Source organism: Squalius cephalus, assembly GCF_949319135.1.
Source record: "Squalius cephalus genome assembly, chromosome: 20".
Lineage (NCBI taxonomy): Eukaryota > Metazoa > Chordata > Actinopteri > Cypriniformes > Leuciscidae > Squalius > Squalius cephalus.
In genome coordinates this window covers 15,189,983-15,301,221 of record NC_137141.1, presented here as the reverse complement: position 1 = coordinate 15,301,221, position 111,239 = coordinate 15,189,983, and the positions used below count along the sequence as shown (strand labels likewise).

General features: G+C 37.4%; 5 protein-coding genes across 8 annotated transcripts; 2 read left to right on the top strand and 3 right to left on the bottom strand.

Moving 5' to 3' along the window:
* The first annotated feature begins 15,273 nt into the window (after positions 1-15,273).
* Positions 15,274-33,520, top strand: pnoca (prepronociceptin a). Its single transcript, XM_079853051.1, has 3 exons — positions 15,274-15,361; positions 27,803-27,955; positions 30,130-33,520. The coding sequence occupies exons 2-3, from the start codon at positions 27,833-27,835 to the stop codon at positions 30,721-30,723; spliced, it is 717 nt and encodes a 238-aa protein (XP_079709177.1). The 5' UTR covers positions 15,274-15,361; positions 27,803-27,832; the 3' UTR covers positions 30,724-33,520.
* On the bottom strand, positions 32,668-42,471 carry znf395a (zinc finger protein 395a). Of its 2 annotated transcripts, none has more exons than XM_079853049.1 (10): positions 42,144-42,471; positions 39,323-39,556; positions 39,006-39,193; positions 38,813-38,919; positions 37,624-37,817; positions 37,421-37,521; positions 37,084-37,315; positions 36,830-36,928; positions 34,709-34,827; positions 32,668-33,769 (listed from the first exon to the last, which is right to left on the bottom strand). In XM_079853049.1, the coding sequence occupies exons 2-10, from the start codon at positions 39,464-39,466 to the stop codon at positions 33,658-33,660; spliced, it is 1,296 nt and encodes a 431-aa protein (XP_079709175.1). In that variant the 5' UTR covers positions 39,467-39,556; positions 42,144-42,471; the 3' UTR covers positions 32,668-33,657. The 2 variants fall into 2 exon arrangements, with proteins under 2 accessions (XP_079709175.1, XP_079709176.1); XM_079853050.1 differs by having other exon boundaries at positions 42,050-42,160.
* Positions 42,472-42,756: 285 nt separating this feature from the next.
* LOC307147942 (uncharacterized protein) lies at positions 42,757-55,114 on the bottom strand. The gene is made up of 9 exons (XM_079853052.1): positions 55,045-55,114; positions 51,956-52,014; positions 51,723-51,793; positions 49,275-49,413; positions 48,285-48,348; positions 46,435-46,504; positions 46,251-46,328; positions 45,998-46,062; positions 42,757-45,245 (listed from the first exon to the last, which is right to left on the bottom strand). The coding sequence occupies exons 1-8, from the start codon at positions 55,075-55,077 to the stop codon at positions 46,004-46,006; spliced, it is 573 nt and encodes a 190-aa protein (XP_079709178.1). The 5' UTR covers positions 55,078-55,114; the 3' UTR covers positions 42,757-45,245; positions 45,998-46,003.
* On the top strand, positions 55,066-69,793 carry map7a (microtubule-associated protein 7a; the record flags this gene model as incomplete). 3 transcript variants are annotated; one of them, XM_079853047.1, is made up of 15 exons in its annotated part: positions 55,066-55,198; positions 60,764-60,877; positions 61,103-61,177; positions 61,257-61,420; positions 63,554-63,659; positions 63,790-63,903; positions 64,112-64,236; positions 64,356-64,471; positions 65,122-65,342; positions 66,157-66,313; positions 66,460-66,631; positions 66,977-67,078; positions 67,950-68,000; positions 68,078-68,270; positions 68,472-69,793. In XM_079853047.1, 15 exons carry the CDS (start codon positions 55,066-55,068, stop codon positions 68,480-68,482), a joined length of 1,854 nt encoding a protein of 617 aa, XP_079709173.1. In that variant the 3' UTR covers positions 68,483-69,793. The 3 variants fall into 3 exon arrangements, with proteins under 3 accessions (XP_079709173.1, XP_079709172.1, XP_079709174.1); XM_079853046.1 differs by having other exon boundaries at positions 64,088-64,236; XM_079853048.1 differs by lacking the exon at positions 63,790-63,903.
* Positions 69,794-75,239: 5,446 nt separating this feature from the next.
* On the bottom strand, positions 75,240-102,696 carry clmna (calmin a). Its single transcript, XM_079853045.1, has 13 exons — positions 102,261-102,696; positions 85,884-85,945; positions 84,513-84,608; positions 84,339-84,422; positions 84,152-84,244; positions 83,543-83,736; positions 83,263-83,456; positions 82,646-82,728; positions 80,561-82,564; positions 79,228-79,391; positions 78,766-78,844; positions 78,539-78,597; positions 75,240-76,865 (listed from the first exon to the last, which is right to left on the bottom strand). Exons 1-13 carry the CDS (start codon positions 102,343-102,345, stop codon positions 76,700-76,702), a joined length of 3,363 nt encoding a protein of 1,120 aa, XP_079709171.1. The 5' UTR covers positions 102,346-102,696; the 3' UTR covers positions 75,240-76,699.
* Between the last annotated feature and the right edge of the window lie 8,543 nt (positions 102,697-111,239).

Genomic DNA, 111,239 nt, shown 5'->3' with positions numbered 1-111,239 from the left:
GAAAACGCTGTGATCTGTTCAGTGACGTCTATGAGCATGTGACCGCAAGACCACTTCAAAAAGTCACACATTTATTTCGGGATTTTAATGTATGCACATCTGAAGGTTAAACTACAAAGACATACTGTCTAGCATAGCTCTAAAAGTCATATTATTGGTATCTATCCAAGTTATTTCTTTTCCAAAAAGAGATATGTGCGCATGTGTGTTTACTCTTTGGGGACAAAACCCCTAGAACTTAATTAATCCAACAAAATTTTTCCCAGAAAGTCCCCAGAAAGACCTGAAATCACCTAGGCTATATTGTAGAAACCAGTCACCATGAGAAAAACAGCTTAATAAACATGCTAAATAATGTTTTAATAAAAATTCGGAAATATTTCTGTGTTGGGTTCAAGGTTAAGGAATAGAAAATATATACATTTACGAGGTAAAGCCTCCTTTTTTCTGTGTTTTGTATTGAAAACTACTCTATACAATATTTTAAAATAAATCAAATAAAAATAACATTCGCAAAATTTGCTATTATTTGCTAGTCCTTGAGGTAGACTCCATTTTGAGAAGTATAATTCAAGGCCACAACCACAATGATGTTTAAGTCTCGCAGGCCCCAGACGGCCGCCATCTGTGTCGCCAGCAGAAATGTTTTTGACCCCAATTAGCTCCCCTGTCTCTCCCTAGCACCTCAATGACAGTCTCCTCCACCACACACAGACAGGTCCTTGCTTTTACAACTCCCGGGTGAAGTCACTATGGTTAACAAACAGGTAAATATATTACTCTCCTCTTATGAAAAAGCATATCTGAGGCTTTGAAGGTGAGTAGCTTTGAACACTGAACTGTCTGATCAAATGCTTACTTCATAGTTAGTAGGTACAACAACCACAAGGTTAAATATGCCCTTTGATTTTTACCAAAACACTAAATAGCAATTAACATTATCACAGCACTTGTCCAAACACTGTTTGAGACTATGCAGTCATCAGCTGAAATGAAAAAACATCAAATCTGAGGCAATTTAATTTAATATCAGTGTAAATAATAAAACTGGACAATTGAAAAATATATTATTTGTACTGAATATTGATTTTTTTATATATATATATACAATTTTGTTTAATCAATATTCAATACAAATAATATATTTTTCAATTTTCCAATTTTCGGGCCAGAAAAAAAGCCCATTGTAGCCTATACCTTGCCTGATAGTTTTACTTACCATTTGCAAATCCATATGCTGCTTGAGTGACATCTCTGTAATTATGATAATGCAGTAACTACACTTTTTAACTTGTTTTTTTACACTGATAAGCATGTTATTTTTGTATTGCTTTCTATCTTGCACTCTCTAAATTTGAAGGCAGCACCTCGACCCTCACCAGCTGTCCATCATTACTGTGTTTAGTAAGCCAGTTAATAGACTGCCTCTCGGATCACAGGTCAGCAACTCGCAAGAATTTTATCTGAACAGTCTCATTATATTTTTTTGTACGTTTCTGAGAGGAATTCCTTTCGCAGACATAGTAAGCAGAAACAGAAATGCATGACTGATTCACTTGTTAAACCCAGTTGAAATAAACGTAAACATAATTCTTTGCATCCCTTAAAGCTGCACTCAGTAGCTTCGGGATTTCTTCGCTGTACTCGCTTTTTGCTCGGAGGTTTCTCTCTAGAGCTCCCCCCACAGCTTCGGAATAGATATTTGACAACACTGTTATAAAAACTCGTTGGTGATTCTCAGACACCAGAGGCTATAGATCAACGACATCAAAGCAGATGGGACATTCTTTAAAACGTCTTCTTCATTCGGGTTCGGACAGCGTGAGGGAGCGCAATAATGACAGCATTTTAGCAGATTTCTTTTGGCCGTAAAGCAATTGTTTACATCGCGAGACCTGATATCACGCGAGACTTCCTGACGCAGCGGCCGGCGGCCCGCCGGCTCAAAGTTGCAAGTGCGTATTTTCCGCTCACGGGCACCAGGGGGGTGCGAAACGACCACCATTCAACCCGAAATAAGTAATATAACCATTCCAATGACTCCGAAGCTGTTCAGTTAAGGTAAAAAAGTTACTTAGTTCACCTTTAAGCGCGTGTCCACCAAAGCATTACTTTCCTGCGGCTAGCGCATTTTTCCAATTGTTTTTAAACTGAGCGTCTATTCTCACCGAAGCGTTGAGCACTCAGCGTTGTTTTACAGGTCGCCGAGAGTTGAATAATGTTGAATCGAGAGTTGAATCACTGTCACTTGTTACCCAGCTGTCCAATCACAGAGGAGGAGGGGCGGGACAAATACAACACCGACCAACCGCCACATCCTGCTTGTACAACGGCAACAGATGACAACAATAAGCATAATAAACGGAAAAAAAATATATAAAACAAGAGCCAGAGCAAATACTTTATGTAGAAATAATACATAAACAAACTATATGTGAATACTAGTAACACTTCAGCGGATGTTCCGTATCATAGTAAGCAATGCGTCACAACTGAAAAAAACGTTGCGCTGCCAAAACGCTCTCAAGAGTCCACATCTAGGCGTTTTCAGCTGGCTAAAAACACTACGGCCTTAAAGTTAACCCTCTTTTAGTCTGCCCAAAGACCAAATACTTTAACATTACCATATTTAACAAAATGCTAAACCATTTCGAGAGTTTTCATGATTGAACTAATCAGGTATTTCCTGATATGTGGAATATCTAAACAAAAAGAAAAATGCACTTTGTTGCTTAATTAATCAATAGTCATCACCACCACTTTTTAGGAACCACTTTCCATTTCTTTTAGGAATTGATGTTGATTTCAGCTTCAGCTGATCATCTTAAACCCATTCGCTCTCTCACACATCACAGAGCATTTATTTCCTTTTTGGGATTATTCACCTCACAGACCTCGTCTTATAGTCTCTGCAGTGCAGCAACAGAACAGTAAAATGCATAAAAATGCTTTCAGGTCTGTCAGCTGCTGAGTTCAGTCAATTGGGAGTATTTATCATGGGGGTGCTTTCTATCTTTAGAAAGCCTATCAACACGTCAGAGTGTTCAGGACAAGCATCCACAGATCTCTGTCATCGGAAGACGTCCATGTCTCCCGGCCAGGACGGAACGAGAACTGGTGTGTCCGCTCAGTTCAGTGAGCTGATTATTGCCTCAGTGAGAGAAAGGGCCACGTTACATCTCAAATGGAAAATTCAGTCAAGGAGAACAAGTTAAAACAAAGCTTTTTGTTCAGTTTCATCACAACACAGATATCATCTGATCAATGCAGTTACACATACCCGAATAGAATGTTTCAACTATAAAGTCACAGAAACACTCGCCTTCTTATTCTATATGTAATAATTTCAAACACAGTTTGTCTACCCAAATCCTTCCAGTATCCAAAGGGCATTTCTCTCGAGCTGTTTATCGGCAGGATGCATGCAGTGATTCATTTCCCATTGTTATTTCTCATCTCATATTTTCTTTGTTTTCAATAGCCAATTATGCTTCCATTACTGCTTTTGTGGCACCACATGTCGCAAACAATATGACATACAGCTCTTGAAGATAAAAGCCATAAACGATTAGCCACCTGAAATATGATTTGCAATAAAACCAAGATAGTCTTCAATATCTATTCAAAATGTCTGCAGCACTCATTCAGAAGATAATGGTGATGAAGGATAAATGCATGTTCATATTCATCTCTCAGGGTCACAGGGGTTATTGGTAATAAAAATTACCAAGCCAATGGTGTTCAGAGCCATTCTAAAATGGAATGTCTTAAAGGGATAGAGTCAGTGGACACTGGGGTCCAAACAACACTAAACACCACTGAATTTCAGTGATTTCAGGAATCGTATCGCAAGCTTATGAATTGAAATCGTGAAATTTGTGTCAAGCTCTAATAAAAGCAGTAGACTATTGTACCATGTAAGCATAACATGTCACTAAACTTAATGAAATTCTGTTTAGTTACCAAATGTTTTGACAATCACAATACACTTAAATTTTTTTTTTGGCCTTTTTGTTTTACAACCCCGCCCCGCCTTTCATAATTCTCACTCCAAGCTCAACTCAAAAGTTGGCAACCCTGCATTAGCCAATGGCTAATGGCTAAGTGTTGATTTTACGATTTGCTAGATCTAAATGCAGGGTTCGACCTATTTTTTACAGTCTATGGGTTCGACAGGACTGCCTGAGGGCCATGAGTTGGCGAAACTGTCGCTGTCCCGATCGGATCAGTGCTGCATCGTCATGAAAGTTTATCATTTGCACGTGTTTTTAAGCCTTGCAAATTTAAACGTTCAAGCACAAGACGACGTGAAAGAAAACTCAATTCGGCACTCGCACGCTGTGTGAGAAGTTGTGTGTGCACACATTCAATACTGAATTGAGTTCTCGTTCACGTCTTCTTGCGCTTGAATGGCCAATTTCACACAAAATGATGTCAAAATGTCCGTCTTGGCGAGTATCCTAACATAGTCAGTTATATCTTAAAGGAGAAGTTCACTTTTAAAATGAAAATTCTGTCATCATATACTCACCCTCATGTTGTTTCAAACCTGTATGAATTTCTTTCTTCTGCTGAACAGAAAGGAAGATATTTAGAAGAATGTCAGTAACCAGACAGTTTTTGGGTCCCATTGACTTCCATAGTAGGAAAAAAATATACTATGGAAGTCAATGGGACCCAAAAACTGTCTGGTTACTGACATTCTTCTAAATATCTTCCTTTCTGTTCAGCAGAAGAACGAAATTCATACAGGTTTGAAACAACATGAGGGTGAGTATATGATGACAGAAGTTTAATTTTAAAAGTGAACTATTCCTTTAAGTGAGTATAAATAGTCAAGAAAGACAACGCATGTGTAACAACATCAGTATATTGGATCTGTGCATTATGTCGTAAAGTGTTTTTAAAGGGTTAGTTCACCCAAAAGTAAAAATTATCCCATAATTTACTCACCCTCAAGCCATATGACTTTATTCTTTTTATATAAAAAAAAATCCTGGCTCTTCTAAGCTTTATAATGGGAGTGAATACCACAGATTTTGAAGCCCAAAAAAGCGCATCCATCCATCATAAAAGTAATCCACGGGGTTAATAATGGCCTTCTGAAGCGAAGGGCTGCATTTTTTTGTAAGAAAAATATCCATATTTATAACTTTATAAAATATAATCACTGGCTTCCAGTAAAGGCCATACGCTAGTCTAGTTCCGGCGGAAGAGTGACCTTTGACCTGACGCATGCCGTATTTACAAACGCGGAAACGCAGAAGACAGAGCAAAACGAAACACCGGTCACTAATTAAAAGTCTAAAACAACGATTTTTAAAGAGAAATATCAGAGGATTTCGATATAAGAGAAGAGGAGCTTGAGTTTGTTGCCCAGCCCTATTTGTTCGAACCACGAGAGGCGTCTACTCTCACCTACTTGTGCTACTTATGCTACTCCTACATCCTACATCATACGTCGGGTCAGAGGTCACTCTTCCGCCGAAGAGTCCAGTGTAGTTCATGTTTATATTCACATCTATGTTATGTTCTTTGTCAAGATTTCTTCAGTTGTTTTGTTTTTTGTTTTTTTCACCTTGGATTATTTTCAATAAAGCTGCACATGGGTTCATCAAACTCGCTTTCAGTGGACTGAATGTTACAGTCCATAGAGGGTTGCATTATATCTTTTTTTCTCTTCAAAAACGTTCCTGGCATAGATCCTCTGAGAGGCATTATGGAAAGGCAGATAAATTATAGCCACACTGGCCCGCGAGATGTATTTACGCATACACAGGGTAATTATCAATTATGTCCAAGTCTAATGGAGCTTTCCTCTCATCTGAATTCATTCCCACATGAACCACAGATTTCTTCCGCCTCTGATGCTGCAGCGTTGTTAGCGGCCAACATCTGCATTTTAAATGAGTATTAAAAAAAGTAATTATGTCACAATCCTGAAAGGCTTTTCCTTTTAAGATTCTGAATCAGCGGCAGAACGAATTGATTAAGTCGTCGTGCTCAAAAAGGCTTTTTTCTCTTTACGGAGGGAATCCCCCATCTAAGCCTGTTGTGATTTCCTCCATTATTCTTTACTGGCTTATCTAGTTAAGAACTTTACTTTAGGATAAGTGGAGCACTGAAAGGGGTCTGTGAGTGCGAAAGTATTGAGTTGTACACTTTAGATGCACAATCAAACACTTCCATCGTCACCCAGTGTATCTGTCAACACTGGAGAACTGGAAATGTGTGCTACATCACGATGGGTCCATTAACTTAATGGACAGAGGGTGGTTGTGAAAAGAAAAAAATAGATGGGGAGTGTGTTAGAGAGACAGGAGGGGGCTGGGACAGTAACCTTTGGGCTTTTTATTGGAATGAGATGACACACTCGAGCAGCTCTTAAATGAATGGCATCTGTAGTGCAGTTTCTGCTGAGAGAGTTGCCCTTTTCCTTGCAGAATGGTCCAATTGAAAATGAAGCACTGCTCTTCCCTCTGAGCACCTCAGAGTCATCCTTCCAGCCCCACCGTGCCCCTGCCAGATGTGGCATCAATGCGCTTTTTTTAATCCAACTGTAACGTTGGGTTTGATCTGAAGTCCGACACTGGAGAAACTTCCTGTTCAAAAGGTTAGCTTCAGTTTCACAGAAAGACTTAATAGCTTTTTTGAATTGTCCAAATGACACAATTTCATCACGACAAGCCTCGGATAGTCTCATATAGAAAATTCTCTAAACGCAATTACCAACATTCTTATCATTGTTATTGTCCCATTGAGGATTCTAATGTTCATTGGTTCTTTTTGAAGAGTCGTCACTGAGCAGTTAATTATTTAATAATTTTCAATGTCCACGCACCAAGCATACGGACAAGCCATGCTTCCATAATTCCTCGCTCTGTTGCACTTACAGAGATTGCTGTTTTAGAAATTACACCCAAATTGCTCTCGGCTTTCCGGCTAGATAACACCGACCCAAGGACCTCATATCCGACGTGGAGGATTTCCTTGTATCACCTTAAATGAGAAAGACAGGGGTCTTAAAGTGGACTTATCAAGAATGTACAGAGAAAATTTCACAGTTGGCCTAGCAGCATATAAACACACACACAGTTCCTGGTCCTTCACAGTTATAAAAAAATAAAATAATAACATAAAAAACCCTTTTTGGGATTTTCATATTATACATTGCAATTTCTGTGGCTCAAAAGTGTGCTAGAAGAAAGCTGATGTAATTTCTTCCCTACTTATAATGATTTTGATTTATTATAATAAAAATAATACACGCAGTTTATCCTGCTCTTTTGTTCTCTAATGATTAGGGTTTAAATGACAGGTTTGTGAAAACAAAATTGTTAAACAGCCAAGAACATTGCGAAAATGCATGTAAGAAAAGTCTTCAAATCTTATGGAATAGCATACTAGCACACTACTCTTACTATTTCTGCTAGAAATACTATTTATGTTTATGAGTGCTCGTTTACTGACACTGCCCTTTTTTAAGCCAATCAAGTGAACTGTAAAAACATGTAATTAATCACTCTGGAGCAGCAGGAAAACATTTTGAAAAGTCATAAATACATCAGAGACAGAAGACAGGGGGGAAAAATCAATTTCATGCTTTAAAGAGTCCTGCTTTAAAAGAAAAGGTCAATCACTGGTAAAATATACAATGATATGATGGAAATTTGTAATATTTAAAAAAAAAAACATTAAAATGATTACATTTATATTTTTAACGTCAATAAATGATATATATTCTATATTTTAAACTATTCCTACACACACACACAAAATCCATTGCTTGATTGGACTGCCAAGAGTTAAGGCATTTTTACATAAGTTGTATTAAAATGCTAAAAAGCATATTTGCTTCTGATATGATAACTACCACTCGCTGAATTAAACATGCAATGCAATAAGGTCATCTGATCATTTATAAACAAAATAGTAGGCAGAGTGCAGTGTATACGGCACAGTTTTCATTATACAATTCAATTCAGAATATAATCACATATATACAAACAATCCCAATGACAAAAATTCATGTCAAAAATAAGCATTTGTACAGCCAATTCTTTTTACAAATCCCTCTCTCAGATGAACTGAGTTACATTCTCATGCTACACATTGTTAATCACACTGAAGTAACTACCATGCCAATAGTTTGGCATATTAGTGAATCCAAAAGAGAATTAAATGCCTTTTGTTTTTTATAAACATTCTGGATCTACAAGTGATCACGAGTCAATGAATTCCTTCTGAAATTCCCTGATTGGATCGCAGTCTCAAACACCTGCAGAAAGAGAGATAAGCTACTTATCTTCGCAATGTTCCAAACCCCAGTGTTTCCGCGTCCTTTCACATTGGATTACGGGGGAAACACATAAAAAATATAATTGCTCGTTTACTGTCATAATTACAGCATCGCAGAGCTTGGCAAAGGTTTTCTTATAGTTGCAACATTATTAAATGCAAATCAAAATTGTCAAATGAACCAAAGCAATGATGAGATTCGTGCTGATATGTTTTAGTTTGTTTCATTGTGCACTAAACTGAAAAAAAAAGAGAAAATTACTGGCTTAGTTATTGCTGTTTTCTTTAAATATAGCCTGGAGGTAGCAAAATGTGCCCCTTCGAAAAGTCTGTCATTCCTCCTCAGGGTAATCATAAATGAGCTGCAACTCCTAATGACTATTTAATTAGAAGCTAAAATGACTGAAATAATGAAAGGGATTTTTCATGGCTTGACCGTCAAATGAATGCATTAACTTACACCATTCTACAATGTTTATAAGTTAACATACCACTTGCAGAATCTATAAGATGCGTTTTTTTTTATATAATAAAAAAAAATCTAATGTTTTACTGCACTGTAAATTGCATAACACATACATGTCCTACACCACAAAATAATAACTATTATCCTGTTACATGTAGCCACTGGAGAACTCAAATGTGCAGAGAATGCTGGGAAACCAAAGAACTTGAAGGACCTTGAAGATTTTTATCAATTTGTATTTGTCTTGAAAAAATAAATAAATAATTGAATAATTAAATTGAAATAAGAATTGAATACTAAATAAAATCAAATGTAATTATATCTGAGGAATGTACAGATTTAAAGATCTAGAAAACGTGGTCTAACCAAACGTCAAGTTCTCCTCACATGTCTGGCAGCATTTGAGCATCATACAAGCAGTCACATTTGGCAGAAAAGCTCTCTGACTAAATAAATATGTGGTTTTGTTGCACAATGGTGATTCATTTTCAAGGAGATTTTGTTTGATGAGTGGCTGCCTTCAATGATGTATCATTGGTGACAACAGTCTGCTGGGATGTTGTATGATTAATTAAATGAGTAGGCTTACTGTGAACAGTGATATTATAAATATTTAGTTCGACAACATTTTACATGATACACAGTTTCATCATATGGAACCGATCATGTCATTTTTTGTAATATAATCAATGAATGACCTGTCAATGTGACAAATTCCCTTTTATTTTATATCTTTTATTGGTAGAGTTTACTAAAGCAAGCACCAATGTTTTTTCAAAACCTTTAAACCCCAAGTATTAAAATTTGGATCGCAATTCGTTACGCACTATTTGCGGGATCAAATCATGCAGCTAATTCAGAACTTAAAAGAAACAGACTTGTGATTTTCGCTGGTAGGTGATAAAACAGATGAATAAATCCCATTGACTTGCATTGAATGAGAGATTTAACCGTTCCGTTTTGTGTCGATCCGGCCCAGCCGAAATGGATATATTTCACTGTCCACTGTAGGACTGATGGAGCTCTTTGGAATGCAATACAAATGTGTCAGTCGTTGCGTTACGCAAGAGTTTACAGACCATATGAGATGTAAATATCAGATATTTCTTTTAATTTTTGAGTTAACTTCACTTAAATAGTGCGCTTGGACAGAAAATGGCCAATCCTGAGTGGCGTTGTCACTACACGCATTCTACCAGCAGAATTCCAGGCTGAGACCGGTTTGTAATCATCCCGTGCCGAACCCTTCGGCATCCAAAGCAGATGCAAACCAACAATTTTCATATACTGTAATATTTTATGCTGGATTTTTTTATTTTAAAATGTCTTTGAACAATTCCTGTTTGTCTGTATTGAAACTCCTGTACAATAGGGACTTGTTAGTCTGTGTGATTAATCATCCTTAGGCCATGTAGAGTCCAAATATACTGTAACCCCATCTGTTTATTGAGCATTGATAATCAGTTGGTAATGTATTCAGATAGAGTTTGCTGTGGTGATTCACAGTGAGTATAGCTGTCTAATGCCTGCTGGTGGCAAAGCGTAAGTCAACCAATGTTAGTCTTCCGTCTGGAGCCGGCTTTAGTGCACATGCTGTTGCCCCGATCTCAAGCTCTCACTGTCTCTCAGTTTCTAAAGCACTAAGCATGGTCATTAAACACCAACACGGTCACTTTCCTGTGTAAATGTACAACGGTTGACTTGGCCAGAGTGTCCAAAAACCCATATATAAGGACATCATTTGACCATGAGAAAGAGGATTTAATGTTTGACAACAGTATAGTCAAGCTATTTACTCATGTTGGAAAACATGTTTTTGACATCTTGTTAAATAGCAAATACGCTTGAGCTGAGGCAACTATTTTTCTTAATTGAGGAATTATGCGACAACAATGAATACCTAAACAATGTTTTTAATTTGTTGGCTTCTTTAAGATGCTGCAAATGCCCTTTGGCAATGACACCCCTATATAAATATCATGAGATGTTTTTTCAATTAAGTTTCAACATGAAGCTCATACTCTTTGATTGACAACCACTCCAAAACCATTTTACTCTTTTGCAGTTCGCCCTTGGCGTTAGAAATTGATATGACGTTGTTATACTTCGGTTATGCTAAGCGACAAGGGCAAATTGGAGCTGTCTTGAACTTTCTAATAGTTCCACTTTATTCATGCATCCTAAAAATAGCTGGTCTAGACACTCAAAGACAAACTTGTCTGATTCCACAAATAACATCACCTAAAAATGAAACAATCACATTCATGGATACTATACATGGAATTTAAAGGGATAGTTCACCCTAAAATGAAAATCACCCTGGTCTCATGCAACATGTGTTCTGGGGGTACACAATATGATATTTAATGTATTATTTAACTGAAAACCTGACCTTCAGTGCACGGCTACGTTCACGTTCGTGTGACGCAGTTCACTCAAGATTAACAAAAACGCGACATGAAATACAACGCCTAGAAATCCCCCCAAAAAAGTATCCGTGTACTGTCTTCACTGAGTAATCTGGACCGGAACTACATTTGAACTACTATCATTCTTTGATACTTTTGCATATTTTTTAAAAAGCTTAATGCTGGTCGCTATTCACTGCCATTACATCGACAAGCGCAAGTGGTACATTTTTTTTTAAAATCTCCTTTTGTGGTCCATAAAAGAAAGAAGGGCATATGGCATTAGAACAACACCAGGGTGAGTAAATTATGACTTTTTATAATTTTATAAAACACTGCATTGGCTAAATGTTTCATTTATTTTTATACAAAGCTACATGCTTTCAAGCTGCACATTTTTACAGTATGTGGGGATCAAACCCACGACATTGGCGTTGCTAGCACCATTCCTGTGCTCAACAGGAACAATTTAACCTTTGAAGAACACTGAATTTGATAATGTTCTTAGGGATCATTTGGTAAATATTATTGGCCAGAAAAAGTATAATTAAAAAATCCTCTTACATCTTAAGAGGATTAAGATGTAAGATGAGTAAGATGATTGGTAAGATGATGAGTAAGATGATTCATTTGTATCTAGTATTTGTAAAGTATGCCATTTACAGTTACAATGATTTTCTATGAATTAACAAAAGAACAAAAGAACTGAACAAAGGAATAAATTACTGCAAAAGCGTATACATCTGGTAAACACTGAATGTTCATTCTTTGGTATCAGAGTACTTGTTAAGAAAATATGTCATTTAAATCCCACTCACTGTTTCAGGCATTTCAAAGAGCTAATTTGATAACAGTGTTCATGATTCTGAGCATAAGCTATTTAGGTTTGTTATTGTGTGAATTTACAGCCTTGTTCTGTTCTGGTTTACCTTTGCTTTATTTGCTTTGAAGCCCCCCCCAAAAGTTTAGTACATCCGAATCTCTTCTTGGTAGTAAAAAATATAAAGTAATCCATTAACGTCATATAGGAATAATCCTGTGGGATACTAGCACTGCAGTGCAGCTCTATTAATCAAACTGATTGCACATGATGCATCTCTGTTCTCTCTCATGTTTTAATGATACTGGGGATTTCTTGGGCCCTTGATTGATTGCATTCATTTTTATCAATGACTCTGAATTTGGTTGAAACAACTTGGGAATGTTTACTTTACAATCAAGCTGATGATGCCAGGAAGAAAATACAGCTGTACAAGGACCTTTGGGAGAGTTTCTGAAATTGCACTGTTCTGACATTGCCAGTATTGAGTCTTCAGACACAAGTTTGTTATATCATTATGAAACTGACAGATCTAACAAAGCACACTGCCATCACCAACACGGGAATCTGTTCCGTGAATATGTTGTACTTTGGTGTCTCATTAATTTTTAAAGCCCTAGAGGCACAAATCCAAATGTTGATGTGAGACCTATTAGATATATTTGATAAACTACTATCTACAAAAGTCAAATTAACCTAGCATGCAAACTAGTTTTAAACACATTAAATGTCCTCCATTTAAACTGGTAATTTGAGCCTTTGCCCGTATCAAACAAATAAAATCATGCAATGCAATTTTGACAATCTACTGAACTCATATCCAATCAACTGTAGTAAAACATATTTATAACAATTAATTTTAATTACCATAAACATATTATTTAGCTGTATCTCAAATTTTTATTACCACATTATTCTCCGTATTAGAGAACAAAAATGAAACATTTCAAAATGTGACGTGACGCTCAAGAATTAGCATAATTTGGAAAGACAACGTAAATACCAATATTTGTACAAATTTAGAAAATGAGATTGTTGACTACATTTGTTAAACTCAACCATTCAACCAGGTTACTCAAACTATTACATAAAAAATACTGTATTCAATATTTTTCTTTAATTTTTGGGACATAAGTTTATCAGTATCTGCAGCCCAACATTTTGTTATATAGACTTGCAACTCTGTTACCCATTCTGGCACCTTTTTAAATTTAGTTTATTTATGTTTGATGTTACTTTTCAAGCACTAATTAATAGAAGATGCCAAGTGATGATACCAATTATCAGATCACTGGGGGAAAAAAAACACTTAAATCAGGTTGAATATTCTGCTGAGGGATATTTTTAAGGCTTTCCTTTGTTTTTCCACTGCATTGAGTGGGACTTGGACTTCTAAAATGCACATTTTATCTTCCATGCATCTTGCCCCGAGTCCAAAACACAATAATCAGCAACCAGTGCGGATCCAAAGCAATAGTTCTGCCCATTGTAGACTCACCCTAGAGCTGATCCCCAGAAAATGTCGCAAAATGCTTTCTGCTCTCTCAGCATGAGTTTCTTCTCTGGCTCCATTTCCTCAGCATGGTGACACGCTGAAGCCAGACCAGTGAACACAACTCATCCTGTAACACACTTATCAGATCTCCCCACTCCATGCTATCATGCTGAGAGCTACAATGATACATCATTTGGGCCAGAAGCCCTTAGCATCACGAGATGGTCATCTCAGCGAGAGGCTGTTTTTACCATCACCATAATCAGAGGTTCTCTATACCTGCCCAAGGACAAACACATGACTGTTTAAACTCACTTTGTAAGATCTGGCCTAGGCAGCTGTGGAGGCCACAGCTGGGAGGGCCAATTTTCTGATCCTTTCACCTGTGGACAGAGTGCTGGCCTGTTCTGATTTGGGTGTTTTGGACTTGCTAGACAAGACTGGGTTTCAATTCACAAGCGACTCACTGTTAGAAAAGCAATCTCAACACTTTCGAGTCCTTGCATTGTTTTTTGGATTTTGTGGTATCACCATGAAATAGTTTTATTTTAAAACTGCCATTCATTGTGAGACTATGCAAAGGAGCTTTCGCTATCCGTCGGGCACATTTATCTACAGGCCATTTCTCACCTCCGTACTCCATTATTGGAGATGTCTTAAACAAAGATTGTTTTTTTTTTTTTTTAACTTGTTCAGGGGATGTTGTGTTTAGTATATAGTTTGTAAATCCCAATCTCAAATCTCAAATGAGAATAAATATTAGAATGATTGGACAATATAAAGAATGTAAATTTAGATTTTTTATAACTGTAAATTACATTTTATTTCACTTTCTGTCAATCAATTCTGGGTGATGTGATAGTGGTCTTTTTTTTTTTTTTTGTCTATAAGCTATAAGATAAAAAAAAAAGATTGCAGAAATCTCAATCATAATTAAAATGAAACTTCCCCAAAGAAAACTCCTGAAGGAGATTTCTTTAACATCTCAACTGTTTTCCCAATACAGAAATGAAGAACAAATGCTTATGCCTTTTCATTTTTCTCCTGCAAAAACAACCTCACATAGCCTATCTCTCTTCTAGGGTCTCAAACTGTGCTCACATCTGCCAAGACAAGAGAGATTTCAGTATAATCCCAAATATTTCTGGACATTAAGGACAAACAATCTGAACTACTGTTTCAATTATTATTGTATACATTGCAATCAATAATTTTCAAATTTACCTGTACACAAAAAGACCTATTCATTCTATAAAAAAACAAGTCTTTGGGTCTGTTTGGTTTAACCTCCATCATTTCCATCGGTTACCCTGAAATTCATAGTGTTTGTTGCTTGATCAGTATTCATTAAAAAATTAAGACTGCAAATGAGATATTGAAAACAGCGCAGATTGAAGTTTAATCCATTTCAATGCCAATGGTTACGCTTCATGCACAGCTCCCAAAGCATCATTGTCTTGGAGAATCACTTCATCAGAGCAGCACAGAGGATGAATGGACAGAGGACACGCTGTGAATGAGTGTACGAGTATTCTGGGAAAATGTTTTGCTTGTATTTTTAGTTTTCTAGCTTGTTCTGAGAGACTGCAATCCTTGACGTAGATGATAGGTCTTGACGTCCACCCATCCCAATACGCAAGACAGTCTTCTGTGTCCTCTCTCTCTCTCTCTCTCTCTCTCTCTCACACACACACATACACACTTGTAAAACAGGGGGTTAGGGGTTGGACCACAGGGAGGGGTGTGTCTCTATAAAACGACCGAGCAACAGCATCCTCTTAGGAAACAAACAGAAGCAGGCATTAGGAGAATATAACCGCCTTCAGTTTCAGCAGATCTGCTCAGGACAGGTGCCTGAACCGCACACAGCTCAGGTAGGCTGACAGAGGGGGAGAAACACTTTAGATTCACATCAGTTTACTCAGGCCACTTTGCACGAATCTGATTGCTGATTATTTGAAATTTAGAGTGTGCAATTCGAGTATAACATTTTTTGTTAAACTTGGACGTTAAAGGGATAGTTCACATTTACTCTATTACTTTCTTTCTGTGTTCAATTTTGTTTGGACTCCAACGTATAATATCTTCTTTTGAAAGAAAGTCATACAGGTTTTGAACAACATAGGGGTGTAATAGACGATATTATCCTTTCTGGGTGAAATATCCCATCAGATCAGTAGTTTATTGCATAATCGTAATTAACCGCGTGCAAGACATTTAATATTTTTCCCCATAATTTACTGAAAAAAAGCATCAAATTATGCATAAAAAATATGGTTTATAGCATGTTGTGTATTCTGTATTCTGTCTTGTGAATGACAGGGACATATTTTTCACTTTGCTCTCACAATTATGTCATTGATTTGTCTATAGTGAAATCAATGCATCTCTTTACAGGGCATAATCCAGGCTACTATACACCTCATTTAACTTTAGGGAGAAATTTACTGTACTCTGAGGTGTTCGATTCAGCTGAGAGGGAATATCGGCAGTTTTGTGAAATATTTTGGAAAACAAGCTGACTTTTGGTGCGGCAAAATGCCCAGCACCTGCTCCGTTCATGGGCCATTACCATGCAATTTTCTACTATCTGTGGCCAGTGCCTATAAATGTCTTACCTGCTGGATTTAGTGCTCAGGTTACAAAAATTAAGAGTGACATAAATAGTTTGTTGATTTCACATGAGGTAATAATGAATTAGCCTTTAAAGATTGTGATGCATTGGATGTAATTCTGCCTTGGATGATTCAAAATGTAACTTTCTGATGTTGCAACAGATCATTTCATACCTAACTTGTTCTAAACCACAGAGTGTCACTAAAAGATCAGAGCTGAGTTTGCAAGAATTGTGGCTATGATCATAAAACAATTTTTTAAAACGTGTTAATACTGTTTATTGTATAACAAAAACCTGGCTGAATTACAACTCAAAAGAGTTTTGAAAAATATCAAGTGCCATTGATTCCTTCTATGCAAATTCTTAATGTCGTATGTTGTATTTTATTAGAATAATGCCAATTGTTTCAGTACTTCTTTAAAAATAAAAAATAAAATAAAAACTATGTAAAGAAAAATCCACATGATGATTAATAGAAAATTTTCACAAGTATGATACACTCTCAAAAAAAAAAAGGTTCAAAAGCTGTTACAGTGGCAGTACCTAATTCACACCTTTGTAGCCTATTTACCCCTTAAGAATGCATATTAGTACCTTAAAGGTACATATCAGTACGTGTACATATTAGTACCTTTTAAAAAGGTACCTCCCCAGTGACAGCTTTTGTGCCTTTTTTCTGAGATTGTAGAAAAACCCATTGAGGGAAAGTGCTGCTATGATGGCAAATTTATCAGCTCGTCCGAAACTCATGCCACAAATTTAGCCACTGTGAAATTGACTCCTGATTAGCTGTCCTAGTGGTGCTTTAAATATCCTGATGTAAAAAAAGCATAAGCATAAAAGAAAAATATATAAGCATAATCACTGGAAATATTTATAAAGCTGATAATCTAGCTTTATAATAAACGAAAAAATTTTGACATGAATATATATCTATCAAACTATGTTGAATTATATTGTTTAGTTGCTTTTTTTTTTTAAAGATATTTTACAGTGGTCAGCCAGTTCAAAATAGTAGCTATACAGGGTATTAGGCACTGGCTGGAGAAAAGGAAGGCTTTGTTTGAAGATGGATGTGCAGTACAGCAGTGTGATGTGACTAAGATCTATGCTTCACTCTTACAATACAATCATGAAAATAGGTGTTAAATGCAATAGTAAGAGTACAATCCCGAAAGTAATATCACATATACATTTTTTTCAAATTCCAAACAGTTTATCTGCCATCTAGACTACCAAGTCTGTTTGATGCTGGACTATGAAATGCACTGGAGTGAGAGACTGCACTGCAGGATGATATTTCATCAAGGAGTTCCTCTGCCCTTAACTTGAGTTTAACAACTGCATTCAATACCGCAGATGAAACAATTACTTTTGCATCACAAGCATGAAAACAACCTTAAGCTTTTTTGATTAGATAATCTATCTGTATATCGTGGGTGTCAATGCAAAGCCCATCCTGACTGCTGTTTAAGTGTGGTGAATCCTTCTATTCCAGTCAATAATTATTTCTTATAAGAATAATTTTTTTTTGTTGTGGTTATTGGGGCAATTTGGCATTTAATTTGTGCCTGCGTTGATCTGCTTGTGAGTTTGTAGGTGTATACACAAATGTTTGTCTTTGACCTTCATGGGCTGCAGTGGCCCTGCTGAGACATACAGGTGAACAAAGTGCACTACACTCTATTATTTTCTGTCTCATTTCCTTTCATCTTACCTGTCTGTGTCGTGTGTGTTTGCCACTGATGTGAGCTCCTGCTACAACAAACTGTGCAATTTCGGCAATCCTATAAGATCATTACAAATCACACTGTACGACATGGAACTAATAAACTTGGGTACGACATGCATGTAGACTGTACGATGGTGACACCTATTGAATCGTAGGCTACGACGCAAGTTAGTATAGAAGAATAAAAAGTCATCAGCATGCGCTAGTGGTAAATAGAGAAAGATGAATCGCACTTTAACAATTGAGGTTTTTATGAGCCCTAAAAAAGAGGAGGAGAATATGGATGCGGTCAATGCTAGGAAAAAGAGGCTAAATTGGCATGCCACTTTTGCAAATGGAGCTTGAGGTAAGTAGTTTTATGTTTTAGCGCCAGGTCAAGCTGATCAATACGCCATTTCATGTTGCATTTTTATTGGCTAGTCAGTAGACGTAGGTCATAGCAGCAAACACACTGTGAGATGATCATGCTAAATTTCTGACACTGTCATAAAATGATCGCAGGCTTTGGTCGCAAGACTGTGACAACGGTCGTCTTTGAACCTCTCTCACTGTACGACGTAGAAAACACCGTTTAGAAGCCACAACCACAGAAATCGCCACGATTGGTCATCTTTCGCCTGGGACAGCCCAAAATCGCACAATGTGTTCAGGGCATTAGAGTTTCAGAAGAGATCTCAAACAAAATCTCAGATTGGCCAAGATACCAAACATCAGAGATCACAATACAATTACAAACCCAAACATCTCTCATCAGATTCTTCTAAAACCAAATCATATCTGTCTGTACTGTCGTCCACCTTCATTTTATAGCTCTATACACTCTCACTGTACGTCAACAATTGTCTCTTTTTTTATTTCTCTTAAGGATTTTAAGGAGAAATATAAATTATCCTTAAGCCTAACTGAGACTCACCTTTAAGTCTCCTGAGCTAAGTAAGAGCAACGTATTAGCAATAAAATGTTCCTCAGGGGTGTTGCTGCATCACTGGTCATTTCATTGACATTCATTATGTTTACAGCCAATAATAATGACACTTGTTGGATCAACTACTATTGGATACTAATGGCTCTTCGGTTAATACTGGATTACTAATAATGGTCATTGATTTCTTCTTTTTTAACTGATCTATAGCGTCATGCTTGAAGGAAATTGAGGTCATTAATTCAAACCAGGTACAACTGTTAGCGTCATATAGTCGCCACCTCAATGGTCAGCCCATTATGATCATATATCACTATTTATTTCCTTAGGTTATGGTGTTAGTTTTGTGTCATACATACATAATGTAAATGTTATGGACCAGTTTCACAGACAGCGCTTAGATTAAGCCAGGATTAGGCCTTAGGTCAATTAAGACGTTTAAGTAGCTTTTATTAACGTGCCTTATAAAAAAACATAAATGGTGTGCATCTTGAGACAAAATAATGCCAGTGACATATTTTAAGCTTTCAGTTAAAACAGCTCAAACATGCATTTTAGTCTAGGACTAGCCTTGTCTGTGAAACGGGGGGTATATGTGATCCTAATTACGTGTTTGTCAGCTCACAGACCCCTTGCAGCAATTTCTTTCCAGCTTTCCATCTGCAGTTGCACAATTCTGGTCTAATTAGACACAGCAGTGAACCTCGCATCTCCGCCACTAAGAACCCCTCTGGTATTTAGCTTTGATTATGACGCGTTTGATTGAGAAATGGGCTGTGCAAAACTAACCCCATGTACTTCTGGAGTTTAATTGAGCCAGTGAGTGTCTTTAACCAATACATTAAAAAAATCTCAGGAGGTAACACGTCTGAAATGATGGACAATATCTCCACGAGAGTAGCAACTGGTGATGGAGACAGGAAATGAAGCAGAACATGGAATTCTTTCCACTTGCTTTGTTTACTGGACAACGTCTGATATTTCTCATCCTGGTATTTATGAGCATCAATGACAGAAATGCTGCAGTGTACTCGTTAGAATCCATTAATTCATTGTGTCTTTCCTCTTATCTGATCAGAATATGGAAAAGAAGCTAACATAATTGAAGGTGTATTAAAATATGAAGAAAGAACACATTAAAGCTTATGGACTAAATTAACACTTAGGGTTGTTTACACAGCTGAGATAAAGTTGCTCGGGGGAGGCTGAGTGCCTGCACCAGAGTTTATGTAAAAACACGATTCTGCATAAAAGCCATAAAATATGTAGCTCTGATCCATCTCAGCCCATAGAATCAGAGACAGATCTGATTGTGTACACGGGCAGGTGAACATGACGCAACAGCGTGCATCACAGACACGAACAATAACCAACAAGGGACTGAACGGGGATAATATATACACAGGGTAAACGAGAGAACTAACTAGACACAGGTGGATGAAGGTTAACTAATCAGGGACTAACAAGAACAGGTGCAGACAAGACAGAACATAATTGTGACATTACGCCCCCCTCAAAAAGTCGTATCCTCGCGCCGTGATAATAGAAGTAAAAAAAAAAAACAGAAAAAAGGGCGGAGGTTTCGGAGGAGGGCTTGGAGCTAGGACGAACTGGACCCTGGGGGCGTCGGCCACGGGCACCATGGTGGCGCAGATGGGGGGAGGAACCAGAGTCCAGACAGAGGGGGCGGACGGAACCCTGGAGCCGATCGGCGGAGGTGGAACAATGGTGAGAGGTGGAGGAACCAGTGGAACTGAGCGGACCATGGCGACACCGTAGACCCGAAGACGGGAGCTGAGCCGCTGACCTGCGGGACTGAGGCGATGACGTGGGGACGGATGACCGGGGTGACGATGTGGTGAGGGAGGCCGACGGGGAGGTCAGAGGAAGGGAGGAGTCCAGGGGTGCAGGGTGAGGGCGCAGCCCGAATCCCAGAAGTCCGTAGCTGCCGCTGGGCATCGATCGCTGAAGGCCGACCTGGAGTGTCGAGCGAGCCCAGCGGAGCTTCCGGGCAGACGGACCACAGAGGCGATGAAGGAGTGGTGGGTCAAGGTGAGGGCAACTGGCTGACAGGACAAAGTGATGGTGTGGGCCTGGATGCCCAAGGTGTAGCCGGGACTCGGCCTTTAGCCGAGCTGGTGGCCAGGGAGCCCGAGGCGCGAAGGATGAGCTGTGCGGAGGATGAGCTGCATGGAGTGAACGGCGGTGGCAAAGCCGAGGAGCTACACGACACAGTGGTGCCGACGGATACAGGGGGCTGGTCGTGACCAGCAATGTTGACGGGATAAGGATGACAGGCAGGGATGCGGACGGAAAACTTCCGGATGGGACCGGCGAAGAAGATGATGATGTGAAGGTGAGGACTTGGGTGGGAATAGGATCCGTGGACCACAGGTCTATTAGGTTGTAGTCCACTCCTGGCTCTGCGATGGACTGACCCACCTGCGTCGACTCCGGGGCTGGTTCAGGAATGACCTCGGTGGGCACCTCAGGCTTGCTGGCTATGAGGGAGAGGTCACCATTCTGGATCATCCAGGTCAGGTAACCCAGATAGGGCCTGCTCTCCGGGCAGAGGAGAAGCTGCAGCGTGGGTGAGTCCATCAAGTTCATCTTTGTTTGGTCGGTTATTCTGTCACGTTTTGGCTGATGAAGCAGACAGACAAAGCTTGATTCCAAAAATATAAGAAAGCTTTAATGGACACGGGCAGGTGAACAGGACGCAACAGCGTGTATCACATAGACACGAACAATAACCGACAAGGGACTGAACGGAACGGGGAGAATATATACACAGGGTAAACGAGGGAACTAACTAGACACAGGTGGATGAAGGTTAACTAATCAGGGACAAACAAGAACAGGTGCAGACAAGACAGAACATAGTTGTGACACTGATGCTGCTTTTGTTCTGTAAATTAAAATAAAATGCAGCAGCAAAACACTGAAACTTTGCTGTTGTAATGATAGGGTATATATTTAATTATTTATTAATTATAATTAGAAATATTTATTTGTAATTTCATATTTTCATTCATCATTTCACATTTCTAAGAGAGCCCATATCAGAGCGAAAAAATACGACAGTTTTAAAATAAGAAATAAAGCAACACTGAGATATAAAGTCATATTGCAAGATATAAAGTCTCAGTGAGAAATAAACCAGTCACATTGTGCTATATAATGTCGCAATTTTGAGAAATTAAGTCACAATTAAGAGAAATGGTTGCAATTGTGAGAGATAAAATCATATTGCGAGAAATAAAGATTCAAATGTGACAAATAAAGTTGCAATCGTGAGATGTAAAGTGACTGTGCCAAATAAAGTTGCAATTATGAAAAATCAATTAGAATTACAATAAATAAAGGCGCAATTAAGTGATATAAAATAACATTGTGACTGAGATATAAAGTCTGAACTGTGAAAAAATATGAAGTCACAATTGTCAGATATAAAATCGCAATTCAATTTTTTCATGTTAATTCTTTTTTTACTCTGAAGCAGAAACAGGCTTTCGTCTTTCAATACTGTCATATTTAAAACATTCATTTATTTATACCACTCTAAAAAACACAGGGTTAAAAACAACTCAATTTGGGTAAATATAGGACAGAAATTGTTGGGCTAATTTTACCCAAATTTGGTTGTTTATTAAACCCAACAATAATGGGTTGATTTTATTATTTAATTTTAACTATAATACTCGCTTATTTTTACTTCATACAAGAATGAGTGATTACAGATTAAGTTAAATTATCTAAACTTTTGTAAAGTACTCAACACAACCATGGTTTGTATAACTTCCTTTATTTTAGATATAGGCCTATTATAATTTAGCCTACAGACTGTAGACAAGAAGGCTACAGTAAAGTATGTAGTATGTAGGCTATACAATATTTCCTATATTTAAAATAATTTAATAAACATTATAAGTAAAAAATAAACATTTAGAGGTAACTCACGTGTAATCGACCAGTCTCTGTTATCCCGTTTCCACCGTAACGACGCTGCCTGTCTCTCGTGCCGGAGTTGGTATCGGGTTCGGCGGGGGAACTGCTAACTTCAGGCCGCCGCCCGCACAGCGTTTCACCAGTCATAGCCGAAATATGCTGTGACTGACTCCATAACTTGCCCATAAACAAACAGTGAACAGCTCTGAGGACACATTTAACATTCAAAGTAATTAGATTTAGTAGCCTATATCTTGGCTACGAATAAAATCATTTATTTAATGCAAGGCACCAGGCGTTTCCATCACGCGAAAAGACCGATGTCACACTCGTTTAGATGACTCACATCGCATCCCTGTATGTTGCTCTGCATAAAATTAAATGTTTTTAGATGACTCACATCGCATCCCTGTATGTTGCTTTGCATAAAATTAAATATTTTACAGCACAGTAGGCTACAATTTTATAAATAAAATAAAACGTAGCCTACACAAACCTGTATTTTACCGAAGAAATGCACCAGTTCGATGTCACTGAGAATTACTCTCTGCAGAGTCCGCGATAAATAACTCAACCGCTGGGTTGTTAACCCAGTAGCAAGGTGGTAACACAAAAACTACCAAGATGCTGAAAAAATAACCCCCAAACACAGGCTAAAACCCAGGATTTTTTTAGAGTGCAATTGTAATTTCTGAGTAAACGCATTTATGCCTCCTCTGTGCAGCATTAAACAATTTAAAATTAATCTTATTTTGGTATAAGTGCCACTCCAGCTGCAGATGGCAGACAAATCATGCACTGCTACTGCAGAAAAGATCACTATTTCCTTTTCAAAACAGAAACGCTTTCTTATGATATAAAAAGCACAGTTTCTCAAACTGTACCAATTTCCTCCCAATTAGTCAATGAGAGATTGTTCTTTCCTTTGGGTATATGAGATAATTCCAAAGGTCAGGAGTTAAATCACTGTGTCTATCTTGGTTAAGTCTTTTTTATTACATAATTGAGTTAGTTAATTACATTTTGAAGGCCTGCCAAGCTCTGCATCCCACATGTATGTATAGGTCTGTAAAAACTGCAGTGAAATTAAGAACTTCTGGGGCACTTGAGGTGCACAGAAAAGCTTGTCCTGGTAATCTAAATTCAAATGAGAAACTTCAACAAGAATAAATAACTGCTGAAGAGAAATACTGTAGTTGCAACAAACAATCTTCACTTGAAATATCACCTCTACACAATGCTGCACCCTGGCCAGAATCCATTTAGGTGTGTCATCTTGTAGTTCCCGAGAAGAGAAAAAAACTAAATTAGCTAAAGGGGGTGGTGAAAATCAATATCTAGTTCATTCTCCCCTAGATAAAGTTGTGTAATTCACTCACACACTTATAATTATGTGTCTTTCCTGTCTGTTGCTTGTACAGTGACCAAATTCAATAAAACTCAGTGACTTACACCGTTGCTTTTGTTCCTGGTGACACCTTCAGTACAAGTGTAATGCAGGTGAAATTGATTTATCTTGAAGTTGCTTCTGAAGCAACGAAACAACTGATGGTTTGGCGGTCAGTGCTGTCAATGCTGAAATGTAGGCTACATTCTCATCTGTGCTTTATTTGCTTGAGCAGGAAGCCACAGAATAAGGTTATTATTCTTAAAGCGCTTAAATGCTGAAGCTTTATAGTCCTTTCTATTGTTTGGAATAATGTGGTGACTGCTTAACCAGCATGCATCACAGCGGCTCAAATCCTCCTCCTCTTCTCTATTCTGCTCCCATTACGCCACAAGCACTAATTCTAGCTTCAATTACTACAGATGATGAGTTTTGCTAATGAAGTACATGCAAATGCTAAGTCTGTCTCAAATTCAATCAAAAAGTACCTTTAAATATAGTTTATTAACATCACACATGTGATACATTTTTACATCTAAATCTAGTTTAGATTATGTGAGTGATAAAGTACATTCAGACAGTCATTGTCAAAAAATAATCTTACCCTGAAGGAGATTATTTTGCAATAATGACCTTCTGACTGTACATTATTCTGATCATTACATGGCTAATTGCCAAATAAACAAATAAATTGATCATTAAATACTGAACGGAGTTGAAATTATTGTATTAAATTAATGTATCTAAAGCTTCCATAAAGAAAACAGTCCATTAAAACTTATTAAACAAAGTCGCCCAGCAACCAACTAAACACTGCAAAAATATAACATAATTATTTTATAATAAACTATGATTAATCTGCAATCAAGTTATGTTTTATATGGACTAGGTAACATATTTAGCTCTAATGTGACATTCTAAGCTCAGGGGGTCTTATTCCAGTTCTTCAAAAACAATGCTTTTATTTTCTAGCTGGGGACTCTTGAGCTTCTAGCCAGATTTCAAAGGGTTTATGCTCACCAATACCATTCTAAAGTTGAGTCTGAAAGTTTAAGAAGTTAATACTTTTATTCAGCAAGGATGCATTAAATGTCACAACTGGTGGTTGTAGATAGGCACACAACGATGAAGATGAATGTCAAAGTAAAGTTTAGATAATCCAAAAGGCAAACACAGATCAAGGCAGGAATAGCGCAACCACACGTATACATCGAGACCGGACAAAACTCAAATGAAACACAAGGACTTAAATACACAGATCAAATAATGTAACTAATGATGAACAGCTGAACAGAATGACTAAATCAAATTAATAACTATACGGAGCCTCACTTTCGATTTCAAAATGGCGGCTGCGTGAAATCAGCGTATGGTGACAAACTAAGGCAGTAAAACAGCAAACAAAGTTCAAACAACATATAACCCTGACAGTACGCCCCATCCCGAAGAGGTGCGACCTCGTGGCGACAGAGGAAGGAGGAGGCTCTGGTGGAGGACGGGAAACCAGGAAGAGTGAAGACTGAGAAAACCAAGGTGGTGTAGATGGTGCGTGGAGCCTGGGAGAAGCCCGGAGCAGGGGAAGCCAGGTGGAATCCCAGAGTCCAGCCAGGATGGAGATCCACGGCGGCGGCGAAGGAGGGAGGAACCATGGCGGAAATTTCCTTGGCGACGACTGACAATGAGCTGATGGTGGTGGAGCGCTGGGTGCAGATGGAGAGCCAGTGTTCCGGTGCGACACCGTAGGCTTCGGAGGTCGTGACGAAGCTGTAGCGATGACCCCCCGAGGTGGAACCGAGATACTGGAGGGCTGAGGTTGAACTGGAGCGACTGAGGTCTAAGGCGAAGCCGGAGGTCTGTGGCGTAGTCATGTCGACGTCTACCCGACGCGGAGCCGGCAGGCCGAGGGAGCCCAGTGGAGCCAAGGGGGGGAGACGCGAAGGTGGAGGAGTCAGGGCGACGGGCTGAAGAGGAGTGACGGGATCAGCGGCTGGAGGCGGAGCCAGGGGATCCACTCAACCAGGGGTAGGTGGCTCACAGAAGACCCGAGGTGAATCCAGATCACTGTGAGGAGGCTGAGGAGGAACAGAGGGGCTGTCGGGAGACAGCGGAGTCTGGGTAGAAGGACTGGTTGAGGTTTTGAGAGGATGTGGGAGAGGGAGGCTGTGGGATCCATAGATTTCAATCTGAAGCGTCTGATTCGGGTGGGAATCATCCTCTCCAAAGTAAAAACAACAGTCTGCGGTGGGCTCAGGCTTCTTGTCATCTCACATGGTGGTGTCTGGCTGGACTCTGGGTTGGGAGTGGGGCTGGTGTCCTCTTCGGGGCTGACGACAAAATCCAGTCCATTTTGCACCAGCACCCACTCCAAATAGGTAGGGTTGTCCTCACTCCCACCATTCGCTGGGAGGCGTGCCTTCGCCTGCTCTCTGCAGGCTGGCATGGAAAAAGATGCCGTGCGAGTCATCGTCATTGTACGTAAAGCAGGCCAGATCTAAAAAGTCCAGCAAACGGTCCATCTGCTCCAGGCATAACAGTCTTATTGCAGGCAAAGCCATGGTGAGGGGGAAAATTAAAGAAAAAAATACTAATTAAAAAAAAAAAAAAGCCACAAAACATTTTTTCTTGGTCCAGTCTTCTGTCACAACTGGTGGTTGTAGATAGGCACATGACGATGAAGATGTAAAGAAGTAAAGATGATGAAGAAGTAAAGTTTTTAATAGATAATCCCAAAGGGAAACACAGACACAAGAATAGGACAACCACATGTACACATAGACAAGACCAGACAAAACTCAAATGAAATACATGGACATAAATACACAGATCAAAAAAGGTAACTAATGATGAACAGCTGAACAGAATGACAAAGTAAAATTAGTAACTATGGTGACAAACCAAGACGGAAAATGGCAAACAAAGTCCAAACAACATAGAACCCTGACTTAAATCGATCAAGTCAAGTCACCTATACAGATTATCAGTAATAAACAGGAAAATAACAGAATCAGTTATAAAAATTCAAGTGACAGTGAATACTTTTATATGTTATAAATATTTTTGTTTCAAATAAATGCTATTCTTTTGAACTTTCTATTCATCAAAGAATCCTGAAAAAGGTTTTCCACAAAACTATTAGGCAGCACAACTGTTCAACATTGATAATAATAACCAATGTTTCTTAAGAATCAAATCAGCATATTTGAATGATTTCTAGATCATGTGACACTGAGGACTGGAGTAATGATGCTGAAAATTCAGCTTTGGTCATTATTATTAATTATTATTATTAATTATTATTCATTTTAAAACAGCATTGAAAATTAATGCTATTTTAAAATGTATTAAAATAGAAACCAGTTATTTTACATTGTAATATTTAACAATATTACTGTTTTTACCGTATTTTTATAAAATAAATGCAGCCTTGAACTTCTTTCAAAAACATAAAAAAAATCTTACAGACACTACCCGAACTTTTGAATGTTGTATATAGACATAATTCTGAAGTTATTCAGGCTATTTTTTATTACAGTTGGTTTTTGATTTTGAGTTTATTAGATTTGAGTCACAAAAGATAGTGCTGCTTGAACAATCAGAGGAATTCCAGGAAAGTCTTTGGTTTAACTAATGTATACACACATACTGTTGTGCCAAGGTTTGCTTCTGTAACTTATTTTCTCTCTCGCACCATCATCTCTTTTCTCTACAGACTGCACTTCAGCTGTTCTCACACTCCGTGATGAAGACTCCACTGTGGACGCTGCTGTTGCTTGGACTGTGTAACCCAGCATGGTGTGACTGCCAGAGGGATTGCCTCTTCTGCAGCCAAAAACTGCCTAATGAATATGCCTTCAACAATTTGGTAATTCCCTACAGTTGCCATCACTTCCCGTATAATATCACAAATGAGATCTCTTAAATATCTCTCCTAGACAGCAATAAGATTAAATGGAAAGCATTTGGAAAAAATTTGGAGAAAAAATTGGAGAAATTTTGCACAGAATATTGTTCTTCAGGAAAAAATACTTCAATGATCTCACATATTTCTTGTCTCCCTTTCAGAAGAGATCTCAATGTCACAGATTGTGTTCACATACAAACATCTGTAATCAGAGATTTAATAAGAGCTCAAATTGTATTCTTATTAAATCCTCCCAAAACTAAATCATCCATGTTAATTTTAATAGCTTTATGCTCTTATAGGCTATATACGACAATAATTGTCTTCTTTGTTTCTGTTTTAATTTAAAATGAGAAATGTACAAAGTTGATCCCCAAATCAGACACAATTAATTCTCATGCATTCTCAGACTATAACAGAAGAAAAAAAAATCGCATAGGCTACACTTACATTCAACGATTTATCCAAGACATATCTAAACCGGAATATCATAGAGACCACTCAAAACACCCTAGAAACCACAAAAGTAAAGCACCTTAGGAACTACTCAAAAGTCAGAGGCATATTTCTTCAGAATATAGAAGTTTTCTTTGTTACTCTTCCCAGATCTTCTACAATTTCATTCATCTTATTTAATTTTTCTGTACTGTTCAAGATGTTTGGCCTCAACTGTATCGAATTTCCCCGAGACTCGTCATTAGTTGACATAATTGTAATGATCATAACAGCGGAATGTGGCTGTGCACTGCAGCTGATTATAGCTCCGAGGAGAGGAGGACACACTGTCTGATTCATGTCAATAAGACGCATTTGCGGGGGCAGAAGTGCTAATTTGGTTAAAGATGGACCTTTGACTCAAAACAGCTGGGGTGATTCAGTTATCATGTTGTGTAATTAAGTAGAAACACAATAACATAATTTGGCAAGGCTGCTTGCGGAAACTGATTGGCCTGAGTAGCCCTCCATCGTTACGTAGGCTCTCCCTGAGGTGTTTTTTTATTCATTTTCAGCATGAATGACCATATTTTTCTCTCTGTCTCTCTCCCTCTTTCTGGTCACTAACAAACTCCCTCGAAGTCAGACTTTTAAATAGAAAAGGTTAATTGATTGCACCGGATTAGGCTAAAAAGAGCTCACGCTCCTCCCACTTTTTAAAGTTTTAAAATACATTTTATATATAAAATATATTTATATATTTTACATATTCATATTAAAATATGCGAGGGTAGTGACTCGTGACCATAGCATAGACTGTAAAAAAAGGTCGTGACTCGTGACTTTAGTTGTTCAGAACACTAGTTTAGCTAACTGGGAGACCATCTTAAAGGGATAGTTCACCCAAAAATGAAAACGTTCTCATTACTTACTCACCATCAAGTTGTTCCAAACCTGTATGAGTTTCTTTCTTCTGTTGAGCACAAAAGAAGATATTTTAGAATTTTGTTAACCAGACAGTTGACGGCACCCATGGGCTGCGTCCGAACTTCGGCAACGACTTTGCCTGAGCACGAAGGTTCCTCACAAAACTGATTTCGGACAGACTTCTGAGGCAACGTAACAGTTTAATGATCTACAGCAAAATAGAATGAGTTTTGTTGAAAATGAAGTGAATATTTATTTGAGTACAATAGTAATTTCTCGACCCACAACTTTCAGAAGCCATCTTTATTTTTCTCGCTCAACTGTCACAGAATGGAAAGCACAGGATTGTGGGATATTAAGGCAGCAATGGATACATATAGATGCTGCCTTCAGAAATCGTTCAGATGAAGGTATCTCAGGAGATACAGCATTTATCAGTTTTCGGATGCTGCCATGGATTTCCATGGTATTTTTTTTCCTACTATAAGTCAATGGCTACCGTCAGCGTCCATTGTTTGATTACCAGCATTCTTCAAAATATCTTCTTTTGTGTTCAACAGAAGAAAGAAACTCATACAGGTTTGGAACAACTTGAGGGTGAGTAAGTAATGACAAAATTTTGGGGTGAACTCTCCCTTTAAATAAGCTAAGACCAGTCAATGGATAAATTGTGTTGAAAATAACTTTACAGACATTATTCACCTCTGAGTGTGTCTGTGTTATTAAAGTATATTGATGTTGGAATGTGTGTGTTTGTGTGTGTCTTCTTTCAGGTCTGTCTGGTAGAGTGTCATGGTAAACTTTCTCCAGGCGACACCTGGGAGATGTGTCGCAGGACCATTGTGGAGCAGAAACCAAAAGCTTCATTATCGGTTGGAGGTGCCATGCTGAAAAGAGCAGATGAAGAGGTGGACACCTCTCTGCCTGTGGACCAAGATGATGGGGAGTTTTCTGAAACCCTCCAGAGGTTTGACCACATAACACGGGCTTTGGAAATGGATGATCAGGACCGAGATATGCAGCTAAGTAAAAAATACAAGTTCCTGCAACTACAGTCGGCACAGGAATCTGAGGAAGACCGAGATGGAGCCAACGAGATTGAAGGTGACGAGGAAGAAAAAGCTGCCATCCACCTAATCAAACGCTTTGGAGGCTTCCTCAAAAACAAGTATGGCTACAGGAAGTTCATGGATCCTGGCAGGTCTTTGCAAAAGAGATATGGGGGTTTCATAGGCGTCCGCAAATCCGCTCGCAAATGGAACAACCAGAAGCGTTTTAGCGAGTTCCTCAAGCAGTATTTGGGCATGAGTACTCGAGCTAGCGAGTTTAATAGTATGTCTGCTGATGTCACCCAACAGAATGAGTAAGCTTTGATCTTCGAAGCGAATAAACTTACCCAGCAAACCATTTGTTATGCTCATTCGAAAGATATCATGCACTGTTCTCCTCAAACACAAAAAGCTCTCATAGTGCCACAGGGTTAGATGTGCATTTACTCATTAAAGCATCTAATCTGTGTCAAACAAAGCTAACAATAAGTAATATTAGCTAGAAGTTTGAAGAAAACTCTTCAGGTTCAATTCGAGACATCTAAAGTTTGCATACGATTGGTATTGTATATGAAGGCCCCTGTAGTTTAATTATACATTGTACAAAGACCATTTAAAAACTTTACTAGATTCAAATCCATCTCCTCTACAACACTGCCACCTATTGGTCAATGAGATTCCCCATAATGAAAACTCCAAATCAAGGCGAGATGTCGGGTAGATTACTAGGCACAAAATAGAACGATTAAAGGAATAGTTCACCAAAAAAAAATTTTTTTTTTTTTTAAATTGTCATGATGACACTCAATATTATGTCGTTTTGAGCTCCAAAATCACCATTAAAATCTAATGAACATATGAGAAACATATTAATGATTTTAAGTACGTTTTTGTTTTTAATTATCACCTAATTTTTGCTTTCAAATCTCAAATCAAACCGATCTCAGTCACGAACCAGTTATGTTTGGGAAGTGATAACAGATTAATTGTCTGTTCTTAGCATTAAATATATTAGGCTATATTACTTCAGAAGTAATATGGACTACTTTTTTTGTCACTTTTTGTCATTTTTGGAGCTAAATGGGCTGTATAAATAACAAATTTGCTTTCAACCAAAAAACATCCTGATCTGAGTGTAATGTGAATCGTATGAAAATTAAGGCGATGTTTTTACGGGGGAAAAAAAAGTAAGCATGAAGATCCAGCCCTAACTCATATACATAAGCATCACTCGGCTTAAACAGTACAAATGTGAATGTACCAATTAATTCGAACTAGCCACCAATTTGTCAAAACATAAAATAGTTACGAATTGCCATGAGATTGTATTGGGAAAATAGCAGCTTGAACAATCTGTTTAACATCTCTCTTTAGTGTTTTAAGGAAGAAAGAACATAAAATGGGTTCTGAACGATATGAGCATGAGTAATTGATGATATAATTGTCATTTGTGGGTAAGGGGATTAAGGAAAGCTAATCTGTGTTTACTGTCTGTGTTTAAATAAATAAAGCCAGATTCCAGCAAAGACTCATCACTGTAATATGCCAATACAAACATAACAAATTCTGTCATGCACAGTTTGCTTCCTCACAAAAGAGTGGGAAACCAAAAGCTTTCATTTTATCTTTATTTTTAAGCTGTCAAAGTTTATTTGAATTTGTGCATATGAAATGATGTATTGTCATGCTTTCCCCTTTATTCTGAAGATAAAAATCAGATGTTCACTACATGAACTGTACATAGTAAAACTGAACTGTCAATAAAATAGTTTACTATTTTCTGTGGCTTGTCATGCAGCAAATGATTGTCCTGAAGTATTTTGTTCATCATTAATTTCAGTCTAAGACAATGTAACGTCTACCTGTTCACCTTATTGCAAATTGAAAGTATTCAAACTCAAATATTAAAATGCAACACTTGCTGTTGGTCATACTTGTTTGCACAAAAGTTTATTTAAAAAAGGCATGAAGCAACGTACGATTCATGAAAAGAAATTCTACTTTTATCTACTATACAGATCTCAGACAGTTCAAGACGTTTCATAAAAGGAAATACTTTGGAAGTACTTTACAAAAATGTACAAAAATATTGTTCTCCAAGAGGTTCATTGAATGTCTCTCAGACTAGGATGTTCTTACACAGCTATGACACTGGCTGCTGGAAATGCATAAAGACTTCCGGAGATCTTCAGGATAAGGTACATTCAGTTTTAATGATGTCAAAGCATCAAGCTTTGCAAAAAATGCATTGAGTTGAGCTACATATAAAAACAAAAAGGATGACACATTGAAGTGTTATTCGAAATAAGAAAATATTTGGACCCAGTATTAAGAATATGAACCAATCAAACAGTTGGTTACAATGTTCTCATAAACGGTCAACAGATATATTTCACATTATCTTGCTGAGATTTTCTTTGGCAAGAACACAGACCAAACAAACGAACAGCAAGTGAGCGGACTGGGGCGAGAAGCACAAAAGTAACTGAATAAATTGGATCAGATCATGCAAGTTTACACAAATACTTCCTTAATAATGACATGACAGAAAAGTGAATCGTCTCATTTCACAGAAGTATAACCTGTGACATACACCGATAATGACGACACACCATTTAACACATTGCAGATATCAAAATCGTAATACAAAATCCTGTTTTCTTCCTATTTCCTTTTCAAAAGTTTGTCTTACAACATTTTACACTGGAAATCGAAGAAGGAAACTGCTTATCAGCAGGTAAACATGGCATACATGAACATAAACGTTATATGATATTGAAACTTTACTCTGCTTTCTTGTTAATCTACAATGGACCGTAAGCTGCCAATTTTGCACCTGAAAGCGTCGGACTGTCTCATTTCAGCAATTAAGTTGGAATGATAAATTAACTTTCCATCCGTGTCTGATGACAACAATGTTTAAACCACATTAAACAACATGCATATACATCAAGTATATGGCTGCTTACTGCATGTAAAAGGAAGGCAACACTTCATCAGTTCTTGATATGATGCAGGAAGACTGCAGGAGTTGTGGGGCAGAGGCTGTCCTTTTTTGTTTTATCATTTTTCCAGCACCAACATGGCTCCTTAGCACATTTAATAAAACGCAAAACACGTATTCGTGATAAAAAGTAGAAAAAGTTAAGTCTAAAGGTGCTCTTTTGGTTTCTTCCAACCATAGTTCCAGATCAGTTCCCCTCTTGTGAGTCTCTGTAAGGTTAGTGTTCCGTTTCCAATTGAAAGAAGGATTCAGTCGAGGAATCGCTGACAGGCCTTTTTCCAGCGGCAGGCGGTGCACCACTGGTCTCGGTGTTCAATGCCGTACACCTTCCGGCATTTCTTGGCTTCGCCCCGAATCCTCCTGTTAGTAGAAAATAAAGTTAGAGTTCAATTCGACATCTAATCTGAATGCAACAGAACTAATGAAATGTTATTCACAACACAGTTTACTATGTTATTTATACTACTGTTTAAGATTGGGGTCAGTAAGATTCTTTTAAAAGAAATTAATACAAGGTTTTTTTCAGCAATGATGCATTAAATTGATAAAAGTGACAGTTAAGACTTTTACATTGTTACAAAAGATTTCTATTTCAAATGTTGTTCTTTCAAACTTTCTAGTCAAAGAATTATGAGTATCATGGTTTAAAAAAAAAGAAAAATTAAGCAGCACAACTGCTTTCAACATTTATAATAAAAAGCAATGTTAAGCATATTAGAATGATTTCTGAAGGATCATGTGACACTGAAGACTGGAGTAACAAACTGGAGCTGAACATTCAGTTTTGCATCACAGGAATAAATTCCATTTTATTTTTTTATTTTTTATCCAATACTTCTGATTATCACTGTTTTACAGTATTTTTGATCAAATAATTGCAGCTTTGTTAAATCACAAGAGAATTTCAAAAACATTTGTAAAACCGACACCAAACTTTTGAACGATAGTGTGTTTATTAAATATTTGGCTGAAAAATAAAAGAGTGGGTAGTTTTAATTTAAATTTAAAATTTAAATTTAATTTAATTTAACATTTTATATTAAAATACTAAGATGTTGTTGGTTACTATTATTTTCCCTTGCACATCCAACCGTGGTTACGTCAACAGAAAAGTAATTACAGATACAGAGAAAAGTATGAAATCAAGCCTTTTTTTCAGTATTTTAATTTGCATTCATTGGCCAATAGGGCTAAACAGCGTCTGATTTCAATTTCAATTTTTTTTTTGATCAAACTAACTTTATAAATGAAGATTGACTAAAAGAGACTGTATAATTATTGAAAACAATCCAATCTCACCTGGAAGAGCAATGGTTTCTTGGAGGTGAAACACTGGCAGGATGTGGCCTGAAGGTGGCGTTGTTATTCTGGAGCCACTGTTCACCAACACTAACTGAACGACGGCGGAATGGTGAGGCCTGGTGAGGGAGGGAGGGAGAGAGAGAGAGAGAGAGAGAGAGAGAGAGAGAGAAGAGAGAGACCACTATTAGTCACAGAATGACGCACTGCAGGTTATATTACTGCACTACTCAGCGGTACAAACAATGCATCAGTGCAGTAAAACTGTGACAAAAAATATGCAATAAGAAATTATCCATTTCAAAGAAATATTGTTGATAAAAACCTTTGACTGTTATAAACCAGCAAGATCAAAATACGCAGATCACATTATATTTACATGATTTTTCAACCAAGTGACAAGCGTTTAGACAGACAAAGAGAACACATTGGCCTGAACTCCACTAGATGGCACTGCAATACCATCAGCATCTCTTGTGGGCGGAACAAAGGACACACAAACAACATGGGCATGTCACTCCCATTTCCAGTGCGAAAACACAATGCATTTGAGACCATGTGGTGCTTTGTATATTCCTCAGAGAAAACATTCATGCATAAACAATCCATTACCAATAAATATTCACAGCGAAAACGCCTCTTTAAAGACATCTGTGCTTTCTTTGACCTTGTAGATGATAATGGAATCAGTTAAGGAGTGTGTAGTTTTGCTGTTTGAGCCTGAAAAAGGTCTGCAATGTTACAAAGCACAATGTCACTCCAAAGGGAGTTCAGTAAGTGCTTTCTGAACCCCCTGAAATGCCTAGATTGTAGTCTTGAGTTCTCTACTGGGAACTAACACGTCAAAATGGCCCTGTTTAAACCTGGTATTAAGATGTGTTTTGGTTGATCGGATCACAAGTGGACAATGCTAAATACAGGTGTAAACGGGGTCTTAAACGTTTTGAGCTTGTCCACTTTCACTTCCAGAGGTAGTCGAAAACGGTAGTGGACAAAAGAGTCCGATTAATCACCAGGTGTAAACGGGAATGTGTCTCCCTTGTATACTCCCTTGATTCGATCGAAGAAAATGCATCTTAATACCAGGTGTAAACAGGGCCAATATTCCTTATTTAAATAACTACCGTTCAAGGCAAGCGCAAAAACAGGCAAGGGGCGTGACATTTCCAAAACACGCTCGAAGCGGTTGACCAATCACAACACACTGGTCCAGCGGACCAATCAGAGCACATTGTGCTTTTCGGAAGGAGGGGCTTCATAGAGCTTGGAACTAAACGGGAGCATTTCCTGAAACCATCATTAGCCAACTATGGTCGCAATTTCCGTGGTTACCAACATCGTTCAACGGTTTGACAATTCTCGAAACCATAGTTCCAACGAACATTCGCAAACAGCATCGCAATCTTACGTGGTTGGAACTACAGCTCTCAAACTGTAGTTAGAAGCATAGCTTCTTGTTAAATGACGTGGGCTTAAATAGATCATGCTCTTGGGCACAATAAATAACCTATCATTCGATATATTTTATATATTTCATTCCATTTAAATATATTTATAATATATTTTAGAGGGCCAACAATCAGTACCATTTTTAAAGAGTGCACGTACATAAAATGCGCAAGGGAACTCTAGAGTATGACGTATGAGGGAACCCTCGATGAATCAAACATCAAATAAAGCAAAATGAGATGGCACCAAATTCACTATTTTTATTCCATGTTCGTTACAGCAGCATCTCGGAGATCTCGAATAGATTAATTAGCATAAGTTATTTGCACGTGACGTCATTAACGACAGTCCTATATTGTTGAACCAATGGGGCTCAAATGACAGAAGTGCAACCATGTCAGTACGGTTTTTCACAGGAAACAGTCGTGACAAGTTGGTTAGTTTTTCCAACGATGCATCATACTATGGTAGTTTATCAGCGAGTTACATCGTTGTACGGGAAACGCACTCTACAGCGTTACTGACAGACTGGTAGGAGAGGTGCTGCAACAATGCAATGCGTTTTTTGAACAGTCAAGCATGAAATACTATTCTAGTAGACTCTGAAAACAAAACCAAGACTTTGTAAAAGATCATAATATGGTCTCTTTAATAAATAAATAAAAATCTCACCTGTTTGCTCTGGTGAACTGTGAGAGGTGGAGTCCAATGACAGGACACAGGAACAGAAACTGGTTTACTCGGAGTCACAACCGGAACGGGTGGATGAGCCTAAAGAATCAACATCAACATATTAAACAATCGTCCACGTTTCTTCATTTAGGACAACATGCGACATGTGACACCAATAAGATCTTTGATGGCACTAAAAGCCCTCAAGGGAAACACTGTGTTCAATTACATCACAACAATGTAAAGCATCTCACCTGGTAAGAGTGCTCAGTATGGACCTGCCAGGAGCTGCTCGGGGCCGACTGGCTGAGCGGGCTGGGATGGAGCATCTCCGGGGTGGAGGGAGAAGGGGGCCTGTGCCGACTGGGACTGCATGGGGAAGCGCAGGAGGGCCGGGGGCCAGCAGGGGGAGCTGTCTGCTCCATGTCCTGATATACTTCAGTGTAGTAGAAGTCTTCTTCTCTTTGTGAGTGCTCTTCACTTTGTCTGCAGAAAACATAACACACAGTGCGTTTACAATCTAAACGTCCCAGATTGCTGCGCTCATTGGCTAGACACTTCTGGGAGACGTTTGGCGATTGTGACGCTTACCCAAGATGAGAATTTCGGATGTGACGTTTGATGCCTACTACTGAGGTCAGTATTTTTCCACATTTTGGCCACAAGCACCGATATGCTACTTTTACGGAGTTCTACAGGGTGAAAAACAACACAAACAAGACAATTAATCTACACACTCCATAAAACTAACACCTCATGTATTATACAGTATATAAATTCAGTTTGCAATGTACCTTGCGTTTCCTTGGCGTTGGCTCATTAAACAACATTTGGTCCAGTTCCATGTCCAGGCCTTCATCAACGAGAGGGGCACTCTTGTCCATCTCTACGATGGGTGGGGATGGGGCGGGGCTTCCGTTTCCATGGTCGCAGCTCCAATATCCACCATCAGACAGTTCGCCACCACCATTTTCCATTCCACACAAAGCTAATACAAACAGAATAATAGGTGACTGAGTTATGCTTCATCATAAAATCCCTTTTCCCAAAGTCAAAATCAAGCACTTTTCAAGCTTTTCCAGCACCTTACAACAACTGTGGTAAATTACGTTTACATACATGTACGTACTTCATCACATTAAATCAGAAGTTATTGTGCGAACATGATAGCATTTGTCAAAGCATTCTACAGAAAACAAGTTTCATTGTCCAAAATGTCTGTAAGCAGACTTGGCATCCTATATAACCTGGATGAGTCGATATAAAACACTATATTAAAATTCAAGAATTTCCAGCACCTCTACGAACCCTGTTCTAAATGCTAGAACACATTGGAAAAATTATATAAATATTATAAAAATAATTAATATTAATACAAAATGTCATACAGTACATAATATAATCTAAAATTATTACCGTTCAAAAGTTTGGGGTCAGTAGGATTTTTAAATATGAGCAAAGATGCATTAATGCAAAATAATTATTTTGAACCTTCTATTCATAGAAGAATACAGAACAAAAATATATAACAATATTAAGCAGCATAACTGTTGCTACATGAGCAGCACATCACAGGAATAAATTACATTTTCAAATATGTTAAAATAGAAAAGTTATTTTAAATTATAATCATATTTCACAATATTATTTGATCAAATAAATGCAGCCTTGGTGAGCATAAGAGACTTGTCAAAAACATTTAAAAATTATAGATTATTTTTTTCCCCAGAAGTCTCAGTTTAGACAGTAGGACCTTATTTTATCCTTCAGAAGTTATTAAAAATGATGATGACATGCAATACTGTACAAGTGTAAGACTTTGTTCCACTAGCCAAAACTGTACGTGCAGTTGTTAGGGATTTTTTCTTGGTGACTAACGCCTATCTAAGCAAGCGTTGAGTAATCTCAGCTGGTTTATACCAGATTTGTACACTGTGCCATTGGTTTGGTAAAGCATTTAAGAACGTGCAAGGTTACACTAACCTGGAGCTACGCTCCCCGGAGCTGCGTGTTGGATGACTGGACTGCACGACAGACTTGTAAGCACCATTGCAGCCATAATCTCATCCATGTCCACTGTCTCTGGTCTCCTGCGGTGTTGAAGTAGAGTTATAAGGGAGTGCTCCTCATTCAAAAAGTCAACATTCATCATTCTGAGATCTATAACGAGCCATACCTTCTTGGCACATCAATGGACGAGGAGACTGAGGAGTTAGGGCTGGACGTGGAGTTTGTCCATACATCTTCCAGTTTGCGATGAACGTGCTGGTTAAGCTGGGGCAGGAAGATAGACACCTCATTGTCCACGTGGTTATGCTGTTCGACCACACCTCCACATTCTTGTCCTCCGCAGTGCACATACACCTGAAGCGTATCAGGAAAAACACCATGAAGTGGCTGCGTGCTCCAGTGTTTACATTGTGTAGTGCATCTCACTCAGAATACCAGTCATATTTTGATTTACTCTACAACAACAAAGACATTCATGCTTACCTTCTGTCCAGGGTAAAGCTTGCTTCTGTGAAGCCCACTTTCCGGGCATCCATGGGGCCCCGTTTCTGTCAGGCCGTCCGCTGAGGAGCCACACACCAGGGTGCCCAGTGGGGAACGCTTCCCAAGCCTGGTTTTCGGTACCATTTTCAGTTCCTCGCACCTTGAATCTTCTCAACTGCTTTGACGAACTCCTGATGGAGATTCAGCAGCGCTATTCAAGCGACGGACAGGAAGCTGTTAAGAGGAAACAAACAAATGATTAATGTAGTTCGGGTCACTCAGCACATCTTATTGCCAGAAAGAGAGCCTGATGTATTGACGACCTTATTTTATTGTGTATATATCAGGAACAGGCCAAAAAAATTATCTCAGTTAGACACCCTGCTCTCTAGATATCAGCATCATTGAAAATGGAAAAACCCATAAAGGTCAATCACTAGTTTTAACAAAGCAAAATAAAGTATATATTTATGACATAAAATTATAAACATGATTTAACGATTTAAATGTGTAAAGTTATAAATGTATAGCTAGATATATTAACCTTGCCATTTACAAATTCAAGAAATAAACAAAAAGACAAGTTACTGGTATATATGTACAAAATATTAATATTAATCTAAAAAAATGCTGTCAACTGTTTAATCTGATCAGTGAAATCAGCATGAGTCACCATCCTGAAACATCTGGCAACTAAGTGTCAAACTATTAAGACATCACAGGACGAATGATGCAAAATTCGAAGTTTACGTGCAACTGTGCAGAATGACTATGAGTCATTGTCAGCACATAATGAACCATGCAAAAACTACTTTAACTGACGCAAGACATTAAACCGGTTATGGTCATGCTAGCCTTTGTAACCTCAGAACGTTCACCCAAGAGTTTGGGGCACAGAGGAATTGGTAATTACTACAAAACCATTATTACCAGCTGCAATCTGGTATTAAGTTTCCTCCGTTCCAGTAAAAGGTGATTCAGAGTAATTGCAACTGATTGAACCAAAAAACTCACTTGGTTGCCAAATACTACATATTTGGCAGCATGGGAGCAGCTTGAATTGTTCTTATTTTATTATTTATTATATGTACAAAGCTAATACAAACAGAATAATAGAGGTGAATGAGAAGATAAGCTTCATCAAAAATGTAAATCTCCTGTAAACCAATGGATAAGTGTCTAGCTAGATGCAAAATATATAACAACGGAGCAGAAAATACTGTGCAAATCATTAATATCATACAGTATTACTATATTACTCAGTATAGTGTTTTGAACTCTACTTGACATGTCAATTTTGCACAATATGCAGCGGTTAGATATAATGTTCAATATAGGCTACAACGACAGATGTGAATTATAAAAATGGCTGCTGCTTGTTTTTTGCGTCTAATAATAACTTATTTATTCTAAAATTAGAAATTTGTGAAAAACAAAATTAATAATAATAATAATAAAAAGTTTCATTTCGAAAATCTGTTAAAAATAGCAGTTTGATTGTAACTAACTAGGTGATTATAAGTTGGAGAATATAGTATGACGTAATGGTTTTTGGTACATGGATGTTCGGTATATTCAGAACTATTGATGGAAAGTCCGACTTAACCGACCACTTTCTTGCAAAGAACCGGTTCTTTTATTATTTTTAATTCTTTTACAAAGAGGAAACAGCACTGCATTGAATTCATTAACAAAAAATGAAAAATAAGTTAAAAAAATTACAAATAAATAAAAATAAAAACAACTGCCAAGAACCGGTTCAAAAAGCGATTCGGATGTCCGATTACGTCATATCGTAATTACGTCATCGCGTTTTTCCCCGACACACCGGCGTGGGATATTACATGTTTCCAAAACATTGCAAAGAAGCCATAGGCACATAGTGCTGTTTATTACGGTTTTATATTATTAAGTGCTTACTGTGATTTTATGTATCCGAGTTCATTTTGTTGCAGCCATGATTCAGCTCAACTTAGATTAAACTTAACGTTAGAACCTAACTTTGCTTTGAGACCATCTCAGGGTGAGCAAGTTTTTACATGTTTTAATACATTTGATTATTTTATTAAACCAGCTCTGTCTCGTATTAACTGTCAGCAATCAAGTTATGAACGTTTCATTTATTTCTGCTGTTCGACAATTAAAACAACTCGTATCGAACATGACATTAAGGCTGATTCATTAACGTCCAGTTAAAAATTAATTGAAGAGATCCAACTCAAAACAGCCGTTCATTCAGGAATAACATCTTATTCAGAACATTAATGACAACGCGTGAGTCCCCACATGCTCGCACTCGCAGCCTCGTTGCAGAAGCGACGCGACGAGCACGCGCAGATTATCCATATTCATTGAAAGCGTTAAACGCAGTTTTTGCGAAACTGATCAGAATGGAGCAGCTGGACAGTTAATCTCTTTAGATGCTAAAAAGTTCGTTTTTGCAGATTATATACCCGAATTAATGAACCAACTGACTTTTTTCCCCCCATTGTGCTGGGATTTTTTTTACATTTATTTTTACATTTCATATCAAATGCAAAAGTTCACAGTTGTGTAGATTTTGAATCCGTATAGAACAACTAAAATAATATTTCTGCTAAAACGAAGCACATCGTCGCACAAACAAGCCATACGTGTCAAACATGATCATCCAAAAGCTTTTCACGTGAAATCACTGAAATAATGTACGAGTCTAAATACTAACCTTACCTGCTATCATGTACTAACCTTAACAACGTAGTCTTTGTCTGAGAAACACAGCGCAACAATAAGAAACAAAAGCATTAAAACAGAGAGAAAAACTTTCAATGAACACACGTACCTTTGCCAAATTTCAACACACCCCCTTCCCACTAGGCTCGCTCTGACCGGCTGTAACTTGAAAATGTCCTTTTTCAGAGACCAGAACGGCTTGTGTTTAGGTATTCAAAATCCCGGCCTGGATCTTTGCATTTACTGTAACCGTGTCTGTTTGATAAAGCACCAAGGCCGTAAGAACACTACTATTAAAACAGTCTATTCTCATTTACAGTGTTCGCTTTACATGACAAAGATGAGATGATCTTCTGTTTGACTTTGGTTTAATCCGTATTGCTTCCGTCTTCACAGAGGTGAGCCGTATCAGAGTAATCCAGTGCCGGGTTTTCACCCAAGCGCCTTCAAGCGGGCTTCTGCTCTTGTAGTAAACAACCTGACCACGTGGTAGGGATGTCGACGCTCATTGGCTAAGCAGCGCTTTCCAAGACACACGCCCTACAATTCCAACTTGTTTACGCAGAAGTTGAGGAAGGGTCAAGAAACACAATGGACACACATAGGACACTGTATTCATGCTACACCACTTTTTATTAAATCTCCGTGGCTTTGCATTACTACAGTAAAATGCATTTAAACAGGAATGCAAATGGATGCATTGTTACTGTGCAAATAATGATTTGAAATGTGGATTCCAGCTAATTTTATATACGTTTATGCTTTTTAGTGCATAACATGAATTGTGCATTAAAATTGCACTCATTTAGCTGTCATATATGTGTCTGAATCGTGCAGTATTTGTTTCTTTGTATATGGGTACATCGTGTACCTTGTAACTTTTGGCTGGCAGATGTTGCACTGAATGCATTGATTTAGTCAGAGCTGTCTTCATGTTCTTTAACATCTCACATACATTGTGATTTATTTTCAAATGTTTTCCATTTATCTTTTTGATCACAATACGCGTTGGAAACAGAAACACACTTGTCTTATGATTGGTCTCATATCCTAAACAAATCGAATTGTATTGGTTTACAATGAGAGGGTGTCAGTCTGTTTGTTCAACTAACATCAGGCGTGTTATCTTTAAATGTACAAAAAAAACATCTTAAGTTCAGTAGCTGTGTTTTCTTTTTCTTCTTTTTTTAGTAGCTTTTTCTAAAGGGGAGGGCATGAAAGGGTTACATAATTCGCGTTCCCCCCTACAGTCTATGGTTCCCCCGTCCGCTGGCATCACCGCCGCACGCCATTGGTCGAGAGCTGTGACTCGCCTCCCCACGCGCTGCGCTCGTGAACCAGCCGAGGCCAATAGACGCGTACGTGAGAGAGCGCACATCCTTCATCGGGCCAGAACATTCAAGAACCTGCATTCTGCACGTCGGCCACAGATCCGCGTGCGATTCCCACACACTGCAAGAACAGGCGTCACGTGAAGATCGGTTTAAACGTAACAGTGTTTTTATTATTTTTGTTTTTTTTACTTACCGTTGAACTCGAGTATTACGGACAAAGATCACAGGTCAAAGAAATAAGATTTTTAAAGGATGTTGTCACGGTTGCGATGTTTTACACGTAGGTTACGTGCGACCTAATACATAGACTGAATGATTATGATAAACACATGATGCAACCTTTTTCTGCTGCAGGCTTTTTATATTTTCACAATGTATTATTTGTGATTCTGAGTATAATGTTCAAGCAAAACAAAAGCATTCAATTACGTTACACACATTTAGAATTTATTAGATAGGGCATGCAAAATAACGTCCGTTTTTGTTGTTGGTAACTAATATCGCAAAACATGCTTAGCAAAGAACTGTGGTTATAAACAAAATGTCAATTTTAACATGAATGAAAACACCCTCAGTTTAAAATGTCACATGTTTGGTGACACAGACATCTAACATTTGATATATTGCATACCGGTAATATTTTACTTTAGATCTAGCTGAGATGGGGTCAGTACAGTGTCTGTTCAGTTCATTGATTCAAGTAGCCCATTTAATTTAAGGGTCAGTGACAACAAAGGAAATTACAAAAAGGAGTCTCCTTTTAAAGACATTTTTTAAAACCACGTGCCAAGTTCACAGATATGTTATGTAGGTTTCATTTTTTATTTATAAAAAAAAAAAAAAAAATCTATATTTTGTAGAAAATGATGAATGATTCAAATCTAGTTTTGTTCTATTATCCATATTTTTCTGTCTCATATATTTTACAAAAATCATGCATTTTCATATTTTTCTTAAAATGGCTTCATGCATGTTGTTTACACAATTATTAATCATTAAATATGAATACAATCGTTTCACTGCTTATTTTAAAGAAATAAAAGATAATTTTATAAATGCCCTCATAAAAGAAAAACAGAAAAGAGGCCCAATTCTAGACTCTAGAGAGCAAATATTTCCCCTAAATAAAGTCAATCTCACCAGGACAGGAGGGTTCATTCTAAAGCGCTTGTTACTTTAATTACATTTTACATTTTATTACATTAAAGTTTTTATAGGATGTATTCATGCCCACTGGAATTCGTACATTTGTTCAAAACCTAAAAATATTCACCAGTATGCATCCATCAAGTCAAACATATCCAGATCAACTGATCTGACAGATAAAATCTACAATCACCCCTATTAAGAATGAAATTGAATACAGAATAGTTGCACAATACTGGAATTCTTCAGAAAAGATACAATGTCTTCATTTCTTCATGTCTCTGGTAGTGATGGTGGCGAAACTTCCACCTAATCTTCAAATGGAAATGTGACTTTCTTGCCTACGTCGCATTTAATTGGTGACCCATCTGAAAAGAACAGGTGTGACCAGAAGATCAGGCTCCTTCTCCCTTGAGGGACACTGTTCATCTCTATCTGAATTGTTGCATAAGGATTCAGCTTTGAGTCAGTATGGTCAATGCTGAGGGAAAGGGTGGGTCCAATATTTCCTATGAAGTTTGATGGGCACTTTATGGGAGTCAACACCACAAAGCAGGGTTTCAGCCTGGCTCCAGAAGAATACAGAAAGCATTTCTCTCCAAATAGTGCAGGGTTTTGTTTAGTAAGAGCATTTCAGGTCGCATAATAAAGATGGTGGAACTTTCTACAGGCTTGTTTACACCAAAAAGTCTGTGGTGTTACAGCTACGTCGTCGACGCCATTTTTATTATCTGAGTTAAAAAATAAGATGAATAAAACACGTTTATATTGTTATTTGAATTTTTACTCAAATGCAACTTAAAAGGACTAGATCACCCAAAAATGAAAATTATCCCATAATTGACTCACCCTTGAGCCATCCAAGGTGTATATGATTTCCTTCTTTCAGCTGAACACAGTCTGAGTTATATTAAATATCCTGGCTCTTCCTAGATTTGGTATTGAATGGCATTGAAAAGTGCCTGAGTTTTAAGCACATCCATACATCATAAAAGTAATCCATACAACTCTAGTGGGGGTTAACACATGGATTTGCTTCAGAAGGCATTTATTAAGTAAAAAAAATATCCATATTTAAAACTTTATAAACGATAATCACTGACATTCGGCAACAGCCGCACCCACGTTCACGAGAGAGTCGAGTTTTGGCGATTAAAATTTAAAATATAGATATTTTTCTTACTAAAACCCATGGCTTCGCTTCAGAAGGCATTTATTAACCCACTGGAGTCGTATGGATTACTTTTATGATGGATGCGCTTTTTGGAGTTTCAAAAACTCAGCCACTTTTCAATGCCATTACAAAGCTGGGAAGAGCCAGGATACTATTTAATATAACTCTGTGTTCGGCTGAAAGAAGAAAGTCATCTACACCTATAGGATGGCTTAAGGGTGAGTAAATTATGGGGTAATTTTCATTTTTGGGTGAATTACTCCTTTAGGACTATTTTAAAAGTAGAACAGAATCATCTGAAGTGCTTACAATTTCTCAGTTAGCTTGAAGCGTTGTCCCAACACCGCCATTTATTTGAGTTGGTAGGGTTGAACCTGCAGAAAGCACATGCATTGTTGTGTGTTAGAGTCTAACACTAATGACTAACCGTTAGACTATTCTGTGCATTTCTTATTTCTGGGATCAAAATGTGTGGTGAGAAGTAAAGCAATTTCACAGGGATTACATTACTTTTGTGGTTTGAATTCCTTGCAATTATCTTTTTTGTCCTTTAGAGACATACCTTGAGAGAGAGTGTGACTTCTCCAAGGTTTGTACACGATTCCTTCTTGAGAGATTGTTACATCCTCAGGATCTAAACCTTCAAAGACAAGATTAAAGTGCATCTGCTGAGCGGGTTTGATAGCTTTGCAAAGTGATAAACAGCCATTCAGATTCAAAAGAAATTCATTGACAACTCAGTTTACCGATTTCATCATCCGTGATTTCATTAGCAGCAGGGTTGTGCCTGGCTCCTGATGAATCGCCCATTCTTGCCTGTTGAATTTAGAATTAGAGTTTAGCACAAGATTTACATTACATTTGAGCATTTATTCACTCTTAGGAAGAAAAAAAAAAGGGGGTTCTGTCAGGCACTTCATGTATAAAACCTTTTAGGTTTTCCTATCATGGGATGATTTTTAGGAATTTAGCTGTAATTCATTTAGTTTCAATTAATTTTTTATTTTAATTATATTTTATGAATTAAAGTGCCTCTATTATGCTTTTTTGAATATTCCCTTTCCTGCAGTAATATAGCTGTTTGTGAATGTCAAATGTCTGCAGTTTTAAAGATCAAAGTGCACGATAAATAAAAGTTATTGTCTCCTAAAGGAAAGAATCGATTCTGAACTGCTGAAACGAGTTGTCATTAATTCCAGTCTTACTTCCTGTTACAAACCTACATAATAATGTAACACATTTGCATAATTCTAGCCTATTCAGAGTAGACCAATCACAACAGACTGGGCCATCTGACCAATCAGAGCAGAGTAGACCAATCACAACAGATCTGACCAATCAGAGAAAAGTAGACCAATCACAACAGAATGGGCCATCTGACCAATCAAAGCAGAGTAGGCTGGTGGTAAGGAGGGGTTTAGAGAGACTGACTCTTCGAACGAACCGTTTTCAGACTCTTTTTCTGAAACAGCAGAAAATGAGGGCTATAAATACAGACAAAAGGCCCGTTTACACAACACAGTTTTCAACTAAAAACAGAAAACGTATTCGCTTTGTGCTGTTCATTTCATCAATGGCGTTTTGGGGGCCTGAAAACGCAAACTTTTGAAAATGCGATTCAAAGTGCAAGTTTTTCAAAACAATACTGTTATCGTCTCTGTGTAAACTACAAAAATGTGAATTTGTGAAAACGGCGACATCATGCGCATTCTGTCTATAGGGCCGTAGTGTTTCTTTACAAAGTGACATCAGCATCGCCAACTACTGGCCTGGCATGAATACAGCGTTTTTGGTTATTTTCAAATATCTGTGTGAGCGGGAATCGTTTTGACAATGTTGTTGACTGTACGTGAAAAACACTAAGGAAAAAACATACCCTCAGTGGAGGGAGAAAACAAGGAACAGGTGGGGTAATCAATTAAAAAATGAGTAACCATGGAAACATACCAATTAACTATGACAAATAATGAACAGGGACAAAGGAAACTAAAACTAACAGGTAAATAGAAACTTCATGTGACAGGATGCATGTAAACCTATTGTTAGAAACCTTTAAAATAGCATAATGGGGCACTTTAAGCAGCTTGTAAACATATTACTAGAGAAAAAAACACACAAAATAACCAGTTAAACATGATAGTATTATGCAATCATTTAAGACATTTTTCCTTATATAGAAACTTTTTTTGGCATAAAGCGTTATTTAAAATTGAGTCAAGAAACCATGAACCTTTGAGTGTATGATAGGTTAAAGAAATATTGTAATATACTAAATATAAAACAGTTTTATATGCAGTGTTGGGTGTAATGTAATTTAATTACTTTTCCCTTGAGATTACAGTTACTTCTGATGTAACTGCACTAAATACTTTATAGACTACAGAACAATTTTATATAAAACAATAGTGGATTTAAAACCAAAATTGAACTGGTCGAGGTTGATATGGGATTTAAAAAGTAATTAAATAATTACACGGTTGAAGATGTAGTAGCAGGTAATTAATTACCTTTTTTAGAGTAACTTACCCAACACTGTTTATATATAAAAACAATGTCTATTTTCTTTTAGTTTTATGCCGTTTCATTTGTCACTCACCACACTCACAAGTGTCGATGATTTCTGTTCTGGTGCACTCTTGCTCTCCAACTCAAATGAATGTCTGTTGAGTAATAAAACAAATCAAAATTATTTGTGATTTAAAGCACAGCCATGCTTCTGATTCTTCATCCTAACTGATTCTTCTGATTAAGTTTAATCGTTTTGTTTAAAACGCATAAGTGACTTTATTGCTTATGCGATCCCATTTTGCCAGTGCAATAAAGTTTAAAGCCTAAAGTTTATCCCACATGCACTGAAGTTATTGGCTGGTGTCTGGTGGCCGAGATTGAAACTGCAAAAATCCCCACATTTTTGAAGATGTAATTAGTAGCTAGTAATTAATTTTTAGATCAACACTGATGATACTAAAAGTATTGTCAGTGCAAAAATGCCTGAAGTTTTTCCAACACATCATGTATTGGAGTTCTTGGCTGGCCTCTAGTGGTTGAGATTAAAACTGCAACTACAGGCACAGCTCCAAATAAATATGAATAAATCTTCAAATCCTATCTTTTTATTATAATAATATTATTTTATTTATAAGGAATTTACCTTAATGAGTTTAAACAATGTGAATGAGACTGAAATGCTAACTGGTATTTGACCCACTGGCTTGTATATCATCACTATGCAGACAGTCTGCATAGACTTAAGAAATTTCAACCCCACACTGCTTATTTGCTTGGTCTCTTTTTCATGTCTTCTTATGTGAAGCATAAGTGAGAATGTATAAGACACAGTTCATTGTGTTTTGTGACAGAGCCACATTCCTGCCTCATTCCTTACAAATTAGCATAGTAGAAAATCTTGACAGTGATGTCTAGGAATGTAGCTTACAACAATAGCGTAGGTGACTTTTGGCTACATAGCTTGGCAACAGGACATGCATTGTTGCCTGTTTTCAGATGACTTCATCTTTTGAGCCATGTTTTTTTAAACCAAAACCAAGCGAAATCACTTAAAGGTCACTCAGAAGAAACCACTTACTTTCTACAGCTTGCACAGAGAACCAAGAGCGCGATGCTAATGATGAAGAGGACGATTATGGAGAGAAATGCGGCCTCTGGTTGCTCTGAGATCGCCCAGCCAAAGAGATCTGGACTGATTGGTGCCATGATTGTGGTACCTACAGGAAGACGGATAAATTGTTGAATACATTATACATATACACATACATATGTAGGTCAAAGTGGACCTCATACCATTTTCAATTGTGCCTGAATAGTGCTTTACACACAAAAAACAGCCAATTAAAAATAGGTTCAGAATCCTGTTGCAAAGAAAGATCCCATGCTTACCAAATTAAAAAACTCCCAAGAAATGAACACAACAATTGTTACATGACTTTGCATTATCAGGTTTGTTATATTGACTGTTTTGCCTATGTTCATGAAGCACATCGATTACCACAGAAAAACGTTTTCACATAATGTATCCATTGACATCACCACCAGAGGATGGTGCTGCAACAAATCCCTTTAGGAGGAACAAAACACCCCACACCAAATTGTAAAATCCTATTCTCAAGAAGCCACAGTTCACTCTTGATAAACCAGATGAGGCCTCTTGTTCTTCTCCTAAGGGCCCTTAAACATAAAACACCATCACAGGGACCATTCATCCAAAAATGGATATTCTGTCATTTACTCATCCTCCAAACCCGTGTGACTTGGTTTTTCCCATGCGAATACAAAGAACAGTGACTGAAGTTTTCAAGCTTCAAAAAAGATACAGAAATACCATAAAAATGTGGTCCATATAACTACATTCCTATTCTTCTGAGACCATAGGATAGCTTTGCATAAGAAACGGACCAAGCAGCGATGCCTTATTCGTGAATGAATCACTCGTTTGAGTCAGGCCTTTATAATAAATTGGTTTGTGCAGTTCAGAAAAAGAAAAAAGAAAAACAGCCTGAAACTGCATCTGACTGAGCCGGTTCTAGAGTTGACTCAATTTCCCACACGCAGTGGTTAACGGCTCATTGCGGAGGAATAATTTAATTGAAATGGCATGTCAATTTAAGCCTGTTTCTCACGCAAACCTATTTTATGTCTCCAGAAGACTTGGAATAAAGCACAAGAGTGGTATGGACTATTTTTATGTTTTTATTTCCTTTTTGAAGCTTGATAGTTTCCATGCCTTTTCATCGTAATTTGTGTTTTTATCTGAATAACCAGAATCAAATTTCATTGTTCCATAGAAAAAGCTAATAAAATAGGTTTGGAATGACTTAAGCGTGAGTAAATTAAATGATGACAGAATACTGTGTGTGTGTGTGTGTGTGTGTGTGTGTGTGTGTGTGTGTGTGTGTGTGTGTGTGTGTGTGTGTGTGTGTGTGTGTGTGTGTGTGTGTGTGTGTGTGTGTGTGTGTGTGTGTACTTGTACAACTATCTTTGTGAGGACCAGTTTGAGTTTTAGACCATTGGAGTGAGGACAAAGAGTAAAGTTGAGGACATTTTGGCCGGTCCTCACTTTCTGAGACCCCTTTAAAGGCCTGTTTGAGGGTCAAGACTTGGTTTTAGGGATAAGGTTATAATTAGGTTAAGGGTAGGTTTAGGGTAAGGTTTTGGGTTAGGCACTTAGTTGTGATGGGTAAGGTTATATATATATATATATATATATAAAAGATTAAAATTAAGTTGCTGCCTTAAACTTTTAAGTACAATCAACTTGGATGTTTAAGCCATTTCAACTTAAATTACATTAAACTGACTTAAAATAGTTTAATCTTGTATAACTTGTTAAAAAAAAAGCTGAAAATTGCTTAACTTATTTTGAAGAGCTATAGCAATGTAAAAAACAATGTTGTCATAACTTATTGATCATATACATTTGTACAGGGAAGTTTCATTTTTGGGTGAACTATTATACTGAATATAGAAGGCACTGCCACATTATATGGATTTGTTTATTCGTGTAGCTGGGAGTGTTGTCGTACTTTGACCAGGACAACAAATCAAACCAGAATAACCACTTTTTAATGAATCGGTAAACCATCTTTCTTGGTGGGTATACTGTAGAGACATCTTTTACCATATATCTGTAATTCCAACAGTACTACAAGTAAGGTAGGTAGACCTCACCCAAAACCAAAATGACACATGGAACAGATTCCAGGACTAAACTTAAGAGATCAACCTGCTCTTAGTCATTTAAAATTGCTAAAATTGCACCTCTCCAAGTTCACTATTCAATTATGCTCACTGAACAATAAGAGAGCAAGACCAAATAAACATCCTTAAAGAGAAGGAAACTAAAGAATGAATTATAAAATTGTTTAAAAAAATAATTATAATAATCTCCATTTGAAACAAAAAATAAAAGGCAATGAATAGGTATGGACTCACTTGCATACAACATGACAGGTGGAAATTATGAGCAAAAATATAGTGAAAAAATAAAATACCTGTATAGATGTGATAATTCAGTGACCTCCTTCAGTCAGCGACCTGTTGTTTAAAGCGTTCAGATCCAGTCCCTGGTCAAGTCTCTTCTCTTGAACCCTACATATTGGTTCAGACAACAGACACCCGTCAGCCAGCTCCTGTCAGCATAACACTGACGCTGAATGACGCTACCTTTCTGACAGGAAGGGGAAAAAGCTTTGACAAGCTCCATTTCCTCATTCTTTCACCTGTCATCATGCCATCAGACAGATCACTCACTCAGTGACTCGTATAGATTCCTTCCTCTCACACCCGTTTTCAGGTGTACTTACTGAAATCTAGTTACAGAAACAAATCAAACCAAAGAAATTTCACAGTGTTACACTAGCCATCATATTATAAACTTTTTTTAAAAAATTATTTATCAAATCACAAATGAAATATGATATGTACAGAATATTACTGTAAACATCTGTATGAATTGTCATCAGAAGTCTTACCATTCAGACATCCTGAGAACCTGACAAACCTAGAAGTGCCGCCACCCTGGAAAGGCTCACCTAACCTGATTATAATCGCAAACTAGTCTCTATGTGGGTATGCTGTTAATGTAACTAACCGGAAATTTGCATTTACACAAATTAAAGATATGTACTTTGAACCTTGTGAACCTTTTAAAAGAATTCTTTTGACTCTGACGCATGTTCCAGATAAATTTAATTTACATATGATGTAATGTTATGTTATATATGAAACCGAGGCTAGCTGTCACAATGACTATACAGTATCTCAGTAATGCTAAGGTTTACTGAAAAAACGGTAACACTTTACAATAAGGTTTCATTTGTTAACATTAGTTAACTAAAATGAACTAACCATGAGCAATACATTTGCTACTGTATTTGTTTATCTTTGTTAATGTTAGTTAAAACATAGTTGTTTGTTCATGTGCATTAACTAATGTTAACAAATACAACTTTTGATTTTAATAATGTATTGGCAAATGCTGAAATTAGCATCAACAAAGAATAATAAATGCTGTAGAAGTGCAGTTCATTATTAGTTCATGTTAACTAATGAAGTAAACTAATGAAACCTTATTGTAAAGTTTTACCAAAAAAACAACTGTATAATATAAAAAGTTGTATAAAATTACAACATTTAAATGTAATATTTATTAAATATAATATTTTTACACATAAATAATTGGATACATAGTGATATCCAATGTAAAATTTAATTATTTAATAGTTTTTGGTAATTGAAATAAAGCTGAAATAAAATAAATATTAGATGAAAATGTAAACTTAAAATTAAAACGAAAATTAGAGATACTGTCTTGGCAACTACAAAGTACTAAAATGACTAAAAAAATAAAAGCTATATAGAAATATTAAAAAAGCTAAAACTAATGAAAATGTCAAAAGCACATAATATTACTTAAATCTAAATTAAAAACTAAAAAATAACAATAAAAGCTTATTTAAAGCATGAATAAACACTATAGTGTTAAAAACACTTAAGATTGGTTCCACAGACAGGGCTTAGATTAAGCAAGGATTAAAGGTATAGCGGAGGATTTTCCCGAATTTTAGAAAAGAACCGCCCTCTCCACTTTTTGAAAAAATGCACATGCGCAACACTCTACCTGCTCCCGAGAGGGAACGCCTATTATACGTATGCACGAGCTAATCATAGCTTACATTAACTTTTACTAGCAGTGATTTTAAATGGATTTCTCCAAATAGCATGCCAAACTTTACCTGTCAAGAAACTTCGCGACTGAGGCATCAGTGGGAAGCCCAACCTGTGTTTTGAGCGCACGCCATCGTGTGAATCGTGTGCACGAGGCCTTACGTAAACATATCACCAGAATGACTGACACTTAGGAGGACCAATAGTCTTGATGATCCACCCGGAAAAAGAAAATCCTCCGCTATACCTTTAAGCTTCAGTCAGTTAAATTACAACATTTAAGCAGCTTTTTAAAAATGTGCCTTTGAAAAAAAAATCATGCGAATACAACAATGGCAGTGACATTTTAAAATATATCAGTGCAAGTTGCTTTCAGTTAAAACAGCTCAAACATGCATTTTAGTCTGGGACTAGACTTAAGCCTTGTCTGTGAAATCGGACATGAATGTCTTGATATACATTTTTTGCCGTTTCTGAATTGTTTTACTGTTAAACGCCTATAGAAGGATTTTAATGGCGAGTTTCTATTGTGACAACATGCCCCACCCCAGAACCGATTTAAACCAATTCATGTTCAATAAACTGAACTATTTTTTTTTCTATGCAATAATGGTAGGAATTTAACCGCTTTTTTTTTTTTTGTAGCCAAACAAAGGTTTTTGTACAGAAATTGACAGTGATGAACAGTGTTGAAAAGTGTGACAACCTACTATAGCCTTTTAAATCCACTACATGCACGAGTGGTGTGTGTCTTAGTGGTTTACAGTTAAGCTTGAAGGTTCAAAACTGAGTGCTGAAAGGGTGATTTATGAGTTCACCCAACCCATTCCTCAAGGGCGAATGTCCCAAAACATGAACTGCAAGTTGCATTGGATAGAAAGTATTTGCTAAAAGAAGACTAATGCACTAGAGAACTATTACTGTACATAAAACCACCAATATGGAATCACAGTTGTTAGTGACAGTGAACGCATTACGTCATCTTTCTGTCTGAGAGCAGATCCTCACGCACAGGCAGCCGATCTGTAGAAAAGCATGTCCAAGATACAGGACAAGAACTTTCCCCATTAATCTGATCTGTGACTGGTTGTAGATTTTATGTTACAAGTCACTAATCCTTGTGCAGACTGAAATCACATTTTCTTTGCAGGGCTGCACAGTCTGCTGCTATTTCTGGACACTGGCATGCAATGTCATGCCTTCGTTCAGTCTCACAAATTTGCATATCACGATCACCCAGGCAACCACTTAGAATCTTATTTGTTGTGTTGCGAATATTTCATCCTTGCTGCAGCTGCTTGTATGCTATCAATGTGACTATGGATTTTTTAAAGAGAAACCCACTTTCAATAATCACCAGCTGGATGGGTTTCTTTTGTCAGAGGATGGCACATGTGCACTCTGTACATATGTATTCTTGAGTTTGCTTGCTGTGCACGTGTGCTGGACACAGCCCAGACAGGAGCAGATCAGCTGCTCACACAATTTCCCTCAGGAAGAATTTCTGTCTCATACTCGGTCTCTCTCTCTCTCTCTCTCTCTCTCTCTCTCTCTCTCTCAACCAGTCTATTCCCTGTTAGGGATGCACTGACAAGCGGTTAGCTGGAGTGGAAGATTTCTGCACAGAGAACACAGATGCGCTGCATGTATTAGACGAACACACACAGACTCACAGGAGCTTTTGAAACAGAAAGATGCCAGCTCATCTGAGCCTGGCGGAGCAGCAACGGGAGTGGAGGAAGACGGGAAGAACGGCAGAGCTGGGTCTCGCTGTGATCGCAGAGAAAGGACAGCTGAAGATGTACGACACTGCGAGGAAACGGAAAGGTTGGTGAGAAGCAGCGATAAATATGACATTCATTCTCATCATAAACTGCTATTCTGGTTCACATTTATTGCATCTGCTAATTCAGGGTCCAAAATAAACTGCGTACAACTTTGTGGTATATGTATCCTAAAATTCTGTGTACAAACATGGACTGTATAAGCCATAAAAACATTACCCATCTAAATGTTTGCAGTGTATACTAAATTACAAGGTATTTCTTCATGGCTAGCTCAGATATTTCTTCATGGCTAGCTCAGATAGTGACGTATTAAGAATATGTGTGTGTGTGTGTGTGTGTGTGTGTGTGTGTGTGAGGCTAGCTGAGCTAAAGGTGTTTATAAGGGTCTTGCGTCACATGCTAGATGTCTATTATGTAAGGTGCCCCAATGTCAGGTACATCTGCTTTAATTTTCTTAGAGCAACTGACTAAAATATTCATGCATGCAAATTCAGCAGTTCTGAATGCATCGTACTTCGACCCTCGATGTCACTGTTGTGGTGCTCTGGATTTCAGTTCACCTCAAGAGTTCACCGTTAACGCTTCAGTCAGGCGCTGAATTTGTTGTTCTACACAGCAACAGTAAAACAAATGTTGCCTTTGTAATGGTGTACAGGCTTTGGGCTGTCTTGATTCATAGGACAGTCAAAACTGGCATGAGACAGGTCTCATGTTCATCTTTATATCTGCCTTTTGGCCCACAAGTTTTGTTTACAAAGGTGTTTTTAAAGACAATGCTGTTATAGAGAGAGGTCTGCATGGTATGGTAGGCCAAGCATGTATTTGCTTTAATACACTAATCGGTTAAATATATAGGATTATCACATTAAACAACTCTAAATTATATCCCCAGGTTAAGGACACTTCTCTGGCTAAAGCAATGTTTCACACTAGTAAAGCACCGCTTTTAACCCTGGGGTTGTCTCAGTTACGAAACCGGATGCCAAAGATATACTGTATGAAAAGTTGAACAATATAAACCTGTGTTAAAAAGCCTTTTTTGTATGTGGCTAAAATGGTTCAAGATATATTTATTAGCCAACACCATGGTTTTCTTCATTATTTTGTGGTTCGGTAAGATTTCTTAATGTTTTTGAAAGAACAAAAATTTTATTTTAATGTATTTTAAAAATGTAATTTATTCTTGTGATGTAAAGCTGCATTTTCAGCATCATTACTCCTTCAGAAATCATTCTAATATACTAATTTGCTACTCAAGAAGCATTTCTTATCAATGTTGAAAACAGTTGTGCTGCTTAATATTTTTGTGGACAACTGTTCACCGAAGAATCCTGAGAAAATGCACCAAGTTCAAAAGAACAGCTATTTGAAAAAGAAATCTTTTGTAACATTATAAATGTCTTACTGCCACTTTTAAATCAATTTAATGCATCTTTGCTGAAGTCTTAATTTCTTTACAAATTCTACTGACCACACTCATGAGACAACGGGATTGGTGCAAATCTGAATAACAATTATGAAACCAATACATGCGTCTCTAAAATGTTTGAATTAACATAATTGTGAGCTTGTTTGGAGAATTTTTGAAGAGATAGAGATCACCATGAAGGCTTCCACTATGCCAGTGGTTCCCAAACTGGGGTACGAGAGGTGACAAAGGGGATACGTGAGCAAAATGCTGAGTTTTGCCGTTCATTTAATTCCACCCCATCTTAAAATAACATTAAAAACGAACATGTAGTTCTAACAAAAGTCAAATACATGACATCCAATCAAATTACCTCATCTTTTGCAGTCAAAACTGACTGCATCCACACAAACAACGTGCATATGCTAGGTTGCGTGCAGATTATGCTGCCTTATCAAATTGCACTACATCACTGCCGTTCTCGACAATGTACCTTTGTAAAAGTGGGGATTTAGCACTTTCTACCATGAAGCACAAATATAGACAGACTGCATAGATCGATTTAGACTCAAACCCTCTTTAAAGGAGAACTCCGGTCAATTTTAACACTGAGCTCTTTTTTTTTTTGTAAATTTGGAGTGCTGTCAATACAGAGAACAATGACAAAAATCGGTGTTACCTACACCGTGTTATCCTCTTTTTAAAATTTGCACCCCGTTGACTTCAATGGGGCAAGTTTTAAACCTGCTTTTAGCCTCTTAACATCCTTGATGTGTCATTACAAGTGCCCAGCCCTCTGAGTGATTCCTTCAGAGTGAACGCGGGTCAATCTGACTGCAGTAGATGTGAAAGATATGAATAAAAGTGATGTTTATTCAGCCAGCGCACATACCTGTATTTACATCCTGTTTTCGGTTGAAGTCCACAGTAGTCAATTGTCGAGTTCACGCGCATAGGTTTAGTACGTACGATCATGCGCCCCTTTTAAATCAAAAAAGGAAATAACATTTTTATTCATATCTTGCACATCTACTTCAGTCAGATTCACCCGCGTTCACGCCGAAGGAATCACTCAGAGGGCTGGGCACTTGTAATGACACATCAAGGATGTTAAGAGGCTAAAAGCAGGTTTAAAACTTGCCCCATTTAAGTCAACAGGGTGCAAATTTTAAAAAGTGGATAACACTGTGTAGGCAACACCGATTTTTGTCGTTGTTCTCTGTACTGACAGCACTCCAAATTAATTAGTGATGGGATTTATGGCTTTTTGAGGGGATCCGGATCTTGGCGATCCGTTCCTTTCAAAGAGCCGTTCAAAAGAACGGCTCTTTTGGCTCTTTTTAAATATTTAGTCAGTTTTAAGAAGCCAGCTTGGGGGCATCTCAGTTTATCCTGGAAATAATCACTGGGAGGAATGATGAGGTGAGATTTGTAGTCAAATAATTAAAACTCAGATATCACACACCAATATCTGAGTTTGAATTATTCTGAAATATTGATTATTACCTCATTTGTCATGTGTGGACTATATTCCATAGGGTTGCACAACATCCCTCTGCTTAGACAGTGTCATCACTATTTTGGATTTACCTTTAGTACAAAGTGTAAAGCTACGTTGACTTATGTTATTCATACAATACCTACTCACAAATAAACATCAAAAACAAAGCCGGCTGCAATGAATTTCTGTGCAAAACAGCTTTTACTACAAACACTTCCACACAAGAACATTGTTATCACACAAGAACATTTTGATAGAAATCAAAAAATATTTAAAGTTTTAAATATATACTGTAGATAAAATTAGAATAAATAAAATGGAAATGTCTACATACAGTCCACTATTACTACTATTACTGCTGTAAACTTTGCAAATAGGACATCAGCCCCTTCAAGTCTTAAATGAACAATAACAAAGTGGGCTGCAATGAATGTCTGTGCAAAACAGCTTTTAGTGAAAAATTTCTATACAAGAACAATATCACAAAAGAACATTTTGATAGCAAGGATGCGTGCACAACTATCATCATGCTGTTAGGCAGTAGCACCCCTGCGCTGGGTGCGCCCCTACCCCTATAACTGTTCTGTCTCGCGGAGGAGCTAATTTGTGCGCATCTGTGTGAAACACGCATAGGAAAAAAAGAACGACAGAAAGAACGGCTCCCCTCCAGCCGCGACTCGGCTCCCATCGTTCATGTTTATGAGCCGTTCAAAAGAATCGGTTTGTTCGCGAACGTCACAACTCTACTCCAAATTTACAAAAAAATGAGCTCAATGTTCAAATTTACAAAAAAATTTGCTCAATGTTAAAATTGACCGGAGTTCTCCTTTAATACAAAAACATACCCTGTGTGAGTTCTTGTTTTTATTGTTGATAAGTTATGAGCAAGAATGCAATTTTTCACAAATATCCACACGATTGCAAATGTGACATTGGTTTAATACAACAGTTCAACACAGTATTATCAATATTGTTAGCTCTATTTTGCATGAGATAATAGTTCCAACGAAAGCCACAACAGAACTGTTGTGAGTGTCCAAGCAACACGCAGCAGTGTTTCGTTGGTGAACGAATCTGCGGCTTTGAACGAATCGGGAGAGTCAATGATTCAATGACTGATTCATAAATACAGCCACTTGCTGAATGGCTGAATGAATGGCTGAATGAATGGCTGAATGAATGGCTGAATGAATGGCTGAATGAATGGCTGAATGAATGAATGAATGAATGAATGGATGAATGGCTGGCTGAATGAATGGCTGGCTGAATGAATGGATGAATGGCTGGCTGAATGAATGGCTGGCTGAATGAATGAATGAATGGCTGGCTGAATGGCTGGCTGAATGAATGAATGGCTGGCTGAATGAATGAATGGCTGGCCGAATGAATGAATGAATGGCTGGCCGAATGAATGAATGAATGAATGAATGAATGGATGGATGAATGGCTGGCTGAATGAATGGATGAATGGCTGGCTGAATGAATGGCTGGCTGAATGAATGGATGAATGGCTGGCTGAATGAATGAATGGCTGGCTGAATGAATGAATGAATGAATGGCCGAATGAATGAATGGCTGGCCGAATGAATGAATGAATGGCTGGCTGAATGAATGAATGAATGGCTGGCTGAATGAATGAATGAATGGCTGGCTGAATGAATGAATGAATGGCTGGCTGAATGAATGAATGAATGGCTGGCTGAATGAATGAATGAATGGCTGGCTGAATGAATGAATGAATGAATGGCTGGCTGAATGAATGAATGAATGGCTGGTTGAATCAATGAATGAATGGCTGGCTGAATGAATGAATGAATGGCTGGCTGAATGAATGAATGAATGAATGAATGGCTGGCTGGCTGGCTGGCTGAATGAATGAATGAATGAATGAATGGCTGGCTGAATGAATGAATGAATGGCTGGCTGAATGAATGAATGAATGGCTGGTTGAATCAATGAATGAATGGCTGGCTGAATGAATGAATGAATGGCTGGCTGAATGAATGAATGAATGAATGAATGGCTGGCTGGCTGGCTGGCTGAATGAATGAATGAATGAATGAATGAATGAATGAATGAATGGCTGGCTGGCTGGCTGGCTGAATGAATGAATGAATGGCTGGCTGAATGAATGAATGGCTGGCTGAATGAATGAATGAATGAATGAATGGCTGGCTGAATGAATGAATGAATGGCTGAATGAATGAATGAATGAATGAATGAATGAATGAATGAATGAATGACTAGATGGCTCACTCATTAAGACAGTGACAATGCCACCTACTGGCAGTTTAAGTTTATTTAAAAGTATCACTTTGTTTTTACCATCCTTGCATATTTCTCTATTGATTTTTTAAAATTGAAATCATTATTTTATAAAAGGAAAAAAAATCCACCAGAAAATAATTTAAGGGGGCAAATATTGTCCATTAATGGAAAAGGAGTGACTGCAGTCCAAGTAGAAGAGACTGGGTACGCAGAAGGATGTTAAATGCCTCAGGGGGTACGCCACTCTAAAAAGTTTGGGAACCAAGCATTCAGCTAAGCATTCCTCACTCTAGTTATGTTGTAAATCATAACATCCCTTAACTTCTAAACTGCCAGTCTGCTTTTCAAACTGGGTTGGAAAGTCTGGTGAATTTTTAGAGACCAAAAAACAAAGATTTTTATGTTTGGTGTTTTTGTTTTCCCCCCAGATTCCAGATCTGATGTGAAACCCACAGCCCTGGAGCAGAAAAGAAAAGCATGTGCTCCACAGCACATTAAATCAGCACAGATTAATATCCATAAACGAAATGGAAATAATACAGGTCTGAAATAGCTAATATTTATCCATCAATTCAATTTGCGTTTTCCTTTCTCAAACCCTTCAATTTCCTGATACTACTGCCATGGATACAAAGTCAATAAAGAAAAGTCTTTGAAGCTGAATCTTATCTGAGCTCTTCCCAGCAGCTCATTTATACCAACATAGTTGAATTTATTATATTATATGTGGCATAAAACATTTCAAATAGATTTTTTTTGTAATTTAGAGTCAAATGCGAAAAAAGTGGACGAGAGACTGCGATTGGCCCGGGAACGGAGAGAGGTGTACCAAAAACAGCTAGGTATTTTCCTTACTCTCAACATATAACATCATTACCAACTGAAGAACAAACAGATAGCTTTTCTTTTTCTGAACTGTAGCGTTGCGCGAGCACGGCTGGCTGATGAGGGAGGAGCGGGCCAAGCAGTTTTACGAGAAACACCTGGAGGAGCGACGAAAGAAGTTGGAGGAGCAGCGACAAAGAGAGGAAAGGAGGAGGGTGGCGGTCGAGGAGAAGCGCAGACAGAGGATCAAAGAAGAAAGAGTAAGTTGGTGCATGAGATAAAGTGTGACCGATGCTTGGTAGGAGAGATTTTCTTTGTATAGCTTATATATGCTACCAATATACACACATGTATAAGTTTTACAGATCGGTAATATTTTTAAATCAACAGAACTAAAATAAATAATAAATAAATAGATTTTAATTTAATTAATATTATTGTGGAAACCATGATACCATTCAAACATTTGTGGTAAGATTAAACAAAGAGAGAAAGTAATACTTTTATTCATCAAGCATGCATTAAATTGATCAAAAGGGACAGTGAAGACATTTATAACGTTGCAAAAGATTTCCATTTAAAAAATACTTTAATACATTTAATAAATAAATGTAATAAAATGTTGTTTTTTGGACTTTCTATTAATAAAAGAATCCTGAAAAATAAAATGCATTATGGTTTGCACAACAATTTTAAGCAGCACAACTGTTTTCAACACTGATAATAATCAGAAATGTTTCTTGAGCAGCAAATCAGCATATTAGAGCAACACTGTGTAATTTTTTAAGTTGATTCTAAGCAAAAAACACTTTGTTCTTTCAAAATGATATGCGCTCAATAATGTGTAATTACTTCTACCAACTAATCAAGTATTCTCGTAAGAGTAGAATCTGCCATTTAGAATACATAAGAGCGAGTCGCTCGAATGGCGGCAGCCATGTTGCGACTCCATCTTGAAAATACATTAGCCAAAGAAGGACATACCTGGAAATTCAAGCTTCGCCTTTCGCGTTTTTACACTCAGTGGCACTGTGACAAATGCGAGAGGGAGATTCCTCGCGACTGCTGGCAGATTTGAAATAATATGGCCACCGTAGGAGTTAAAACGCCCTCGGAATGGGAGGGGCTAGAAAGTAATATTCAGTTGGTAGTCATAAACAATTTCACCGCTAGATGGGAGAAAATCCTACACAGTGTAGCTTTAATGATTTGTGAAGGATCATGTGACACTGAAGTAATGATGCTAAAAAATCAGCTTTACCATCAGAGGAATAAATACATTTTAAAATATATTCACATAGAAAACAGCTATTTTAATTTGTAATAATTTCACAATATTACAGTTTTTACTGTATTTTTGATTAAATAAATGCAGCCTTGGTGAGCAGAAGAGACTTCTTTCAAAAACATTAAAAGGCTGTCAATTAGCACTGCATTATTCATATTCTTTGTCAATAAATACCTTGAGATGGCTTGCAAAAACACACATAAACCCTATATTGTCAAAATCGTGTGTTTGTCTTCACGTTTCAGTCAAAACGTTTCTGTTTTTTATTCGGCTGCTGCTGTAGCAAATAGCTGGATGTCTTTATCCATATTACGGATTTCCTGGAACGTCATAAGTTATTACTTCTATGAATCTGTTTTGAACTTTCTGTGAGAGAGCGCCCTCCGGCTTTGAGTATGAATGAAACATACATTACACAAGAGAGTTAGTGCTCCATAATGTTCAGATTGCCTCGTTTTAAACGACAAAGCAATATCACACGAGTGCAGTTTTTGTCCCGAATAGCACGAGTGCAAATGATTCATTTTACTCAACAGTTCAATAAATAAGAAGTTAATATTGTGTTCATAAAGAGAGCCACTTCAATTCCTGAATGAATCAGCCGTTTCAACAAATCGAATGAAAGAATGACGCAATTACTCATTTAGACATTTACCTCCACCAGCTGGTAGTTTTAGTTTCTTATTTAGGGTATAATTTCATAAAAAATAAAATAAAATAAAAATTCATAAAAAAAACCCATTAGAGGTATAGTTCACCCAAAAAATTTTATTCTGTCATTTACTCGCTTGACAGCCCTTTTCTTTGGTAATAATATACATGCATACATATACACACAGACATTATTTACATAAGGGTAAAAGTGTCTGCTAAATGCATAAATGTATGCATGTATGCATGTATGTATAGAGATCAAAAGGTTTTTAAGCTCATAAATTGAGCTGAGTGTCCACATTTTTGATTGGTAGTGAATATCATCAGTTTCATAAACACTGTAGCAATGACTGCAGCAACAATGATGAAAAATTGCTCTTGAGATTTTGCAACCATGATTAAAAACATATGGAGCATGGACTCATGGGAGTGTTTTCATCCCATGTTTTAGGAGCGTTTTGAGTCTGTGGTGCGGAAGACGATGGAAAAAAGTCAGAAGGCCAAACAGAAACCTGGCCACTGCTCACGAAGGGTCACCAAGAACGAAAACAAAAATGGTGAATATCTCAATGCATGATTCAAAACGCACTAACTGGCACTAAAACTGTCTTCTAGCCTCGCATCTATTTTCCCGACTCCCTCTCTGACCTCTTCCTGTTGGTCGCTCTGCTTTCTGCTCTTCTCTAGCTAAACACCGTTCTCTTAGTCAGTGGGAGATTGACCTTGTCCGTCGTCTTCAGACTCCTACCGTCTCTTATCTAGCCAGAAGCAAGAGTGCTGTGTGTCTGTCACGAGACACAGGTATCACTTTAGAGTGACGAACTGCATCTTTCATTCAGATGTTTAAAATGAAAACCAAAGTCTGCAGCTTTGTGTAATAAATATAAACTTTGTTTTCTTCTCCTGCTCATTGCTTCACCTGATTTCTCTGTACTCATTCATCCTTATCTTACAAAAAAAAAAAAAAAAAAAAAAACATCTTCAGTTGTTCATGTTTGTCGTCGTTCAGCCTCATGTCATACCATGAACTCCAGCACCATGCGAAAGCCAAAGGTGCATTGTGGGAAAGTGCCAAGCAGGCCTGCAAGCTCAAGTCCAAAAGTCACCATCCGCAGAACCACCAACAGAGAGCTGGTGGGAGTTAGAACTTTTTTTTAAATTGTATTTTTTAAATACAACCCCCCCAAAAAGTAACATTGTTGCATGGAGTATTGCATGTAAATGTTTTTTTTTTTTTACATATATTATATCAGGTGGCAAAAGGTGATTTTGAGGAACAAGACTTGAAAAAGCCACAACTACAAACAACTGAAATCAAGCCAAAACAGGACACAAACCCACCGGGGCATACTGTCCTTCCACCATCATGGTACTTTTTTTTTTTTGTTTTTTTTTTTTGTAATCTTAGACTTGAAGGGATAGGTCACCAAATAATGTACATTTTGTCATCACTTACCCTCAGGTTGTTCCAAACCTGTATGAGTTTCTGTCCTCTGTTGAACACAAAAGAAGATATTTTAAGAATGTTGTTGATCAATCAGTCGACAGTAGGCATTGACTTCTATAGTAGTAAAAGAAAATACTATGGAAGTCAATGGCTACTGTCTGGTTACCAACATTCTTAAAATATCTTTTGTGTTCAAAGGAAGAAATAAACTCATGCAGGTTTGGAACAACATAAGGGGGTGTAAATGACAATTACATTTTTTTCTCCTTGTAATATCATTACTGTCTAGGCCAGGGAAACAATTGAGATAATAAAGCTGCACTATATGGAGGTAAATTTCAGTTTCATGTCAATTGTCCTTGCATGTCATGCAGAAGAGCAGTGGCAAAGCACAACTGACATAAGAAACAACTCCAGCAGCGACAGAGAGGCTAAAGTTGTGTAGTACAGCTTTAAAAAGATCTCACTTGTGATTTTACTTTCCTTCAAGAATGAGTAACACTTCTCACGCTCAGAAAAATTATACTGTGGGTAATTTTGACCCATTCTCTTTTTATATAACCATTTCCAAGGCTGCAGAACAGATCGCATGTCAGACAAGCCACACTTAAACAAGATAGTTTACCTCCGCTGCCAGAAGAGGAGGATCTAGAACCAGAGTATGAACTCTCCTCCGGGCATCTACAACCTGACAAAACACTTACTCAACAATGTCTGCGAGATAACCAACTCCAGTTGAATCCAGCTGCTAATGGGCCTCTGAATCCACCAGCAGGCTCTCAGATTCCTAATGGTTAGTGAAAGACTCAAACATTTTCCAATGATTCCCACAATTTAATGATATTAATAAATCAGTTTTTAGAATCTTTTGTGCTGAAATGGTTCTTTGTGTTGGGTATTTAGGTTATTTATTATTAAGGAAGGATTAAAATATTAATTTGCTGAAATGCATAAAAAGGAAGGAAGGATTAAAAGATTTGCGGAAGGAAGGAAGGAAGGAAGGAAGGAAGGAAGGAAGGAAGGAAGGAAGGAAGGAAGGAAGGAAGGAAGGAAGGAAGGAAGGAAGGAAGGAAGGAAGGAAGGAAGGAAGGAAGGAAGGAAGGATTAAAAGATTAATTTGCTGAAGGAAAGAAGGAAGGAAGGAAGGAAGGATTAAAAGATTAATTTGCTGAAGGAAGGAAGGAAGGATTAAAAGATTAATTTGCTGAAGGAAAGAAGGATTAAAATATTAATTTGCTAAAGGAAAGAAGGAAGGAAGGATTAAAATATTAATTTGCTAAAGGAAGGAAGGAAGGAAGGAAGGAAGGAAGGAAGGAAGGAAGGAAGGAAGGAAGGAAGGAATGCATAAAATATATGGAAGGGATGTCTTTATTAACAGATTAATTTTGCTGCAGGAAGTGCAGGATTTATTATTAAAACAATAGGCAGATTCATAATTTGTTCACTGTGTTGGGAATAGGTTTCAGTATCTTTAACTAATCTTCTTTGGCAGTTCTTGTCTTGAGTTTTAAAAAGTGCTGTTGACACCATAAAAGTGTTTGTGGATATTGTGAAGGTATTTTGAATACCCTGGTGAAATATCTCTCTCTTCTCTTATTCACTTTCAGGACCAAGCCAGATTGGTGGCGGCGCTCAAGTCAGACCAAATACTTGGACTACAGACCCGGAGCAGGCCAGTCGCATTCTGGCAGAGAAAAGGAGGCAAGCCCGACTCCAGAGAGAGAAAGAGGAAGAGGAACGCAGACAGAAAGAGGAGACAGAGAGGTATACTTTACTATTCTTACCTTTCCTCTATCAGTGCAAGATTTATTTTGTGTCTAAGTATTTTAAAGCTTAACTTTTCACAATGACGGATATAAATTCCTGAAGTGATTTAGGTATCTCAATGAACTTGTATCTCCTCTTTGCAGAAAGAGCAGAGAGGAACTGGCCCGTCGGAGAGCCGAAGAACGAGCCAGCCAGGAGGCAGAGGCCCAGAGACTGGAGGAAGAAAAGAGGAAGAGAGAGGAAGAAGAGCGACTTCAGGCTGAGGAGGAAAACGCTCGCAGACAGAAAGAGGAGGAAAAAAGGCTTCAACAGCAGGTATTAAAGCTTTTTTCCATACTCAGTTTAATACGTAGAAAATTATAAGGCCATATGAAAAGTGTTCAGTGATTTTAAGGCAGGACTGTCTATTTGTCCAAGGACAGAAGGAGAAACACTCAGGAAACATGTTGGAAAACAATCATTGTTCAAGACTTTTTGCAAAAATACAAACTTCAGCTTTAAATATAGAGCTTCATATGCTACTCTTATTGACATTACCATCTTTTTTTAGCTTCAGACCATTTTCCCCCATTAAAATAAAGCAAGGATCATATCATATTAGATGGATCATCGGCAGATTGAATAAAAATTCCTATAATGCTCCATATAATGTGTTCTCAGAGAGAGGAAGAGGCTCGTCAAAGGGTGCTGGCAGAACAGCAGAGACTGGAAAGAGAGAGTCGTTTCCAGAGAGAGGAGGCCGAACGCCAAGAACGGAAAAAGGTATGCCTTAGGATCCGTCTACTTTTATTCAGCAAGGATGTATCGGATTGATCAAAAGTCACAGTAAAGACATTTATGATGTTAAAAAAAAAGATTTCTATTTCAAATGAAAAATGCTGTTCTTTAGAACTCTCTATCAATCAAAGAATCCTGGAAAAAATTTCCACAAAAATATTAAGCAGCACAACTGCTTTCAACATTGATAATAATAAGAAATGTTTCTTGATCAGCAAATTATCATATTAGAATGATTTCTGAAGGATCATGTGACACTGAAGACCGGAGTAACGATGCTGAAAATTCAGCTTTACCATCAGAGGAATAAATTATTATAAATGTGACCCTGGATCACAAAACCAGTCTTATGTTGCACGGGTATATTTGTGGCAATAGCCATCAAAACATTGTATGGGTCAAAATTATCGATTTTTCTTTTATGCCAAAAATCATTAGGATATTAAGTAAAGATCATGTTCCATGAAGATATTTTATAAATTTCCCACCTTAAATATATAAAACATTTATTTTTGTGAATGGATGCAGCACTATCGCCAATAGAAATGGACAACTTTAAAGGACATTTTCTCAATGTTTCGATTTTTCTGTACCCTCAGATTCCAGATTTTCAATAGTTGTATCTCGGCCAAATATTGTCCTATCCTAACAAACCATACCTCAATGGAAAGATTATTTATTCAGCTTTCAGATGATGTATAAATCTCAATTTAAAAAAAATTACACATAAGGCTGGTTTTGTGGTCCAGGGTCACAAATGAACAATATTACTGTTTTTACTGTACTTTTGATCAAATGCAGCCTTAAGAGACTTCTTAAAAAAAAAATATTGTGCTTTCAATTTTATCCAAATCAGCGCCTGGAACAAATCATGAAAAGAACAAGAAAGACAGACTCTGAAGAAAAGGTAAGGCTATCACTGTCTGGCAGGCTCTTTGTTTATGCCTCATCTAGAAGCCCTGCTCATTTTTTTGTCCCCATTAGAAAACAGCATCGGTGAAGGATAACTTGCCTTGTGAGAATGTGAAGCCTGTAATCAGGCTACCAGGTCCTGGAAAAACGCCAAATCTGGAGCTGAGGGACGAGGAGGATATGCTTCCTACTGTGGCCTTCAAGGAGCGCCGATCCTTCCGCAGTCTTTCTGGCCTGGATGAGATACAAGCCCATCAACAAACTGGTATGCAAATAAATGAAATCTTCACTTAAATCGAACATAACAATTTAATAGTATGCAACTCAAGATTAAATCTGATAATTCAAGGATTAGATTAAATATTAGTATACTATTAAATGCATGCCGCCTGTTTTTATATTATGAATACATTATGTTGTCATTCAGTTGGTATACAAAACATAATTTCTCCCCTCCATGCTTCAGAGGTTATTTAACCAACGGACCTGTCATATGATGCCACGACCGTCAGAGCAACTTCAGCAAGCTTGTCTTTCTGAAAAACACAAAAACAACATATGCACATGATTTCCCTGCACTTTAAAAAACCTAACAAGTCACAATTCCTGCAACAGAACACAGTTCTTTACCTTACTGCCCAATTAATCCAGCCAATTACTGCTTGATTTGCTAGAGTGACATCATGCATCGCTGAGTAGCCAGATAACTTTGGGCGACTTAATAATAGTAATAATGACTTAAAGGTACATTACCCACCAAATAAAACTTGAATGCTTCATATTTTAGCTTTAATTTAGTCATATTTTATGTTTTAGTCAGTACGTTTATGGTGTTATGAAGAGAAAGCTTTCTCTTTGAATCTCTGAGCAGTGATGTGATAGTCTTATGGATTTATTTGTCTTATCAGGCACATATAAACAGCACTTCTCTTGCACAAATGCACTACAGTTCAAAAGTTTGGGGTCAGTGTAATTTTTTTTTTTAAAGAATTAAAACTTTTATTCCGCAAGGATGCATTAAAATGAGAGTGAAGACTAAGATTGTTACGAAAAAATATTTTAAATAAATTATTTTAAATTTTCTAATCAAAGGATCCTGAATAAAAAAAAAACGTTTCATGATTTCCACAAAATATTAAGCAGCACACTGGTTTTTATCATTGATAACAATAAGAAATGTTTCTTGAGCAGCAAATCAGCATGATTTCTGAAAATTCAGCTTTGCATCAGGAATAAATGACAACATATTTTAAAACAGAAGAACAGCTGGTTTAAATTATAATCATTTTTACAATATTACTGCTTTTTTATCAAATACATGCAGCCTGCATTTGAACAAAAATCTTCCTAACCCCAAAATTTTGAATGTTAGCATATGTGTACAGTATTTCTTTATAACCAGATATCTGTGTATTCATGTAATTAAGGATCTCTCTTTGCAATGCTGCTGTTTTGAGGGTACAAGTGTATACAGAGGTAATTTCCTTATTGCTGAATAGTGCTTTTGAATCACAGTATTATGCCAGACAGGTGAGCTCATGAATTTCCACAGTTTTTGTAGCTGGTTTTGCACTGCTGCTATTTAGCTGTTCCAAATAAGAACATTCCCCCACCCCTTTTTCGCAAATCAAAATGTATGATTATTACGTGCTCGTCTGCCTTATGAACATTAATATAGTGTGCCGGTGCCCGCTGACCTTGTGCAATGATAAAGGCTTATGCAAATAAGGTGTAAAGATGTAAACATTTAATAATTTTTTTTTTTTATTGGTGTAAGTAAATAAGCTTAAAAAAAATCTTACTGGTTGTTGGTGTGTTTTTTTGACCACAGTCTACAAAAATACTATTAAAATGGAGTAATGATTGGATTTCTCATTGAGGTTTTGCATTAGCTGAAATTATTGGAGGACTGAATGCTCTTGTATCCAAAAAAACATTGTTACATGTATGGTGAGTGGGCTGCCAGATGGGCAAACGGTAAAAGAAAACCTCAGATGAGAAGAATCCTGGAGAACTGAAACAAGTCCAGCAGAGAACATGTAGTTCAGTACTGTTAATTGATGCCTACATGGACGAACAAAATAAAAGCTTGATTTAAAAAGAACTTTTAGCTTTATAAATAGCCTAATTATTGTTCTTAGAAGTGCTTACATTAACTAAATTGTGTTACAAATACATAATCATAAATGTAAATAATTATTGTGTGTAATAATTATACACACATATAAATATATACATACACAAATATAAATAAATATAATATAAATAAAAAAATATACACATATACAAATATTTATATATATATATATATATATATATATATATATATATATATATATATATATATATATATATATATATATATTCCTTTTCTTTTTTTTCTTTTTTTTTTAAATAAAGAAAAAAGAAAAAGGTCAAATATAAAATAAGGTTATTTCAAAAATGTTACGCCGATTTTAAGCACCGTTAATTTTTTTGTAATACTTTTTAAATTATTTTAATACAATTGAATTCAACAGATTATGCCCAAAATGTGACATTGTTGAAGTTATAGTTATACAGACAAGACTTCTAAATCTCAGACAGGACAAAATGTGACATTTAAAAGTAGCTACTTGTCATGTTAGGTTGATTTCATGTTAGATAATAGTTTATCTAACAAAAATACGATTTGTTCCCCCTATTGCTTAAAAAAAGCAAAATGGGACAGCATTGTAGGCTACCCTATTCCTGGAAAGTACCAGATATGCAACATAACAGACACTAAACCTCGGGGGATTGAATTTTGCAGCACTTACCAGATTTTGAGGGATTAAAGTGAGTTTTAACAACATTTGGTTGGATCATCCGAGCAAAACCGCGTTAGATGACAAAGGCGTCGTTCTTTGAAGACGACAGTTGAATTCTCAACTACAGTTCGGCTAATTGGATCACCTGTCCACAGTTACCGCTTGACTGTCAGAGTCGACCAACTGTTTCCTCCTCTATCATCTGTGGTCTCACACAAGCAGAATATGAAGTATGTAAATTATATCGCTTTGTGCTTAGCCAGTAGTTTTATTTGTGTATTTACATCTATATTAATAAGATTGTTTGATATAAACAAACGTCGATGTTTGAGTCGACCAGCAGGTGACGCTACAAGCAAATAAATTAGGATTTTCCGTTTGTCCGGAGACTAGAGCAAGCACATACCAACATCCAATTTCCAGTATTTCCTATTAAAAAGTAGTAAGTGTATTAATATGTGATATTTTCTTTGCACAACACACACACACACAGGTAATTTCTTGTCAGTAAAATGTTTGAAGTAGCGGTTTACAAAAATGAAATGTTAAAAGCTTTTCACAGCACTTTGGTAGGCTATGTCCAATAGCCTATAATGAATAAAAATAATTATTGCACTTAAATCATTTTGACCCTAAACATTTTTTTATTTCTATTTTAGACCAAACATTTTGTCATGTCCCCGAGGCACTTCACTGAATTTGTACTTCGAAAATTACAAAATGTGCACAGTGTCAATAATGGCAGTAATGTAAGTATTTATTTGTGTTACTTTCTTGTAAAAAAAAAAAAAAAAAAAAACTAGATATTTTATAAAAACCAGACTATAAAGTTATGTCCCTCAGTCTGAACTCAACTCTGTCATGCCAACCATTCTACGCCCATAATAATTTAGACTCCACTTATGTGACATCATTTACCAGGAATGACATAACTCAGGTCTCTTTAACAGTGGTGCAGAAGATGGTATCATACTTTTTATTCATGTTTTTGAGGCGTACTATAGGTCAGAGAGGGTACCATCAAGCTTTAACAACTCAACCCCATCACATAAAATTGAGAGTAAAAATGAATCTTTTTCAAAATTGTATTTTAATCCATAAGTCTTCATATACAATGCATTTTTTTATTTCAATGCTGCCATATATGTTCTACTCTCCTACTCTAAGCAGCAGTGGCCATTTTGAGCAAAAAATCTCAACCCCAACACACTCAACCCTGTCGTGTATATTTCTCATTGTTTCAGGATTGTGAACTTGTGACAGGGTTGAGTTTTTCCACTTCACTTATGAGTCATTTATATATACAAAACAACATGGATGCACCCAAAAGCCAAACAATGGCACATGATAGGCTATGCCATCTGTCGTAAGAGAGACATCCGTGATGTAAAAATCACGAAGGCTATGCGCGGGGCAGAATGTTGGACGGACCACCGTTTGGCCAGGACCATCCTGTCACTCCACATTGTCCCCACACACCGTAACAAGCTGAAAGCCATTAGACAAACCTTTGATGTTGCAAAGTTAAGGCAAACAAGGCGATGTGAAGAGTTAGCTGACCAGGATGAGCAATTTAGCTCCCTTGGCCCTCTGACTGGAAGCACAACTGAAAAGTGTCAGAATCAGCAGATTCAACCCTTGGAAAACTGAAACGTACCCACCAGGACTGGTTTGATGAGAGCGATGAGATCATTGGCAACCTCCTGGAAGAGAAGAGGAAAGCCTACATTGAGTGGCAGAATGACATCTCATCCACCTCTAAGGGTGATCGTTTCCGGCATCTCCAGAGACAAGCACAGACTATACTGCGCAAGATGCAAAATTAATGGTGGAAGAGAAAGGCTGAAGAGGTCCAGGGATATGCCGATACTAAGAACTCTAAGATGTTCTTCAGTGCCATCAAACAAGTATGGACCAGTCAAACCTTGTACCACGCCTCTCCTGTCAGCAGATGGTCTTACATTGCTGAGAGACAAGAACAGCATCAACACGAGATAGAGAGAACACTTTAGCAACCTGCTAAATAGACCCTCCACTGTTGATCCTGATGCCTTGAACCAGATCCCCCAAAGAACTATAGTCCAAGCTCTTGATCTCCCACCAACAATGGACGAGCTCACAAAGGCCAAGCAAACCAGCCAAGGTAAAGCCTCTGGAATGGATGCAATTCCAGCAGAGATATTTAAGTCTGCTGGTCCAGTGGCCCTTGAGGCCTTCCATGCCCTCCTTACCAGCATATGGATAGAAGAGGACATGCCAAAAGACTTCAAAGATGCCACAGTCGTCTCCCTTTTCAAGAACAAGGGTAGCAGAGATGATTGTGGCAATTACCGGGGTATTTCCTGTCAATTGCCGGGAAGATCTTGGCTAGGGTAATTCTCAACCGCCTAATCTCCAATAGCAGAGGTCAACCTACTAGAGTCTCAGTGTGGATTCCACCTAGGTCGTAGCACCATTGACATGATCTTCACAGTCAGGCAGGTACAGGAAAAATGCATTGAGCAGAACATGGACCTCTACAGTGTCTTTATAGATTTGACCAAGGCGTTTGACACGGTTAATAGAGAGACCCCCTGGATGATTCTGGAAAGACTTGGATGCCCAGACAGGTTCGTGAACCTAATCAGACTGTTCCATGATGACATGACTGGCCAGGTACTCTCCGGTGGTGAAACGTCAGAACCGTTCAGCATTGCCAACGGCGAAAAACATGGCTGTGTCCTGGCTCCTGTCCTCTTAAACCTCTTCTTTACATGTGTGCTGAATCAGAGCCATGCAGTCAGAGACCTTGAACATGGGGTATTTTTGAGGTACATGTTGGACGGATCGCTCTTCAATCTTCAACGCCTGAACGCCAGGACCAAAACAGTGGAGAGGAAAATACTTGAAGCACTCTTGTGCTCTCATGGCGCACACAGAGCCTGATCTCCAGTGCATTGTCAACAAGTTTGCGGAAGCCTCCCGTCTCTTTGGTCTGACCATCAGCCTGGGCAAGACAGAGGTCCTGTTACAACGAGCCCTTTCCAATGCCCTTCCTCCATCTATCACCATTGATGGGACAGAACTGAAGACAGTCGAAGACTTCAAGTACCTGGATAGTGTTATCTCCTGCGATGGAACAATAAACAAGGAGATCCGTGCCCGGATATGCAAACTGCAAGTCAAACCCTTAGCCGCCTGAAAACACGTGTATTGAACCAGCACAACATCAGACTAACCACAAAAGTAAAACTGTATAGGCTATTGTTCTCACCGGCCTCCTGGCTGGATGTGAAACATGGACCTTGTACAGAAGACATCTGAAACAGCTGGAACAGCTGGAACAGTTCCACATCCGCAGCCTGAGGTCACTTCTCTGCATCTGCTGGCAAGACCGCAAAACAAACCTTGAGGTCCTGGACAGAGCCTAGACAACCAGCATCGAAGGCAAGATCTTGAAATCTCAGCTTCGATAGACATGGTTGACAGCAGATTGCCAAAACAGCTCCTATATGGTGAGCTTTGCTCAGGCAAACGCAAGCAAGGCAGACCACGCAAAAGGTTCAAAGACAGGACTGGCTGGTGTACTCTATCAAGGAAGGCACAAGGCACTTTTGAGGTGAGACGCTGCACACATCACTGAGGCCTGAGCAAGGAGGAATTTTGTTGCATCTGCACCTGCTGAACTAGGACAGTTCCCATGCCCCTACTGTGAACGGCTGTGTCCTTCAAGGATTGGACTCCACAGCCACCTACGAATCCACAATAGATGAGCTGTGCAAAGTATCGTCATCATCAACATTGATGGACTACCAAGATATATATATATATATATATATATATATATATATATATATATATATATATATATATATATATATATCTTGGTAGTCCATCGATGTTGATATAATAGTCATGGTTTCAGTAAATATATACTTACCAAAATCATGACAACTCATAATTTTGTTATAAATAGAATATTTGATGTAATGTGTCCACTTAAGAATTGACAAGCATCCTGTGTCAGCCACATCAGCAGCAGAAAGACTGTGTTGTGTATGCCGATATGTTGACCCAGAAAGAAGGGCAAAGTATGAGAGAGAGAGAGAGAGAGAGAGAGAGAGAGAGAGAGAGAGAGAGAGAGAGAGAGAGAGAGAGAATTAAAAAATATAAAATTAAAGGCAATGTCTCCCTTCAAATCGGTTACAGTTAGTACTTAAATATGAAAAAATATATTAAAAAAACCCTGAAAATAATAAAAGGTCTTTAATGCCTGAGGTGCGAAAATATGATATGCTGAGGGTTTGAGATGTGCCTAAATTATGTTTAGACATTTAAAGATGAAAATTAATCGTATGTAGTTAAAAAAATTCTTGGACAGTGAACATAAAGTATGAATTTTAAGGCTAAATGGCTAGACTAAGGATAAAGACATAAAATTAGGATACAATAAAGCACACAACAGTCGTGGCAACCAAAGAATGTATCATTTATTGCACTCCAGTGCATTTTAACATGAAAATTGTACAATTTTCATTACAAAAGCAGGACATAGATTCACTTGGTGACTTTTAAAAATGTTAAAGACAAAAGTTATTTCCCATACACATTCTCATGCAGAAAGTTTGGCTTATTCACAATTTTGGACATATTTTGTATAGGCGTATAAATGAATCAGGATGCATTAACATTCTGGCTTTGTCCAGAGTTCACTTTAATTTGCTATGATCATGCGACTAGCACTCAGCAGCCAGTGTGCTTGTTCTATACTGTGGAAGTGTACATTTCAGCTTAAAATGTAGGAAATATAAGAACAAAAGCAACATTTTTACAACATATTACAAGCCCCACAGGCTCAAATTAAAACCTTCCGTTTAGGGAATTATATCAGACCTGGAAAACCACCACTAACAACTTCAGTGTCAATATAATGTATTTGTGTAAAATGACTAATAAATGTGTCATTATTTTTGTCACTAATAAATGGAATTTTTGTGTGCTATTGCATTTTGTAAAATGCATAAAATATATACTTTAAGTGCAGGATTTATTATTAAAACAATAGGCAAATTCATAATTTGTTCACTGTGTTGGGAATAGGTTTCTTTTACTGAATCTTTGGCAGTTCTCGTCTTGAGTTTTAAAAAGTGCTGTTGACACCTTAAAAGTGTCTCTTAACTTAGAAAGCCCTATGTGATGTATAAATATAAACGTTGGTGGAACATAATCATTTATTTGTGCTAAAAGCCTTAATTTTAATAAAAATAATGCAAAAAAATAAAGGGGTCTATGTAATGCAATAACCTTTTTCAAAAGATACATTCAAAAACTTGTAGCATAACAGCTTTAAAGCATACCAAAAACCTTCGCTTATTTTATACAAACAGTTGCACAGTCTTAAAGATGCTTTTTCTTCATATAGTGTACGTACAAACAACATAAAAGGCCAAAAAGCACGTTGTTCTGAAGCATTATAAATAATTTATTGTGTAATTGTGTTGCGTGTGGACCTGTAATAGTGTGTGTGATTACAAACTGATTACAAAAAACCTTCAAAAAACAAAAAAAGAAAAATTATACATATTTGTGTGCAGATGTGAATGGAAATATGAAAGGCAACAAGATCGATATGGCCAATTTTCCAATCTGTTTTATTTACTCATTAAACATTTGGGTCATGGGTCCGGATTCATGTGAAAGGGATAGTTCATTTAAAAAAAAAAAAAAAAAAAAAACACACTAAAAAAACATCTGTCATAATTTACTCACCCTCATGTTCCATACAGCACAATAGGGAATGCTTTATCAGAATGTCTGTACTTTCATTTTTTGGGTGAACAATTCCTAATGTCAGGAAGCTGATCTATAAGAACATGATCTGAGTTGTACGTGTGAGCATCAATTCTATTGTATAATAATATTGCAGTCATTCATCTATATTGAAGAGGAGTTTAGGAAGCATCCTTGAGTCAATCTGAGGCAGGACAAGAAGGCAGTACACGAAGAGCCAAGCGGCCAAGAGGATGTAGACAAGGTCGGACAAGGTTGTGTCATATGTGCTTTCCTGACTCACAGCAGTCTTGCTCTCCAAGCTGTAAGGAAACAAAAGTGCACACACATAGTATTAGAATTTCAGCCCGTTGCTTTAAAGTGCCCCTATTATGTTTTTTTTCTCCAGAGATTACTTTTCATGTAGTGTGTAATATAGCTGCTTGTGAATGTAAAAGGTCTGCAAATTTTCTAAAATTGAAGTGCACGATAAATTGAGTCATCGTCTCCTAAAAGAACTGATTCTGAACTGCCTGAAACCAGTTGTCAGTAATTCTGCTCTCTCTCTAATCGCTATCGCGGTGCTTTGATGTCATAAACCGATCGGTCTGTGCAGCGCCGGTTCAAGTTGAACGAGCCTATACTCTAAGTGGTAGACCATTCACAACAGACTGGATCATCTGACCAATTAGAGCAGAGTTTAGAGAGACCGAATCCTTTATCAAAATGTTTCAGACACTTTAAGAAAAGAGGATATGCAGCAATGTATATAATGAGAAAAGAGAGTTTTCTGACCTTGGATGCCTGTAAACTTGTAGTTAGACCATAATAGGGGCACTTTAAATACCCTATGAAATCAGTTTTGTTTAGTCTGTTTCTGTTAGCTTTGATGCTAATCCATATTCCTAAAAGTTGACTAAATGAACCTTTTGCAGATATACACATTTAAAATGTACAGTCTTTCTCTTCCAAGAAAACGAATCAAAAATGTATATGAATCATCTTGCGCTGTGGTTGAAATAAGAAACATGTCAACAATGGAGACAAACGATTGTCAAGTGACTTCATGGTGTGTTGAAAATGAAACTTAAAGGGGTCATGACATGAGAAATCAAATTCGACTTGGTCTTTTGACGTTTAAGAGGTCTTTGTACCATTAAATCATTATAAACAAAGCATTTATTCAATCAAGCTCATATGGATGTTGGGGGATTTGTGACGTTACACGGGCAAATGCATTTGCATATGCCTGTCTCCAGAGCAAGACATCGACGAATAGTTTTACATCATCACAACATAGGCCCCGCCCACTGCCGTTCAGTCACTTAACGGTAACACTTGTCTACACCGCATGCGGGCGTCACGTCAAAAGCAAATAGAACCCATTATAAACACTGACGCTGTCTAAACTGGATAGTACACAGATCCCTGTTCACTTTAGAAGCGTAAAGGAACATTCGTTTTGATGCGTCCTGTTTAAACAGCTCATTTCTGTACAGACTTGATACCAGCGTCAGGAACAAGTGAATGGTTAATTTTTAATGGCGTCCTGGATCGCGTTGGAGGTTTATATGTTTGTTTCAGATAATTTGACCGCAGATTGTTTTGTAAACGAGGCACAGTTTAGTTGAAAAAAGAAACTTCTGTTGACAGATGAAGCAGTCAGCTGTATTGGATCTGACAGCTTCTACATCGCAAATCTTAAACGATTTTATAATGCTTTGTCTGTAAATGAGATTTCCACATAACTCTATATATGTTTGTTTTTTTTGTGTGCAAAAAAACTATTTACAAGTAAACCTCAAGGAACATATTAAAATAATAAAAACTCCATGTCAAGTCAAGTAAAAGTAAAGAAATCTTATGATGTAAGATCACAGTGCATTTCTGTGCAAAATATAAAGTGTCAGGAATGTAGGTGTGTGTCTCAAAACAGTGTGCTTTGTATGGGCACTGGGCACCCACCAGCAGAAACACAAATCGGCACTTCTGTTACCTTTTATTTATGATGGTACTGTCCATTTTGCTGCAGTCTAAGGCTTTCCCATTTTGTCCCTATTAAAAAGAAACCAACAAATTGGTGTAATTAAAAAAGTGAAGTCAATATATCTAGTACCAGAGAAAAGGCTGTCAGCCTTTATAAATGTTAATAATGTGGACACCTAATATACTTATTTTTTTAACAGGGTTGATTAGGGGGCACAATCAAGAACATTAGCAAACCTTTGATTCGCTGGTGTCAACGACCCTTCTCAAATGTATAGTAGTCAAAGGTTGGCTTGCATCCGTCACCACTTCGTCCCTTTTAAGAGCATGATACATTTGTTATGGTTGATAAAACACACATTTCATATGCCTCACTGAACTCTTATCTGGACCTAAGTTACAATTAAACTCATTTATTCATGACAGACTGAATCCCGGCCAATCAGCTGTACTGGGAAACGCACATTTTTATACAGTAACACAACATGCTATGAGATCAAAAATGTTTGCATCATTCATCTAAAATAGATATGACCTGTTCACCAAAAGTCAACCAAAGTTTTCAAAACTAAACAAGTACATTTAAGGCAATTTGCAATGGTTCTAAGAGGTTTATGAGGTCACATCCTTCAGAAAACAGAACGCACCCCTGTGGCACAGACTGTGTCTCTGTAGCAGTCTCTATTAATAGAGCCGTACCTCAGAGCCCCAGTGTTTTCTCTGGCACCAGCGCTGGGCAGGTCCTCATCTGTCTTAATGAGCTCACAATGCTCAGCTGGTGAATCAGGCTCCACCGCACCCCATTCTCCTGGGTGCCTGTCAAACAGGCTTTGCTCCTGGAGATGCAAAGATCCCCCTCTGTCCTAAATGGACACATGCAGAATGGAGTGAATTTATAATGCAAGATTAAAGTTCAATATCCAGAATACAGACTAAAGCAATTTAATATCCACTCTGGTAATATTATCACTGTGATGACCATTCTTGTATACTGTAGTATACTAGTATACTACATAGTTTACATGCCAAGTATACAAGTATACTGAAGGCCATAAAAATAATACAAGGATACATTAAAATGATCAAAATGGACGGTAAAGACATTTATAATGTTTCAAAAGATTTTTATTTCAAATAAATGCTGCCCTTTTGAATATCTATTATCTATCACGGTTTCAACAAAAAATGTTAAGTAGCACAACTGTTTTCAACATCGATAATAATAAGAAATGTTTCTTGATCAGCATATTAAAATGATTTCTGAAGGATCATGTGACACTGAAGACTGGAGTAATGATGCTGAAAATTCAGCTTTGCCATCAGTGGAATAAATTACATTTTCAAATGTATTAAAATAAAAATTAAAAACAGTAATTTTAAATCGTAATAAAAATTTACTGTATTTTTGACAGCATAAATGCAGCCTTGGTGAGCGTTTCTTCCAAAAACAAATTTAGTCTGTGTGAATATGACAGAATCTCAACCACTATTGTTTTTCCGTTTGGCCTTTTTACCACTCTTTTTAAAAGGTCAACTGAAAAAAAAGGAGAGCGAATAGGGAAATTGCATGACCCTGACTCAAACTCACACTGCCTCAGCATGTGCGGCTCCAAGAAAGCCAAAATACTTTTTTATCCCTTATCTAATGGTTTTACGGAGAGTGAATGACTCTGCTACTGAACCCAACTCTACAGAGAGCTGATCTACATACTGGTTATGTGAGGGAACTGAACTTGTCTTTCATAGTTCATCTTAACTATCAATCTTTAATCGTGAATGGAAATAAATGAAAACAGGATTATTTCTTCTGGCTCTGAATACTTGGGCTATACTCACAGGACTCAATAGCAACTGTAATAGATCATTAAAAAAAAGGATCATTTTGAGTAATGCGCTCAAGTGAACTACATTTGGAAAAGGAGGTCATGACCCTAAAACAGCTCATATGCTGATACCTTCTGTTTGTAGGTCAGTCTGTGCATTAAACTGAGCCTGTTTTCTAGGCTAAAGGAAAGTGAGAATGAAAAATAACCTTTCTCGACTTAAATCCCTTGCCGTGTTCCTCTGAAGTGTCTTCGGTGTCCGTATCCGATTCGGTAAGTGAACGTTTAGGAGGTGCAGGCTGGAGCGGAGTCATGCTGAGAGACAGACGTAGCTCTGTGGGACGTTTTTCAAGGTACCCACGGACACCAGTAATGGGCTCTGAGTCCTCACAGGTGGTTTCTGCTTCAATTGGTGACTCGAAGCTGGAAACTTCTAGACGCTGTCGCTGGGTTGATGTAGACTCGTCTTCTCCATCGTGGTTGGTGGAGTCAGAAAGAGGCATCACAATGGCTTCAGTGACAGATTTCAGAACACCATATTGAGAGTCTACTAATGATACAGGCCTGTTATCCTTGGCCCCTCCAGGCTCCGTATTGTCTGAAACCTGAGCTTGGCTTTCACCATTTGTATTGTGGGAAAACTCAGTCCTCCTTATGCCGTCTGACCCACTTTCCATGTTGCTCTTACCTATAATAAGCAGATCTTCATGAATACCTTTACTCTCTCTTGGCTCATTCTTGAGATCACTTACAGATCCGTTTAATTCATTGTTCTGTTCCCTTGGATTGTCCTCAAAGTTTCCACCTGCTTCTGATTTACTGAAATGTCTCAAGTCTGAATTACAGTTCCTCTCAGTTGAGTTTAAATGGGACAGACAATCGTCACCCTGTTCGCTTGATTCATCCGAGCTCTTCGCAACTGAACATCCACACATATAACACACCTGATCTTCGTTAGGAACCTCAACTTCTGTTTGGCTCTGGTCTGAGACAGGTTCTTCCAGGTTGTCAAATATCACATCCTTTACCTTAATTTCTGAAACACTTACTTGTTCCCCATCATGGAGATCACTACTATCGTTGTTGGTTTCAGAATGACCATTTTCAAGATCTTTTTTGCCTGGTTCCTCTGTTGGTTCTTCAGCCAGATCAGTGCACAGTTTAATATCCTCCTCACTTCCTGATATAGAAACCCTCTCAAACTGCAAAACTGGACATTCCGGCTCACTGTCATACTCAATCATGAAAGGCTTCTCCTCAGGTCCATCTGTCAATTCGAAAGCATTCCTCTGCAAAGCTTCTGTATTGGAAGACTCTACATTGTCCTGAAAAGATTCAGATTCCAGAATTCCACTCACTTCTTCATCAACAGTGGAAGTAAGTGGTCTCTCATCCTCAGGTTGAGCTGGCATGGCTTCCTTGTTATCCTGAAAGTATCCTGAGTCACTTTCCAAACATGAAGGATCATTAAAAGATGGCTTGACTGGTTCCTGGTGCTCCAAAGGATTGGTTTCGGTTTGTTCTAAACATCCTGAATCTGATTTATTCCTCATGTTGTCGCTGGGCGAATGATAAGCAGATTGTTCTTCTTTCAGATCTAAGATATATTTGAAAGCATTGTCCTCCTCAGATGGCGCAGTGGATTTGGCATGTAAACTATCCATGGAGCCGAGGGAATAGTTTCCCTCATCTATGAAAAGCTCACGGTCCAAATGATTCTCAGGCATGCTCTCTGGTGAAAATGGTGACCCCAAATCTGAGGTCACTTCAACAGTCCCAGCCGTACTGCTTTCACTTATAGGATCCTCATTGATCCGGTGAGAGTTAGTAGTCTCGCTAAGTACTTCACTCCACGAGTCGGGCGAGTTGACAGCAGAATCCGAGAACGAAGGTTGCGGAGAGCTTGTGGTGGACACGTCTTTATTCAAGTCCAATGGGTGATAAAGGGGCTTGTCGTTTGCAGGACTGGGACTTGAACCCACTGATGACCTTTCACTGGTCCATGGTCTGTCCTCAGGGGTCTGTGATAGGACTGGAGAGGTGATCTGCTCACGATCTTCAGACACCGAGGAGATGAAGATCTTGGGTGGTGGCTGAACCAAGTCTCTCTTGACCTGATAAGACTCCCGTTTTCTCTGAACCCCATTCCGAACAGGAGGTTCGTTCATACGAGCCCTGGCTTTACTTCTTTCCAGAATATCTGACTTTTCATCCTGGAGAAAACAAAGCACATTTAGTTGAGATGTATGAGACTTATTGTATATTGATGCTGTAATTCACTGAAACGTTCCTACCTCCTCAATTCCAGGAAAGTGCTCCAAAAACTGGGACACATAGGTCATTATGGACTGTTCATCAGGGGGATTCAACATCACATCTGAGGAAAGACTTTTTTTAGTTCAACTCTGCTAATGTATTTCAATCACTACTGTATATTAAAACAAATCAAAGATATGACAAATGCCCTCAAGACCTCTGAAATGTAGCTGAAATACATTGTGTTACATTAGTAATACAGTGCTTGGACACTACAGCCTCGCTTAATGTATGAATGTCTTTGCATTATGTCAAACCAAGTGCAGAAATTCAATAAAATATTTGTAAATATAAAAGTATATAATAATATATCATTTAAATATGTATAAATATAAAATATATAAAAATGCATACGCGTTAAATATGTATTTTTTTAATATAATATATAATTTTATATAATATTTTTAAAGGAAATTAATACTTTTATTCAGCAAGGATGCATTAAATTGATCCAAAAAAAAGTGACTGATGCAAAGTTCACAATATTACTGTTTTTACTGTATTTTGATCAAACTAATGCAGTTTTTCAAAAACTTTTGAACAGTAGTGTACAGTTTTGGGGCCACTATATATCAACCGACTCTTTAATATTTACCCTCAGGTTCTAGGAGTCTTGGGATGCCAAGACTGTAGTGTGCTGTTCTAAATGCTTCCTCAATGTTCTCTCTGGCTGTTCGGAGCAAAGCTCTCCTCATATCCACCAGACTGGGGTCAATGGACTTTATCACAGCAAGGAAAGCCAGACCACTTGTCCAGCTCTTTCCAAAGTTCTGTACAGCAACTCCATATCTAAAAGAACAAAGTAGCAAGCGATGCTTTGAAATCTGGCATAACTAAGTAAAAAAATTGCCAGTGGTCACTAAAATCTCTCTTACTTTCTAGTGCGTCTCTGGACCCAGTGCAATAGGGTCTTGATTGCCTTCCCATGACCTCTTGGTGCAATGGTGGGCTTTCTCTCATCTGAGGGTGTGCTGGAATGTGAAGTGTCCGAATCAGAGCTGGTGGGTATGGAGGACAGGCTGGAGGAGGAGGGGAACTGGCTCGTAATATTCCCTGTGAGTTCCTTGATCTGTAATACAAACAGCTCATTACTGAACGAGTAGATGACAACCACTGGCTCAGCGAGGTGGCCTTTCCTATCATGCTGCTCAGGAAACTCTTCGGTCCTATCTAAACACTGATTAGACATGAGTGATAAGAGAGTTGTCCTGTCTCAAAGACAAGATAAGATTAGTGCACATTTTGGACCCTAATCCAACCAGAATCAGAAAGTCAAGATATCATAAGCAATCGTTGGTCCAGTCAGTCCTCATTGTTTCCCACAGCCACTTTAAGCCACATAGAAAAGAGTCTTGAGTCACAAATAATCCACTGATTAGCTATTTTCCCCAACTAAATTCAATCAAATGTGGACTAATCCATATGTAAAAGCATAAAGATGTAGAAATAAAGAAACACAAAGGGAGAAAACAAGATTATGCTACCTGGAAAAACAGTATGATATTCCAGATAAGCCCAAGCACAATGGATGGATTGCCATCTGCAATATCCGTTGCGTCGATGCTGACTAATTTCACCTAAAACCAGACACATTTATCACAGTTTCAGGAAAAGCATTCAGGGTGTTTTATTTGTTATCTGTGAGGGTGTGTAACCTCAAACAATACTTACGTTTCTTTCTTCCAGAAATGTCAACACCTTGGCGATGTTATTGAGCCTAAAAATACGATGCGAGGATGGCTTAAACCCATGCAGCTGAAAAGATCAAAGGTCAGCGTTTTCTTAGCCGTTTGTGGGAACAGATGAAGTAAAATGATCCAGAAAATCTACTGAAATGATTCTCACCAGTTTGCATCCTGAGAGTTCTTCAAGTAGAGCCATCAGAAGCTTCCCATCCTGGATATCACGAAACAGATCCCGCACCTCCAAACGAGGGTTACACTGCACAGCAAAAAAAAAACATGCAGTTCAGTATCTAAACTCATATAAAAGATGATATTTCTGTCATATTGTTTTATCTTATGTATCTTTTTTAAACATTTGATCTACATTTAATTTTTTTTGTCTAAATTTTGTGTTTTTTTTATACTTTAGTCTTATGTGAATGTTTGAGAACACGGGAAACCAACATCATCTTGTTGTTTTGCACAGCAGTAAAATGACTATAAAGTCTTTTGATCCTTTGAACAGATCTCATATAAGAGAAAAACTTCAGAGAAAAATATATTTAAAAAAAAATTCAATACTATGAAAACATTTTTAAATAACATGTGTAGGAGGAAAATCCCACTCTTCTTCAATAATAACATTTCTCAGAAGAATAAAAAGGATATGATGGGACAACAGTGGAAACTGGAGGGTTAAAGGTGAAATTTTCCACCAAAACAGAACAGACAAAGTGTAATTGTCCGATGGTGGGTCGAAGTTTTGAGAAGAAGCCAAAATTCAGGGGCACAGAATAGAGCGACATTGTGCATGAAAACAAAGGATTCATCGCTGAGTGTTTTCAGTCAGTATTATGAGGCTCTGAAGAATGGCAGCATTACAATCTATAAGCTGTCTACAACACAAGAAGAGCCGCGGAGGACTGCCAGAGAAAACAAAAGAGAAGGCCTAAACGAGTTGTGTTCAATGACTAATGCCTTATGCAAATGTATGTGTGTGTGTTTTGTGTCTGTCTCGCCATTTCTGGTAGGCAAAATATGATAGTGAAAGTGGGTGAAGGGAGCATCAGAAGAGTAAGGGCCAGATTTACTAAACAGTAAATCTGGCCCTAAAAATCAAAAACATGATTTTTTTTAACTGATATTAGTAATATATATATATATATATATATATATATATATATATATATATATATATACATAACACAATTGAGTAAGTCAATCATTTCTTTGATAAAATTTGGGCATAATGCAGTTTGGCACACAAAAATAGTACATCCCCCAAAAACCATTTCCTCAGCCCTGATATTCTTCTTACAACTCAGGTTAATGTTTCAACCTCATGCATAATTAATGCCAAGAAATTACAATTTCAATTTTCTTCATTAATAATTCAGCAGAGAGAAGGAGGTATACATTTCCTGTTTGTAGTAGGCTACATGTTACCATCACAAAGACGCCTCGATCTGTGCACAAGGAGGATAATCTGAACATCTGAAGTCTATAAACTCCATCTACTGGGTTCATAGGATCCAAATAAATTCCTACTGACCTTCTCTAGATGTAGATTCATCCATCTTGTGAATGTCCTTTTCTGCACCACCTCCCTCTCAACTGGAAGAGAAACAAAAACAACAGCGTCACGTCAACGGAGGTAAATGATGCACGGAGATGAAACGGCAAGAAGTTGCTTCATCTAAAACAGCAGCTCCATGTCATTAATCACATGTAGCCTGAAGCAATTGCTCACTTGTGAGCACGCCATGGCAACAAAGGCCAAACAGCACACAATAATTATAGTCAATGTGGAATGACCAGTGACCATAAACGGCAAACATCCACTGAGCTGTTTTATTTAATGAGCAGCCAATGGCAAATTTGCTTGCTTTTGCATTATTATGCTAAGAATCCACATACACTTGTAGAAACATCATTAATACCTAAATGTTTTAGACTTTGCTTTAGAATAAACATTAAAATGCAAAGGGCAAAGCAAAACTATGCGTTTGAAAGAGTCTAGGCTAGTAAAAAACTACCATCATTGTGCTCTTGATCAATGGACTTCATGTGGGTTCATATGCAGTTTCACTGATTATACTTAATATGCTCAAAACATCATTAAATGTCTTAAACTCTTGTGTGTGTGTGTGTGTGCGTAAAGATCATAAACTGTGTATGCAAAATCCATATTGACACACCTACATCTTTGCCTTTCATCCCAATTACGCTTTGCATGTAAACTGCTTTATTCAGGGTACCAGTATCTGCAAATTTGAAGCTTTTTAAGATCTGATTTTAAATTCTGACATCATTTACTTACCATCATGTCATTCTAAACACGCAAGACTTTAGTTCATTTTCAAAATAAATACAAATATTTGAATGAAATCGGAAGAATTTCGATCCCTCTACTGACAGTTCTGTGATCTGTGATACCACTTTGATGCTTCAAAAAAATTCATAAAGAGATCATAAAACTAATCCATATGAATTGAGCGGTTCAGTCCAAATTTTCTGAAGAGATACGATCACTTTATATGATGAACATATTGAATTCAGGCTTTTATTCACATTATTCAGATATGGTAAATGGAAGCTCAAGCATGCTTGCTTGACATGCGAGAACCAATGAGGTTCATTCTCGTGTTATGCAGCAGGTTTGAGCTTCCGCAAGAACCAATGAGGTTCATTCTTGTGTTAAACAGCAGGTTTGAGCTTCCACAAGAACCAATGAGGTTCATTCTTGTGTTACGCAGCAGGTTTGAGCTTCCGCAAGAACCAATGAGGTTCATTCTTGTGTTAAACAGCAGGTTTGAGCTTCCACAAGAACCAATGAGGTTCATTCTTGTGTTAAACAGCAGGTTTGAGCTTCCACAAGAACCAATGAGGTTCATTCTCGTGTTACGCAGCAGGTTTGAGCTTCCACAAGAACCAATGAGGTTCATTCTTGTGTTAAACAGCAGGTTTGAGCTTCCACAAGAACCAATGAGGTTCATTCTCGTGTTACGCACCATGTTTGAGCTTCCGCAAGAACCAATGAGGTTCATTCTTGTGTTACGCAGCACGTTTGAGCTTCTGCAAGAACCAATGAGGTTCATTCTTGTGTTACGCAGCACGTTTGAGCTTCCACAAGAACCAATGAGGCTCATTCTTGTGTTACGCAGCACGTTTGAGCTTCTGCAAGAACCAATGAGGCTCATTCTTGTGTTACGCAGCACGTTTGAGCTTCCACAAGAACCAATGAGGCTCATTCTTGTGTTACGCAGCACGTTTGAGCTTCTGCAAGAACCAATGAGGTTCATTCTTGTGTTACGCAGCACGTTTGAGCTTCCACAAGAACCAATGAGGCTCATTCTTGTGTTACGCAGCACGTTTGAGCTTCTGCAAGAACCAATGAGGTTCATTCTCGTGTTACGCAGCACGTTTGAGCTTCCGCAAGAACCAATGAGGTTCATTCTTGTGTTACGCAGCAGGTTTGAGCTTCCGCAAGAACCAATGAGGTTCATTCTCGTGTTACGCAGCACGTTTGAGCTTCTGCAAGAACCAATGAGGTTCATTCTTGTGTTACGCAGCACGTTTGAGCTTCTAAAAAAAACAATAAAGTTCATTCTCATGTCACGCAGCACGTTTGAGCTTCCGCAAGAACCAATGAGGTTCATAAAAAAAAAAAAAAAAAAAAAAAAAATTTGTTCTGTAACTGATGCTTTATCTTGTGCTTCTTATGTTTCCACAGAGAATGGTGGGGAATGTAGTTCATCACACAAACCAGCTGAGTGGCATTTTCTGTCAAGCTTTATCATTATTCTTCATCAACAGAACAAAAACATGTTCAAAATAAATCACATCTGACTTTACAGTATGACCAATAAAAACTTGCTTCTAATGTGAAAAAGGTAGATATGGTACTAAGTGGTGACTCTTTTACTTCATGTTTGGGAGGAAAGGTCAGATGTTTCTTTGGACCTCGTGTACACGCTTTGAAATAAAAGACATCTGGCCTAGAGAGATGGTGGTGGTTGGGGAGCCTCCCATGAGACCGTGCTTGATTACATGATCCGTCAGGCAAAGCGTCTACACAGTCTACCTCATGATGAATGCTTTCTTCTCAAGTTTTCTTTTCCTCAGCCGGCGGCTCATTTGGATTTTATAGGTGTACAGTACACACACAAGGAATGGGAAGATCCTGATGGGGATGTCACTGGAGGCATGGCTTTCCTCATTTCTATTTAGTGCCAAAACATAAAGAGGCTCCATTTGCTGGAATCAATAACTGTGGTCTAAATGCCATGATGGAATAATGACCCAACAGTCTAACAGGAAGTCTAGGCATGTCGCCACATACAAAGAGCTCAACAGCACAATAGTGCACATTCAGAGAGTGGCCAAGTTAAAACCATTTTTGTGACAACACATTTAATAAGACCATAAATGCTTCACAGCAGAGCGCTTTCTTAATAAAAATCATTTTGGCAGATAATTCATCATTCAATGCTAGGGTAATGTGACCGCTGTTAAATGTCTCCTTGAATTCAGCTAGTGCTAAATTACATCAACTAAAACACTTTACATGTTTATCTGCGTTTTCCATGTGACTACATATTATTTAATTCAAATAAAAACACCCCCATGTTTAAACATGTGATGCAAAGTTTAATGAAACAGTGTTTCCTGGCTTCCAACAGCTCGTTCTTTCTGGTCAGCCCTAAAAAAGAGCTAATCCTTGCAAAGGATTCTTGTTACTAATGGCTGCTCTTGCATTACCAAGCCCAGTATGACATGCTGGGGGGTGGTAAAGTTTCGATCACCTACAGCGCTTTAGCTGTTTTTTTCAAACCCAAAGATAAATGGAGTCTGTTCACACTAAAATATGCTATTTTTAATGGTTGGTCTGTGGTCTACACATCATCCAATTATCTATTAATTTAAGTTTAATTTAGTTAATGTACAATATGACGAGTCAATAATTAATAAATGGCTGATATTTAAATCCTGTACTATTTTGACTAAATACATTTTCAATCCAACACTCCAAAACTTTAGCGCTAAAAACGAATATTGGCATAAGATTATAATGTACAGTGTGAAAATGGATATTCATTTTGAAATTAACTAAATATTACATTAACCTTAAGTGAGCATTTGATAATGGCTAAATTCTTCTAAACGTAAAAATAGATGAAAAATGCACGTGCACACATAAATACACAATACTGACGATAGTGATAAATGTTTAAAAAAAATATATACCTTATTTATTTTGTTTTGTGTGAACGGTTTCTACAATATTAGATGATACACGTTTGTGTACTGCATACAATCATAAAAAAGATATGAAACTAGATAATAACTTAGATCTTTAGTGAAGCAATATCAATTATACAGTACTACAAAAACAATCCTTTTGTTGAAATCACAAAGAACATTAACACGCCAGCCTTCATTTCTTTTTCCCTGCCAAAGGACCTATAAAGCATTTCAGGCCCGGGGCCCCAGCCAAGAACACAGTCCTCTCCATCTTTCTGCACAGACCATGTCTGTTTAATGAGGGGGCCGTCTTCCAGCTCCAAAAAGAGCCAGCGCTCAAACAAAACAGGACAGCTTTGAGCTCTCAAGTGTGACAGACGGGCCTGAACTCTGTGTGTCTGAAGGTTCAACATGAGCAGAGCTGGAACCTTTCATGAGAATGTCTTTGTTAGGACTGTAGTTTGTTTTGCTGTGGTCAGCAGTTCTGTTTGTATTTATAAATACAGCATGTAAACTGATTAATCTTAAGATTTTTTCCCCCATGTTTTGCATTATGGTAATGTCAACTAATATTTCCTTAACTGTCATAAAACTAATGTCACAATGCAAAACAATGAATGGACTTAAAAATATGCTTCATTTTCTTTGTGCAAAAATAATTATATACTTATTTCTTTAGTTTTTGGTGAGAATTATGAGCCAGAATTTTTTTCGAATGGTTTTGTGAGATCCACCCATAAAAATAACGAAAACAAATTAAGTATTTCCAACACTTACTCCTTTTGAAGTTATCATTCATATAAAAATATAAGTATCTGTGTTGCATATAAGATTAAGATCCCTTTATGGTTAATTTAAAACTTAAATTTGATGTTTAACAACAACAAATTGTTATTTTGAACAAAATGACTGTGCTTTCATTCTCTGTTATTTATTTATTTAAAGCTGCAGTCTGTAGTTTTTCCTCTTTGTCGCCATCTCTGTTCAGAATCTGCAATTGCAGTTATTCACGGAATTGTCAACTTTTTTACGTGGGTTGTGCCTCGGCACGGCACAGCACGGATGAATCCAGTGTTTTGAGGAGAATGTGCGGCTGTCAGTCACCGCGCCGGTGTGGATACTGTCATTCGGAATCACAGATTCTACTTTTTGGAAGTATGACCAACATAAGAATTTTCACCGGAAAATGTCATCTCAACAAGTAAGTAACATCCACTTTAGGTCTGACCAACTAAGGGAAAAAAAAGCATTGCAGTAAATCGCACTGATTAAATCGAACGATCGCTTATCACATCACGTCAAACCGTCTCAAATTGTTAATGTTAACAACATCAGCATTGCGTGACTACATTTAATGCCCTTCCGATATTTATCCTTGTTTTCGCATGGGCCTGGTTGCAGCTCTTTTTTTCTGTAGCCACTCCGAAGTCCGAAGTCTTTTGCATTTTACAACGGGTGAATCTCCAGTTGTCCCTGGTGATTGTCGTTTGAACCTTTCTGGATCCGCCATCAAATTGCTACGTTTAATTATATCAAGTGCTGTGAGAAAAGGCTATAAATCTCCACCTCCAACATCCTCACATGCAACACAGCTTACTAGCCGAGACACCTTTATTTGTACAGATGTGACGTAATGACGCAAAGACATGCTTGAATTTACCGCGGAAATCCACCAATACCTCTGGAATTTAAAACATTATTACAAGCTTACTGTTTAGAACCGAGCTAAGGCAAGAAGAAAGTTTTGAACACTGGTTATGTACTTGCTCAAATTTATTTTGGATCATTTTTAACCCGAAAAAGTTACGGACTGCAGCTTTAATGTTTTATTTGTATAGGGACAGATACAACAAACATAGATAAAACTGTGACAACAGCCATTCAATGCGTGTTTCATAGTGCTTGTAGCTAAACTAATTTGCAACACTTGTCACACAAGTATTTGAAGTTTAATGATGAAAGCAACAGTTAATCCTCACAAAGGTGTTTTACAAAACTGAAATTATTGCATTTACTGCAAAAATGTAAGTAAACATTGATTTTTTTTTATAGAAATTGATTTTTCAAAGTGCCATCACTGATGGAGATTCTCTGTGTGAAGACTCAACTAATCAATAATAAAATCATTAATGAATAAACTGACTAATCAATAATGAAGCAGTCATTTTCATTATTGTATCTATTTTATAAACAATTTAATCGTTTAGTTGTTGCAGCCCTCAATGTTATTGTATTATGTCAAGGGCTTAATGAATTTAAAACATGACGGCTTTAAGTTTTATTCATATGCCAAGTATTAGCTGATTTGCAATAATTTTGCCTAACAAAGCAAACTCTGCTCTATTTTCAGTTCCCAGGCTCCACATATAACTTAATATTACATGATGGCACAGACACATTTTCAATTGGTCCAACGTCTACATTGCGAGATCCACAGAAGTTCACTTCAGATGACTTTATGCTACGATGACTGTGCATGCTCTTTAAAATAATAATCCATAGTAAATCAATCAAGAAACAACAAAGCAAAGATATGTGCATGCGTCCAATGCTTCGTCCAAACAGAATGACATAATTCTTCTGGTGAAATGCAAATTCTGTGGAAGAACCTTCTCTCTGATATAATTATCTCTTATGACTTCAGATTTGCAGAATATGATCAAATTCAGAATCAAATGCAAACAATTCAAAACCAACAGAATCACATAAGTTATCACAAATCAGTTACCGGATTCATTATTGTTCAGGACTCTTTACTCTTTCAGTCACCTGATAAATACACAGACTCCGAATCTTGTGACTCTTATTTGCTTAACATGCAAATAATGGTTTTGCCAAGTGAGATCATCCAGCAGGAAACCAACCATTCTTATCACCAGGAGACATTGTGAATTTCGAACAGGAGAGTTTCCCATATATAGTAGGAGAGGGGAATAAAATAGAAACCACAAGTCACTTATGTAGTCATGAAAATGGCTTCCAAAAGCACAACATTAGAGTTTGATTGATGGTGCAAACAAGGAGGTCTATAAACTGTTACCCTTCCCATTCATCTCAATGGAAGTTGATTGGCTGGTGCAGGATTAGAATTAGAAATCTGTTGTATAAACAGTTATCCTCTTCTGTGAAGCCTTGGGTAAGAAATCTGGGTGTCGTTTTTGATGATGGTTTGAAATTTGACAAACAGATAAATAAAGTGGTCAAATCATGCTTCTTTCAGCATCGACTACTAGCAAAAGTCAAACCTATTCTGTCAAGTAAAAATTTAGAAAAAGTAATTCATGCCTATATTACATCTAGGTTGGATTACTTTAACTGTATTTTGGGATTAGCCAGTCAGCTCTATCCCGCTTGCAGATAGTTCAAAATGTGGCTGCAAGACTTGTACCTAGTACTAAAAAACGGCACATTACACCGGTTTTACGTTTTTTTGCACTGGTTGCCTGTGCGTTATCGAGTACATTTCTAAATTTCTCTTTTAGAGTTTAAATCTTTAAAAATTTTGGCTCCTCCTTACTTTTCGGATTTACTGATTGAACATAGTCCAGTTTTGTCTCTCTGGTCATCCAACCAGAGATTGTTGTGCATCCCGAAGTCAAAGCTGAAATGTAGGGGTGACCTCACCTTTTCGGTAGCAGCCCCCAGACTGTGGAATCTTCTGTAGTAGATCTCCACCATGACTATCTGTTTTTAACTTTAACTTAAAAACATAAAATGTAAATCCACTGGCTGGATCAGCATTGTCCCCATATTGGCTTCTTTATAATATTTAAAATTGTACAAAATTTGATAGCACTGTGATTGGGTGGCCATGAATGACAACTTATCTGTCTGCATTTTGTTGTCCATTCTTTCCAGTTCACATTTATTAAACACTACACTACAGTCAAAAGAAGGTCTTGTGAAATGTATTGGGGGGGGGGTCCACACACAAGTTAAATGGTCAAAAACTGTACTGTATTCATTTAAAAGATGGCACAAAGGATAATGTCACCAAGTCATGCTTCAGTTTTTCTTAAACTCTGAAAGCAGCCATTGTGAGCATGTCAGTGTTTTCCGTTTAAATAAATACATTTAGATACGCTTCTGCCTCAATCCTGAGTGGGCTACACAGAGACCCGCTGCCCTTGTAGAACTCTACTTCATTGGAAAGCACTATATGTTAAGGTCACATTTCATCACATTCAAGACATATTTTGCATAAAGAAATAAAGTTTACTTTTAGAACTGTTTTTGCATTGTACCTTTCTGCTCATGCTGATTAAATAGATTAAATACATTTTCCACCCAAATCCTCATTACCGGAACGCATCCAAGTGTTTTTATCCTTTAAGGTTTGTAATAAGGTCTGCAATTAAAAATGATAGAGATAAGGTTTTTTTGCATTATGGTAATGACAAACTAATATGTCCTGACATAAGTGTTGCTGCTACAGGCCGCATATTCAAAACAATAACAAAGCGTAGCTAGATGACGCTGTGAAGGAGCAAGGAATGATGGGATTTGTCATCTTAACCTCCACTGCTGATGGAAATCAATCTGATGGGACTCACAAACCAGGTTCATGAATGAACGCTTGATCACATGATTTTATTTCATTCTAATGAATTAGCCACAAGTAACGTAATGTTTAAAGGGGTCATGAACTGGCTTTTTAAATATTTTTATATTGTTGTCTGAGGTCAACTTCTGACGTTTGCTTGGTTTTTACATTCAAAAACATCAAAATGAATAAGTAATAGGCTATTTTCAACCCTGGTTTTGAGCCTAGCTCCTGAAACGCTCGGTTTTTATGGGCGTGCCGCATTGAAGACTTGGAAGTAAACACCCACTGCTATGATTGGATAACAGTTTTGCATATTATAATGAGTTTCATGTAATGCGCGAATCGGTGGGCACTTACAGGAAGGTGGGCACTTACCTGTAAAGTTCTGAAACTTACAGGATATTCTTATAGTATGATGACCTCTTATATGTCAAAAGCTCAAGGAAAATTTGATTTCTCAGTTCATCACCCCTTTAATGCTAAATTAATTACTACTCATACAAGTCACTTTATTTGTCAAATTAAAAGGTAGGTTAACGCGGTGCAGTTTTACGCGTTTTCTTTGGCGACAGAACCTGCTGCAAACGATAACGAATTGTCCATGGCAACTGTGCGAAACAACAACAGAGTGGCGTACTAGACGCTACAACTACTTCCGCATTTTTTCTAGGGCTGTCAAACGATTAATCGCATCCAAAATAAAAGTTTGTGTTTGCATAATTTATGTCTGTGTACGGAGTATAATTATTTTCTAATATATAAATACACACACATGCATATATATATTTAAGAAAATGTGTTATTTATATATAAAATATTTATATATAATATAAATTATATATAATATAAATATATATATACACAGTATATACATGCAAATATTTCTTAAATATATACATGCATGTGTGTGTATTTATATATAGAAAATAATTATACACCGTACACACACATGTATTATGTAAAAACAAACTTTTATTTTGGATGCGATTAATCGCGATTAATCGTTTGACAGCCCTAATTTTTTCATGAGACTCACTGTTTTGCCATGGTTTCTATGGCAGTAAAAGAGGAAACCAAGGATAACACGGACATTACGCCATTGACAGGCGACGCAAAGAAGAGGGTCGTTACACTGGTTAAAATTGCAGATTTCTCTGGCTTTAAACATTGTTGGAAACATTTGGGATAATGCAAGTAAACAAGTGAACAAAATATATAACACTTTGCTAGAGGTTTTTGGATATTTTAATGCAAAACTCTTACATATTGTGCCTTTAATTATCATGAAAATTGTCACAATGCAAAACCTCTTTATCGTCCTACATTTTCTTTGTGAGATTCACCAATAAAAAGTATTTTGCAGCACTTACTCCCAGATAAAAGAGAAGAACACTAAAGCATTTACAATGCTTATAAAGGGATTAAATGTCATAATTATATTTTTTAGAGGCTTAAGGATTTACAAGGTGAACAGCACTTTTCACATCAAACGAATCCTACGCATGTCACCGGAGAGGGAATGAGGGAACTAGTCAAGCTGTGCAATGTCAAGAGAAAAGAGCTCCCCTCCAATCACAGATATGCAGAATGTATAAAGAGATGAAACGTCTGGGTGAATGTTTTTTTATGTTTTATCATATTTTTTGTAAAAACTTATTTTGAAAACCATATTTTAATGGCACATATGTGTACAATCAAAAAAGTTGTATTATCTCAGTTTTGTAACCCTGGAGCATTTAGTTCTGAATATCAGCAGAAGGGGTGTTATTGTTGGACAATGGCTATTATCTGTCAGCCGAAACAATTTAATTAATCCCTTCGCAAAAACTCTACTTGACACCAAGAGACTCTTATGCAAGAGCAATTAGAGATTGTTTCTCTCCCCAAGCAAGTTGCAGTGAACAATGTAAAACTAACAATATTTCTGTATTTCAATAAAACTGTCATGGGAAAAAACCCTTTGACTCTTGATGGTTTGTGTATCATGAGAACAAAAACATAGCATAGCAAAAAAGATGGATGTGTTATGACGAACAATGCCATTCATTTAAGTTCAAGTCATTACACCATTTGCTTTAGAATGAGACTTTTATCATCTTTCTATCAAGATGACTGGCTAATCAGGAAAACCAGGCTGTTTAGACAATGAGACTACTTATAAAGCTGACAGAAGAACACTGATACTATTCATCTTTCATCACCACAGGTCTGTGCCAGCCGCCAGAAACACCCGCAACTAATAAAACAACTTTCTTGATGTTATCATTACCTAAAATAGAAGAAAAAAAAAAGAGTTCAGTAACCATCAGAAAAGGCACAAGTGTACAAAAGTGAAATGAATCGAAATCAAATTTCAAGTATTACATTTTTCTTTTTGGGCAGCAAGTATAAAAATAAATGTAGACATGAAAAAAATGTGTTGCTTTCCCATGCAAAACTCACCTCCATAATGCAAAAAGGAGTTGCTATACGGTTGCTAATGTGTGTAAACACTGGTGAATTTCTTTCTTTATGTGGAACATTATTTTGAGAAATGTCTTATTTTTTCAAATACAATGATAGTCAATTGGGCAATGTTTTAAACAAGCTATGCCAAAATTTTGTACCATGACTTAAGAAAACCAGATGTGAACAATATAGTGATTATTTCATTGGCAACCATCACTAATAAATTGCACACTGTCTCCATTATATAATCAATATGAAAATCTAAACACATGCTGTATACAAGAAATAGGCCTACTTACAAACAGCACACTATAAACATCCTATAAGCAGAGTGTGATTAAAGTAATCCTTGATTTTCAGATTCACCAGTAACTGGCCTGGAAACTATAGAGTTAACCAAGCTTACATAATTTCTCAGCTGCAGAGGTTTCTAGCACTCAGCTGCATCCTCCTTACATGCAGCCTATGTCAGGCAGGCCAGCCGCTCATGCGTGCAGGAGAAAGTGCCGGCTAAATATAGATAATGATACACCTACAGCACGGCTCTCCTCCACCGATGATGTGGCTCTAGATGTTCCAGAGCCAAACAGAATCCCTCAGATCTAAAAAGGAGGGTCATGGGAAATACCAGCGACTCCCCGTGGTTTCCGAGTTCCTTTCTGCACTATAATAACTTCTATCTGAGACTCTTCAGGTAATTCCAAGAACATAACTATGCTTGAAGATAAACAACAGGGAAAGCACGTTTCAAAATGTTCACTACCTATATAGGGATAGTTCACCTAAAAATGTTAATTCTGTCATCATTTACTCACCCTCAAGTTGTTTCAAACCTGTATGAATTTCTTTCTTCTGCTGAACACAAAAGAAGATATTTTGAAGAATGCCGGTAAACAAAAAGTTGATGGACCCTACTGACTTCCATTGTATTTTTCCCCCATACTATGAGAGTCAATGGGGTCCATCAACTGTCTGTTCAGCAGAAGAAAGAAATTCATACAGGTCTGGAACAACTTGAGGGTGAGGTCTTGAAGGGGTAGTTAATCCAAAAATGAAAATTTTGGCATAGATATTCATATCTGTTCCATGAAGAAAATAAGTCATAAAAGTTTGGAAGAGTAAATGATGAGGGTGAGTAAATGATCCCCCTTTAACCAAACAACATGCCACACAACAGGAATTAACTACTTAGATATCATCATTTCATCATGTTCTCTGCATAAACAGGGAACAGAAGGGAAGACTTTTAAGTGAGGCTAAATTTGTGCTGAGTGGATATCGGAGTAGCTTCAGCTGCCCGAGGAAAATTACAGATAAAAACAGGAGAATAACGGAAAAGACAGGGAGATAGTGTTCTGATTTCCAGACGTTTCTGCAAACTCAGTCCTCTACCCTACGGTCAACTCTTCTTGAAAAGCCTTCTAATGTAGACCAGCGTTTCCTAAAAAAAAAGTATGCATGTGAAACAGGGAGGGAGGGGGTACTTGAGCAATTTCTCATTCAACACTTCATATGAAAATATGTCCTGCTTGACAACTCATCCAAAGAGAGTCCAGTATATTCGCACTGATCTCTACTTTATTGCACTTTTTCTACTCTAGTGCACACTGGCTCTGTTTCAGCACTTCAGAACGCTTCAGCAGATGTCCGACTCCTATATGTACTAAATATTGCTATCATCAGCAGCGCTCTGCTTTGTGGCAAGTTTATCACCATTTTAGAAGATTTTTAGACCTTTATGATAAAAAGCACTTACAGACCAAGTTCGAAGTCGAACCCTGAATACAAACAGATGCTTTCCTTGTAGCATAAGCTTCAGTCTTCCTGCTTTATTCAGTCTAAATAAGGGGAAAAGCACACACAAAAGTCTAAAATATTGGCATTTGTAATAATACGTAATATGTGCATAACTTGATTGTTTCTATTATGCATTACATTTTAGTATTTTAACAGTGTTGTTCAACAAAACCAAATTATTACTTGCTTTTGATACTTTGTTTGAACCAATTATTATTTAAAAAAGTAATTTAAAAGTCTATTTTATTATTACACAAAAAATCGGATTACTCGATTAATCGTCAAAATAATCGGCCAATTACTCAATTGCTAAAACAATAATAAGTGACAGCCAGCCCTAGATTAGTCAAAACATTTCAAAATACAGCCGTCCTGCATTGTTGTGCATTTTGTTACTTTCCAGTTATATATTTTGTCATTAAAGATTTCGTAAAATAGTGTTAAAATATTGTCTCGTGAACCCAATATTGAGTAACATCTAATATAAGTGTATCTTCCCACCACTAATAAAATGTAACTTCTACAAAAAAGCAAAAAAAAAAGCCACTAGCCACAGTGGCTGGTGGGAAAAAAAAGTTAATGTAAGCCCTGATACTAGGAATTGAGAAACTTATATTCAATATAGGTATCTGATTTAGTCATAAAATCCACATTGTTAGTGAAGATATCAACTATTAGAATACAAGAAAAATATTTATTTCACTCGCATAACACAGTGCACAGATGTCAAAATAATCCTCAAAGTGCATGGCAATCATGAAAAAGAGCGAATATACCACAATGATCAACTGTAACTACTATCTGTATCAACAATAAAAAAATGATTTCTCAAGTTGTCACCAAATATTGTATAGTGGAACATGTGTGCATGCATATGGATTTTGCCTCCTTTTCAAAACAAACCTGCAGCAGACATGCACTGAGCTCAGTCTGCATCCCAAATTATCTAGAAGCTCTCAAGGGCCTGCAGACTATTGCATTGAAATTCCAGAAGTCCAATGCAGAGGGCATTGCTCTTTCAATGAAGACAAGATATTATGTAATCTGCTTCCAGCATCTGTTTTCTGCAATGCTTCATTTATATTCTCCAGTAATTTCTCTGCTACTAAGCCCTATACATCCTAAATCCAAGCCACATTACATCCTAAATCCTATTGCAATGAAGAGCACTAGGGCACAGAAGCAGCCTAGAGGGCTTATATTCAATTTGAAAGTTTTCAGAGAGCTACTTTACAGGCCCTAATGTTCATTCTCTCACTTCTTGACATGTATTTAGTCATTCATAGTCATGAAACCTGCAATACTAAACACATATAACAGCCTGAAATGCCACCGGCCAACACTGAGCAGCGATTAACGGCGCACATTAAAGTAATTGATGGCAAAGCCGAGAACATGCACAATCAGTGGTGTGTAAAACTCCTGCTCATTAAATCAATTCTTTCCAGGGCAACGATTTATTCTTGTTTATGCGTCAAATAAGTTGGACCGAAGGCTGCTTTGCAGGTGAACAGTCACATGCAGACTATATTCAGATAACTGTTGCTTCCCTTAGCTAGAAAGTTGTCTCTAAGGGCAGTCTTTTTCAGTGACCCATTGGTTCTGCATCATGACCAACAGATTTAGTAATTCAGTCAGGATGATTGCTTGGTTGTCTGAACTTCTCAAATGTATAGAGGTCTACTATCAGCTGTCAAGTTACTAATCATACAAAGTACTATCATAATAATAATAACTATGGCAAGCCACTGTAACATTTATTCCTTGAAACTAACTACTTGTTACTCATACTTATTTTATATACTTATTTAATAACAGAAATTATCCAACAGTGACTAGAATATTTTTCAATTTTACAAGTCCATATTAATACTAACATCTCACTAGTATTTTATGCTTGTGCACAAGTACATGTTTTAAAAAATTCACTAGATGGTGGGTTGCCTGAAAAAGAAGATGTAATCTGTCTTATTTCAAAGTCAGACAGTTAATAACAAAAAAACACGTAAAGATTACTTCAAAAACAAAATCTCAACATACAAAAGAACATTCTAAAAAGAAAAAAAATATGATCTTCCTTTTTCCCAAAAGCCAATTCAATATTGTAACGAATTTCTCCATATAATTGAATGGTGTTTCTTTTTGTTACTAATATAATAAATGGGTAAAAGAGTAACTCAATTTAACTGACTCAATCAAAAAATAACAGTCGAAAGCATAGCCTTTCAAAATAGACTTCATTGGATAGCGTACACGAATGCGGGCAGTTGACATGCATTCTAGAAAGTTTCATCTTTGTCCAGGGTCTGAACTATTTTTCTCCAGAAGTTATGACCGATAAAAATGCCTCTGTACGTATTCTCATAATGCCTTTACACAGTATTTTGTTGTTGTTGTTCCATCTCTTTAATTTAGTTTTAATTTTATATTGTGAAACAACCTTGTGGAACAACTAGGGATGTAACAATATATTGTGTCACAATATATAGCGATACAAAATCGCAACAATATATAGCCTATCGTGGATAGTGACAATCTGTATTGTGTTTAGTTCAGCCAAAATGAAAATTTCTGTGAGAAAAAAGTTAAAGTTTACAGAGTTTTAGTGTCAGTACTAAATTAAACTACTAGGCCTATATATATAACGTTGAACATAATATATAAAAATTCAGTGGGGGGATATTTGTGGTTCCTGATAATGCCAAATGTCTTACGTTACCAGTAAAAAGTGGCCTACATTATTTTAAATAGCCTATATCTAGTCAGTGACAGATTGCAAACGTATTCGTCTGAAATAATTCTGTATTTTCAGCCTCAGAATCATGAATAATTTTATTTTGATGTCACTATTTTCCTGTCCATTTGGGTTAGCCTATTCATTTCCACCCACAATGTAATTCCAAATTTAGCATTTTAATCAACAGTCATTTTTTTGTTAACCTTTTATGTCTTTGAGTATCGCAATAATATCGTATCGTGAGTTCAGTATGGTGATAAGTATCGAATCGTGACATGAGGGTATCGTTACACCCCTAGGAACAGCTGATTTGTGTAAAACAAGTTCAATGCGCATGTGCGACCTGCATGTAGAAAGTTAAGATCGGGCGGCGCGCATACAGTATGCACATACTATTTTGGTGACGACATTTGCATCATGTGCAAATAATGTGTATGTGGACCCTTGCATACACATAAAAAAAGGACATTTAAGAAACCGCACACAAGTACTAATCTGTCTTAATTCCAAGTCAAATAGGTTTCAGCAAATTAAAACACTGACACGTCATCTCAATACTCATGGCAAGATGCTCAAAAAAAAATCTACATCTGTCAACTGTGTTGCATTGGCAATGGCTGCTGTTGTTGCTAGTGTCACTGGAAATCACCAGCTATCATTGAAAATGAATGATGTCTGAAAAATGTCACTGCAAATCGTTGACAATGCCCCATAACAACTAAAGCACAGTGCTAACATAAGTACCCCTGCTAAATATATCTAAACTACTTAAACTTGTATAAGAAAATAATTAGTTGAACTCACTATTTAAATTAATTGACCATTCCTTGTATTCCTTGAATAGTTAGCCTATTAGTGAGACTGAAAAATATAAAGTCACTTGGCTACTAAATTAATTATAAGCTAATACTTAGAAAAAAATGTATGAGTAGCAAAAATAGATACAGCACGTTAAGGAATGCATGTTAAATTGGCTTGCCATAATGGAACACTAAAGCGCAACGCTGTTATATCTATATTTGTTACATGTAAATGTATCTCTTTTTCCCAGCGAGAGGTGAATGGAGACATTGGATCAACTCCAGTTACTTCAATACCAATGTTCGTGTCTTCGTGATCATACTCTTTTACCCATCCCATGCCTCCAGCACTCTTACCTTGCAGATTCTGCACTCGGATGTCGCTGATCTGCCCGATCAATTCCTCCCGTTCAAACCAATCATCCCACTCGTGTCCCGCCATCTGGATCAATCAGCGAGTTGCTCGTTATATGAGGCTCTCGTCCCGTGATTTCGGTAGATTTCTCTCTTATAAAGTGCTCTGTGTGGCGGGTGGCCAGGCGGTGGCCATGAGTGGAGTTTGTGGGGGTTTCAGGGGTCTGTATCCGAAGAGATGCTGGTTTTCGGCTCCCGCATTGCTCCAGTAAAGTTACTTTAATTCCTCGTGACGCACAGGAAAGTCTCTCCAGCGCAGCTTGGAGGAGGAAAATAATAGGGAAATGTGTGAGGAATAACCACCTGGTTAATGTTTGCAGGATTCTCTGTCTGTGCACGCCCACACTACCTCTGATACTCTGATGGCTCTGTCTCTCTCTCTCTCTCTCTCTCTCTCTTTCTCTGTCTCATGTTTGATTCTTGAACGAATCATTGTTTTGAACTGATTCTTTTTTCCCCCAGCCGAACCGATTGGCGACGCGAAGGCCAAACTGAGTGCGAACAATGGAAGCATGTTTAAATCAATATATGATTCTCTTTCACAGACAGCGCTTAGATTAAGCCAGGGTTAGGTCTTAGTTCAATTATGGCATTTAAGTAGCTTTTATAAACGTGCCTTAGAAAAAAAACATTAGGCCTATTGGTGTGCATCTTGAGACAAAACAATGGCAGTGACATATTTGAAGAAATGTCAGTACAAGTTGCTTTCAGTTACGACAGCTCAAACATGCATTTTAGGACTATAGGTTTAAAGGAGAACTCCGGTCAATTTTAACATTGAGCTCATTTTTTTGTAAATTTGGAGTGCTGTCAGTACAGAGAACAACGACAAAAATCGGTGTTGCCTACACCGTGTTATCCTCTTTTTAAAAAATTAAGAAATTTAAGAAATTATGTTTATTCAGCCAGCGCAAATACCTGTATTTACTTCCCGTTTTCGGTCGAAGACCACAGTAGTCGATTGTCGAGTTCACGCGCGTGATCATAGGTAACTAAGCAATAGTGGAGAACTCGACAATCGACTACTGTGGTCTTCGACCGAAAATGGGAAGTAAATACAGGTATGTGCGCTGGCTGAAATAACATCACTTTTATTCATATCTTGCACATCTACTGCAGTCAGATCCACCGTGTTCACTCTGAAGGAATCACTCACATGACCTGTGCACTTGTAATGACACATCAAGGATGTTAAGAGGCTAAAAGCAGGTTTAAAACTTGCCCCATTGAAGTCAACAGGGTGCAAATTTTAAAAAGAGGATAACACGGTGTAGGCAACACCGATTTTTGTCGTTGTTCTCTGTACTGATAGCACTCCAAATTTACAAAAAAATGAGCTCAATGTTAAAATTGACCGGAGTTCTCCTTTAAGACTTGTGAAACTGGGGAATTATGAGTTACTATCTGAATATATTGATAATTTCAAAATAATAGAAAGCTTTTTTCATTATTATGAGTATGCCATCATATTAAGGAACGTTTGTAATTATTTAGAAATAATTATCATACAATAATGACTTAAGATTTGTGATATTGAGAAATTGTCTCTGATTGTTTGAATGTTGTAATATTTGAAACTTTTAATGTTCCATATTTTTTTTATTTAGCCAACGACTTTTAGGTTTCCTTTTTTATTTTTTATTAAGGAATCAATTGAAAGTTACATTGTTGAAGATTGCAACATACATTGACAATAAACAAGTAAAGATTACTTCAAAATACAATATTAACACAAAATAAATATTCAGAAAAGAAAGAAAGAAAGAAAGAATAATTATTTTCCTTGTTTCCAAGAAGCAAATTCAAGATCCATAATATTTAGGAGTGTATAGACATTAGACCTACATTGTAAATAATATCTCTAATAAATTTAGGCCTTGTTAGTGTTTAATTTTTTTTTATTTCTAGAAAAAAAAAATTATAGAAGCCGGCACTCAAAGAAATACACTTTGCCTAGCCTATTGATACAAATTCACTTTTAGGCATAAAGTAATAGGCCTATGCATAAATGATTTAAGTTCAGATGCTCATACTTGTTTGCAGAAACAGGTCACGTGTGTAAAAACATGTTGTGTATCTAAAATATTACTATGAGATCTAAGCCATTATGAGAATCACTTGTAATAATATATAATTATTGTATTTCAATCAAACCTTTCTGATCAAATGACGCGCGAAGACTTTTGTCGCTACTTTTGAAAGAAGACTCAATATAACAGGTGAATCACTCGTGGGATTCGGTTCATTTGAACGGACTGTCAGAATGAATCATTTCACTAAAACGAATTGGACTTCCCAGATCTGCTCTCTCTCTCTCTCTCTCTCTCTCGCTCTTTATCAGTGACGAAAGACATCTTGGAGGAATCGAGCCTGTGTGCAGGGTTGTGCAAATGTTAAGCACAAGTCGTTCGTATGTGGCTTCGCTGTATGTTTTACTCAATGACCGAGCTAAATCTGCTTCACGTGATGTGCAAATCACCTACCCACCCCCATCTCGCGTGCACATATCCGACTGACCGTTTAAAGTGAGCTGTAGGCCTAATGGACAACCATCTATCATCGTTCGTGACCACTCATGCAGTGCTTTTCTAATGACACAAACAAATATATTATAACCTATCAGCATAGGCTACTGCACAAGTCAATCTGATAAGAAAGAAGAACAGTCAAGGTAAAGGTTATCGATAACCTAAGCTATAGTAAACTGGTTAGCCTAAAGCAGTTGCTTGAACTACAAGGTTTTATCTTGATATGTCCTGAATTTAATCTTTCACGAACACTAGTGCATACTGATATAACACAGTGAAGCTAAAGCAGATTCTTCATCAGCAAACATTTTCTTATGAGCCTCAACTCCAAGCTCTTATCAGTAGTAGCCAAGTCTTGACCGTGACCAAAATCAGGCTATTATTTGCAAAACCACATTTATGATTATACGTAGCCTACATAAACACTGTAGCCTAATATTTTACAATGAATGTTTAGTTCAATAGTAGTTTTTTAAATACAAAGTGAAAGCTTAAATGTGTCTTTAAGTCTGTAAATAATCTTTGTTTCGTGTAGAGGAGCACCCTCACAGAGACGTCTATTAAATGTCTGCATTTAAATCTGTAATGTCAGACGTTTCCTGTTGGATGTTAAATAGACATTTTGAAAATGTCTTTTAGATGTTTATGAATTAGAATGTATAAAACCGCTTTTCCTAAGGCCTTTATCAGATGTTTTTACACAGCAGAAATTTTCCAAATAAAGCACTCTTTAGCAGACATCTTAGAGGCGTACGTGTGCTATCTTGGTGAATAAAGTGCTGTTGCTAACTACCTTGTGCATAAGAGAGATAGAGAGCAAGAGGTACAGTAACAGCTCTGTTGTTTTTGCATTGCAATGATTATGATGACATATGTCTCCAAGGGTCAGTTATGCAGAATATTCATAAAGATCGATGGACAGCAGCATTCACCCACCCTCTGTTCCAGGCAGAGGCGGCTGTTGTGTAACAGGGAAAAAGATGAGAAGTAAAAACCGCCCACAAACAGAAGCTGGAACAAAACATTTCATCCAAAGATCTTTGTCCTTAGCATTGTAATGCATTAGGCATTTGATTTGTTGAACTGTTGAGTACGATACTGTCTGAGACGTTCCATGTTTCCTGCAAATGAAATAAAATAGTTTGTAATCTTTAGGACCTTAGGATAATTTTACTCGTTTGTGTTTCAAATATTTCTCACCATGTAATAACCACACAAGAATGCTGTGCAATTCACGCCAAGCCATGTTGAGACGGTTCAATTACAGCAGCCTGAGGGCTTCACGGTAGGTATGATGCGGTTGCAGACAGTCAATCTCTTGGAAAGCAATGGTAAGTTGAAATAGGGGATATGAACTGAAGTTATAGGGGCTTTGGTGAATTAACTTTAATGCACCACTGGAACTCAATTATGAAGCTTAACAGGCTATAAAACCAACTACATCTGAGATCATTAAACAATCCTTTGATTTACAATGAGTGTTGGGGGATTTTCTTTCATTGTATTTAACTATATTTATGTAATATAAGTATTTGTATGTGTCCAAATTAAACTCTACATAAACTTGACTGTTCAGAAATGTGACAGCTGCGTTCGAAAACTGATAGTGCTGCCTTCGGAGGACGCATTTCAAGGTCGGAAGGCATCAAGGCACGTCCAAATGCAATGTTAGTTTCACTTCATGTCTCCTGAGATCTGATCGATTTTTGAAGGCAGCAATGTATCATTTGCTGCCTTTGATATCCCACAATCCTGTGCTTTCCATTCTGTGACAGTTGAGCTAGAAAAATAAAGATGGCGTCTGAAAGTTGTAGCTGGTTGTCAGTTTGTGTGTAAATATATATTTTTGATCAATGTTTTTCAATTATGCTGTCATTTCTAGCGAGAAGTTAGGCTACTATTGTAGACTAGTCATTTAATATTTACTTAGTTTTCACCAAAGCTCGTCTATTTTGCTGTAGATCATTAAACCGTAACACTGCCTAAGAAGTCTGTCAGAAATCAGATTCGTGAGGAACCTTTGTGCGCAAAAGCTGCCTGCAAAGTAATTTCCTACAACGAGGCAACAAGTCAGCTGCCTACGTTTTCGGATGCAGCCACAAGCTCAGGATATTTTCACTTTTTCTTATAAAATACATCAGTAATACTCTCTTGTGATTTTTTTTTAAAGCTTTCACCTGTCTTGTAAAAGGCGGTTGCTAACAAGTTGCTAAAAAAGGCTACAGAGGTTGTCGTGGACATTAAACGTAATTAGCCGAAAATGTAAACTCATCTACTCACTTATTGGCTTTCATCATAGATATCATATAATGAAGGCTATGTCTTGTGCGCGCTGCTGGCCAATGGAGGTCGACGTCCGCACCTGGCGGCCATCTTGTCACAGTCAGCACGCTCACTCGTAACATTGTGTTTTAATGGTGCATGTACTTTTTAAATAACCATAACTTGCTCAATTTTCTACCGATTTTCAAACGGGTTGGTTTGTTATAAACGTCAGAGATGTAGTTATGACACAGAAAGCCTGCCTGTGACAAGATGGACGCCGGTGATGACGTTCGAGACTCCGCTGTAAGACATCTAGCCTTATATGGATATCTATGGCTTTCACAGCCTCGTTGTGTTTATAATTGAAAACAATTCTAACTTTAACTTTCAGGGAAAATGTATTTAAAACAAAAACTGGGGGGCCGTTTGCATGACGCCGTTTTCAAATAAAACGTTTCGGCCGTTCATTTACATTACAATGGTATTTTGGGGCCCTGAAAATACAAATTTTTAAAAACGGGTTTCAAAGTGCAAAATTCTGAAACCGCTGACATTATGCGCATGCGTATAACGTGTTCAGTCTAGGCGTGTAGTGTTTCTTCACAAAGTGTCATCGCCAACTACTGGCCTGCTACGCATATGCAGCGTTTTTAGTCGTTTTCGCAAATCCTTGTGAACGGGGATTTTTTTTTCTATGTTGTTGTCTGTATGCGAAAACCTCTGTTTTTAGTACATCGTTGTCATGTAAACGTACCCTGAAAGAGTTGTCGGAAGCTTAGCCATGGTGACGCTAAAGTCATGCAACCGTGGGGTTGTTCGTATGCTTCAAAATTCATAAAAGTTGTGTTCACAGACCTTATTTTTTTTGCAATAATCCAAAAACCAATAGAAAATATCCAGAAAAAGAAGAAAAAAAAACAAAACATTTAATGTATCTCTATCGCCCCCTTGAGATTTAAGGGGCTTTTTTAGCAACGATTTCGAAGTAATCTGTACAATGTGATCTGTACGAAAATGTAATTTAAATTTTTTTTAGAAAAATTAAGAATGAAGGTCCACCCTAACCTAAATGTCAGTGTGGCCTCAGCAGATTATGCGAAAACATACAAATGAGATCCTACGAATTAGCCACCAATTCGCAAAACAGTTATGAATTGCCATGGGCGTGTGTTGTCGTGGGAATTGTAGGATTAATGTTTGCTGTATTGATCAGTATTGGAAACAATTATTTTAAAACCTCAAGGGGAGGAAAGTCACTGAGCTTTGAATTTTGATTAATACTGACACCAAATAAATCTATTTTTAATTTAGGCCGAGATTCTCCAGCTAGACTTGACACTCACCTTATTTGAATGTGGGCCACAGCTGTTTTGTGCATCTTGTGCATTGACCCGAGGCTCTGATGTGATGCCACTAGTTGCTGCAGTAGCACTGATTGGATTTATTTTTTCTGCTTTACAGAGCAAGTGCTGCTAATGCTGCCAACACACTGGTGCCGACCATCTGTCCTCTGTGAAACATGGAGTAAGCAATGGCGATGTCACCGTTGAAGAGGGGTGGGTAAATGAACACTAATGGAGCACAATACTTGATCCATTCATTTTCACTCTCTGATGGTATTATATCATTATGTGACATCACTTCCCCCCATCTGGCATCTGATCCAAAACTGAAGGTCAGTGGGAAATTTTAACTGGGTTTTGTAGTAAACCATAAAGGGGCGTGTCCCACAACCCCAACTTATCTCTCTTCTAAACACAGACCACTACAAAGGCATCATTAAGCTGGGTTTAGCCAGTTTTAATTAAAAGGGTCATTTCATATATCAGGTCAGTCAGCCTGAGCCGTTTGCAGTCACCGCAACTGAACCCAGCCTGTGCTGCTCTGATGAACATAACTGCTGGCATACAAAATATTCAACTACAGTAGCTGCAATAAAGAGCTTATGATAGGAGATGTTATCACAGGCTCTTGGTAAATTATGTCTGAATCATATGCACTTGTCACTGAACACACTGTTCAATTTTACAGCTGTTCATAACATACACAAAACTGGTATTTTATATCCTGTCTGGGTGCTTAGCTAGTAGATAATAACCTAAAAATAATGAAGTATATCGACCGCATCCATGACATGCTGTCGATTGTGACTGAAAATCATTTAGATTTGTAATCTTGTGTGGTAATTAAATTATTTAAAAAAAATACTACAACATTTGTCTACAACATTGTTTTAGTGTTGAGCCTGTTCTAGGTGGATGATGACATTCTACAGGTGTAATTCTTCTGGGTGGAGTTTGCTCTGTGTAAACAATACTTTGAGGATTATTACGTTATGTACACCATTTCTAAAATCCTCATGCATATATTGCAGTTACCATGAAAGATTCAAAGATTTATTGTTAGCAAGTCTTGTTTAACATGTATAATCTTAAAATACTTTTTAAATATTAAATAATAATACAAAATATTTTATCAGTTAAAATAACTGTTTTTAACATTGATAATAATGAAAAATGTTTCTTGAGTAGCAAATCGGCATATTAGAATGATTTCTGTGGGATCATGTGACACTGAAGACTGGAGTAATGATGATGGAAATTCAGCTTTACCATCACAGGAATACATTTATTTTAAATTATATTAAAATAGAAAACAGTTATTTTAAATTGTAATAATATTTCACAATATAACTATTTTAATTAAATAAATACAGCCTTGGTGAGTGTAAGAGAACTATGTGGTAACATTAAAATAAGGCTCCATTTGTTAACCTTAACATGAACTAACAATAAAAAGTCAATCTACTTGAGGGCACAGCTGATTGGTTCCTGCTGTATCAATGGCCAATGAGCTCGCTGCTAAGCCTTCAAATACTTGGTCAGCATTTGCAGTAGCGGTGCAGCATGCTTTCAGAAGCCCTCCACCTGTATAGATCTGCTATGGGTAATTCATGTACGCTATATTGTACAGCAGCAGCATGTCTTACTTGCTCACAGCAGTGTGTGTATATATTGGCAGTAGCAAGTCCCGCAGTTCCGCCAAGACCAAACATAATCAATATTGTCATACACATTACCATGCCAATCACTCAGAGTTGTCATGACAGAATATACACATACACACACATACACACACCCAAACTTAATTAGATAGACAATAGATCATTTGCATTCGTAGACCTCTTTATTCAACAGCCAGAAAAGGCAGTTCTTCAAATGAAGTTTTTTTTTCTCCCTCTCTCAGGAGCTGTCAATTTGCATTTACAAGACTTTCCCAGTGGAAAGCACCTCTGACATGGAAACCTTGGCTGTCATGGCAACATGCCACAGAATTAAATATTTACTACAGAGGGACTGGCCAGCCAGTGCAATAAACGAGATTCCTTCAGCCTCAACTTTAACAGACCAGGTGCACAATGATATTAACCTTTATTCTGATTAATTAACAATGAAATAGTCATTGTTAGTGATATTGCTGTTTGACTTTTATAGTCACACAAAGCTAAAAATTTTCCAGACTTCGGCACAGTATTAAGGCAACAAGAAAATCCCAGTCTTTAGCAATGTGAGTCATGTCCGGCACATTAACAACAGCAGTTTATCATGTGACCAGGAGCTCTCGGTGTGTTTTTCATGTCCCATTTAAGCCAGCGAATGTGTAACTTGTACTCAAGTCAAAAGTTAAGTGGCTAAATCGTATTACGGAGCACATCCGGCTAGTGTGACTAGAGCTTCATCTCTTAAATGTCTTCTGTCTAGATAATTCTATTACTATTACAGTGCAGATTTCCGTACACATCATGTGGTTCATCTTTATTTATTCAATGGATGTGGAAGGGCTATGCCAATAAAACAGAATAAACAAAGTTCTAACTCTAGATTGGTGGGTCAGTGTTTGTGTAAAGCAGTGTTATTTTTGTTTTATTTATTTACTAGTATAGTATTTATTACATTTGTTGTTTTTATATTTCTCTAGCTTTAATTGAATTTTATTTCAATTTTAGTACTTTAGTAAGTTTTTTTTAGGTTTTAGTTTTTCATCTTATCTAGTTCAATAACAACACTGGTGTAAAGCCAGTAAAAACTGCAAAGTCACCTCTTGTTTTGCAGATAAAGGGCACTTTTGC

Coding starts and splice junctions, on each gene's coding strand:
- pnoca (XM_079853051.1), top strand. CDS start 27,833: ATGAAGACTCCACTGTGGACGCTGCTGTTGCTTGGACTGTGTAACCCA. Junction 27,956..30,129: donor AATATGCCTTCAACAATTTG/GTAATTCCCTAC, acceptor GTCTTCTTTCAG/GTCTGTCTGGTAGAGTGTCA.
- znf395a (XM_079853049.1), bottom strand. CDS start 39,466: ATGGTACCGAAAACCAGGCTTGGGAAGCGTTCCCCACTGGGCACCCTG. Junction 37,818..38,812: donor TCCGGGGAGCGTAGCTCCAG/GTTAGTGTAACC, acceptor TGTTTGTATTAG/CTTTGTGTGGAATGGAAAAT. Junction 33,770..34,708: donor AGAAACCATTGCTCTTCCAG/GTGAGATTGGAT, acceptor TTCTACTAACAG/GAGGATTCGGGGCGAAGCCA.
- LOC307147942 (XM_079853052.1), bottom strand. CDS start 55,077: ATGAGCTGGCATCTTTCTGTTTCAAAAGCTCCT. Junction 48,349..49,274: donor CTCTGTGCAAGCTGTAGAAA/GTAAGTGGTTTC, acceptor ATTACTCAACAG/ACATTCATTTGAGTTGGAGA. Junction 46,505..48,284: donor CATCGACACTTGTGAGTGTG/GTGAGTGACAAA, acceptor TAAATTCAACAG/GCAAGAATGGGCGATTCATC.
- clmna (XM_079853045.1), bottom strand. CDS start 102,345: ATGGCGGGACACGAGTGGGATGATTGGTTTGAACGGGAGGAATTGATC. Junction 84,423..84,512: donor AACTCTCAGGATGCAAACTG/GTGAGAATCATT, acceptor TGATCTTTTCAG/CTGCATGGGTTTAAGCCATC. Junction 84,245..84,338: donor CATTTCTGGAAGAAAGAAAC/GTAAGTATTGTT, acceptor GTCTGGTTTTAG/GTGAAATTAGTCAGCATCGA.